General features: G+C 43.4%; 4 protein-coding genes, 1 long non-coding RNA gene and 1 other non-coding gene across 9 annotated transcripts; 3 read left to right on the top strand and 3 right to left on the bottom strand.

The window, feature by feature from the left end:
- Positions 1-28355: 28355 nt before the first annotated feature.
- LOC144703760 (17.3 kDa class II heat shock protein-like) lies at positions 28356-29038 on the bottom strand. Its single transcript, XM_078576014.1, has one exon. It carries the CDS (start codon positions 28931-28933, stop codon positions 28463-28465), a length of 471 nt encoding a protein of 156 aa, XP_078432140.1. The 5' UTR covers positions 28934-29038; the 3' UTR covers positions 28356-28462.
- Positions 29039-29408: 370 nt separating this feature from the next.
- On the top strand, positions 29409-32064 carry LOC144703759 (protein PLASTID MOVEMENT IMPAIRED 1-RELATED 1-like). The gene is made up of 2 exons (XM_078576013.1): positions 29409-31283; positions 31349-32064. The coding sequence occupies exons 1-2, from the start codon at positions 29434-29436 to the stop codon at positions 32025-32027; spliced, it is 2529 nt and encodes an 842-aa protein (XP_078432139.1). The 5' UTR covers positions 29409-29433; the 3' UTR covers positions 32028-32064.
- LOC144703758 (myosin-17-like) lies at positions 32018-55551 on the top strand. Its single transcript, XM_078576012.1, has 39 exons — positions 32018-32111; positions 32175-32614; positions 37199-37342; positions 38107-38250; positions 38338-38483; positions 38556-38712; positions 38803-38861; positions 38956-39115; positions 39225-39374; positions 39456-39592; positions 39684-39830; positions 39914-40015; positions 40106-40163; positions 40281-40382; positions 42436-42473; positions 42588-42714; positions 42789-42959; positions 50279-50410; positions 50514-50623; positions 50699-50759; positions 50872-51049; positions 51153-51358; positions 51542-51661; positions 51733-51831; positions 51957-52178; positions 52313-52452; positions 52571-52688; positions 52765-52818; positions 52906-53154; positions 53230-53385; positions 53450-53665; positions 54072-54209; positions 54294-54364; positions 54433-54532; positions 54627-54683; positions 54754-54810; positions 54893-54973; positions 55096-55178; positions 55275-55551. Exons 2-39 carry the CDS (start codon positions 32612-32614, stop codon positions 55396-55398), a joined length of 4617 nt encoding a protein of 1538 aa, XP_078432138.1. The 5' UTR covers positions 32018-32111; positions 32175-32611; the 3' UTR covers positions 55399-55551.
- Positions 55552-70086: 14535 nt separating this feature from the next.
- EBS1 (EMS-MUTAGENIZED BRI1 SUPPRESSOR 1) lies at positions 70087-121485 on the top strand. 4 transcript variants are annotated; one of them, XM_078576010.1, is made up of 37 exons: positions 70087-70441; positions 70967-71386; positions 71473-71626; positions 72598-72769; positions 86528-86601; positions 86699-86795; positions 86959-87071; positions 87160-87275; positions 90201-90258; positions 93057-93209; positions 93307-93405; positions 93502-93666; positions 94095-94163; positions 100536-100624; positions 100875-101037; positions 108354-108488; positions 108575-108680; positions 108779-108873; positions 108955-109067; positions 109169-109379; positions 110136-110204; positions 110329-110474; positions 110813-110914; positions 111149-111296; positions 111689-111745; positions 111814-111944; positions 112021-112109; positions 112181-112521; positions 112627-112713; positions 112819-112883; positions 112959-113061; positions 118540-118698; positions 118788-118928; positions 119002-119045; positions 119974-120088; positions 120186-120338; positions 121097-121485. In XM_078576010.1, exons 1-37 carry the CDS (start codon positions 70275-70277, stop codon positions 121259-121261), a joined length of 4884 nt encoding a protein of 1627 aa, XP_078432136.1. In that variant the 5' UTR covers positions 70087-70274; the 3' UTR covers positions 121262-121485. The 4 variants fall into 4 exon arrangements, 3 of the variants coding, with proteins under 3 accessions (XP_078432136.1, XP_078432134.1, XP_078432137.1); XM_078576008.1 differs by having other exon boundaries at positions 118519-118698; XR_013581619.1 differs by lacking the exon at positions 121097-121485 and having other exon boundaries at positions 118519-118698; positions 119002-119056; positions 120186-120324.
- LOC144703991 (U11 spliceosomal RNA) lies at positions 71786-71912 on the bottom strand. Its single transcript, XR_013581691.1, has one exon. It is a non-coding gene; the product is annotated as a U11 spliceosomal RNA (small nuclear RNA).
- LOC144703136 (uncharacterized) lies at positions 83810-84720 on the bottom strand. The gene is made up of 2 exons (XR_013581482.1): positions 84350-84720; positions 83810-83993 (listed from the first exon to the last, which is right to left on the bottom strand). It is a non-coding gene; the product is annotated as an uncharacterized LOC144703136 (long non-coding RNA).
- Positions 121486-144179: the final 22694 nt, after the last annotated feature.

Here is a 144179-nt window from a genome sequence, read left to right as displayed (position 1 = left end):
CCTTTATCAGCTAATTCTTTGTACTTGTTGTTTTGCAATGCAATGCGAGAATGAATGCTTTGAGACATGTTCCTAATATGTAATGCAAAATCTAACCCTTCCTCTGAAACTCTAGTATGCTCATCTAATGGCATGAGGTCTAGGGGTCGGCGGGTAATTGACCATAGATGATCTCGAATGGGGTCTTGCCGGTAGTATGGTTGACCAAGGAATAATACGCAAATTTGGCTCGGGGAAACACAAGATCCCAAGCGCTAGTGTTTTCTCCGACAATTGACCGTAATAAGTTTCCACGACTGCGGTTGACAACTTCGGTATAACCATCCATTTGGGGATGGTAGGCAGTGGAAAATGTTAATTGGGTTCCCATGAGGACCCAAAGCATTTTCCAGAAATAGCTCGTAAATGTCACATTGCAATCCGAGACTATGGTTTTTGGTACTCGATGCAGTTTGACAATATTGTTAAACAAGGGTCGTGCGATGTGGGACGTGTCCAAAGTTTTGGAGCAAGGCACAAAATGTGCCATTTTTGAAAATCTATCAACGACGACCATGACCGAATCTTGTCAACGTGCGGTCTTAGGGAGTCCTAAGACAAAATCGATACTAAGATCATCCCAGGGTCTACTAGGCACTGGGAGTGGCGTGTACAAGCTGGAGTTCTGCTTCGTCGTCTTGGCACGGGAGCATGTTTGGCAGTGTGAGATGACCTTGCCAATGTCTCTACTGCCTGGAAAGTCTTGTTGACACCAAAATGACCCCTAAGGCCTCCAGCGTGAGTCTCCCAAATGAGAAAATCTTGTGGTGACGTTCGTGGGACGCATAACCTCTTCCCAAAGAAGAGGTAACCATCTAACATGTCATAATCTCAAAATTCTGAGGTCGTTCTTTCTTTTGAGAGAACGCAGGATGGGTCCGAAATCTGGACACTCATCGTAATCGGCCTTAACATGATTGAAACCCACAACTTGGGTTCACATTCTGTTAAAAACTAAGGTCATCATGTTTAGAACTAAGGGCCGCGTACTCAGGGCATCGGTGATGGGGGACCATCTCGCCATCAAGATGGAATGACGCCAACAGCCTCATCGAGCCGCACAAGCCGACGCGCGCTACGCGTCATTCAAATATTCTGCATGAAATGAAGCCGCTTAAGTCTTTGTATATCTTTCTCTTACTATTGTTGTAATTTCCTTGCAAAATTATGGACCGGGCCTTTCGTGTTTTGGTCTCGTCCATTTCGAAAAATTTTATTTTTCTCATTGTTTGAGAGCACCACTCGTCTAGAGATGGTTCCCTCTAGTTACACCCAATCGGGCATGCCCCGGCCCTTTATAAGGATGGCATGCCCAAGAGGATAGAGAGACTGAAAATTTGAGAATCAAGTGATATTGTGTTTTTTCCTTCCATTGCTTTTTTAGCCTTAGATAGTTTTCAGACAGCCTCGGATAGCCTAGTCAGATCATCAGAGACGTAGTCCTCCTCCACAATCGGATTTGTGGATGCCATCCTCTCCGCGCCTAGAGTTCATCACCATCGACATCGAGACGCTCTGTTCTTGGAGATTGACTATTTCAAGAATCTGCGCGAAAGGAATTCTTGGAGATAGTTTGCCGTTAATTTCCATTGAATTCTTTAGTTGTTTTCGTGATGCCCCTGCTGGATGTTGTATGTCAATTCTGTTGTCGTTGCCGAACGTCCTACCGCCCCTTTGAGTCCATCCTGTTCTAGCGATCAAGAACTACTTCTGTCCGCTGATTAGGCCCGACCATCCCTCAAAGAATGTAGCCTTCTATAATTTTTCTCGATGCTGCTATTCTGTGCGTTCGCGCGCCTGACCTATGCCTATTACATGTGCGCGGGCGTACGGTTCCCGTGCCTCGCACAGTCGACAACCTCGGCGCGCACTATCTCCCTGATCTCACACGCCCCTTCACCGGCGCTTAGTTGATGTGCCTCCGGGCCGAGCCACACCTCGCCCATCGGATACTACATCGCCCTCTGTTGTATACCTCGCACCGTGGTCACTCTCTGTTTGTTCGGGATTAGTGGTGTGTCAAATTCTCTTCGATGGGTTCTGCTGCTAGGCATCACTGCAACTTCTACAGCACAGATCTATTACTATCTTCAGTATCTGATGATTTATATCCGTGTCTTTGAGTGTTAGGAGATCCCCTCTTTTTGCCCTGTCATAACCCAACTTAACGAGTGAATAGGATTAAATCTTCTGGTGGTACGGCATTAAGTTCGTTTAGTAGGGGATTGGACGCCGACAGGTAATAGCATACCCCTCATCTTACGCGTCTAGTTGATTCAAAGGGACGTTGGGAAGTTGATGGTATTCAATCAAACTTTGCCCACTTAGTTGACCGTCTTACTTTGTTAGTTAATTCATTGTGCTTGTTGTTAGTTTTCTCAACTTGCATCCAATCATCGCGTAAAGTCTTATCATCATCTGTGGTGTAATACATGCCGATCAATCCCGGCATATAGCGTATTACATCAATCTACCATGACGTTATCTTTTCCTTTTTATGCCAGATTACAAATGAGTAATCTTGGAGATACGCTATCCAACGGGCATGACGATCGCTGACCGTCCGCTGATCGTGTAAGTGCCGAAGAGCACTAATATTTGACTATAGGATGAACTCTTGGGGCAGACGATAATGCCTCCAATGTCTTAACGCTTGGACTAGCGCATAAATTCTCGATCATAGTTGTCATATTTCCGGCGTGTGTCTTTTAGCTTTTCACTAAAATATTCAATTGGATGTTCTTCCTGAGAGAGGACTCTTGCAATGCCTACTCATGAGGCATCATAGGCAACTTCGAACACCTTGCTGAAGTCAAGGAGTTTTAAGACCGGTGCTTTTGTCATCAGCTTCTTTACGAGTTCAAAGGCCTTGTTAGCTGCCGAGGTCAATTCAAACTTCTTCTTGTGCAATAGATCAGCGATTGGGGTAGTAACCCCGCAAATTCCTGGCACGAATCTATGATAGAAAGTGGCTAGTCCCATAAATTTCTGGACGTCATGCAGATCCTTTAATTTTGGCCAGGAGGTGATAACCTCCATCTTAGCTGGGTCAGGTGATACTCCGTTAGCAAGGAGGATAAACCCGAGGAATGATACCTCCAAGGTAAAGAAAGTATACTTCTTCGGGTGAGCATAGAGCTTTCCCGTCGGACTGGGGAGCACATATCTCGCAAGTGCTGCATGCGGTCATCTCTGCTAGTGTTGTAAATAAGTATGTCATCAAAATAGACGATGACGAATTTTCCTATGAATGGGCGAAGTACCTCATTCATCAATCTTTGGAAGGTGCTTGGGGCGTTAGATAGCAAAAATGGCATCAAATTTCATTTAAATAGACCGTCTTTTATCTTAAAAGCGGTCTTCCATTCATCACCAGGGCGGATCCTTGATGATATCCACTTTTCAGGTCAATTTTTTAGAAAATCCTGGCTCCTGCCATTTCGTCGAATAGGTCTTGGACTCGAGGTACTTGAAACCAATATTTCACGGTGTTCTTGTTGATTGCTTTCGAGTTGCAGCACATTCACCAAGTTCCCTCTTTCTTTGGCACGAGAAGTGCCGGTACGGCACAAGGACTGAGACTTTTGCAGATTAGTCCTTTGGATAAAAGTTCTTTGACCTGTCAGTGAAGCTCCTCGTACTTCACTGGATCCGTTCGATAGTGTGGTAAATACGGGAGGGATATCCCCGGTACAAAATCTATTGCATGTTGTATGTCACGCAACGAGGGCAATTCATTTAGTAGTTCCTCTAGGAATAGCTCTTTGAATTCTTCCACTAACTGGGTGAACTCGGGGGCCGTGCTAACGGGCTCGCGTTCCATTGTTGGAATGACAACTGTAAGCACAAAGCAAACTGGCGTACTCGCTGTCTTCAGCCAACTGCCGGCGAAATATACATCCATTCGTGCTTAATGTAGTCTGGGGTTGCCGGGTAGGCGTCGGTGTGGATAATGCATACGAGTTCATTTGTTTGGCTGATGGGTACAAATATTAGTCGTCGACCTCCATAAATGAATGTGGAGGTGTTGGCCCGCCCAGAAATTTGGACATCATGGTCGAATAATCACGGTTGCTCTAAGATGATTGATGCAGGACGGACGTCGTCGATGTCCTGCGGCGGGAGCGTGGTCCGTTCGTCCTTCTCCGAGGACAGTGATCTGGGATGGCACGTCCCGCTTTCGCTTGGGGGGGGGGCCCAAAATGGTCCTGCGCGGGTCCTCAATTCGTTGGGGCCGAAGGGTGTCTCTATCTTCACGTGGTCGATGCTCCACGGATAGTCGTCAAGGCGCTGGTGGGCCCGACTACCGATGGGCGGGGCGGTCAACCGGACGGATGGCAAGAACAGCGGCGAACAGAGTAGTGACGGTGGCAACGGCGGCGGCAGCGGCGGCGGCGGCGGCGACGAGCGACAGCGGGAGGCGGCGGCTAGAGGCGGCTGCCGGAGGTGGCGGCGGCGGCCTGGCGGCAGCAGCAGCGGCGGCGGCCTGAGGTGGCGGCGGCGGTGTCGGCGGCGGCGGCCGTGGTGGGCCGCGGCTGGGGCGAGGCTAGGGGCGTGGATGGGCTGCGGTTGGACCGTGGCTTGGGCGCGGCTGGCCGTGGCCTGGACCGAGGTCCAGGCCACTAGCGAGACCATGGTTCGGGCGCTGGCCGCGGCGCGGCGCAGCGGGCAGCGGCGCGCGGGCGAGGCGGCGGCCGCGGGCAGCAGCGGCGCATGGCCGCTGGCGCGGCGCTGGCAGCGCGCAGCGCGGCGAGCCGCGCGAACGCGGCGCTGGCCGCGGGCGAGGCGGCGCGGGCAGCGCGAGGCAGCGCGAGGCGCGGCGGCGCGGCGAGGCGCGCGGGCAGCGCGGCGAGCGCGGCGCGGCACGGCGGCGGCGGCGCAGCGGCGAGCGAGCGCGCGAGGCGGCGCGCGCGCGCAGTGGGCGAGCCGGCACGCGGGCGGCGCCGCCTTCTTCTAGGTCACTCAAACCTCTTTCCAAAAACTGGTTTCTCTCAAAGGGAAAAATCTGTCGTTCTAGTACATAGGGGTTCCTTATATAGGACCCATGAGGAAAATTAAAGGAAAATTCTAACCTAAAAATGAAAAGTTAACTATACCTAAGGAAAAAAAATAGACGTAGATAGCTTGAGGGCTTCGCCATCAATGATGCTACCAATTTTCATTTTTAGTACGTCACACAACACTTTCTCGTTATAAGTGCTCATCTTTAGTGGGACGTAACACTGTGAAAATCTGACTGGTAGAGTTGAAGTGTCTATCCAAGAGACGTTATAAGGAGTGGGATGTGGAATGAGTGATAATCCCAGCTTAGTGGCCGTCTCTTTGGATACTACATTAATGCAGCTGCCACTGCCAACTATTAACTGATAAGCTCAATTTTAGGGCATTTTTTACTGGTTATTTAGCAGTTCAGAAGTGTGAGGTTCAGAGCTTATGCAACAAATTTATAAACCTCACAGTATAAGCAGTGAGGGTCGATCCACAGGAGCAGGAGAAAACAGTAGAAATTTCCTTCTTTATTCAATAGATATGTCCCTTATCAATTTAAAATAAATATTAAACTCTGTTAAATGATCCTCAGGAAAATCACAGAATTCCTCTTTAATTCCCAGTTTAGTCGAAAGATTTAACTGCTATTGCTCTGATTAAGTTAAAGATTTAACTTAATAGAGGCTGTCTCTGAGGAGTTCTCTGTAGACAGTACACTTGCCCTTGGGGCAAGGATCAAACACCTTGCGTGCAGGGTACCTGCGCGCAAGGTGGCGGCGTGGCTGCGGGATGTTTTTGGGGGAAGTTTGGGGAGGATGATCAGAACAAGAAAGAAACAAAATTCAACTGAAATCAAATCTAAACGAAACAATCCTCAGTTGGGAAACATTGGAAGATCTTGTGACTCTTCCAACCCAACCAAAATTGTCTGAGAAGAGAGGGATTACAGGGCTGAAGCTTGCGATTTCCCCACGTCGGGTGTCACGTCCTTGCGGCGAGGCGTGGTTCTTCAATCCAAGCTATCTTCAGTCTGTTCTTCCTCTCCAACTCCAAAAGCTCATCAGCTCCTGGAGGGTGCAGAAATCCTCTTCTCCAAGCCCTAGTTTCCTTAGAGAAAATTCTGAACACCTAAACTCCTCTCTCAAGAGAGTATTTATAGGTTTTCTAAGTCATGCCCAGGGCATTTTCGTAATTTTGCCACTTGAATTTTTGCCCACTTCTGTTGATCCTCCTCTCTTCCTTGATCTTCTTAACCTGTTTCTGAATGTTCACTAGCCATAAACGTTAAATATATTCCACTTGATTCAAAGAATCAAGTGCGGTTAGTGATTTCATAAAACAATACATATGCATGAACTTAGCATGAATTCACAAGATAATTGTAATGAATTTAAACTTGACAACTTGATTATTTGATGACATATTTTAGAGTCATCAAACACCCCCCACCTTAGATCATTACTAGTCCCTTAGTAATGACATGCAGTGAGAATAAAAGATGATCTCAAGGTGAGTTTTGACTTCGATAACTTTGATTCATGCTCTTCTCAAGGAGTATTTTCAGCAATTAAAATTGACCAGCGTAGAAGAAATTTAGGATCTATCTCAGCCTTAAACCTCAACTAAGTGCACATGATCTATGGAGTACATATAGTAAGTACATAGTATATGGAATAAGATCGAGTTAACACCCCAAGCGCACTACTGAACGAGGCGTAGAGTGGCATTAATGCTAGCTCAATACTATGGCTATAGTAGCATCGGCTCAAACACACGGAGACAGCTTTTCCACCTTTATTTTATTTGGCATTTGCTGCTTGTTGGTCATTTTGATGACAATCAACTTTAGTACTATGATGCAAGCTTTTGCTTGTTTATGCAGTGCAGCTTTCACTTGATAGTTTGGTGGCGCTTATCCACTACCCATGTGCCGTCCTTAGTAGACCGGCAGCTTATTCCCCGACGGTTATGTATCCTTCATGGGTCAGGGAGCTTCACTCACGTCATAATAATACTGCCAATGAGCTAACACTAACCCTACTCTCCACTAAAGCTAAAAATTTTCGTGCATGTAAGTGCTAACTCAACCCGAGGTGGATGGTGAGGTGAGAGAAGTATAATGGTAATAGATACGACTGTCGTGGTATGGATAGTGCACCTAGCTAGGCTTACTTCACCTAGGATTCCCTAGCTGGCCACTCTTGCATTTCTACCCTTTTGAAAAGAATCGAATTATCATGCATATCATTGGACAATCATCTCCTAAGATCATCAAATATCCATGGTTTGTGAATGCAAAAACGAAAAAAAAAATTTCATGGATAATGCATGTAAATGTACTCCCCTCCCCCCTCAATAAAAGGCATGTTCCTACATGACAAATCATAAATGAGAGAAAGGAGAAAGGAATACCAAACCATGGAAGGAAGGGCAGCGATCAGCATGCGTGTTGTCCAGTGACGTGTTAGGTGGGCGTGGATCGGAGTGGCTGCACACGAGAACAGAAACAACGCAGAAACAAAAACAAAACAAGGAAAGTAATCAAGCAGAGAGAATATGAAATGTAGTAAAAACAAAAACTAATCGGATCATGAGCTATCATGCGATGGCTTTTCTAACGTAATATTCATGGGGCTGTGAAGATCTTCTTCTTCTAAGTAGGGTTTGAGCCGTTGCCCGTTCACAGTGAATCGTCTTTGAGACGTAGGATCTAAAATTGTATGGCTCCATTCTCAAAAACCTGTTGAACAAGGAAGGACCATCCCATCGCGTTTTCAATTTACCTGGAAAGAGTTTTAGTCTAGAGTTGTAAAGCCATACTTTTGATTCTCCACAAAAATTCTTCTCCTCAAGCTCTTGTCATGAAACATCTTCATCTTGGCTTTATAAATCTTTGAATTCTCATAAGCCTCATTTCTTAACTCTTCCAACTCATTCAATTGAAGAAGTCTATGCTTGCGGCTCTATCCAAATCTAGGTTGAGTTTTCTAATAGCCCAAAGGGCCTTGTGTTCTAACTCAAGTGGTAGGTGACAAGCTTTGCCAAAGATAAGGCGGAAGGGAGACATGCCGAGAGGGTTTTGTAAGCTGTCCTATAAGCCCATAACGCCTCTAGCTTCCTGGACCAATCTTTCCCATCTGACGCACTATTTTCCTCAAAATTTTCTTCACCTCTCTATTGCACAATTCAACTTGTCCATTGGCTTGAGGATGATATGGGGTAGTGACTCGATGATGAACACCAAACTTTTTGAGGAGATTCCTAAAGTTGTAATTTGTGAAGTGTGAACCTCCATCACTAATGATCGCGTGGGCATCCATATCTATAAAAATGTGTTTTTCAATAAAATTGGTCACTACCTTACTGTCATTGGTTTTGGAGGGAATGGCTTCTACCCATTTGGAGACGTAGTCAACAGCCATCAAGATGTATTCATAACCGTTAGAATTAGGAAATGGACCCATAAAATCAATTCCATAAATCAAATATTTCCACTTCTAAGATGGGTTGTAGGGCATTCTATCTTTCCTATTGATATTGATGGATGCTTGGCATGCTAAACAACTGTTATAAAATTTCTGCGTCATGAAATAATGTAGGCCAAAAGAAACCCGATTCAACAATCTTATGAGCTGTTACCTTGGCGAGTAGTGACCCCTCCTGGTTTTGCGTGGCAGAATTCTAGGATGCTTCGTTGCTCGCTCTCGGGGCATCGTCGGAGAATTTGATCTTGTCCTTGGTGAAACAGCTCCGGATCTTCCCAAAAATAAAATCGCGCATCCTTGAGTAGCTTTTTTCTCGTGGGAAGTCCAACCTGTAGGAATTTGTCCTGAAACTAAAAAGTTGACAATATGTGCATACCAAGGCAGAATGTTCCTTGTGCAGTTAGGACAAATTCATCAGGAAATGCATCATTAATTTGTTCAGGTGGGCGCCTATGATTCGTGAGAGATGGTGGCTACTACATTTTCACACCCTTTCTTGTCTTTAATTTCCAAATCAAATTCCTGTAATAAAGCACCCATCTAATCAATCTCGGTTTAGCCTCTTTCTTCGTTAACAAGTATCTAATAGCTGCATGATCAGAATAAACAGTTATTTTACTACCTAGTAAATAAGACCTAAACTTTTCTAAAGCGAAAATAATGGCCAGCAGCTCCTTTTAGGTGGTGGTGTAATTCAGTTGTCGTCCACTAAGGTCCTGCTGGCGTAGTAGATCACCACGGGTTTCTTATCAATTCTTTGGCCTAACACTGCACCTACTGCAAAATCAGAAGCGTCGCACATTAGTTCAAAGGAAGGGTCCAATCGGGCCCTTGCAGGATAGGCGCATTAACCAAAGCTTCTTTCAATTTATAAAATGCATCTTTAGCCTCTAGTGTTAGTTCAAAATCATTATTTTTAGACGATAAAAGGTTTGTAAGAGGATTAGAAATTTTAGCAAAATCAAGGATAAACGTCTATAGAAACAAACCCCTAAGGGTTTTTAGGTTGGTTGGAGGTGGAAGGCCCTGGATGATTTCGATTTTGGCCTTGTCCACTTCCAATCCACGGTTGCTGACCGTGTGTCCCAGCACTACTCCCTCCTGCACCATGAAATGAGATTTTTCCCAACTTAGGACAAGGTTGGACTCAATGCACCTCTTCAATACTGTGGTGAGGCTTAGGAGGCAGTTCTCAAAGGTAGATCCAAATACTGAAAAATCATCCAGAAATATTTCTAAACATCCGCCTACTAAAGCAGAAAATAGGGCAGTCATACATCGCTGAAATGTGGCGGGGCATTGCATAACCGAAGGGCATACGCCTGAAGGCATATGTCCCACGGGACTCGTAAATGTTGTCTTCTCTTGATCATCAGGATGGATGTTTTGGTTGTATCCTGAATAACCATCAAGAAAACAAAAATATTGCTGCCCTGACAGTTTTCTAGTATTTGATCTATGAAGGGTAGTGGGTAGTGATCCTTCTTTGTCGCCTTATTTAATTTCCTGTAATCAATGCACACCCTCCACCCTGTGGTCAATCTTTTCTGCACCTCTTCCCTTTTCGTTCACTTCTACGGTAATTCCAGATTTCTTTGGTACCATGTGTACAGGACTCACCCATCTACTGTCGGATATAGCATAAATTATTCCTGCATTCAACCACTTAATCACTTCTTTCTCAAGAACTTCTCTCATGTAAGGGTTGAGTCTCCTTTGATGCTCTCTACAAGGTTTTGCTTCTTCTTCTAAAAATATCCTATGTTCACAGATCAAAGATGGAATTCCTCTAATATCATCAAAGGTCCAACCTATGGCATTTCTATGCTCCTTAAGTACCTCTAGCAAGTCCTTTTCCTGTTCAGAGGATAGTGATGAAGATATGATTATAAGATTTTCTGCTCATCTAGATATGCATATTTGAGGGATGAGGGCAAAGGTTTCAATTCTGGCCCTACCTCTACCGAAGGGGGTCTATGATCTCTCCTCTAGCTCTCTACCCTCTACTTGTGACAAGTATTCTTTAACCACATCCTCTCCTTCATCTTCTGCACACAATTTTAACTCCTCATTGCTTCCTACAGGACATTTCATCATTTTGATATATCCAGTTGAACTCTCTCCTTTCCAATTTTAAACTCAACCGTCCCCTTCTCCCAATCCATAATCGTTTAACCAAGAATGGTCTACCTAAGATGATAGGAGCTAAACTAATGTCTCCCGATATCTTTACATCTGTCACTATAAAGTCTACAGGGATTTCACAGTGCCACAGTGATCATGACATCGGTTAACCTTCCCTCGGGTTGCCTAAGCTAAGAGTAGGTCCATATGAATTTCCTCCAACTCTCCAAACCCACTCTCCTCATATAATGCGGTCGGAATGATACTTATGCTTGCTCCGTATCTAATAAAACTTTAGAGAAGGTGTTTCCTCCTATTTCGCATGTAATGAAAGTCTCTCATTTTGATAGGGATGGCATTAAGAATGCTAGAGGCATTTTCAGATAATTTAACCACTTCCTAGGCTTTAATGGTGCAAGAGTCCTTAAGGTACTTCTTTAGGGAAGGTGCACACCTAAGCATATCTTAGTCATGGTGGCTTTTCTAAAATTCTCTAGCAGTCGGTTTTCATAATCAAATATCGGTTTTTCTATTTAAAGCGGAAGGGTAGGGAACATGCTGCCCACTCGTAGAAGGTAGAGGCTCCTCCACGTAGGGGGGGTCCTCTCCTTCTCCCTCTTGTGGTTCGGTTCCCTTCTTAGAATTCTCCATAGAAGTCCGATAGGGATCCTGAAGTTCTTTCCCATTTCTCAATTTTGAGATAGCTAGAACCTCAAGATCATCTCTATTCGTCTCATCATGAATGGAATGCTGCACATGATGCAAGTTGCATGGATTGATGGACGGTTGGAAGTTTATAAGATGTGCAAGGAGAATCTAACGGTATACCTTGGTGTTCAGATTGGACAGGTCTGAGGCTTTCTAGCATCTTCCTCATCTGCTCTTGAGCATCCAGCATTTTTGAAACTCCATCATCACTTGCATCCGCATCTCCATTTCCGCCCGCAACTTTTGATTTTGCTTTTCGATCATATCTGAAATGACGGGAGTTAATGTGGAGAAATCAGGTTGAGTTTGCGATGAAACCTGATACTGTTGTGGAGGCCTGTGCTGGAATTGTTGTCTCTTGAGCTGCCGGCTTGTTTCCTTGGTGGAAGGCCTCTCCGTTTTGGAAATTTGACCGCTACGGTTGTTGCGGCTGGTTGAAAGCCTTCACCTCTTCTTCCATGGCTTGGCAAGCTCCATCTTCATGTTCCCTGCTAAAACAGAGAGAGCAGATCTTAGCTTTAATGATGGGAGAGTTACCTAGGAAGACATTCTTCAAGGTAGAGGTGAGCTCCTCCAATTTCTGGTTGGTCTCCCTTAGGCCCACTTGTAGCTCTCCCTCCTTGGCGTTGACCTGCAGAACTCCTGCTCTCTTGGGCTGCACATTCCTCCCATTCTGGTTGGCTCCAATCTCCTGCAAATCAGTTTCTGCAACTCTCTCCAAAATATCAAAGACTTCGTCCTCATATGCAGTATAAAACGTTCCACCCGTGGCGAGGTTTACCTTGTTTTTCATAAAATCAGAGAGAGACTCATAAAATATCTGAGCTAGTTGACATTGTTCAATTCCATGGTGAGGGCACTTCCTCAACAGATCATTGAACCTCTCCCATGATTCACTAAATGCCTCACCATCATGAGGATGGAAGTTGTGAATTTCCCTTCTATAAAAGTTAGTTTTGGAGAGAGGGTAAAATTTCTGCAGAAATTTTCCCTGCATCTCTTCCCATGAATTAAAAGTGATTCCTAAATTGCGGTACCAGGAAAATGCTTTATCTTTTAAGGTTAGAGGAAAATATTTCATTTTTAAAATTTCTGTAGATATCCCTGGAACGTTTTGAGATGAACACCTAATGTGAAAATCATCAAGGAATTCTAATGGGTTTTGAGCAGGCAGTCCATTAAATTCAGGTAAGGAATGAAGTAATGCATTGTGATATCGAAGGAAATACCGTCACCGATGTTCAGATTTACATCGGTTTTGTGGACCTATCCAGCATAGTCCTCCTCCTCTCATTCTGCTGGTGTATTTCTTCAGCCATATTTCTCTGCTGAATTTCTGGTTCTGTCACTGTAGAATCCGGTGGCGTCTCTAATGTCTTTTCTGCAGACTTTTCACCAGCTCTTGGCGTGTTACTACCATAAATCTACAGCAAACGGTTAGAATAACAATGAGCTGAGGATTGTCAAGTCCTGCAGCTCTAGAAAAATCAACAAAAATGACTGTAGATTTAGAGAAATGACAGTAGATTCACAAAAATGACTGTAGATTTACCAAAATGACTGTAGGTTTAGAGAGATAACTGTAGATTCAGAGAAAACAGAACTTTCTACTGTAATCAGTTGATAAGCTCAATTTTAGGGCATTTTTACTGGTTATTTAGCAGTTCAGAAGTGTGAGTTCAGAGCTTATGCAACAAATTTATAAACCTCACTGTAAAGGCGAGTGAGGGTCGATCCACAGGGAGCAGGAGAAAACAGTAGAAATTTCCTTCTTTATTCAATAGATATGTCCCTTATCAATTTAAAATAAATATTAAACTCTGTTAAATGATCCTCAGGAAAATCACAGAATTCCTCTTTAATTCCCAGTTTAGTCGAAAGATTTAACTGCTATTGCTCTGATTAAGTTAAAGATTTAACTTAATAGAGGCTGCTCTGAGAGGAGTTCTGTAGACAGTACCCTTGCCCTTGGGGCAAGGATCAAACACCTTGCGTGCAGGGTACTGCGCGCAAGGTGTTATGCAGCGGCGCTGTCGCTAGCGTGGCTGCGCGCGGCGCTGCTGCGTGCGGCGCTGCCGCGGCGTGGCTGGCGTCAAAGGATGTTTTGGGGAAGTTTGGGAGGATGATCAGAACAAGAAAGAAACAAAATTCAACTGAAATCAAATCTAAACGAAACAATCCTCAGTTGGGAAACATTGGAAGATCTTGTGACTCTTCCAACCCAACCAAAATTGTCTGAGAAGAGAGGGATTACAGGGCTGAAGCTTGCGATTTCCCACGTCGGGTGTCACGTCCTTGCGGCGGCGTGGTTCTTCAATCCAAGCTATCTTCAGTCTGTTCTTCCTCTCCAACTCCAAAAGCTCATCAGCTCCTGGAGGGTGCAGAAATCCTCTTCTCCAAGCCCTAGTTTCCTTAGAAAATTCTGAACACCTAAACTCCTCTCTCAAGAGAGTATTTATAGGTTTTCTCTTAAGTCATGCCCAGGGCATTTTCGTAATTTTGCCACTGAATTTTTGCCCACTTCTGTTGATCCTCCTCTCTTCCTTGATCTTCTTAACCTGTTTCTGAATGTTCACTAGCCATAAAACGTTAAATATATTCCACTTGATTCAAAGAATCAAGTGGGGTTAGTGATTTCATAAAACAATACATATGCATGAACTTAGCATGAATTCACAAGATAATTGTAATGAATTTAAACTTGAGAACTTGATTATTTGATGACATATTTTAGAGTCATCATTAACTTGAATGTACGTCCTTCAACTTTGACGTACAAGTAAAAAATAGAAGTGTGTTGAACTAAGTCAATGTAATTTTATGCTGTCGAATTCATCGAGGATGGTAGGATGACCGCGAGAGTAGGGTTATGTTGACCTTGATTTTACCTAGTGGTGGTGGTCAACTGTCGAGACTGAGCGGGCCCGATCCGAGGGGTCGTAAGTGCCACTGTAGGGCTTGGAACTGGAGCTTGCCTAGGAGTTATCCGAGTGGAACTCGTGCTACTAGTTTCTGCTCCGCTTCGCTGCCTCCGCAAATTCACTACGGGTGGTTCCGGTGCGGATGTTAGTGGAGTAATCTGGATATATCCTAAGGGTTCATCGTACCCTTCTTCTTCGGGAAGTTCTCGCTGAAACTCATCAACCTCTAAATCATCTTCCGGTACGGGTTCTACCAGGCTCCCATGAATGTCCATGTGCAGAAGAGATGGACATTCTATTCGACGGTGTCCGAAGCCCTTGCATTTAAAGCATTGCGTGGGCTCTCGGGCAGCGGCGGGAGCTCGGCCTGTGGATACAACAGATGATGCGGTTTGGGCTGTGGTCACCATTGTAGCTGGCGGTGAAGTAACCCTAGGGATGGTCGTAGTTCCTTTCTCCCATCCCGTGTTACTTGTAGTTTTGGCAGCAGTGGATGCGGCGTGGTTGGCGGTTGTCGTCCGTGTGACAACCGCGGTTGGTGGAGTAATGTCATCAATGGTGAATTCGTTACTCTCGACCAAGCTATACGCTTGGTCAACCATGGCTGGATTCTGTTCCAGCACTCTCACGCCTAAATCATTTCACAGTCCATGAATGAAAAATGCAATCTGAACTTGTGGATTTTCCACAAATTTACACCGCATTTGGAATTCTTCGAATTCCTTGATTATTTCCCTTTTCCCATTTGATGGGTCTGAAAACTCACAATCTTTCAATCAGCCCACACAAGTAGGAAGCAGGTTCAAGATAAATTTCACAATGATCCAGGCCTTTATTATAGATCAAAGGGTATGGATGGAAAGAGGGAGGGGAAATGAAGAAAAGCTAAAAATTTCAGCTCAATCAGACTTATGGATCGCTAGATATCGCCATTTTGAATTTTGAGCAATCCTAGCCTTTGATTTGTTCTCTCCTTGTCATCGGCTCTAACGCTTTCTCTTTTCTATTTTTGGTTGAACTGTCAAATACTTCAGATTCCTCATCTTCTCGTCTTCTCCCCTTGTTATTTTTGGAGTCCCCATGTGTACCTGTAAAGAAAAAGGAAAAAAGAGAATAATTTATTATTTTATTTGAAGAGGTTATACTGTATCATTCCAAAGAGAGAGAGAGATAACAGAAAAAGTTATTTTTTTGTCTTCCTCTGCCTCGGTCCACACAAGCATTTATTGCAAAAAAATATCACCCTTTTTTATTCCTCCACATCACCCTATGCCTGAAAAGGGGAAAGTGATTTTTTTTGCCATAATTTATGTAATAAAATGATTGGGTGACACTAATCATTAACTGAGTTAATGATTGGTTGTTGCCAATCATTATCTTCAGTTATGATTTGTGACATTCGATGAATCGAACAAGGACACGTGGCCTCACGAAGTAACAATATTTAAAATGAGTTTTAAAATTCATACATAATAAACTAAAGGCCAAAAAAGGCAAATCGATAGATATATATATATATATATTCCGACAAAGAAAAATCATAAATTTACAAATTTAATGTCGACAATTCCATATTTACTAAAATTATATTCTTTCAGAATCTGTTGTCATAAAAATCTCCAAAATTACATAAAATTTTTAGAAAATCGAAAATACAATTCTAAAATGGATTTAATTCTTTTAGGATGGATAACATGCATATATAATTAATTTTATGCAAATAAACATGTAAATATGGTCAGATTAAGGTACTAAAAATGCATGTTATCACCAACCCTTCATTCCACATCGGAATCTTCAATTCCACCTAAAATGTGGAATAGACATGTATTACGAGGCAAACACACACAAGTTGAGGCCTTGAAGATGGAGTTTATTGAGATTTAGAGGCAATTTTGGGACACCTAGATAGATGCACTTGGGAGCAATAGGTTAGGATCAACGAGCATCTCTAGGAGACCATATGGCAAAAGGAGATTTACTTTATTCAAAATTCACATATCTGGTGGCTTAGAAATATGTTTTTTCATGCCCCGATCCAAAATATATATTGACAAAATTATTTATCACTATAAGAACCCTAATTGGCTCGCTTAGTATGGCATCTAGTATCCTCCTATTACAGGAGAACTGGAACAGACCAAGAGTAGTGATAACTTGCAAATGATAATGCTAAATTGATGAATATTACATTACATTTATGTGTTCTAATGTCCATATTTGTATGTTATCATATATAATTGGATATGAATGACTTGCACTTTGATTTTATGATTGTTTTATTTTTTAGTATTTTACATGGTATTTAACCTTTGTGCATTACATAAATAATTTTTACAGAGCTTAAAATACTTGGATAAAGGTTGGTAAGGGTTTTACTAAGTTTCTGGAAATTTTCCATATTTTTTTATAATTGTCTGACCATAATTTGGCCAAGAAATGATTTTAGAATTAAAAGAACTGATTTTTATGATTTTTTTTATATTTAAATTTTTTTTATATTAAATTTAGAGGAGTCCACATCATTTGCCCAAAAATTTGGGCGAATGATTAAAAATGCCATAATGAGTGAATCATGGTACGCTGAAAAGTACAAAGCGCGGGTGAAGAGGAAAAGGTGGGATTCATCATTTTCCTTTTATTAATTTTTGTTTAGTGCAATAAATCCACGTGGAGAATTGATCTCCGCATGCGTTTCTTAAATGACTTTTTACATATATTAATCAGCATTAAAGAGATTCCTTGTACGTGCAGGCGATTAGTTGGGTGCATTGATTGCACACGGCAACCGACCAACTTGCATTTAAAAAGGAAAAAAAAAGATTCGCGTTGTATTTATAACACACGGCAATTGATTGACCGCGTGCATTAAATGCACGTGGCAATCGATAACTGCATGTAATGATGAATAACAAAAAGTGTTATTGTAAAAAACCTGGCGAGGGCGACGTGGCACAATTTTAACCACCCAAAAAATGCATTTTTTGTCTTTATCTTGCAGTGATCATTGCGCCCTGTGGAAGCGCACAACGACGCATTAGAACGAGATCCGAGGACCGCGAAAACAAGGAAAATAAGTGTCACCCAATAAGAAAAAGCCATTTTTCTTGAATAATCAAATGATCCAATGGTTCAGATTAAACGCCAATAAAATGGCAATATCTTGAGATCTAGCTGTCCGATTGAGCTGAAATTTTGATGGCATGTTTGTCTTTTTCCCCTCTACGATCCACGTGGATTTTTTGAAGCTCTCCCCAAGGATTTGGCCTGAAAGAACACAGGAGTTGCTTTGTAAGTCGACAGATCCTGACTCATCATTGAAAATTGTAAGTTTCTAATTTGCTTTTTGAACTTCTTCTTGAAAGATTCTAAAATGCCATGGCATGGGCAAAATGTACATGACTTGAAGTTAATTTGAATGGTGACTAGCATTGTATTTTGATTTTGATTCAAGATATGGTTTTTAATCCTTAGTTCTACGTTGACTTTCATCCAATTCGGCATCTTAGATCTTTAGATTAGGGTCAAATTTCATCTTTAATCCATTTTCCCCCAAATTCTTCTACTTTCTCTCTCTAGATTTCAAAATTGATTGTTTAAAAATTCAATTCTATACATAAAAACCTAAATCCAAAATTCATCCAAAAATTCATCAATCTTCTAGTCCAATTTCAAAAATCCCTTTCTTGATTATTAATTCCCAATTTTAATACATAAAAATTGTCTTAAAAATTATCTTGATTGGGAAATTGGTAATCCAAATTAATCTGATATTATAATCAAAATTATCCTATCTTGAGTGCCTTGACCAAAAACATTAAGATCAAATTAAGTTTCTACCAAATTTTGATTAATTATAAACAGAATTAAACATAATTAAAGTCCATTAAATGCAAAAATTAATTCATTATTGAATTAACTATTTTGAAATTGGATAAAAACTCTTGAAGATTGCCTCCCTGTGTTCTGACCCCTTGCTTGCTCTATACCTAGTATTTAGTAATTAAGGAAAATTTATAAATTTTCTTGTTGACGTCTAAAAACCCAAACATCGACATAATTACACGCCAATTTTAGGCTTATCAAGTAGGTGACTAAATTCTACCAAGGATTGGATAAAACAGACCACCAATCAACAAGTCACTTCGAACCTTCGAATTTGGGGTGAATTGGTGATGGTGCAGCCTCTTTCTTCATATGAGGTTGAGATTACGATCTTAAAACCATTGTGTTAACAAAATGATTCAAAGCAAAAATCTCAAAAAATATTCCACTAAAAAACACAACCTATTCAATTATGTTTAATTGTGGTAGAAAAACCCATGACAGCATACTAAAATGAGTAATGTGATTCGCTAAAAGAGAAAAGAGTGGATATCTGGCGCTAATGTATCACGTTGGATGATAAACCACAAATTAGGGGAAATTACATGGTTTTGAAATTGAGTTTAATCAATAATATTTATAAACCTATACTCGTAAAATAATTTAGCTAGCTAATGATGAGTAAGGATCGACTCCAAATGGAACCGATATTAGGAAAGGAAATTTCTCGATCTGGTGAAGTTGAGAAGATGAGAAGAGTTACTTATAGCGCACGAGCTAGTGGATAGGTAAAGATAGTGATTACAGTAGTGGAGGATCAGTGAAACTACTGCTACGTAGGATGAGAAGGTAAAGGGAGACGTGGATGATGAAGTGAGAAGGGATGGGAGTGAATGCTAAGTGGCATCGGACTTAGGGTTTGTAGTGTAGGAGTATTGATGTAACACAATAAAATACGTAGGAGTCGTGATTGAACGGCACGTATTACAGCACAAAGAATGAGAACAAAAATATTCCAAATTGATATGAATGTGTATTGGAAATTAACTCTTGATGAAGAAATAAGGCAACTAACCAAACCAGGGAGGAGATCCAATAGAATTTCAAGAAGAAAGTTATCATGACCAGACTCTCAATGATCCGTAAAGCTAATTTGATATCTAGGACGCAAGGAGCTTGTCAGCCTGGTGGCGTCCATGACTTTCATTATCACGTGATTAGTCTTCTACCGCAAGAATATCTTAACACTCCACGAGGTGGCTACCCTATGTGCAGATATTTCAGACGCAGTAGAGGAACAGATAGGGGACAACGGCACTAGAGAAAGTAATAATACTGATAAAGAACCTGGTGTAGGCGAGAAGAACCTGGTGTAGATGAGCACTACTTCATGCAATAGGCTTGGGACGTGGCACGGAGTGGGCGGCACCTTCGCATGTGCGGATGCTACTCTGTTGCACGGCCTAGAGGAAAGAGTCACGACGTCCCCAGAGCGATGGAGGAGCAAAGCTTGCACCAATGGAATGGCACAGCGTTGAAGCCTAACATGTGGCTACGTGGCGTGAGAGCACACAACACAGGGCCGCGTAGTGCAGGGCGGGAGAACGCAGTGTTGGATCACCTGGTGCGGGGATGTGCGGCGCAGGGATGCGCAGCGCGGGAACGCACAGCGTAGTAGCGCGGCGCAAGAGCACGCAGCACTGGGTTTTCGCGGTGCGGAAGCACATTGCGCAGGGGCACGCAAAGCAAGGGGACACAACGCCGGGTCGCACAGCGCAGCATGTGTGGCAATGGGTGTGCAGTGGTTCGCAGATGGTGTCATGCGGACGAGTACACGAGCGCTAGTTGCGCCTGCACTGGGCATGCGAGCACTGGGATGGATGGTCACCGAACGCGGGGCGAAGTTGACTGATGGCGACGTCGACTGATGGCGACGTCAACAGCAAGTCGACGGCGGTGATGGTGATCGATCATCAGTGATTGCAAGAGGCTGGCATCCGTGGGCGTTGGCGATCACAAGCAGACGGATTGTGATGATCGTGGGCGAAGCAGGCTGTGAGACGTACACTCCAAGAAGTGGAATCTCGGAGCTTTCTTGGAGGAATCTTGGAGTAACCACCCAAAGAAGATGATTCTTGGAGGAAAGAAGGTGTGTACCAAACCCAAGAACCCTCGATTGGCTCCAAAGTCGAGAAGACGTTGATTCCAATGTCGTCAAAGGCGGTTCTTCCATGGAGTGGTCTCAACGTGGTGAAGCTGGCTCGTGGGATGAGGTAGAATCCACCATCTCTTCACGATCTGACCCTATAACTAATACTTTCTCAAAGAGGGGAAAAAACTAGAATTCTAAAGGAACGAAAGCTTTCAATTTTGAAATGACAAATTTAAGCCGTCCTTGGGCATACCACCCCTTTATATAGGAGAGGGAGGATGCCTAAGTGGGCTAATAAAGGGGAAAACCATCGCGAGACGAGAATCCCCCTAGCCTACCATGAAGAATAAAACGACAGAGAAATATCAGATAAGGCCCAAAACACGGTGGCCCAATCTGAAAATATCCAAAAAATCAAAATAAACAAAATAAATGTCATACTTACTAAGGTCATCTATGCCGAGTATTTGAAGCCGGGGTCAGGAACGCCGGCTTGAGCTGCTCAGCATAAATGACGTGCTCTAGTGTCCTCATTGGTACGATGTCCCCCATCATCCTCTCGGAAGGAAAGGCAGGATTGTGATAGCGGTGGTGGTAGTGACACGGAAGGTAGTGGATGCAGTGATGGAGATAGTGAAAATAAGGTAGAATGGAGATTAAAACAAAAGAGGTGGTGATATGTGTTTGCTTAAATGGAAGGAGAGAGGTAGGTGATGAGATTGTGACGGTGTAGGAGAAACATGAAATAAATGGTAAATGAGGATGGATAGGGAAGATAAAGGGTTAAGATGGATGTATATGAGTTATGGTGATATCTGAAGATGATGTATGATGAACATAGTTAAACTATCTTAGTGTGTTAAAGAAGACTTAATGTAAGGCAAGACCCTAACCTTAGATCCCTATATTCCATAGGGATCAAGGCATCTTCCTAATGCAAATTAACCTCCTCAATTCTCTGCTGAACCTCTCTAGAGGCACCAAGACACCCTTAATGGACCTTCCAAACTTCACTTTCTTTCAATTTTCCTCTCTAGGAAGAAGTGAGCTTTAAGTTTTTTTTTACAAAGAATGGGCTCAATTTATAGATCCAACCATATGAATTGATAAAGGATATAATGACGAGGCTTAAAATTTCAGCTCAATCCAAGTTTGGGATCAACATCTATCAAGCCAGAAGTTAAACTATTCTTAAATGTTGATTTAATCCAAATATTTCTCTCTCCTCATCCTTTTAAGTGACTTCACATTGTTCAGTAAGGGTTTTGTCTCGTTTTAGCATTTAATGCAATGATAGGTTGATATTCTTCATCGTCATCTGCAATCCACAACTCTCGTCGTGCCACATGTGACAATGGAAAAAATAAAAGAAAGACAAAAGGAATAAAATAAATAAATGATAAAAGTGCATGTGACGTGGTGGCATGTCAACGTGAACCACGTCATTGCATTTTACGTGATGACCTATCAGAAAAATGACACATGAGCGCCATGTGTACTTGTGTGCACCACATATACACTTGGTGCCATGTGTCGCGTGACACGTTGGTGACGCAATCACTTTTGACTAGTCAAGAAGAAAAAAAAACGTTTTGAATCCTCACTCCTTGGTCGCCGCGTGACATTCATTACAAGAAGAGCCTTTTATTGGATCATGTCATCCTACACCAAAATAAAGTGAAAAGCAAATCCATTATAATCAAATGCCATTATGCCATAACAATTTAGGTAAATGATGATGGAACTATATGTGGCCTTCAAGCCAATCACACATTCCCTATCTCATTCTATGTTTTTAATAGAACTTTTTCATTATAGTGCATGTGTGATGATTATAATGAAGTCCATGAATTATGGAGATATTGTAATGTCGACACTGGTCTTTAAGTATGTGTTCTAAATATTCATATTCAAAGGATACTCAAGAAGGATATCAAAGTATGAAAATAGAATAACACTATCTAGCCTCACTCATATAATGTGTATGGCCAATCCTGTAATGGAGACACTGAGGATAGATAATGGGTACTCTTTCATTTAAAGAGTTTACCAAATTGATATGTACGAATCTCTAAATGGTATTATAGCAAAGTATCAATTAGGTTTATTCATTTCAAATATGTGTAAGTGTTCCTTACACCAAAGACATCTTGTGGATTGACAATTGTACTTTGACTATGGTTTGACAGTTGACAATTATACTCTGAGAATTATACTAGATCGTCTTAGTTCATGTGCATCGAGAAATTCTTGAAGATGATTGAGTTGTCAAGACGGGATCATCCACCCTCAATGTAAGAGGTGACAACTCCAGGAAGATGATACAATGAAGTCCTTGTCCCAAGTAGTAAAATATCGGAGAAGAGTTCTCTGATGAATTTTGAACACATCAATACGAACTCGAATGACCGACTAGGGTTTGACAATTGACCATACCTAAGTCATCCTTGGAACATCAAGTGGATGAGGTACTACACGTATACGATAACCAATAATGAACAGGTTCCCTTAGTGAGTCAATACACACTTCTTTGTACCTTCTAAAGCACGAGGTGTAGCTTAACACCCCTCATGTTAGAGACTCAACCTATCGATTGGATTAAATCAATCCAAAATTAATTAATCTATATAATGATATGGTTAATTAATTTGAAAGGTCAAGAAAGGTTATTGGGCCACTAGAGCCATTAACTAGAGTGCTAAATGGACTTAGAGGGTCACACACAAACGGTCTTTTGGACGTCAAAATATAAACTTAAGTTTGGGGGGGTTTATAAAAATATCCACTTATGATAAATAGGGGAAGGCCTTGAACAAAATTCACCCATGCTAGAAATGTTCACAGGTTTTTCCCTTCTGCTCCCTTCTCCCCATGGCTCCTCTCCATTCATGATGCAACCGGAATGAAAAAGGTGGAAATAAGTTTGTCAAGGTAGAGGATATTCAATGTGTCAAGGATTGCATGGGTACGTATAAAGGCGGCACATATGAAAATCTAGACTCATCTCTCTTGAGGATCCACAAAATCATAAATGCAATCTGTGCACAAGTGCTTTGTTTCATAGTTTTGTCGACGTAGTTATCATTGGTTAAAGTCTTTTGTTGTGAATCATGTCAAGTTGTTCATCTAAATCAAGGCCTCTAGAAACCAACAAATGATTGGATGAAGACCAATCATTAATTGGGCTTACTAATTGGATGTCGTCAATCATTATCCCTAACCCTTGTTAGTTGTCGTTCATATTATATAAAATAAAGGCCCAAAAATATAAAGAAATATGCATTTTGATAAAGAAAACTCATAGCCCTATAAATTCAATGTCAAAAAATACCAGGAAATTTATATTTTGACTCAAAAATTATAATGATGTCAGAAGAATCATCAAAAATATGTAAAAATGCAGAAAATTCATAATATTATTCCAGAAATAAATTTAACCATTTTAAAGCTTGATAACATGCATATTCAATTAATTTATTTCAAATAAACATGTAAATATGGTCCGATTAAGCTATTAAAAATGTATTTTATAGAATAATTTTGAGAATTTTAATCTAATATTATGGTAGAAAATACTAATTGATTTTAATTTAAAAAAAATTAGTCGATGGCTTCGGGAGTTTTGATGGTGGTAGACGGAGATGGATATGAGTGGAGTGGAGAAAATAAAAAAAATGTTTTACTTATTGCAATGGAGATGATGGTGGACATGCGCCGACGAGCTACAGAGCGAGGGCGAGTGATGACGATTTTATTTTTTCTGGTGCAAGGGAAATGGAGGCGGATATGTGCCGACAAGCAATAGAGTAGGAGGTAGTTTGGTTGATGGTAGAAACCTAGTTTATTAATGATAACATAGGAAAAAGGACAAAGACATGAGTTGGAAAAAGAGGAAGACCACACTAATCTCACCGTCATGGGCCCAACGGTCCAAGTGGTGTATTTTCTTCGTGTGTCTTGATATGAGTATCACTCTTCAATCCTCTTATCTTGGAGTACAAGAGTGAACCCAAATGAGATTTTAAATGAACGAATCAATCCATTAATCGTAAATAGTAAAAAATATAATGGTGTCTTTTTTTACAATGATGGGGGTTTCTAGATATAGATCCAAGACGGTGGATGGATAGAGGGAAAGATGAAACTTCTAAACATTTCAGCCTGAAACTCCGAGATCATCATAATTTAGAGCAATATGAGCCATCCAATTTTCTCTCTTCTCTGATTTCTATGGTGTACTGCCAGCATGGCACACACTTCTAGGAGATGAAAAGTCTATTAATTTATTAAATATATTTAAATTAGTTTATATTAATTTTTACCTATAAAATTATTTTCTTTATGAATGAAGCTTCAAAAAATTCCATAAAATACTAGGAAATCCATAAAACTCATAATACTATTTTAGAAATATAATAAAGACCATAAGGAATTTAAATGAATATTTTATGACTTGTAAAATTATTGTATTCATGAAATTATTGTAATAAAATTGTGTTAAAATACCATAAAATCAAGAAGTACTGGAAATTCATTTTAAATTTTCAATTAATCATTTTAACCATTAACAACATGCATTTATCATCACTTCCATGAAAGTAAATATATAAAATGCATAAAATGGTTTTTAAAGATAGCATGAGATTTATAATTATCAGCGATCAATATCAGAAGCCCCAAATGATATCGTACTTAGCAACACCACTAGCTAGAGATGTCCACATTGACCAGCTAGAAAGTCTTTCACAACATAATTTGTCCCTAGTAATATTTTTTGATCATGAGTACCCTTTTAATTAGCCGCCCAAGCTTCTCCCACATCACCTCCGATTGACAGTGGCTCAATTGCTAAATGGGGAAATTAGGCTTCTATGGAGCAATAAGGACTCTCATTAGACTTCTTAATGGAGCCTACGGCCACTAAGCTAGGGTCCCCACTTGACCATCCTATATGAATCCTCACGCTTGATGATAAATACTACTGCATTTCCTCTTTGGACCACTTTCGAGATAGATTCCCTGCGCAAGATACTGGTCATTGCATATGGCATGTAGTGAATACACCTCACTTCTCTTTCTTCCTTTGTAGATTCATGCATTCTGGACTCCACATTGATGAATAAGTGTTGCTTATTGCTCATTATATCAGTTTACATTGCCAATGTTGGCCTGACTCTTTGTAGATTGAAACTATAGAACACATATTTTCTTACAGTGAGATCACCATGGCATGTTACCACCAATGTATTCTTTATTAACGTTCATCTCTCTTCACTCATATTACTCTGACAGCGCTAGAGTATTTGACAAAATCTTTGCCTCACTAGAGTATTATAGATATTTTGGCAACGCGTCAATCAATAAGTACAACCAACCAATCACCTAGTCTCGTCTATCGCATATCACTAATTATCTACGTGGGGGGCGCTATGCGTATGAAGCTTACCAACCTCTTTGAATCGAATCATGACCCAAGTACAGACTGTTCATTGACACCCACCGCCAATGGGCTCTTCCAAGCTTAAGGTGGATGGTGTGGCCAAAGCAAAATTGGGCGCCGATGGCATCCTCTTGCAAAATCACATAGAGTACTATATTTGCCTTTGTTTATTGTTCAAACTGACACAGTAGTTAAGGCTATAGCAATATGTGATGACGTTCTCCTTTGTGAGGAATGCAACCTTCATAATATTTTCATAAACATCTTACACACAGTTGTTGATTGATATGCTCCTTGCAAATATATTCTCCAAGTGGCAAATGTTGTGTTTTTAGACTGACAATTGCCTATTTTGGGCCCCACTTGCTGATATTTGTTACTAGCTATAAAAGGGGAACCAAACAATGGATGCACTTTCCAACCATGCAGTAAATTTTCACACATGTTATATATTCACTATGTGCAGGCTAGAGAGCGATCTAGAAGCTTATCTACTGACCAAACCCTCAGTTCGGAGGTCTTCGCGTCAACATGTTACGAGTTTGTTCATTCCATTACTTAGAAAAGAACTGGGAAAGGCGCGAGTTTACAAGCAGGAACAGAAGGGTCACGAAGAAAAGAAGTGCGCTCTCTCCCAAACTCGTGCCTTCATCTTCAGATTAATCTTCACGCTCCTAAAGTTGCGCCTTCATCTTAATCTGAACGCTCCTAAAGTCGCACCTTCATCTTAATTTGTATACTCCTAAAGTTGCGCCTTCATCTTAATCTTCACACTCCTAAAGTCGCGTCTTCATCTTAATCTTCACGCTCCTATAGTCGCGCCTGAATCGGAAGATTAATGTGAACGCTCTTAAATCAGGCATATAAATGGACATAGAGATAGAGATAGAGATAGAGATATAGATAGAGATAGAGATAGAGATAGAGATAGAGATAGACATAGACATATAAATAAAGATAGAGATAGAGATAAAGATAGACATAGAAATAAAGATAGAGATAAAGATAAATATAAAGTAGGTAAATTTATAAAATATGGAAAATAACAAAAATAAAAAATTAGAAAATTAATATAAATAATAGAGTAATAATAAATATAAAAGTTAAATTTAAAATAAAAAATAAATTAAAATTTAAAATTATAATTAAAAAATAAAATGAGCTAGCAAGTCTTAGGTTTGAAGCTTCGCCGATTGAGAAATTCTCAGCTCAATAATTGGAGACTTCGCCGATTGAGAACACCTAGGGCGCTTAGCTGATTGACAAACTCCTCAGCTCAGTCCATGGAGGCTTCGCCAATTGAGAACACCTAGGAGGCTTCACCAATTGAAAACACCTAGGAGGCTTCGCTGATTGAGAACAAATGCATGAGATGTTGGCACACACCACACCCTTGTAATTGGCAACTCTCTTGTAGGTAGTTGTTCATGATGTTCTGCCTACACATTGTCTACATTTTAGAGTTCCTATGATGATACAGAACGAGCTATCTCTTCAGAACTATGCACTAAATCCTATGCAAACGAGCTATCTTAGGCTTCCTTAGCCACATATGGCTATCTCCCTATTATATGTGTTTACTTTGTGCCATGGCCATGGGTCTGGTGTTCAAGTCTTATTGGGATATTTATACTCTCACCACACTTGCAAACACTAGAAAATACTACATCTTCACATATGTAACCCCCTTAGGTGGGATCTTGGGCACAAATGGATAGGTATACAAACCCCTCCGGCCAAGCATACCCAACACCGTGTTTTTGCCAAGAAAGCCACACTCAGGTGTAAAATGATAAAGTTATTCTCCTTTGGGCTAATCATACCCCGCACGCTGTTTTTGCCAAAGAATAAAAATAAAGTATTTTTCCTTAGGGACTTGAGGAATAAGAGATAAATTGAGTCAAAGAATAAAAATATGGTATGATGATAATATTTTGCGGAAAATATAATATGGTATTTATAGTAGGGTCGAACCTGAGAGAAACAAGAAGATATTGATAAATATAAAATAAGAAAATGGTAAACTTTGAGGAAAAGTCCTCATTCAGGTGGATAATATTTTTGTGGAAAAGGATAAGAATAAGCCCATGGGCCAGTCGTTCGCCAATAACTCACCGTTTACCAAATTTTGTCGGAAAACTTTTAAAGAAGCCTAAGACTTATGCCATTGAACAAGTATTTTCAGTGTTGTCCGTACGAATAGGGCAATGAAAAAGTTCTTATGCATATGTTCTTTCGAGACGTGAAAATGAATTGCAGGAAACTGAATAATTGCTCAATATTTACCTTACTACAATAAAAAGGGGTTGATGGCCTCATGGTACTTTACCTTGTATTTCTTTCTTCTCTGATTGCATTTTACTCCATTTTTTTCTGGGTTCCGACGAATTTATGGCTGAAAAGGCGGGTTTTTGGACGATCTCTATTTATGTACTGAACCAAAGTTGCTTTTCCAATTTTTGAGTTATCGCTAGCCATTCTGCTTAAATGAGTCGACCAGAGCAGAAGACCGATCCGATAGATTATTATCTAATGGGCTCGATAGGGACCAGAGTAGATGACCATCAGTTGTAACCAACTTTTCATATAGAGAACAACTGCTCGTCCTAGAACTTTTAAAATCGCACCAAACTCATTGAAGAAAGAAGAGATCTGGCTCAGAATCCCGATCGACAAAAGAATGATTATCACGGCAAAGTGGAAGAGGTAAATACAAAATCCAAAGAGAACGTAGGAGAGCGTTCGTGATCTACAAGAAAAAAAAGAAGAACAGTAAATCTAAGCGACCTTGACCTCAATGGTCTTGGGGTTCTTGGGCTGTGGAGGCGGGAGCTTCTCCACGGTGACGGTGAGCACGCCGTCCTGGCACGCGGCGGAGATGCCCTCCGTGTTGGCGTCGGCCGGCAGCGAGAACTTCCTCATGAACTTGCCCATCCTCCTCTCCATGCGAAGATACTTGCCGTCCTCCTTGTCGTCCCCGCGCCGGCGCTCGCCGCTGATGACGAGGAGGCTGTCGTCCTCCACCTGGACCTTGATCACGCCCGATTTCAGCCCCGGCATGTCGATCACGAACGCGTAAGCTTGCGTATACTCCTTCACGTCGGCCGGCGTGGAGGCCATGGCCCTGGCGTCGCGCACGTAGCTCCTCGTCGGCGCGTTCAAGGCCTTCTCCGTCTCCTCGGGAATCTCCATCAGGTGATGCAGAGTCGAGATTAAGGGATTCTCCAATCCAAAAATCCTCACGTCCATGATCCAATTCCCTTGACGACGACTCAAACGATCGCTGCTGCAGAGCTCGAAACTTCGCTAGTAGGTCGAAAGTTCGAAAATTCTGGGCGATGATCAAGATCGGGTGCACCAGGAGACTTATATACACCACGAGCGGAAGAATCTCGAACATTCCTGGTTTTTCTTGAGGTTTTCGAGTAGAACCTTCTATAACCTTCTAGAAGAAGGCCCCTGGCGCGGTCCACTACCCCGCGCGCTCAACGTATAACCCTCGTCACACTATTCAATTAACCCGGCGATTAAACTAAATCCTAATCCAAACTATAAAACTAAAGTCAAAATACGATTTTGTCCTTTCTCCGGGCCGGCCCATATGGAACAGTGCATGCACCTTTTCCGCAGGGGTACGCTGTCCCCGAAGGGAACAACTGGAAAATGAAAGGTCAGATTCAAAACAGATCAAATCATCTGTTCATAATATTGTTATCTTCTTCCTCACTTCGGGAACGAAGACCTGCGCCATGTTGCAGAGGGGAGAGGAATCCGGAGAAGGCGGCAGCAGCCTGCTCGACGAGATCGAAGCATTGAGCGCGGCGCTCGCGATCGTCAAGGAGCAGTCCGCGGTTCGTCGTCGATCGTTCTCCCTCGCCGGCGCGTACGAATCCAGACGGCCGGACGACGGATTGAAGAAGATCGATCATTCTAAGACGCGGCGGCTGTCCTCGTCGAGCTCCAGCTCGAGCTCGATCACCAGTTCGAGTTCGAATTCGTCTTCGATTTGGAAGTGGAAGCCTCTTCGCGCGCTGTCTCACATCCGCCACCGCAGATTCGATTGCCGATTCAGTCTTCAGATCCACTCCGCAGAATCGATCCCTCCGGCTTTGGAGAATCGCTGGCTCTGCGTTCACTGGAAACGCGACGGAGATGAAGTCGGTTTACGAAGCCGTCTCGCTCTGGTCTCCCGCGGCGCGGCGGAGTTCGAGGAGACGCTTGAGGACCGATGCGCGGTGTACGGTAGCAAAGGGGGAAATCCGCGTAATCCGACCAAGTACCAGGCGAAACCCTACGTTTTGCGCGTTACTGTGGTGGATTCGCTGGGCTACGATCTCGGCGATCATCACATCGATCTCACGCGGTTCTTGCCACTGACGCAGGAGGAATTGGAGAAGAACAGCTCCGGCAGGTGGAGTACCACGTTCAAGCTGTCTGGATTGGGGGAGGGCGGATTCATCCGCGTCAGCTTCTCGTTCTCGCTTCTGGACGGGGACGATCATCACGGGGCAGATCTAGCTTCCATTGGAGATTGTGGTGAATATCAGAGTAGCAGTCTGCGGGGATTTGAATCTCTTCCGATGGCAAATCATGAACAGATTGATCGGTTGTTTCTTCACTCTCACTCTATGAGCGGGATCAAAGTTCTTCACGAGGTATGGCCGACTCCCGAGTTTAGAGATCCGCCATCGCCGAAGGCGATGGTGGAGGAGCGTCCCTATCCTGAATTCACTGTCATCGAAAAGGGAATCGAGATTGTTGCAGAGGATGTGAAGGAAACCTCCAAGGATTTTATGAAACAGGAAGAAGCTGAAGAAGAGATAGATGATCGGAACGGAGAAATGGAGAATCTGGCAGTAATCAAAGACCAACCGGAAACGAAGCCTTCCCGCGAACCGTTGCCAAATCTCTCTATATTTGACACAGTGGAATTAGATCAACACCGTTCCGAGGAAAGGAAGTTGCCGATTCCAGACGATGAGAACGAGTTCTTGCGGCTTCTCGGCCTGGAGAGCTCGAGTTCATCATCAAATATCAAGGTTGAGGACGAACCAGATTCACCGAAGACTCGCCTTTGGAGACAGTTCAAGGATGAATCTCTGGCCGCAAGAGAGAAAAACATCTTCGATCAGAGCGAGCTGGACTTGACCGCATTTGAAGGTGACTTTGAAGTCTGTTCAACCCGTGGCAGAATGCTGGACGACGAAGAAGCAGAAGCTCTGATGAAAGAGCTGGGATTAAGCGAGAAGGTGTTCGAGCACACGCCTGCCGAGAGCCAAACCGGATTCGGGAGCCCGATCGAACTTCCCCATGACGATCGAGGCGATCCTGACTCGGACTGTCATCCCGTTCGAACCAAAGACGGAGGCTTCTTCCGTGCAATGGACCCGTCCATCTTTAAATTCACCAAGAACGGCGGTAAATTGATGATGCAGGCTTCGCGTCCTACCGTGATCCCCGCAGACATGGGCTCAGACGCCATGGAAATTCTTCAGTCTCTTGGCTCGCTTGGAATGGAGAAACTCTCGGTCCAGGCCAGGCAGTTGATGCCCCTGGAAGACATTGCAGGGAAGACTGCTAACGAGATCGCGCGTGAAAGGTTCAATTCTTAATTCTTTCACTACGAATGCGGCGCGATACTGATATTCTCTTGGCATTCTCCAGCGATCTCGACCGACCGAAGCTTGACGTCGATGCTGATTCCGTCACTCTGAGGGAGATTGCGCCGCTGGCGTTGAAGAAGATCGACGCCTTGTCGATCGAAGGGCTGCGGATTCAGTCGGGGATGGCTGGTGAGGATGGCGCTTTGGGAGCCCCTGGTTCGCAGCCGATCGATGAAGTTAACCTCGGAAGAGGATTGAACGGACTGGGGAAATCTCTGGAGGAATGGAAGATCGCCGATCTAGAGAACAAACTCACGGTGGCGTTCATGGTGCAGCTTCGAGATCCAACGCGGGACAACGAACCAGTCGGCGCTCCGATGCTTGCTTTAATCCGAGCAGAGCGGTCTGATGAGCATCATCTCGGATCGGCGACTAGATTCAAGATCAAGGACGCGCATCTCGCTGGGGCGAGATCGGAGAGGAGATTTTGGGCGAGTTCTCAGCAGGAACAGTCCGGATCGCGATGGCTACTCGCGAACGGGATGGGAAGGGGAGGGAAGCACCCGCTCGTGAAGCTCCGAGCAGCGGCCATGGCGACGACGAAATCCTCCTCCGACATCATCTCCAATTCCCGCGATCGCGACCATCTCTGGAGCATCTCGAAGCTTGCGGACGATCGAGGAGAGCTCGCAGCTCTGAGCCCGAGCATCTCCCGAAACCCTAACATCGTTCTTATGTAGCCGCGAAAGGGAACAAGAAGGTGGAATTTTGAATTAATGGGCCGGTCGTTATTGGGCCGAACATTCCAGAAGCTCGCGACGCGGGTAAATTTTTTTTTTTGGCTAATTATTTGACGCTACAGATTTAATACGATAAAATATTTTCAGCAAACGAGCTGGCACGCCACGCGACATGACTGACGTGTCCCCAAGCTGCACCAGGTAGGAAGCGCAGAACAGGGGTGTTATAGTCTTTTGACTATTTTTAATTGTACGGGATTGGGATTTTTGTGATAATTTATTAGGGTGGGAGTTTGAGGTTATTACGGGAAGGCCCACCCAAGGAAGGCAAGGTTTCCGATGAGGGAATGGGGAAGTAAAGAACTGAAGGTAGAAAACATGGAAAGGGAGAAATTATGGGAGGCGAGAGGAGGAATTGGCGTGTAGAATAGGAGAAATCGAAAGCCGGAAGAGTCTTCCGCACGAATTCTACTCTTGATCAGTGTTTTTTGATCTCTATGTTGTATGACCGTGGAGTCTGCGATTTCTCGTCTCCGCGGCGTTCACTGCTGATCGAGATTGGAGGCACGCTGCTTTGATGAACAATGGTTTGCGCATCGATCTCTCTTTTTTTTCTTTGTTTTTTTTTTGTTGCTGCAGTTCCGGTTGTAGTGGCATTAGTATATTTTGCTTCAGCTGGAAGATTCGAGGGGATCTTTAGCTTGGCTGTTGTTGGAAGAAACTCGTTTTCTCTGGATTTTAGTAACCGTAAATCACCTCCTTGCCGGTTCCGCTGGACTGAACTTAGGATAGTGTTGCCGTTCTGCACGCATTAGTCACTTTGTTAGCGTTCAATTACGTCAATCTTGGTCATTTTCTGTGGTGAACTCATTTTTGAGCTCGTATCTTCTCTCTGTTGGAGACTCCGTCGTTCTAGCATACGACTAATTTCGGTTATGCACTGGAAATATCTCCCTACTGCAAGATTAAAAAGTTGCCTGATTGTAATCAATCTTTCTGACTACGTCTGCTAAGTTTAATGGGGGACTTCTTCAGACTCGTCCATCTTTTGACAATCGGTGGTTATGAGACGACCAAGAGTTTTGGAGAAGTCAGGTCCTCGAAAGGTTTATGCATTACCCTGGGAAGTCGCGTACTCTTCTTGTGTCTGAATTTATCTCGGGGGATCTTGAAGAGGATACTGCTTTCTTGATTGGGACTTTTTTTTTAAATAGATTGCACCATGTGGCGGTTTCCTAGAAAACCCCTTATGCGTTTGTGCTATGTCAAGATCTCATCTTTCCTGAACTTCTTAGATGGTGAATTGTATGGTATTATGAGTCAATTGGCAGAATATTTACTGAAGAATGGGCAACATTTAAATGAAAACAAGGACACAAAAAATTTGCTCAACATGCCTTCTCTGAGCCTTTCGGCTTGTGGGGTATTGTTAGTCGAAAACGTTCTTTGAGACTGCGAGGATGTCTAAGTGATCCGTTCATCACCCATCATTTTTTGAAAAGAACATTATTACCTCTCTTGCATCTCTGCTTGTTTGCTGAAAGGTAAATGAGGGGCAGATACAAATCTGCACTACGTCAATATGCTGAAGCTTGTTTGACGAATGAAAGGAGCCCGAAGGGTCCTATCAATTGTCAATCAATTGAACACGATACGTATCTTGGGCAAAATTGTCATTTTTCTGCATTTCTTTTGTCGATGTAAGTTTGAAAAAGAAGCAAAGTGAATGGTAATTATGAGGGGGGCTGATAGTCATTCATCCCAACAAAGGCAGCGCTGTGGATGCACACAAGAGTGAGAACTGGTTTTCCTTACTGTTGTCTATTTTAAAATGATAAGGAGGTTAGAACTTAATGGGGTTACAAACCAAACATTTCAATCTTTTGAATAATTAATGTATTGATTTCTTTCAAAAAATAAAGCGCATGGTATTGATGCCTTGAACCTTTGTTTAAATAAACTATAAGACCCCTGAATCAGTTATGGCATCACAATATTCCTCAGGGGAGTTTAGTTTTATTGTGATTTTTCCTGATGATTATCTGACCTTTCGCTGGCCACGATTAAATATTTCCTCAGTTTTCTACATAGGAATAGTATATTTTTGGAGAATATTGTATGACCTTATTTTCAATGTCATATTTCTTTTTAAAAGAAAAAAGGAAGATTACCCCAGATCAGTAATTAGACCGTTCCCTGTGGCATCTTTAAGAATGATTGTTTGCGACAAATGATCCACCTCTCCGCTTGGTCAAATGTTGTCAAGCAATGATCTGTTTTCACATGTACTCTGCCATCAATTCCTGATTTTCCCAACTTAAATGTATCTGAACGTCGTCATTGTATAGTTGTTATATGCGTTGTCAATTTTGGACACTTATTTTCTCCTCTAGTGTCTCCAAGTTTTGAATCTCACTCGCTTTCTTTGTCCACTCTCTCACATACACACTCTTTCTTTGCGGATATATCGTACAATTTGGGAAAGAGGATCAATCACAGGCAGCATAATTTGTGTCTACAACCTCCCTATGATTTGTCCGAGTTTATTTTGCTCTTGTTTGACTGGATACACAAGACCCTGTCGTAGCTTGTTGAATGGATAGTTATTCTTTGGCTTAGGAGATCTGGGATTTTGCTGCCCTCGTCCCCAAAGTAGTATTCACTTGATGACAGGGAACTTATTATGTGTCTTTGCCAGACATCAAGGCAAATTTTGCTATGCTTTTTTCTTGTTTAATATTTTTCAAGGGGAAATTTTTCCTGGCTCATAACATTCTGAGACACCCTGTAATTAAACGCACATGCATTATTCCTCATAAAAACTTTAATCATGAATGATCGGAGAACATCCCTCCAACTTTTTTTATGACTATAATCTTTATGTCATTATATAGTGGGTGTGAAATGGGTTAGGAGATGCGTGACTTCCCACTCCTTTTTGGTGCTAGTGAACGGCAATCCAGAAGGCGGTTGGATCCATTCCCAAGGGGGAGTTAGACAAGGTTTCCCCATGGTACCATTGTCCTAGCAGTAGACGCTTAGGCTACCTGCACGGTTGATGTTTGCGCTTGTGGCATGCTGAAATGCTTTCAAAACAGAGTGTTTTCCATCAGGCATTCCACTCCTTCTATATGCATAGGACACCTCTTTCTTCATGGAAGGTTAAGGGAGGAAGCTTGCAACCTGTCAACAATCCTAGACCTTTTCGCAGATTTCTCGGACCTGCAGATCAATTGCATCAAATCTGTTTTTGTGGGGTTTGGCCTTTCGTAGGAAGAAGAGGTTCAATGTTCGGAAGCTTCGGGGACACCCATTGGGGCACTTCCTATGCGATATCTGGGATTGCCCATGATGAGGAGGAGGATGTCGAGCAAGGAATGGGCAACAGTGATCGAGAAGGTGGAGAGGTGATTGGAGGGTTGGCAAAACCGAGTCTTATCAAGAGCTGGCGGACTAGTATTGTTGAGATCGGTGCTCTCTGCAATACCGATATTCTATCTGTCATTTTTCTTTCTAATGGGGTTTGGCGGTGCCTAGGATCATTGATGAAGCGTTTCTTTTGGCAAGGCCCTGGACTAGGGGGGTAGAAGCAGACCGAGTGCCATCTTGTGAGAGGTGGTTTGCTATTTGATGGAACAAGGAGGGTTGGGAGTTCTGCATCTATAATACATGAATACGCCAGTGCTGGCAAAATGAAGGGTCAGGTTTATGGGGTGGGGGGAGGACATGGTTACGAAGTTTTTGAGAGATAGTTTTAGTCTGGGGTTGATCTGGGAGGAGCGGTCGAACCCAATCAGAGGTGCATCCATGTTCTGGCAAGGATTGAGACAAATCTTCTCAAGACTTCAATGGTTTTTTTGCACCCCATTTGGGTGACAATGCAATATTCCACTATTGGACTGATGATTGGTCGGCCAGAGGCAAGCTAGGCAAGGCTTTTTTCTTGACTATTTGTGTTAGCAAGGAACCCCCAAGCCCTGGTGCAAGATTGTTGGGATGCTGCATGGAACCCGATTGCTGAGGCTGCCCTGTCGGATCAACAAATGGTGAATTTCCTACAAATGCAGCTTTCTTACATCTTAGATCCACAAATGGAGCTCGAGACAGCTGGATGTGGAGGGGTTGGTCGTTTTCAGTTTGAGACGCATACAGAAGGATCAGAGGGGATACTACAGAGGAAGACCGCACTATTACTACTTTTTGTCAGTTATGGAAGCAGAAGGTCAAATTAAAAATTAGGATCTTTGGATGGCTGCTCATAGAAGACGACTGATGACAAGAGTCGTACATAATCACATACTACCGGTCACAACGGCAGTGTGCCCCATATGTGCACAGGGTGATGAAGACTGCGCACACCTATTCTTTGAATGTCCGTTTACCGATGTTGTGTGGAGATTGCAACATTTCATGGGGGCAGATGTGACCTCTGACGAGGCACTTTGGAGCTCCTCTGGGAAGGCACGTGCAGTGGATGGTCGGAGTGGGGAAGAAAACTCGTGGTACTTTGGGCAATATGGCTTCACCAGAATGATGTTGTGTGCAAGGGAATGATTGTTTTCTTATATACCATTCTGCATGATGTGGACAGTTGTTTCCTATTGGGCGGTAGAGGGGGAAGGTCGATTAGGGAACCAAAATGGTCAGACATGTAATTACCACGTTCATATAACTGGGTTGATCACCATTTTCGGTGATCTTCCCCTCAATTCTTCAAAAAAGTCATTTTTTATGTCACTCAATTCTTATGTATTTTATTTTTTATCTATCACTGTCCACTTTATGTGGTGGAAAACGTGAAGAAGGGCAGACCTAGATAGACAAAGAGGAGAACACAAGAGAGATATGCCCAAACAGGATCTTCGACCTGACTGATCTTGGACTCCATGGGAAGGAGAGAGATGCCAGAGAGAGAGTTATATTCCATGCATAAGCTCTTATTCATACAGTGCGTATCTGGATCTATCCTCATTTCAGTTGAATCCGGATCCATTAGTTACAACAGCTCGTAAATAAAGGCCTTATATGCAACTGCACGAAAATAAGTGTTAATTGTTAAAAATAAAACAAAGTGTTAATTCTATCCATTTATCTTTTAAATTGAATCTAAACACTAATTTTTTTTTCACATAAATGGAAACTAAATCAAATTATGTGAATGGTGCTTGTAGTCTCTCGTTGTGCAGGCGGCACCGGTCAATATTGCTGTTGCCTCGCATGTGTGGGTTGAGGATCCAAAATTGGCTTGGATTAATGGAGTGGTTATCCAAATTAGTGGTAATGAAGTGCTCATACGGACAAGCTCTGGAAAAACGGTAGACATCTAAAATTATTCTTGTCTGTTTTGCATTTTCTTTGCTTTGAGAGTGCGCATAAATGAGGGGATTTATTTGAGGTTTTTTCGCCTCGTCGACTTTTGCCATTCATTCTGCCTGATTTAAGGTTCATGGGGAAGTCTTATTTTTGTATATTTTCCAGGAGAATGTTATTCACTCTTTGACAGTTTTGGTCCTTATGTTTTTTGTGCGTTTATTGGTAATTTCTCTGTTAATTTAGCCTTGGGTTAAAGACACTGAGTTATCAACGAGCCTTTTTGGCACAATTTTTTTATGTATACCAGTGCGATTTCTTCTGCCTTTCTAGGCGATCAGTTTGTCACGTTATTTGCGGACATTGGTTCCTTCATTTCTTCAGGGTTTACTACAGTTTGCATGTAAGAGTACCCTATTAAGCATTTTTTTACCCTTGGCTTTGCTTACTAGAGACCACGAAGGTCATACTGATAATATTCCAATCCGCCTTCTGTTCTAAATCCTCTGTGTCAGGTGTTGGCTTTGCTTCGTCCTCGGTCACTTCTGTCCTTTAGTTTTTTGCCTTTAGTTGATGGCTTGGCATAAAGTGTCGTTTGCTTTTCTTCAAAAAAATAAAATAAATAAAGTGTCTTATGCTCAGTATGAACCAAATAGGAAGTCTCTCCTAATTGCCGGAATCTCTTCGGACTCTATTATTTTTCTTTTGAAATTGTCAATATTTTTCATTACGTTCTATCCATACCTTTGGTTCTTAACTTGTCCGACAGATTTCTGCGAATATCTCCAAGGTTCTCCCAAGGGATACAGAGGCTCCACCTGGCGGATTGGATGATATGACAAAGTTATCCTATCTACACGAGCCTGGAGTCTTGGAGAACCTAGCCACTAGATATGAACTGAATGAAATATACGTAACATCCCCTTCCCCCTCTTCTCCTGGTTTTTCTATGTCGTCTTGAGTTGTGAAAATTTCTTAAAGATTTATTATTCTCTCGTAGACGTATACAGGGAGCATATTGATTGCGGTGAACCCTTTCCAGAGGTTGCCTCACCTATATGACACCCATATGATGGAACAATATAATGGAGCAGGATTCGGGGAATTGAGTCCCCATGTCTTTGCTGTTGCAGATGCTGCGTACAGGTAATGGCTTATTAATTGAGGTTCTCACTGGACTGTTCATTTGTTTCTTATTTTTTTATACTTACCTTCCAGGGCTATGATAAATGAGGGTAAAAGCAACTCCATTTTAGTCAGTGGAGAAAGTGGTGCTGGGAAAACAGAAACGACTAAGATGATCATGAGGTATCTTGCATTCTTAGGTGGAAGATCTGGAGTAGAAGGACGGACCGTCGAGCAACAAGTTCTTGAAGTAAGTCTAGAGAGCCTTCTCAACACCATTTGAATAATTTTCGAAATTCTCGGTGTGGTCTTTTTTAATTCTCTTCATGTCGGACTGTAGTCAAACCCAGTTCTTGAAGCGTTTGGGAATGCCAAAACTGTTCGAAACAACAATTCGAGGTAGCTTTTTATTTTTCCTTATCCCAGATTTGTTTGTTCTCTCTTCCATACTTGCAATAACACTTCATGGTCCTTTGATGAAACCATGTCAAAGTCGCTTTGGAAAGTTCGTGGAGATTCAATTTGACAAGAATGGACGGATATCTGGGGCTGCTATTAGGACATACTTGCTTGAAAGATCTCGTGTCTGCCAAATTAATGACCCTGAGAGGAATTACCATTGTTTCTACTTACTGTGTGCAGCTCCCCGCGAGGTGACATTTCCTATTTCAGACCTACTCTTTTATTGTTGCATTAAATCGTTTGGAGGTTTATAACCTTTCCTTTTGAGATATATTAATATGAACTTACATCCTATGGAAGGTTATAGAAAGGTATAAACTAGGAAAACCTGAATCATTCCATTATCTCAACCAATCCAAATGCTACAAGCTGGACGGAGTAGATGATACAGAGGAATATCTAACTACCAGAAGAGCCATGGATATTGTTGGAATTAGTGAAGAAGAACAGGTCAGTGCCCTATGGCAATAAAATACGTTTTATGTATATACATTTCTTCGTTGCTTTCACTAAACCACAATTCATCTTCAGGAGGCCATATTCAGAGTTGTAGCCGCAATACTTCACATTGGAAACATTAACTTTGCGAAAGGGGAGGAAATTGATTCATCTGTCATTAAAGATGATAAGTCAAGATTCCATCTGAATACAACAGCTGAACTTCTTCGGTATGCCGCCTGTGATTTATGATAGTCATCACCGTTAGTGTTCAGTCTTTCCTAATAATTTTTATCCTTCATTGTGGAAAATCTGTGACAGCTGTGATGCGCAGAGTCTCGAGGATGCTCTGATTAGACGTGTGATGGTGACCCCTGAAGAAGTCATCACCAGAACTCTTGATCCTGCTTCTGCTATTGTCAGTCGAGATGGTTTAGCCAAAACAGTATATTCACGTCTATTTGACTGGTGAGGGTTATCGGACTTGTAAGTTTTTTGGTGATTCTATGTCCAGTCCTTGTCTTCGCTAATTACTAACTTGATTTGTACAGGCTGGTGAATAAAATTAATAGCTCCATTGGTCAGGACCCAAATTCGAAATCACTAATTGGAGTACTTGATATCTATGGTTTTGAAAGTTTCAAAAATAATAGGTGTGCTCTTCGCATTTCGACATCATATATTCAGGCCAGCGTTGGCGCTCATCATTTTTGAGCTAATTTTCATGATGGTTTTTAATACAGCTTTGAACAGTTTTGTATCAATTTCACAAATGAGAAACTTCAACAGCATTTCAACCAGGTTTGATTTTAGCCGCTTTTTTATATAAGGCTGGACGAGATTTTAGTTACGTTTTTAATGTCTGGCACGAATGTGCTATTTCTGATGAATGGTCTTTACTAATTACCTTGATATCAGCAAGTTTTCAAGACTGAACAAGAAGAATATACAAAGGAGAAGATTAATTGGAGCTACATTGAGTTTGTTGATAACCAAGATGTGCTCGACCTGATAGAGAAGGTGAGAAAGAATTTTTTTTTTTGAAAGTTGTGGTTGTGTTCGATCATATGTTGTCATTGATTTTCTTGGAAGAGCTCAGGTGTCTGATTTGCAAGAGTCTTCCATTAATGAGCAATAGTTTTTTTTATTATTTTTTTTGTACTTTGGGGAAGGGACTTGTCTTACTTTAGTCTCATGTGCTTGATGGATTCAGAAACCCCAATGGCTCTTCGTCATAATGAGCGCATCATGAATCTGAATTCTGTTGTCTTTTTTCTATATTTAGGATAAGCTGAATCTGAATTATAATCCGTGATATTTTCATTATGGTCGCCCTTTTCAGCTTTTTTTGGAGAGAACTTTTCAACTTTTTTATGAACTGAAGGATGCCAAAAAGGTGTTTTCGGTGACAATACCTTTTGTATCCTCAGTTATGTTGTATCGTGGGATCATGCCAGACAGAATCTAGAGATCTATAGAGAATTCGAACAACATGCTGCTTGCGAACGAAAAACAATAGTTATGACCAGAGCCCTCAGAAAACATATGTTCCCGGATACCATCTATAAATACTGAGTAGCCCTCATTTAGGAGAGCAGTCAACAATTAAGGTAAGATTGGCTGCTAAGATCACCGTCAAGATCCTCTTTGTCTCGGTCCTACCCCTTGATCATCCAATGATTCCCGACCCAATTTGGACATTTTTGGCAGGAGAGAAGCAAATGGCTGGGGAACACTTTTGGAGACAGTAAAGTTACAATGGCTACTTAAGCAAATTTTGACATTTTTCTTTTGTTTCGCTCTTGGAGTTAAACTTCTCATTGGGGATGCAAGCAGCACCTTCAGTGCAATATAAGAGATCTCTCGGGATCAGAGGAACTGCGAGAGGAGAGGGATGAGTTGATGAAGATTCAGAGCCCTTTTTTTTGTTGGTGCGGGAATTATTTTCAAAAGCCATGCGTGATTTCATTAAAACAAGGGGGGTTCCTCTTTTCCATTTTAATACACATTTTTTTATTATTTTGGGTCTTCAATCTGCAGAACTTTGGTGATGGACGTGATGTCTTTGTTTTGGTGTATGACCAATGGCTGATAGCTGCAACTAATGCTTTTAGTTCTTTTCCTCAAAGTGAAATATTGGGAAATCCAATAAATGCCACTTCACCTCTGAGTGTAGGCTTCCGCATTAAGCAAGAACTTTGGGGCCTTGTAATGACTACCAAGCAACAGGCTTGTTTCATTCTCCCCCCTATAGGATCGCAAGATACGGGTGACCCGCATCTTTCATAAAAGGATGTATCCGGATACATTTTCGGTGTGAACTCTGTGCACAAGAGGTGACCAGGACTGCAACCACCTATTTTTCAAAAAAAATCATTCTCCCCCATATGTGTAGTTGCAATCCAAAGATGGTAGTATTGCTTGTGTTGTCACTGTTGGGCCTACTGCGAGAAAAGCAGAGATAGAGATTGGCAAGGCCTACATGAGACTTCATTATCTGAAACATGAGACTTCATTCCCAGGGTAATTGAAAAGTTGTTCATTACGCTCCATTTGGAGGCACAAAAGATATTTTCTGTGGGAGAAAATGTATATCTTCGAGAGCAAAGCAAGTAGCGTGAAACTTATCTGGATCATGAGATTGAACCTTAGTTTTCGGGGATTGATTCGAAGCTCCTCACCCCTCCTGTAATTGATGTGAAATGAAGATCTTCTCCGGTTCCCCTCGTTAAGACTCTTTCCGTTTTTCCTCTGACTAGAAATAGCCCAAAAACCTTGCTACTCCGTTGTCAGAACCAGGCTAATGTGGGAGTTTGGAGCTGGGCTTCTCATACTTCTTTCGTATTTGACCTCTCTCTGAATCTTTGTGTATGTGACGTCAGGCTTTTGTTGTTCATTGTTAAAAAAATATCCTATGAACTTAAAACGATTTCATTCATTTATATCTGTAGATGGCATACCTCTATCCGGCATAGCTTAGACATCATGGTTACCCACATGTTTCTACCATTTTGTTTGTCATCATGGTTCTCTTACTGACCACTGTCTTGATCATGGAACTTTTGTTCTCCAGAAACCTGGTGGGATTATTTCACTATTGGATGAAGCCTGGTATGTGGCTCAATGCTCTATGAGTTTCTTTTCTCGCTGCTCATTGCATAATTTCTGCAAAATAATTGGGGTTTATGTTGCGCACATGTGCTCATTTTCCTAGTTTATATACAGCATGTTCCCCAAATCAACGCATGAGACGTTTGCTACCAAGTTGTACCAGACATTTAAGAACAATAAACGTTTTGTAAGACCAAAGCTCGCCCGAACTGATTTCACCATCTGCCACTATGCTGGCGAGGTAATTGTGGAATTTTTTCAAAATTCTTCGAAATAAGAAAATAATGTAGCTAATTTTCTTGGCTAACCATTCAGGTCAGATATCAAGCTGATCAGTTTCTTGACAAGAACAAGGACTATGTTGTTGCAGAACATCAAGAATTGTTGGGCGTTTCAAAATGTCCGTTTGTTGCGGGTCTGTTTCCATCTCTTCCACTAGAAACATCGAAGTCTTCCAAATTCTCCTCAATAGGTGCTCGCTTTAAGGTGAATATGATTCGTTTCTTCTTTTTGATCCACGATATTTGGATTTCTCTTTTTCTGGAATTAATGCGGATGATACATAGACTTTTGGCAAAATAGTTCGTCTGATTTCGGTTATTGATGGCTCCATATAGGTAGCATTTTTTACTTGTCGTAGTTTTCCTGAAGTCCCATCATTTTGGGTGCGTTTCATTTGAGAGATTAAAGAAAGATTAAGTGTCAAAGGATTGCCCTCCAATACTGCACTAATGATTTTTGGATGGGGTTTGATATCAGGAGCTAGCACTGTTGGTAGCCTAATGAACTACTTTTCTTGTTTGCTACAGTGTACCACTAGGGTATTCAAATATTATTGGCAATCTTTATATTCTTGCCTCAAATCAATTGAGTTTTCATGTTGCTTTGTTCTCTTCTCATGTTTACAAATCATGTTCTTCCCTATTATCATATGGTAGATTTGTATCCTGTGTTCCGTGATGACTTCTTGGTGATCCGATTGTCTGCATTACTATTGAACTTCATTGTGTGTGCTCTGTCATAAAACTTGTGAATGACATATCTCTTTATCATTATCATGTTCCTTGTATCCAGGTTAGTCTAAGGTTTTTATGGTCCGAAGAATATAAATATCCTGTCATCATGTGTCTTTCACTTTCTCATTATGCTTAGTTATTGATAGAGGCTTTGATATCGTTATGCTTAATTATCGAAGATGAAATTCTTGGAGAAAAGGAGAAGATACAATATATTGAGAAATAGAATACATTTCGGGAGGTGGCAGTTCCTACATTTTCTAAGGAGCATCTCCCACAACTATCGGTTCTCTCATCCTGATTAGCCCGTCCACACTCTCCATCCTCCTCTCTCCTCCTCCTTGCCGAATTGGCCCTGGAAGGTTATATCTACATGCCTATGCGCATTTACAGGGGACGAGGATTGTATCAGTTATGTGCTGAATTTTACTGATCTCAGCCTTAAATACAAAAATTTTCAGGTTTCCATTGCACATTATGAATGACACCGCATTCCCAGTGTGATGATTTATTATTGTGTTATATGTGATTTTCATGTTAAACTTGGTCTATCTCATTGCTACGAGATGTACTGAACTATTGCAATCTATCGTCCTGGAGCAACCTGAGACCTCTAGGGTTTACAAGGAGAAAACCTAAATGAGCCCAAATAGGACACTTGTTTAAATACCTGTTACAATGTGTTGGTCCCGTAATTAAGTCATAAATGAGCCTAAATAGGGAAACGAAAGAGGTTCAAAATTTTAAATGGGATGGACCTATTCACTTGTGGCCCAATATCCATTACATAATGGCACAAATAAGACAATGAATTACGAGGTTTGCAATTGTCTAACAATCAGAATGCTCTATTCTGTGGCCATTCAATGATAAACTAATTAAATTAAACTATTCTATGTTCAGTGTAATGTTTCGTACTTGTTTACTCGTCTTTTCCATGGTTGTAGACAACACTATTCATTCATATGTAAGTGTTAACCCTAGGAGGGGGAAGTGGATCAAGAGAGATGGAGTGAGAAGGAAAATAGAATAATGTACCAAAGATGTTACAAGAAGAGGGTATATATATATACCCTAAGTGAGAGAAGAGAGATAAAGGGCTAATGGGCTTATAGAACAGGGCCCATTAGCCCGATATAGGAATATATCACTAACACCCCCATAGCGAAGTATGGATGTCTTCCATACCGAGCTTGGACACCGCACGTTGGAGAAGTGGACGAGAAAGTCCCTTGGTGAGGACGTCCGCCGCCTGATCAGCGGATGCAACAAAGTCAAGATCAAAAATCCCTTCGTCAACACGCTCCTTAAAGAAGTAGCGATCACGCTCCATGTGCTTTATCCGTCCCTGCTGGCCCGGATTTAAGGCCAGTGCAATCGCTGACTTGTTGTCACAGTAAAAATGGATGGGACGGGAATACTCCACCCGAAGATCGTGAAGGATCCCGTAAATCCACTGACCTTCGGATGCCCCATCGGCGAGCGCGCGGAACTCAGCTTCCGCGCTTGAGCGGGATACCTTGTCTTGCTTGCTGCTCTTCCAGCTGACTAGGCTGCCAAAGATGAACGTGCAGTACCCGGTGGTGGATCGGCAATCCACAATCGAGCCGGAAATCTGCATCAGTGTACACTTTCACTTTTCTGTCCGAACTCCGAGGAAGAGCAGTCCTTCCCGGGCAACCTTTAGGTATGCAAGTACCGGTGGGCGGCCTGGCGATGAACCTCTCGGCGAGTGCATAAACTGACTAAGTAAGTTGACTGCAAAGCTGAGGTCGGGCCGAGTGTGTGTCAAATAGAGCAATTTCCCCACCAGCTGCTGATACTGATAAGGATTCACCAGTGGAGAGTCCTCCCCTTTGCCCAATTTGACGTTGGGATCAATGGGAGTGCTCACCGGAGCACACTCAGTCATACCAGTCAGGGTGAGCAGGTCAACGGCATACTTCTGCTGCGAGACGAAGATCCCCCGGGGGGAATAAGCCACCTCAAGGCCAAGGAAATATCTGAGGAGGCCGAGAGTCTTAATCTCAAACTCCTTGGCCAGGGCAGCACTGAGACGGACAGCTTCGCAGCATCGAACCCGTGAGCAAAATATCATCGACGTACACTGCCAGGATAGATACACCGGTCGGCTGATGACGGAAGAACAATGAGGCATCACCGTTGCTCTGAGTATACCCTTCGCTTTCAGAACGGAGGAGAAACGGCCGAACCACATCCGAGGTGACTACTTCAGTCCATAGAGGACTTCCGCAATCGACAGACGGTGCCGGGAGGACCAAGGGTGTACCCCTCGGGCTGCTTCATATACACCTCCTCCTTCAGATCGCCATGTAGGAAGGCGTTCTTCACATCAAACTGCCGAATCCCCCAATGGAAGTGAGCTGCCAATGCCAAGAGAAGACGAACCGTTTCCATCTTCGCCACCGGGGAAAAGGTCTCGAAATAATCCACTCCATATGATTGGGTGAACCCCCGAGCGACGAGGCGAGACTTGTACCGCTCCAGGGTGCCATCCGCATGATGTTTCTTGGTGTGGATCCACTTGCAATCCACCACCCTCTTGCCAGGCGGAAGGGGACCACATCCCACGTGTGGTTCTTGAGCAAAGATTGCATCTCCTCGTCCATCGCCGCTTTCCAATGAGGAGAAGCGATAGCATCGGCTACACGGCGAGGAATGGGATCCGACTCGATGCGAGTGAGAAACAGCCGGTAGGGAGTACTCAGCCGGTCGAATGAGAGAAAATGAGATAGAGGATAGCGGGGTGTGCGAGTGCACTGACGAACCCCCTTCCGAAGGGCGATAGGCCAACCCAGCTGTTCCTCATCATCGATAGAGGGCTGAGCGGAATCGTCCGACGGAGGATGAGCGGAAGCGAGAGGTGGGGGAGACAAAGGTGCGGGAAGGGAAGTGGAGTCACCCGCACAAGGGAGGATAGGATCATCCTCGGATGGGAAGAAAGAAGCCAACTCACCGGGAGGAGAGGAAGAGGACTCACCCGAAGAGGGGAGATCCTGTGAGGACGGAGCTGGAGAATCCTGGCCAGTGAGAATGCCCGGGGGAGGAGGCGGCAAGGGTGCCGGAAGCGAAGGAGGAGTGGACAGCACGTCCAAGGACCCCTCAGGTGTCACCGACGGAGAAGAAAGGACATCAACGGGAAAAGGATCATGGAGAGACGAGGGTGGCGTTGGAGCAGTGGGCTCCACACTCGGAACAGGCCCCAAGTGGGGAGCTGAAGGAGCCTCATCCAACGGGAGGCGGGATGAGGAAGAGTAGTCCCCGAAGTAGGGTTCATGCTCGGCAAAGGTGACATTTGCCGAGATGAAGAAACGCCTTGTGGGCGGATGGTAGCACCTGTATCCCTTCTGGAGGGATGCGTAGCCGACGAAGATGCACCTCAGAGCACGAGCATCGAACTTCGTCCGTGATGGAGAGGTATCGTGGGCGAGGCGGTGCAGCCGAAGACCGAGGAAGGAGACCGCCCGCAGAGAAACATCCGAAAAAGTCGCATTCATCCGGTCCAGGGGGCAGGAGAACACCAATGTAGGGGAAGGAAGACTATTAATGAGGTGGGTACTCGTCAAAATCGCCTCACCCCAATACTGCCAAGGCACCTGGTAGTTCACCAACAGCGTCCGACGGTGGAAGTGACATACCCAATGCGGCGTTCTGCCATACCGTTCTGCTCTGGCGTAGCTACACATGAAGTTTCGTGGAGGATTCCACGATCCGCAAAAAATGAGGCAAGTGCGGTATTGACGAAGTCGCGGGCATTGTCCGACCGGAACCGCTGGATACCACGACCAAACTGAGTCTGGACCATGGCGCAGAAATGTCGGACGGTGGATGTGACCTCTGACTTCGTGGTCAGCGAATAGACCCACGATACCGGGTGGCCTCATCCACAAAAATCACGAGTAGCGGTGCCCCCTCAGACTAGGCTGCGGGCGGTCCCCAAACATCACTGTGAACCCGATACAGCGGACTCTTCGTATGCATTTCAGAGGAGTAAAGGAAGATCGACGATGCTTGGCCAACTGACAGGCTTCGCAAACAACACTCGATAAGTCGAGTCCTGTACATAAAGAAGGAAAAACTCGCTGCATAGTAGAAAAAGGAGGGTGGCCAAGCCGCTGGTGAGCCAACTGGAGACGTCCTCTACACTGCTCGTCGGCTGGTCGAAGTGCCCGGTGCACCAAGAAAGTAGAAGAGCGCCCCCCGTCGTCCAACAGTAGCAGTCCATGTTCCCGCCTAATCGGTGTAGTCCTTCCCACCTTGTCAGACAGAAACATGCCGTCAGGTTGGAGGTGAAAGGAGCACATAAGGGCATCAACAAGACGTTGCGGAGACATGAGAATGGCCCGCAAATCAGGCACATGGAGGACGTTGTTGACCACACCGAGGCCATCCACAAAAACTGCCCCGATTCCGGCCACCCGGAGACGTCCACCGCCCGCCGTAAGAACGGTACGGCTCTCACGATGCCTCTCGTACGATACAAACCGGTCATTGAAGGGGGTCATATGCTCGGTGGCCCCCAAATCAAGAACCCACGTAGTATCAGAGACGAGAGGTGAGTGAAGAGCCGTATGACCACAGTACCACTCAGAGGAAGGAGAGGGCTGAAACGCACCAAAACCGCCGAAGTAGGACGTGGACTGGGTCTGGGTCTGAGTCTGAAGGGCAGCCATCTGGGACTCCATTTGGTCACGGAGACGAGTGAAGTCAGCCTGGAGTTGATCGATGGTGGAAGCGGAACTGCTCGTGCTGGTGGACGTGGCGGCAACCAGGGCCTGTCCGTCGGCGACTTCCTTCTTCTTCTGCTTGTGCTGGAACTTCGGGGGAACACCATGGAGTTTCCAGCAGCGGTCACGAGTATGCCCCACCTTCTTGCAGTAGGTACAACTGGGGCGAGTCGTGGAGTCGGAAGGTGTCGCCAAGAGGGCCGCCGAGTCAAGGGCCGGCGCCGACGGAGTCCCATGGAGTGCAAAATGACTTTCCTCCTCTAGGAGTTCCGGGAGGAGCTCGTCGATGGTCGGGAAGCCTTCTTTGCGATGTAGGGCGTTGCGGCGAATGTCATGATACTCGCGGTTGAGGCCATTGAGGAACCCCATGAGTCGCAAAAGAAGAACATCTTTCCAAATTTTGCACGTCACATCGTCAGGCGGTAAGTAGTGATCCACTTCGTCCCACAATTTCTTGTGGGCTAAGGCATAATCGGAGATGCTCATTGTGCCTTGACGAAGGTTGTACGCCTGTCCCACTAACGCAAACAGTCGCCAGTAGTCGTTGTCTCGACCACAGTACGTCTTCGCTTGATCCCAGAACCCCTTCACCGTCGTCGGGTAAGGAAAACGCTGCCGAAAATCATGGGACAGCGTATGCGTGTAGAGCCACCCCAGGACAAACTTCTCTTCCGCATTCCACGTGGCGTAGTGGACATGCGTCGGTTGGAGCGGAGCCTCGGTGCAGTGCTTGAACAGGAAACGTGATTCCAGGGTGGTTTGGACGTAGCGGGTCCATTCCAGTAGATTCGGGCCCCGAAGGGGAGATTCGGGGACCGCTGGGAGGGGACTCACAATTTTGTAGGAGAGAGGCTTCTCGAGGAAATCGGCATCTTCGAACGGCATGATGTCAAGTTTTGGGTGCGGGACGGCAACCGGTTAGAGGGGCGACCGGCGTCGGAGAGGCAGACGGCCAGAACAGGGCCTGGAGGACGTAATGGGGCCGTCCAGGGGGCGGATGACGGAATGGATGACGAAAACAGTCTCGGGATGACGCACAGATGAAGAGGATGACGGAAAAATCGTCCGGATGACGGTTCGGACGGGTCGGTTGACGGTTCGGACGGTGATCGATCGGATCGGATCGAATGACGGGTCGGACGGGATCGGATGACGGTTCGGACGGGATCGGTTGACGGATCGACTCGGGATGACGCGCCGGGATGACGGTTCGGCGCTTGCTGCGGCTGCTTCGGCTGCGGGCTCCGGAACGGCCGTCAGACGCCGGAAATCGAAGGAGGAAGACGGTATGGAAGATTTTGAGGATGAAAATCGGAAGAGGAACGATTTTAAACCGAAAAAATGACTGGAATGAAGAAGAAATTGCGGAAGCGGAAGGGGAAGTTCCGCAAGAGAATGGAGACGAAGTTCCGCGTGACGAAGATAGTCTGCGCGGGGAATGTTCGTCCGGTAGAGGGATCTCACTCCTTAGAGAGCCATTGGCTCTGATACCATGTTAACCCTAGGAGGGGGAAGTGGATCAAGAGAGATGGAGTGAGAAGGAAAATAGAATAATGTACCAAAGATGTTACAAGAAGAGGGTATATATATATACCCTAAGTGAGAGAAGAGAGATAAAGGGCTAATGGGCTTATAGAACAGGGCCCATTAGCCCGATATAGGAATATATCACTAACAGTAAGGATGCAACGACATGTCTAAAGTTATAGTCGGACAATTTGTTTATAAAATCTTTTGGGATATTTCGATGACCATTTGTTTTCATATATCCTCTGTTTGATGATTATTGATTTATAAGATCTTTAACCTGTCGGTTCATTCTGATTGCCTTTGCTCATCTTTGCTACCATAGAAAGTTCTTTAAATACAATGAACCGTGCTGAAGAACTTCCATTATGGTAAAATTTGGCAATTATTTTTCTGAGTTGCAGGACTTTCCCATTATTTTAATTGACTATTTTATCTATATACCCATAGTGGTTATTGGCCGCATGCATTTTATTTACTTTGTGCTGAGCTATCCTTTTGCATCAAATTTCAGCTTCAACTACAAGCATTAATGGAGACCTTAAGTGGAATGGAACCACATTACATCCGATGTGTGAAGCCTAATAATGTTCTCAAACCCGCTGTATTTGAAAACTTCAACGTGATTCAACAATTACGATGTGGTGTAAGTATTATAATTACATTTCTCTCCAGTTAAGGCTTTTCTCTATCCCATTACATGCATCAATCTGTTGGAGGACGTTGTAAACTTCGTTTTGATGTTTCAGGGAGTCCTGGAAGCCATTCGGATCAGCTGTGCTGGGTATCCAACTAGGAAGACATTTTACGAATTTCTTGTTCGGTTTGGGCTTCTTGCTCCAGAAGTTTTAGATGCAAAGTAAGTGAGAGTTGTGCAATGTCCAACTTGTTTTTAATTTAAATTCAGCTAATACAGTTTCCATTGACTGGATAGCTCTGATGACAAAGTGGCATGTCAGAGGATTCTGGATAAAATGGGATTGAAAGGTTATCAGGTGAGACCAAAAATGATAAAACTTTACAAGTTGATTTTCTGTGCTTTATTCGCTCATTCCCCACCTGTTGTGCTTTCATGAATATCTTACGCTACATTCATGTTATTATCAGATAGGTAAGACCAAAGTATTCTTGAGAGCCGGCCAGATGGCTGAACTGGATGCAAGAAGAACAGAAGTACTGTCCCGAGCTGCAAGAGTTATCCAGAGGAAAATCCGGTCACATATTGCCCGTAAGGAGTTCCTTGTGCTACGCAAGGCCGCGATATATTTGCAGTGCTGCTGCAGAGGTATCCTTTTTTTATTCTAATTATTTGATTTCATTCCCCGAAATCTGTGCATTAATCTGCTGTGGTGCCTTCTGATCGTTTATTTTTCTTAAAATTTCTGTAGCCACTTTGGCGCAAAAACTATATGAGAAAATGAGGCATGAAGCAGCGGCTAGGAAGATTCAAAAGAATTTATGGAGGTACTTTACCCAGAAGTTGTATCGGGAGATAAGGAATTCGGCTGTGACATTGCAGACGGCATCACGAGCAATGAGTGCCAGGAAAGACTTCAGGCTCCGTCAACAAACAAGGGCAGCTGTTCTCATTCAGGTTTGTTACTGTTGATTTACAGGCAAAGAGTGTGTCAATTTTTTATTTCAGCTTTGTATCGTAGAGGCTGAATCACCAACAAAACCTATTTAGTGTAGATCTGAAATACTTCTTTGGATCACGATGTACATGTCCTCCGCCTCCGTCTATTCATCGTTTTTGCTTTCTTTGTGGTGCTTTCAGGCTAAATGGCGTTGCCACCGAGATTTCATGTACTACAAGAACTTGAAGAAAGCTTCAATCAGATTCCAATGTGCTTGGAGGCAAAGGCTTGCAAGGGGGGAGCTGAAAAAGCTAAAAATGGTCTGCCCTGGTTGCTCCATGCCCTGATTATCTCTTGGTGGATTACACTTCATTTTTGTTGATAACTGTAGGCCGCAAGAGAAACTGGAGCCCTCAAAGAAGCTAAAGATAAGCTTGAAAAGCGTGTCGAAGAGCTTACTTGGCGTTTGCAGTTAGAGAAAAGATTGCGCGTGAGTACTCTTTTCTTGTGGATTTCATGATTAGTATTTATTCCGGTTTAAGTTTCTCTGAATTTCTTCCTATCAATCTGTAATTATATAAATACATCTCCCCAATCGTGGCTATCTTATTACAGGTGGACCTTGAGGAGGCCAAAGGGCACGAAGTAGCCAGGCTACACGAAGCATTGCAGGAAATGAAGAGACAAGTTGAAGAGGCGCAATCCCTTGTCATAAAGGAGAGAGAGGCTGCACGCAGAGCCATTGAGGAAGAACCGCCTGTCATTAAAGAAGCTCCGGTGCTGGTCCATGATATTGAAAAAATTGGTGCTCTTACCACACAAGTAGAAAGCCTCAAGGTACCTGCGAAACATCATTTGGCTCTTTTTCCCCTGAAAAATGTATCAATCGATTTGTCATTTTTTATTTCATATGCAGTCTTGGATTGTGCTTTTTAGCTACACTAAGACCTTAATATTTGTGACGATTGCAGGCATCCTTGCGATTAGAGAGTCAGCAAAAGGATTTAGCCAGACAGGCTTGCACAGAAGCAGAAGCCAGGGCAAATGATTTGGCCAAGAATCTTGCGGACACAGAAAGAAAATCCGATCAGCTTCAAGAAACCATCCAAAGGTTTTTTCCCCGCTTCTCACCACATTATATTATTCCGTGGGCCTGTTTATTTGTGCACTAATTTACATTTTGTTATTTTTATGCGAATTGTCTGAATTTTGGGGGCTGCGTTGTCCAGGCTAGAAGAGAAGCTCTCAAACTTGGAGACTGAGAACCAAGTGCTCCGCCAGCAGGCACTTGCAATTTCTCCAACTGGAAGAGCATTATCTGCACGACCCAAGACAACAATCATTCAGGTAGCAAAGTTTCCCCCGATTTTAGTCTCGTGTTCTTTAATGGGAAGTTGATACCATGTATTACTGGACCAAACAGCAAAGGACCCCAGACGGCGGAAGCGCGTTCTATGGTGAATTGAAACTGCCTCTGGTGAGTCAAGTTTTTCCCGTTTTTAATTAATTTAAATAAATTTTCACAACTGTTTTTATTTATACATTCTTCCCAATGAGCTCGTAGGATTTTACTCCTGCAAATACTGTGCGCGACCTGGATGTTGAGGAGAAGCCTCAGAAATCTCTCAATGAGAAGCAACAAGAGAACCAAGATTTGTTAATCAAAAGTATATCCCGTGATCTCGGATTCTCCGGGGGAAAGCCTGTTGCAGCTTGCCTCGTGTACAAATGCCTTCTCCAGTGGAGATCCTTTGAGGCGGAGAGGACAACTGTCTTCGATCGTCTAATACAATGCATCGGCTCTGCCGTCGAGGTATACCCTTTTCTGCACTCAATACTTATATTTCGCTGCTTCGCTCTTATTTGGTAGTTTCTCTTCTCGCCAAAGACCCAAGACAACAACGATTCACTCTCCTATTGGCTCTCCAATTCAACCACGCTTCTCCTTCTCCTGCAACGCACACTCAAAGCCGGTGGCACTACTGGGTTGACCCCTTACCGGCGAAGAACACCCTCGGCCTCCTTCCTAGGGAGAATGTCTCAAGTAAGTCAAAGCCAACTAAGTTAGACCTGGTAACTTTGACTTTATCATGGTAATGTGTACACAGGGACTTCGCGGGACTCCTCTGAGTGGTGGTGACAGTGGTATTCCATTCCTCGGGGGTAGGATGATTGGGGGGGTGCAGGATGTACGCCAGGTGGAGGCCAAGTACCCTGCCCTGCTGTTCAAGCAACAGCTGACCGCCTTTGTGGAGAAGATATACGGCATGCTGCGGGACAACCTCAAAAAGGAAATCTCCCCCCTTCTCAGCCTTTGCATCCAGGTGACATATTTCTTTTTCTAATTTGAAAAAGTCTGAGGCAAGACTTTAGAAGCTAGAGTTCTTCCAGAGCTGAAAGAAAATATGTCCGCGTTATTTCTTCAAGCTAATTTATGATACTGATCAGCGCGGTGGAGCCGCTTGGTTATGACAGCAAAATAGTCGTATTTTTTAGAGGGCTAAAAATCTCAGACTATGAGCCCGCGAAGTCTTGCCTCAGACTTCTGTAGGAACTTATTTGGCTTATTTATTCAATCAAATTTTCACTGATGTCGCAACATGAATCTTTTTTCTCATTTCTTGCTCTGTTACTTCTGCTCATAAATTTGCATCCTGCGTCTTCTTTATTTCATAATGTGTTTTTATCAAAAGACCTCTTTTTCTTATTTTTCTGTGTTGGAAAAAATAGGCACCGCGGAACTCACGGGGGAATCTGGTCAAAGGCCGGGGCCAGGCCAACGCAGTGGCCCAACAGGCCCTGATCGCCCATTGGCAGAGCATCGTGGCCATCTTAAATAACTACCTCAAAACTTTGCGGGCGAATTACGTGAGTAGACTAACCCATTTACAAAAACTCAATCGTCTACATTAGCAATTGAATCCGCTGACATGGCTAGTGCCATGTCTCCAGGTTCCGCCATTCCTTGTTCGCAAGGTCTTCACCCAGATCTTCTCTTTCATCAACGTGCAACTTTTCAACAGGTTACCAACTCATTTTACCTTTTTAATTTCTCAATTCTCGATGATCATCAGTCTCGTTCTTTCTTCAGCCTCCTTTTGCGTCGTGAGTGCTGCTCTTTCAGCAATGGTGAGTACGTCAAAGCCGGTCTCGCCGAACTAGAGCACTGGTGCTTCGACGCCACAGATGAGGTCCCCTTCTCTCTTCCCTCTCTCTGTTGCTCTTTCTTCTCTCCCTTTTATTCCATGTTTCTTTCTGTCTAAAACGTTGAATGTATACATACAGTTCACTGGGTCAGCCTGGGAGGAGCTCAAGCACATCAGACAAGCCGTCGGATTTCTGGTACCCAATCTACCTTTTTTCTTCTTATTTCTCCACCCTAAGCTCTAACCTTCATTTAATCAAACCCCAGGTCATACATCAGAAGCCAAAGAAAACGCTCAAAGAAATCACCAATGATCTCTGCCCCGTATGACATTCTTCTTCTTCTTCTCCTTCTTTTACGTCTCTTTGGCCTAATTTATTTCTCTTAATCTCTCGCTGTGTAACAGGTTCTGAGCATTCAGCAGCTCTACAGAATTAGCACCATGTACTGGGATGACAAGTACAGCACGCATAGTGTCTCCTCAGATGTACTCTTCTCCTTACTCTTATTATATATTATTTAAATGATGTTCTACGTGACTAATTTTAATACATTTTTTTGAAAAAAATACTAATTTTAATGCATAAACTGGGTTCATTTTCTGGGCAGGTCATAGCCACCATGAGGAATCAGATGACAGCCGAGTCCAACAGTGCTGTCAGCAGTTCCTTCCTGCTTGATGACGACTCCAGGTGAGGGCCCTCTATCTATATGTATATATATATATATGTTAGCCTTGGAAATGATTCTTTTGGGTGTATTCATTTTTACTGTGTTCTGCTGTGCAGTATACCATTTACCGTCGACGAGATATCAAAGTCGATCAATCAGATTGAAATCCCCGATGTCGATCCTCCGCCATTGATCAGAGAGAACTCGGGGTTTGCCTTCCTGACCCAGCGCACTGAGTAGCAGGTGGCTTTCATTTTTTCATTTTTTATATTTTCCCGCGTGGAACACTTTGATTGCTGTGGTTCCCATCGAAGTGGGCTCCGGCCTGGGCTCGTTTCTTGCGGGTGTGTCTTTACCTGGCCTGTGTATTATATTCATATTATTCTTGTGCTAGGGCTCGTCCGGACCGCCCACGTGACGTGATAGTATCCTTGATTGAAGAGAGAATGGCTTTGGTCATTAGCACTGATCAGATTGAGATCCATCTGATTTGATCAATGGGGTCATTGGATGATTTATTGTCCAATCTGAACAACTGAATTAGAATCTGATCAGCTCATTTAATGGAATGTGCTGATGGGTCCAATGGTTCGCTGCCTTTTGCCTTGTATGATGAATCTTGTGTTGGTGGTTTCTAATCGGTTTATGAGAAATAAATAAAGATGGTAAGAGTAGGGAGAGAGACTTAGTTTCAGAAGAGATAGTAACCGTGTGATGACAAAGTTATGTGTGCTGTATAATTGTAAGCCATGGTTCATTGTTCTCTTAGGTAATATTGAATGCATGATGGGCACTCAATGTTGTTAAGATGGATTATGCATTTGTTAACAAATGTGGTGAATGGAAAACACAACCTCTCGACGCAAAATAGTTCATTAGAGATGTTAACTGTTGAATAATCCATCAATGGCAGAAAGCTAATGGCAAAAGGCGATGAACTGTTTTGATTTTTGTAACTGGATTAACTTTGATTTTTGTCTAGCAAATCAATACCAGGAATTCAGTGTTAACTTGATAAACCAATCAATTTTTGAATCAATCAAAGGAACTCCCAACATCATGCTTGGTGAGAAAGGCACACTTATAACCAATTCCAATTTGGTTGGGACCGCAAGGAATAAGTGTCTCATTTTATTGAATCAAGTTGATGATTGTGGATTTCCATCAAATCCATACAATATATTTAAAAAGTTGATATCACTATGGAAAATTGGCATTTTACTTCGGCTAATCCAAGGCCATCCACTAAATCTTTTTGGTTCAAACCAGAAGACCATATCAAAGTTGATAATTCAAAGTTATAATATATGGTTTCTAACAGTGCATTAATATAACTGATTGGATTTAAATTATATGACAATTTGACTATTTAATGCCATAATATTTGGTTTTTAATAATGCATTAATATAATTAATTGGTTTTAAACTTTTATAATAATTTGAAAAGTAAATGTCATAATATTTGGTTTTTAATAATGCATTAATATAACTAATTGGTTTTATATTTATATAATAATTTGGTAATAAGAGCCATAAGATATGGTTTTTAATATTGCATTAATATAATCAATTGGTTTTAAACTTATTTAATAATTTGAAAATAATTTTAAGAGTTAAAAATAAAAAACTAACCTGGACAATTCGAAAAAATCAATGGATTGGTGCTGGATCTCGACAACCCATATTCTCTCATGGTAGAGCCCTTGATTCAAGCTCAATTTTCTTAGGAGAAGCACCAATTCACAAGACTTTGAATCCAAAACGCCAAGAACTAAGCGCTCCAGCTGACACAAACACACTCTTTGAATCTATGTAGTTGTTTCACAAGGTCCAAACATTTTGGAATCTATCATCAGTGATGAACGGAATGAAGCAGTACATGAGGTTATCTATGTTCATGAGATTATTTGTGAAGTTATCTAGTATCAAAATGGGAAATCTTAGATTATTTGTGTTCATGAGGTGTCAGCATCACCATAAACCTCTCATACAATCCCACACACCATCTTTACTAAAGTCTAGGATGCCTCAATCCCGAATTATGTCAACATAGGTGATGCAGCTCCTTGATCCTGATTTTCTTTCCCATTCTACCCTCCTTGCCACGCTCATTAGCTTGCTTATCCATCCCATCGAACCATTATTATTCGCTCGCTAAGCTGCTACCACAACTTTCTGATATGCCTTGAAGAATTGACAACCTCATAATATTAAAAAATATAAAAAATGCTAACTAAATATATATAATGAAAAAACATAGCTTCTAAATAAAAGCCATATATAGTACTGTTAAAAATATTTTTTAATATTTTATTTTTTGGGATTCCTTTTCATGCTCATGATATGATCAATGTACCTAAAATATATTTTATGTAGGATAATATGAATTTCTCATGTTATAAAGCAAGTTATTTGAGTGTTCATGATATTTTTTAAATATCATTTTTTTGTCCAAAACCATATTCTACAATGTCAATGTATTATATTATTGATATATATTTACTAGCACAAGTGTGTACGATTTGACAGGAATTTAATGGGATCATTATCTATGGGATTAAGCATTTCATTAATTAAGTCATTGGAAGATTGGGCTTAAAAGTATAAATTTCAGTTTCAGGCTTAAAACTGAGAAACCAGAGGATTCTAGGCTGTAATCTTGCCCATCTATTTAGTCAAGAACAACCCCACAAAAGAGGGAAGATGTATTCAGATGAAAAAGCCCCAACCAAAGAGAGAACAAGGCAAAAGTGGCAAGGAAAAATAAATATTTTTTCATTCTGTCTTTCTCTCACTTCAGATGTGCTCCTGTAGAGGCTGGCCAGTAGGACTAGGCTCTCTAGGATACAAACTGTTAATGTCAGTAGGACAATGTAATGAAAAATATTCTTGATAATGACAAAATATAAGATCCATACTAATGAGTAATGAAAAATCTATTTTGTGTTAATGGCTCAAAAGATGACCATTAAGGTTTTAGGATCTTCATTCTATGTTTTCTTATTATTTTCCATTATTTTCCCTCTCGTGCCATCATTATTTCTAAATGCCTGATTTGCCATATTTTCTCTCTAAAATATATTTTACTTTCTCTAAGATATATACGCATAGTTTATATCCCTATACTTATATTCAAAAACCAAACATATTTATCTCTAATCTCCATCTCCTTCATTATTTTTTTCACTTTGTCTCTCTATCTCTTCATTAATTGTAGTTTTTCTCTCCAGAATACATTCCTTTATCTGAAATCCACATTTTCAATATAGTTTCTCGCTAGAAATTGTTTTTACCCTCCAAAATTAGGATTTCATGTGTGAACCATATAGTGACAGGCACACTTCTCTAGCCCCAATGCATGCATCGGTCATCAGCATGCCCACCAATAACTGGGGACCTCCCATCTAGTTCTATCTAAAAGATAGCCAAGTCTGGGACAGGCCAGTGAACAACTAAATCATCTGAATGGGACACAAGAGGAAAGGTTAAAATTGAAGACCAAGTCATGTTGCAGGTTAGCAAAAATGCCTTAGTATTCTGATAAATCTTTGAAGTGGATTATGCCAAAACAACTTAGGGACAGAGCTCTTATCGCTCATGGTCAATCATGTCAAGACATGTGGATAACCCATGTGAATTTAATTAACTTGAGCTTGAATCCTTTGAAGTTTAGGGAAAGTGTCTTCACGCATGTGAAGATAAGAAATATTTGACCAGATATTCAATCAGTATTATCACCCAATCAGAGCTAGATATTTTTATCACATGTAAAAACATGTCTCCCCCTCCAGGGATATCCAACACATGCATACTAAAATTTGAAATCGATTTGTAGATTATTTGATCTGTATATATCTTATGATATAGTAAAATAATTTTTTATCAATTTTTCTACAACATAAATTCAATCATTTATCAGATTTTTCTTGATTTTTTAATACATGTATAATATTGAATTTTGTGAAGTCTGATTAGGTGAGAGATTAAAATTATTTACTGAAGTTCTCAGTGCTTTTAAGACATTAATTTAATCTTATATAAATTCCTACAACATTATCATGCTGACATCAACTCAATTTTTTTAGGTCACCTAATGGCTACAGATTGAAATCATCTTTTTGTAGAAGTGAAGGGCATTATGGATACTTTAATGCCTTTAATTTGAGTATAAACTATCTTAAGACAAGTGTACATAAATAAATGTGAGTATTTATCAAAGAGGCTTGTGATGGTTAAGTACAGTAATGTGTTGATGTCTTCAAATGATGTTTTGATGGATGATTGATCAAATTAGAATGAGACAGAGCATGCATATTCCTTTCTATGATTAGGGGTTGTCCTGATCACATTGGGGGTGGGATCAAAGCTTTTATGGTCTAGTCTGCTAGGAATTGCGGCCTTGGTTGACTATATGTGAACTCAACTGCATAGTGCAGTACTGAATCAAAAAAGGATCTTAAAACAAAGAAAAAAATTGATAAAACTAAAAAAATCATCCTTTTAATGATCAAATCTCTAATATATTTGTTCCTTGAATGAGTATATTTTATCAGTCAAAATGTATCTATGTTATGTTTCAAGCATTATATATCCACATAATTTACTCAAGGTATGTTGCAGTAAATCTGATTTTGTAGCCCTCCAGTTTCAATGGAAGTAGTGTTTGGAAAGATAAATAGAAGAAAGGGAAAGACACTCAAGAATGACTTGGATGACTATCAAAAGAGGGGACCCTCTCTATTGATATTCTACAAGACAATTTTAAAAAGTCCCTGCCCAAGGATTTAATTACATATTCTTCCTTGAGTTAAAATTTTATTATATCGGGGAAGCTGATAACACCCTAATTTCTGTCTTTATTTCATGATTTTAGCATGATTTTATGCATTTAAAGAGCTTAAAATTGGGCTGTTATCATATATTTACATGAAAATAATGTTTTCAAGTAATCTCTGATTTTTCCATAATTTTCTGTTAATTATATGAATTTTTAAGGCTTTGTTGAAGCTCGAAATAATTATTTTTGAATGAAAATGACATATTTAATATTTTATTTCGACATTTATCAGCATGGGAATGAATCAGAGAATTTTCTAGAATTTTCTAGAATTTTTTACGAATTTTTAGGATTTTTCTGGGATTTATTTCAAGAGGAAAGGCATTTATTCTAAGAAAAAAAGGCATATTTATAATAGAAAAAAATGTATTTTTACAATTTCTGAACTTTCCGGGCCCTTTTTGCAACGTTTCGTTTGCAAAAAGACCCTGAAAACAGCTCTCGGTCGCCATTGCAGAAGTAAATATCTAATTTAAAAGAGTTCAGGGTTTAATTGCAATTGTATTATTAATTGTTTTAATATTTTAGAGAAGAGCGGAGGAGAGAGAATGCGAGAAGGGGTATATTTCTAAATATTCTTTGGGCGGCGTCGGATTGCAAGAGATTATGTTTTAAGGGATGTCGCTAAAAAAAACCGCCCAAGTCCATTCCACGTGCCGACGTGGCACAACGAGAGCCGTTGGATGAGAATCCAACGGCGTCACGTGCACGTCAGCTGCAAGAGGTAATTTCACCGCCCGCGTTGCGCATACAACGCGCGCGCACGGGCGGTGACGTGGCAAAAACGGAGTGGAAGAAATTAGTAAAAAACGCACGTTTACGTGCGTAGCGTTATGTATGCAAAACCCGCACTTGTGAATTCTAATTGTTTTCTTTTTTTTCTCGCCAGGGCTACGTTGCACGACGGGAGAGTGCCCGCCAAAGAGATTTGAAATGCTGCCGCCAATGAGGCGTCGACACGTCATTGCGTGTATTAATAAATAAATCAATTTTTAATCCAATGGATTAAATTAGTTTAAAATTGATTTATTAATAACTTTTGATCCTGAAGTCCGATTGAGATATTTTTTTTATGGATCTGTTCGTCTTGATCCCCTCTTTCTATCTGTACAGTTGGATTATTCAGATTCAGCCTATATTGATAGAAAAACATTAATTACTATACGGGGGTAAAATGGTGATTTTCACCATGTAACCTAAGTATAAAAGCTGAATTTCGAGAGGGAGAGCTCATTCTTGATGGTTCTTTATCACAGCTGCAAGACAGAGAGGAGTCGTAGCCTGGATCAACAGTTTTGGTACTTTTTCCTTTCATTGTATTTAAACTTTTATGCATTTTGAATGAGATTAGTTCAATTTCTTGTTTCTTCTTCTTGGTTTTGATCTGAAATTCTAAATCGCTTGGCTTGAGCGGCATGTACAAGCCCTGATTAGGATTGATAGGAGAATTTGAGGGATTCAACTAAGCATTCAACTGCATTCCAAAGAAAAATTCTAAAAAAATTAGTTTTAATTCTTAGGAGATTAAATTACCCCCATTTCAGTTCTGAATTATCAAACTTGCAAAAACAAACCAAACTCAAATTAAAAATTCCCTTTTAACCTCTCTAATTGACCTCTTGGATCCTTTTATTAGGATCAAAGAAGCCAATTTAGAGCTCTATATTTCTTCTATTCATCTCAACTCTTCTACCCCCCTTTCTAAATTCTCATCTAATTAGGGTGACTTGATCCTCATTGAAGATCAAATTCAGTTTAATCAGAGTGAAACGACCAATACAATCACCAAATCGAATTCCTTACTAGCTTCCCTTGGACGACACTCGTACTTATCACTATACATCTTAAGTGGAGTTCTTATAAATTTTATTGCATAAGCCAAAATCCACAACGACAAGGGCTAAAAATTGCATAGTTTTTACCCCTATTTTTGGCTTATTAGAAGCCAATCACATCTTTACCACAACATCACCTTTCTTGACTTTTTTCTATATGCTAGCTAATACAGTTTTAGAATCTCATGGTTAGAGACTTATAATTCATAGTCAAAACACAATTTTTGATACATAAGGTCTCTTTTTTGTCTCAAGTGTAAGGACCACGTACACAATCTTGACATGAATTAACTCGATTCAAATGAATCAAAGAATAATAAAAATAAATGTATGAATCATCTTAATGAGTGACAAACATGTATCACTAATATGCTATTCTCCTAAATTAGTAACCTGTTTGTACGACATTGCTAGTCTTAAGTTTCATAAGTTGAGATCATTGAGGTTTCCTAGACCTAGCATGTGTGCATGCCTGTAGTTGTCGCATGACTAAACTCAGAAGGGCCAAATTTTTCATTTAGTAGCACACTTACCTTCATCCTTTGCTCAAAGTTAATCAACCTTCACCACCTCACTATATTCATTGTGTATTATTGTCAAGATAAATTTAAAGAGTTGTCTTACTAGTCAACACGCTAACATGGTCTATATACATCAATGTTCATTTTTTAAGGTTCTTCATGAAAGACTACAAGAATAGGGGTGAAAAGAAAAAATCATGCCTCATTTTTTAAGCTTTACTCCCTTGACAACACTAGGGAAATATATGTGGCGAGCAAGCTAATCACACATTTCATATCTCATTCTATGTTCATTAATAAGTCATATTCATTATCGTGCAGGTATGATGCTTATACTGAAGTCCATGAATACATGATCAGACTTAGTAAATTATGGCAAGATCATAATATAGAGATCACTATTCTTTAAGCATGTGTTATAAATATTCCTATTCGAAGGACACTAGAGAAGGAGATCGAAGTATTCAGATAGAATAGCATTATCTAAACTCAGTCATACGATGAGTATGGCCAGCCTGGTAGCAATTAGTGTGAAAATATTAAGGATAGACAGTGGGTGCTCTCTAGTGGTCTAAATATCCCTGAATGATATTATACGAAACTATTAGTATGGTGGATTCACATCACGGTTGTGTAAGTAAGCCTAAGACCTTAGACACCAAAGACGTCTTGTTGACGGACAATTGTACTTTGACTATGATGTATGGCTTTCTCATCATGGTATCTTAAATAGTCTTATCTCAGTTGCATCGACCCTCAATATAAGAGAAGACAACTCAAGGAAGACGATGCGATAAAGTCCTTGGCCAAGGCAGTGAAATATCAGAGAATAGTTCTTCGATGATTTTCAAACACATCAATACTTACTCAAATGACCGATTAGGGTTTGACAATTGACCATACCCTAAGTCATCCACGGAGCATCAAGTGGATGGGGGACTATATGTAAACACTCATTTGTATCTTCTAGAGTACAAGGTGTAGCTTGGCACACCACAAGTTGGAAACTCAACCTATCGATTGGGTTAAGTCGATTCGAATTAATTAATCTATATAATCATGTAGTTAATTAATTTTTAAGGCTAATGAAGGTTATTGGGCCACAAGAGTCGTTAAATAGATTGATATATGAGCCTCTAGGGTCACACACAAATGATCTTTGAACGTCCAAAGATATACTTAAGTTTTAGGGGTTTTTATGAAAAGTAGCCGATTAGTATAAATAGAAGAAGGCCTTGAAATAAATTCACCAGGCCAGAATTATTCAGGGCCCTTCCCCTTCATCTCCTTTCTCCTGCACTTCCTCTCCACTCTCGATGCGATTAGGACGATGACGAAAGGTGAACTAAGATCGTGAGGGCAAAGGAGGAGATTTGATGTGACATAGATTGTTGGGTTCTATGCCTTGGTTCAACCATGGAAAAACATGACTTTGTGATACAAAAGCGTGTTAATCAATTCATAATTGATCTTTAAAATAAATACATCATCTGTACTTTGTGGGGAACTTGTTCTAAACGATACATCATATGCATGGATGATGGGTTGCCAAGCGACACCTCGTGCTTTAGAAGATACCGAGTAGTGTTTGAACTCTCTCATGAAACCTTTACCGTCATTGATTACCGTATATATATATATATATAATCCATCATCCGTGCAAGACTCTCGAATGACTTAGGGTTTGGTTGATCGTCAAAACCTTATCCATGCTGATGTCTAATGGGGATCATTGGAGAATGCCTTCTCCAATATTATCACTACCCTAGACAAGGATTTTATGCATCATTTTCCTTAAGTCAATCTCCTCTTATCTCGAAGGCAGCTGATCTTGTCTTAACCACTTAATCATCTATGTGAGCTTCTTACTACACCCAAGCTATGACTTGTATGAATCCCACGATTAAAGGCTTGTAAGTCGTAATCAAAATGTAGTTGTCCATCCATGAGATGTCCTTGGTGTCTCAAGTCAAGGGATCACTTTTACAACTGTGAGATGAATTTACCTAATCGATGTTTAGGTATACTGCCATTCAGGGATTCGTACTGATCAATTTAGTGAACTCTTTCTCTAAAGATCATCCACTATCTTTCCTTAGTGTCGCCACACTAATAGTCACAAGATCAGCTATACTAGTTGAATAAGTAGGATAATTCAGTGTCTATCTCGATATCCATCGAATAGGAATATTTAGAATACTTGTTTAAAGACTACTGATCATTGTATTATGATATAATCACAATTCACTGTGTCATTCCACCTATTCATGGAATTCATTATAAACATCACACTAGAATAATAATGAACGTAATATTTTATTCAACGAACTTAAATAAACATGGTGGTGTGATTTGGCCTGATGGCCACATAATATCCATCATGGATATGTCTAGAGGATGCATACATGAGCAGCTCAACTCATCTCACTCGAATATCAAAGAAACCACGAATGTGATCCATGCACATGTGCTTCGTTTCTCGATTTTAATGATGTCTTTATGATTTTGTTGTGTCTTCTACTATGTGGAATCATTGTGTTCATTTAGATCAAGGCATGTAGAACCCAATACACTACCGGAGTAGCAACTCTACCATTGTATGCCCCTATGCATTCATGCTCAGTGCCAATCCTGCAATGGTGCACCATGCACTTGTGACTCATTGTCACAAGATTCACTCCTTTGCTCCTATGTCTATTACACTAAGTGTGGAATCTAGAAGTTGTGGTAACAACCATGAGGTTTCCTTACCCACATCAACACCACCCCATTTTTCAGCATGTGCTTCATGAAAGACTGCCATTAAATATGTGTAATTTGTTTCCTAGGACGAGGACAAACATTAATTGCCCAAACGATACACATTGGGCATATGCAGAGCGACGCATGGGTGATGCCAATTGAAAAACATCAACCACTATTTGTGCAAGCCTGAGTACGCATGAAGGACCCCTCACAAGTGCATCCAATGTAATAAAAAAGTCTAAAATTAAATTAGTGACAAGTTACCCCATTTTCTGTCATATTTAATTCATTTGATTGTTTGACACTTATGAAACATATTGACTTACCCTTTTTCTTTAAAGTTCATACTCACAGATTTCACCTTAGTTTTAAATATTCTTATCTTTATCCTAGTGAAAAATCACCCTCAATAGAGATATCCATCTTATAATAATAATTTTTAGAAACCACACGTTTGTTGCAAAAAAATATCCCAAATATATAGTCTTTGGAATTGTATTTTTTGGTGCAGGTTTCAATAAACTATAAGGATGACAACGTTATGACCCAGAAGTTGAGCCCCAACGATCTTGGCTGCAAAGATCATCCATTGGGGATTTTTATTGTCATAAAATTTAAAAATAACATCCATAAAAATCTAGAGCAATTGTAACCCTTTCATTTGACTCAGCATTAAAAAGTTATAGGGGAACAAAGGAGAACACTAATAAATTATCGAGAAAATAAAACAATTTGCAATATGATCTCCAGGAGATGCTCAATGATTCATTATGATGAGTTTATTTTTCTGAAAAATCTGAAAAATCTGTACTTATTTTTCAGGTTATAATGAGTTTTTGGGTAGTTTATTTGGAATCTCTGTTACATTACTTTGAAATTTACATGAAAGATAAGCATGATTTATCTTGTGGCGATCTGACAAGATTTTGGACAAGGAATCTTGATTTATACACCTCTTAACTGGTTGTGACACACAAATGAAGTAATTTGAAAATATATTTGATGATTTTCTTTAATTCCAATCATTGATCTGATGGTGTTGATTTATTGTGCTATTAGGCTGTCCTTTAAAAAATTTTACTTGGTATATTATTATTATCCTAGATTTCTTCTTATCTATTTTAAGGTGATGTGAAGGAAGAAGATGACAACAGAGATTTTTATATAGGTTAGAGCTAACCCCTTACTCCTATCCTGGGATATCCGACTGGATTTCTTAATCAGTCACTAACCAAGTCTTTATAGCCCCCCAAGCTAAAACAGCCAGGTAATGCGGATACACGGGTATCTTTTATTTAGGAATTGAAAACACAAATGACCTTGAGGACCCTTACCCTTTGTAGGTACTCACGCTTTCTCCTCTTCTTCCAATGGACCACCGAGGTCTCTCACAGCTGGCCCAATCTGCCTTCAATCAAATATGCGCCTATCTCTTTACAAGAGTCAATCACATTACAATATTGAGTATTCAAGATAATTCAATAAAATTTTCCATAAATTGGAGTAGTTAAGTGGAATGAGAACAATTTCAATATCAATAGATTGTAACAAATGATAGATGGATTTATTCAGACCTCGGAATCTTGTTTAGCACTTAATAACCCTATTGAAGTTTAACAATTTGGATCCACAGTGCAGAGATTCAAATGATTCCATAAGTTTGTATTTCTGTGAGGATTAACACATGCAATATTTATTTAACGCAGGTAATATCTATTTTAAAAAAATGTTACCTTGTGTTGAAGTATCAATTTCTGTATCTACGATTAGAAAACTTATTGATGATTTGAGATACCCTCTATCTCACAGAAGCTTGTCAAGAAGTTTGGTTTACCCTGAAATAAAAATACATAAAAACACAGTCCAGACTTATCTTACCAGATTACTTCATGATGTTCTCGATTTTTGAATCTCCTGAGCACCTGAGGTTAGAAAATCTTGACCGATATGCTCAGTAGTTGATCCTGACTGCCCTTCTTCTTTTCTTCTAAATGTTCACAGTACCTTCTGATCTCCTCTCAACCAGCTGATCCTTCTTCAAGAACGTTAGAGAGTGATAGTAGAGACTGCAAGAGCAGTTGAGAATCAAAAACTAAAGGCCCCACTCCATTTTTATTTTGAAGATTATAAAAATTGATGGCGAGGACGCCAACGCGTCACCATCGGAAGCATTGCCATGGTCAACCGGAGTCAACACACCTGCTATGGACCCAACGGCGAAGTCAATCAAAGTCAACACGCCACGATCAACTGAAGTCAACACCAAAGTCAACACGCCGCAACCGTCGTCAAGCACGTCTCCACCCGCGCACGTCCCTACGCGCGTCATGACACGTCGCCAGAGGCAGATCTACAACTGTCCTTTGGCGTGACACGACACACGTTTTTAATTTTTCGTCTCTAATTTCTCGTCATTTTCTCTTTCCTCCAAGGCCTATATATAGGCCTTTGTTTTCAAGAAACATTAGGCAGTCATAATTTCAAGAATTGAGTTTTCAGTTAAACTCTTCTTGGAGGACTGCCCAGCCTCCCTCTACCTTCAAACCCTAGTCGTCGCCGCCACCGGCGCCGCCGCCGCCGCCACTGCTTCCGTCGCGTTGGCGGCCACCACCTCTCCCCATCCATCTTCTTCTCTTCCACCTCTCTCCCACCCTCTCTCTTTCTCTCTCTCGCCCTCCCTTGGCGGCCCATCCAGGCTGCCCAAGGGTCGCCCAAGCTGGCCACCTTGGGCCGCCCAAGGCCGCCCCTTGGCCGCCTCCCAGGTCGCCCCAGGGCTGCCCACGCAAGGCCGCCCAAGGCAGCCCTTGGCCGCCCATCCAGGCCACCAAGGGACTGCCCACACTGCCCCCTTAGGGCCGCCCGTCCATGCCGCCCCTAGGCAGCCCCTTGGCCGCCCATCCAGGCTGCCCAAGGGCTGCCCAAGCCGCCCACCTTGGGCCGCCCAAGGCCGCCCCTTGGCCGCCTCCCAGGCCGCCCCAAGGCTGCCCACACAGGGCTGCCCCAAGGCAGTCCTTGACCGCCCGTCCAGGCCGCCCAAGGACTGCCCACGCTGCCCCCCTCAGGGCCGCCCTAGGGTAGCCCCTTGGCCGCCCATCCAGGCCGCCCCAAGGGCCACCCAACCGCCCTCCCAGGGCCGTTCCTAGGCAATCCTTGGCCGCCCGTCCAGGCTGCCCTAGGGCCGCCCAGACTGCCCAACGTCTGGGACGCCGTCGGCGCCACTACACACCGTGCATACCGTGCTGGTGTTAGGGCGCTGGCCTGCACCCCGCAAGGGGGCGACTCCCCCCTTGACCCCCCGCCAACTGAGCGTGCAATTGGATCCGCGACCCCGCATCGAAGCGCCCATCAATCGTCTTACTCACCACCAGGGCCGTTCAACGCCCGGAACGTCCAGATTCCATCGTCCAGTGGGCCTCTCAACGCCCGGATTCGCCCAGCCTCGTCACGATCAGAATTTTCCGCAACCTCTTCACGCACTACGGTGCCGAGGTACGTCAGAATTAGATTTGGTTTGGATTTCCCACATCCTCTCTCTCTTTCGAGTGTTCTTCATGACGCGAATTCAGATATTGATTTCAGTGCTTAGGCATCGTCGTAGTGGGTGAAGACAGTACTCCCGCCCTCGACAAGGGTCGGAACTGCACCACCAATTTTTCATCGGTTTTAAAGTCCGAATCCGATTGCGTGTATTTCTGTGTCTTTTTTATCCCTCCATACAAGCCCGTCTATCACCCCTTACCCGTCATTATCCATCCATCCCCTCAGTCACCTTTTCCCCAGTTGTCCTACGTCAAAAATTCTGCATAAAATGCCCCTGCAATGCTTAATGTAACGATTACTTGGCATAAAATGCCCCTGCAATGGCATGTCCGTGTAGTTAGACTCAAAATAGGGGATCGAGTCCTTAAGCGTGAACATCACATGCATCATAGGTGGTGACACCGACCATGATCTTTAAAGCCAATGCTCTTTTGGCCCTCGTGATCATTGGCGTGCAAGCGTGGTGGATCAAGGCAGGTTGTGCGTGCGCAAGATGCGCAGACTGGGTGGCAGAGACGCAGGCTTTGCGTGTAGGAACGTCGTGGGCGCGCCGCACAAATTGCATGTGGGGGGGCCGGGGAGGGAGACATCCCGCCAGGTGACTAGGGCATTGGCGCATAGAAAGGGCCCAGATGGATGTGGGGCGCGCGGCGCCCCTACGAGTAGTGCTAGGCGCGTGACATCTAGGTTGGAAAACTATGCGAACCACGTATGATGGTGTCAACACAAGTGCTGGTGGCGTGTGGAGCGTTAAGGCTGGGATGGACTGGCGGTGTGTCTAGTGCCGAGGCCCACGGGCGTATGGCGCCCAATTCGGTGGCACACATGTAGAGCTGGTGCTGGCAAGTGCGTGCGCAGGGCTTTGGGCCTCAAGGCGCCACTACCCGGGCTCACGACGCCTCATCTCGTTACTTTGGTATCATTCCTGGTCTTCCCTCATGTAACGACTACGACTGCAATATAATATGTTTTGATATATAATGCGATGACCCAATTCACGTACAACGCTGCATCCCCACCCTCTATCCTTAACCTCCAAGCATTCTAAAAGCTGTTGCTCGAGACTTCCGCCGCACAAGCAAAGGCTGCTCAGTGTTGCTGCCCAAGCACTGGGGCCGACACGCATTCAATCCGAGCACTATTCCCAGCTCAGATTTGACCCCATGACACAAACCCATAAGCACTTTCGCCACCTAAACCTCTCCATGAATTTTACATATAAATAACTATTTTACTATAGAATTTTTTGCTGATGAAACTTTGATTTCGTAGTTAATGTATAACTTTAATAACAAAATTTTCCTTTATTTTGTGGTGAATCTAAGTCAAAAATGATATACTGGCCTCTTAAAGTTCATTTTTTATGTCAGTTAATTATTATAGTGTCCTAATTTTTTACTTTTAAGTTTTCAACTTTGAACATTATTTTGTATAATTCAAGTACAGGAGATCGGAATGACATGCCGGAAGGAGATCGGATGAAAAATCGACGCGAGAGGAGCAGCGCGAAGTTTGGAGATGAAATTTCAAACCCTACTCCACTCGATCGCTGATCGCTAGAAGAGGACGAGAGGAGAGGGTCTATCAGTTCGATCTGGAGGGCGTAACCGAGCAAATTGCGTCAGATCTTGGGAGAAAATGGAACTCAGTGCCCGTTCGGGCCACCCTGTGGCGAAGATCCTGATCGCGTTAATCATTCTGAACCTCTTCGGTGGATCTCATGGTGCTGTTGTTGGTCGCCCGAAGAATGTGCAGGTCGCGCTCCGAGCGAAGTGGTCCGGTACTCCGTTCCTATTGGAAGCCGGGTAATTTTTTGCCTGACAATTATCTTTGGTAATTGGATGTTTGTTCGACGTGCGGGGATTCACCATGATCTGATTCGCCGTACTTGCATCGCATTCTCTATTTATCCAATTTTCAAATCTCGAGCAAGTTCAGTTATGGCGCGTGCCTAATGGTGTAATCTGTGAACATTACTTGTACAATTGTCGATATTTTTTATTTTTCTCTTTTTTCGTGGTATTGGAGATAATCGATCTTGATATTCGATCGCGACGGCAAATCTTTGCCGCCAAGACTTGGCAAATAGTCAATGACATCTTTATTTTTTTGTTTTTGGAAGTTGGAAAGAAGAATTGAAGTTGACAAATGTTTGCTTATGGCGAGAGTTATCTATAGTTTACCAAAGGTTTAAATGTTTGTCTCTAGTAGGGGGGAGAACGACGATCAATATTTGACATGAAGAAAAGTTCTCTTTACTTATCCTTTCGGTGTGCCCCTTCGTTCGATCCTAGCATGACTTGTTGGTTTTTTTCCCTCAATTTGTGCAGAGAGCTACTATCTAGAGAATCTGAGGAGCTGCTTTGGGAGTTCATTGAGATTTGGCTGAAATCTAGTGATAATTCTGACATTTCCACAGCAAAGTCTTGCATACAAACTGTTGTCAGGCATGGACGCTCTCTTTTGAGTGATCATTTGGGATCCATTTTTGAAATTTCCCTGAAAATAAGGTCTGCATCACCAAGACTAGCACTCTATCGTCAGTTAGCGCGAGATTCGGTGGGCTCCAAGTCATGGCCTGAACACAGTCAGGACGTTCTGGAGAAGGGCTTTAGCAAACTCAGTTCAGATCAATTCTCGAGTCTTAACCCAAGAAGCCCGAGGGGACACTGCTGCTGGGTGGATACTGGTAGTTCAATACTGTTCAACATTTCAGAACTTCATTCTTGGCTTGGGGATTCAGCTGAATCGTAAGTCGAGATACATTAGGGGTTATAAGAATTTTTTTTAAACTTTATTTCCCTCTAAATTTTTTTCCCTTGTTTGCATCTTACAGATTCAAAACATCCTCAATTAGCCCCGAATTATTGGATTTTGACCATGTTTATCATGAGTCAAACATCTCTAGTCCTATTGCAATACTTTATGGTGCATTAGGGACGGACTGCTTTAAGCTTCTTCATCAGTTTCTTGTTGACGAGGCAAAGAAGGTAGTTCAATTGGAATATCTGTTACCTTCTGATTCAGCATCTCTGGTTGTGCATTATCATTAGAAGAGAGTCTTTTATGAGCCTTTTTGGTTCATTTCACTGATTAATTGGAGTTGGTCGAGTGAATAAATTTGATTCTACTTTCTTTGAAATTTTTTTATGTGGGTCGGTCGAACGAGCCAACCCTACAGGGGCCCACAAATTATGTCGGCCATATGTCTTGATAGCCATACAGCACCCGCCAACAAAGGACGGGAGTGGCACATTTAGCCAACCGACCCTTTTTTTATTTTCTTAGTTATCGTGGTGCACTGTGCACGATTTGGTTTTTATCTTTTACCACTTTAAAAAAGTGATTTATCATATTAGACGTCATATTCATTAACTGTGCTCAATAATGGCTGTTTAGTACATTAGATGGACTCTTATTTTAACTTAGATTACAAAATTTGAGCACTCCAAAATCACATATTTTCATGCTGTAATGAAAATTTTATCCTATTGGACATAATAACCATACAGTTTGTTCTAATTGTAGTTCATAATCTGGTTTCCTGACAGATTTTACGAGGAGAGTAGAGACGCTGCCGTAACTGGTTGATTTTGAGTAGAATCAGACCTTTTTAAAGCACCATCTTTAAATCATTTTAACTACGTCAGTTCGTGGATAGAGTGACAGCAAAAAAGGTCAACCTTTTGTCTGCGATGAAGTCAAGCTAATTATTTTCTAGAAACTGCCATTTCACTTCAACGGCTTGTTTTCATAAACCCACATTTTATGGTAGGAAATTTTCTGAGAAAAAAATTATCGGAATATTTCATATTTTGTTTCTTCTTCGCTGTCCGGTCTGTGAAACAAAACCCAATTAAATCGGCTTTTTGGTAGCCACTATGAATCTTGTATGCTTGCTGTTTTTTTGGTTTATCATCATTTTTCTTGATGCTAATGAAATTCATTTAATAAATTAAAGGGAAAAGTCAGATATGTCCTTAGACCTGTTTTGCCTTCTGGATGTGAAGCTGAAGCCACTGAATGCAGCGCCTTTGGTTCATCAGATGCTCTAAACTTAGGTGGTTATGGAGTGGAGCTTGCTTTAAAAAATATGGAGTACAAAGCAATGGACGACAATAAGGTTGGGAAAGGTAAGCAATTCCGTAGTCATATTTTCCACTTTTATGGCCTGGCTCCAGGATCTCCATCGTTTAGCCAGTCAATTGTACTGTGTGGTGGTTTTGGGTTTTCTGTTTGCTAATACTTGTGCCTTACAAGTTAATTGAGCATTTCCATGCTCTAATGGCAAAGTTTATCATCTTCCAGACCTGAAAATCGTTTTGAAAATCATAGATTGATAAACAGCTTCTATAACCTATGACGATTAGAAAATTCTACCAACATGTCATGGTTCTTACAGAAAGTTAAGCCATGACCAGCAGTCCCAGAGAAGCCACTCACACCATTGGCAAGGCTTTTCGAAGGAGAAGCGCAACAAATAGGTGTTCAAACACTGGTTGACGTGTTCTGGTTTTCCATGTCTCTGGACAGAAGACAGGGCTTTCTTGTAGCCATATGTCTTGCAGCATGGAGATTTTGCTCAAGAAGTCGATTAATAATATCTTTTTTCCGAATAAGATTTTGCTCAATTACCCAACCCACCCGACCCCACCCACCCCTGGTGAACATAGTGGTCTGCACATTGTTTCCCATGATAAGAGGGCCATCCCCCACCATTCTCCAACCATGAAATTTTCATAGAAATCTTCTCATCATACTTTCCAAGCGCTTGCTGATCCCACTAGGGATTTCGTCACGAAGAGGTAAAAGATGGGTATTGCTCAGAGTACGTGTCTCAGCAACACCAATCATCGCCCTTTTGACGGCACTCTGTCTTGCCATCCCTCTAAATTACGCTCTACCTTATCCAGTACTGGTTGCCGATCTGAGTTCCTGATACAACCTCCCTCAATGGCAGACCCAAAATTTCATGGGTAGTGTACCACTTGGCGTTCCCAAGGCTAGATAACATTGGTCTTCCTCTTGTTGCTATAGCACACAGCCAACGTCGGGTGACTTGGTACTGTTAATGTGTAGTCCTGAACAATCCACGGGCAGGTCCAGAAATATGGATAGGTTCTTGGCCTCCTCTGTTGAACCCTCCATGATAAATGTTGTATCATCCACATATTATAGTAGAGGGATACCCACTGGGAAACTAGGGGTCCAAAATCCCTTCAGTAGTTTGTTGGAGCAGGCCCATGTTGTGCTTATGGCAAGGGCATCCGTGGCCAAGATAAAGTGCAGCGGTGCCAGAGGGTAAACTTGTCTGACCCCTTGTTGTGGCTGGATCCAGCACCCTTCAGGGTGCCTATTCACCAGAACTAGAAAAGAGTGAGATGTAATACATCTTTTAGTCCACCCCATCCATTCCGTTGGAAAACCTCGACACTGCTAATATGCCCATCGTAAGTCCCAGTCAAGGCAGTCCTACATGTCCAGTCAAGGCAGTCCCAGTCAAGGCAATCCATCTTCTACATAAACCCTTTTCCTTTGTTCTTTTCCACACTGTCAAAATTTCTGATGCGACAACTGCACCATCAATTAGCTGTCATCCTGGAATAAAAGTGTGGAAAGGTCCTCCTACCAAGTTGCCGAGCACCTCATTAAGTTTGTTGGTCAAGACCTTGGCCATGATAAGATAAATAGAGTTGGACAGTGCAATACGTTGAAAATCCCCACTCTAGTGGCTCCTTGAGATTTTGGTAGCAACACCAAATAAATATAGTTTATTCTTTCTGTTAAACAGGGCCTTCTATTGTATCTTTTATTTTACTGTTTAAGTGACCTGTTTATGTGAATTAAGTCACTTAAACTCGGGCCGGCCCGGGGCCCAGTCTCGGGCCATCTCCAGGCCCAGGCCCGGGCCCAAGCCCACAATGTAAGCCACTTAAAGTCATGGATATTTGAACCCAGACTTTGAGCACGAGCTTGAAGTCGTCTTTTTTATTTCTGAAACCTTAAATGTGGAGGCTAGCTGCTGGTCTACCCTTCTCCAGCAGAGCTGACACTTTCTAATGTGACTTTTCCTTCCTAAACTCCTCCATTGTGGCCATTACCTCTGTCTTGACTGTCTCCCAAAATATGTGTCAGCTCTGCTAGAGCAGAACAGATCAGCAGCCACACCATTCAGGGTTTCAAAAAGGAAAAAGACAACTTCAAATTCGTGCTCAGAGTCTGGGGTTTAAATACCCATGACTTACATTGTGGGCTTGGGTTACTATGGCGAATGCATCTATTGTCATTGATGCATAAATAAAGATACCAATTAGTAGTTATTGAATTCCCTCTATGGTTCCACATGATAAACCAGTACGAATATAACCTACATGTCCAATCGAACAATGAGCTAGAGGTTTTTTGACTTTCGTTTGGGCCATGGCGGCCAGTGCTCCTAAGATCATTGAAGCAATGCTACTGAAAAAGAAGATTTGTTGCAATGTACCTCCATAGGAACCAACAATAGAAACACGCGACATATTTGCAGAAGTAGAGATTTTAGGCGCAATAGAAAGGAATGCTGTAACCGGGGTGGGTTAACCCTCATAGATATCAGGTGCCCACATATATAGAGTCAAAAGAGATATGGAGTCCGATGGAGAGGGGGGTTTTCTTTGGGGCTCGAGAGATGAAATAGATAGGGCCCAAAAAGTGGTTAATTCGCCGCTGGGGAATTCACACAAAAAGGGGAACCATTTTTTGGTTCCTAAGGAACAATGAAACGAAATAGTGCTCTCTGAACCGAACGTGAACGTTGTTTTCCATCAGACGGCTGTTCCTGTAACTCTACTCTCAAATTGGATTATATATCCAAAAAGGTCCGTCCGCTCTCGGCCATTCCACACGCTGCCTAGCAGAGGTTCTGAGGTCACGAAGAACTGAAGTGGATTCTATCTTTTTTTTGTAGTAGGTGCCGAACCTGCTGCTCTGAGCATGAATATAATCTACATGTAGGTTATATTCGTGACCTCAGAAACTTTACAAACTTGCCCTTATAAAAAATAAGACTTTTGCTTAACCACGAGTAAACGAGGTGTTCTCAATTGGCGAAGCCTCTAAAGCCTGAGGTGATCTCAATCGGCGATGCCTCTAGGTGTTCTCAGTCGGCGAAGCCTCTAAGGTGTTCTCAATCGGCGAAGCCTCCATTGCCTTTTGGCTGAGGTGTTCTCAATCGGCGAAGCCTCCTTGGACTGAGCTGAGGAGTTATCAATTGGCGAAGCCTAAAACTCCAAGGTGTTCTCAAGCGTCGTAGCCTCTAAAGCCTAAATAGATCTCAATCGGCGATGCCTCTAGTAGGTCTCAATCGGCGAATCCTCCTGGCCTTTTAAGAGTAGATCTCAATCGGCGATGCCTAGAATCCTGCTTTTCAAAATTGTACACACTAATACTACTTTGTCTTTTTCTTAATGGTTTAAGGCCCTTTTCCAAACACATAGGGGTGTCCATCTCGACCAATAGCTCGATTATCCCTTCTTACAACTATTCTTTGTCCTCATAATTTCTGTATAAGTGTATAATACCGGGCCCAGGCCTGTAGTGGGCATAATACTTGGCCCGGGCCTGGCCTGGCCCGAGTTTAAGTGACTTAATTCACATAAACAGTGAAATAAAGGATACAATAAGGGGCTCTGTTTAACAATATGCCATAAAAAAGTTACCCGGGGCTCCTCCATTTCGTCCCTTGATGGTAGCTTGTACTTCTGCCTCTTAGAAGGGGCGCACCAGCACCCCCTGTTGTGCTGGTCTCAATCGAGTTGCTCCTCTTCCACTCCACCTTCCGTTGTGTCTATTCTCTCTGCATGAGAAGCCCTTAAAATGATCCATCAGTACTCTGCCAACAGCCTTAATAAGATCTTATCAGACCACAGTTGATGGAGCATCATGCAAACATATGACCTCTTTGGTGACATCGTCAACATTATCTTGGACTGTGAATGGATGGTTAAGGTCAATGAAATGTGAGTACATTGTCAGCTGATCTACCATCACACAGATAGCATTGGGATGTATGATGGAAGGGCCTAGCTGAAATCCTTTGTAAACCATCCCACATCTGGCCAGGGAACCAACAAGGATTCTAGCAGCGCAGCATGTGACAGAGAGCCACCTTGTGCTGCTAATATGTGGCATCCGTGAAATCCTAGATGGTATGCTTCTTTTTTTGTCAGAAGGCCCTGGATGAAAGGCCCTTGATCTAATACATAGTAATCTCATCCACATTTTGTCAGGGACCAACAAGGGTTGTAGTATGGCATCAGGTGATGGAGAATCCACCTTGATGTGCGATCCTGGATAGTACACTTCATATTGTACCAGAAGAATCTGCTGAAAAAATGCTTGTGAATTTGCAAAAGCCAGAATGATGTCACCAAGGGACACTGTGATACTCTGCCAGCACTGGATGGCCAAAGACAAGGAGGAAACAGGGAAAATCTGGATAGGGAAGGAAGGGTCACCAGTGCTCACGGTGGGACAGTTCTTCTGCGTGGCTGCTTGGTCTCCAAGTGTCAACTCACCTGGAAGGAGGTGGGGGGGGGGATAGGGTAGGGGAGCAAGGTTACGGTAAAAAAACATTTGGAGAAAGGGTTCTGGTCGTGGGAGAGAGAGGAAGGAGATGCCATCATATGCTGCTGGGCTCCCAGCGCTGGGTTCTTTTAGGGCAGACGTCGCTCCGCTTTATTTGCCTCGTCTTCCTTGGCCGGTGCAAATGGGCTCTGGCGTCTGCGATGTCTATGGGCCTGCTTCTGATAGGCCCTGAATGGGGTCCTAACAATGCTTCCCCCTTGAAGATCTTCTCTGGCAGTCACACCAGAAACGCTGTTTCACTATAAACAATCGGTACCAGCACACAGGTACTCATAAAGTGGCGTCATCTTCCGAATTTGAGGCAACAGGGGATGGTTCTTTTTTTGAAGAAAGACATGGGAGGATGCAATCCAGATTGAAGATTGCCAAAACTATGATTGCACTCCGCTTGCTGTTCGTGGATGAGGTTTGGTACATCCCACAACACCTAAAATATGATTTTACTCGGCTTTCAGTCAGAGATATTGTTTGAGACGGAAGTTTGCATGGTAGAGTACTTAGAGCAGGAAGATGAGTAATTGCCCTAGGGATTAACATTGTTGAGACTGTTATGCCAAGGGCGACAACTCTAGAGGCTCGCGATCCTGCTGTAATACTATCAGGGATGTTAGATATAAAGATTGGAAGAGATCCAGAAGGGAGAAGTAGAGAATTAGAGGGGAGGGACACTTATGATTGCCAAATCTCTTACCTTGCTAAGACATTGTTGTGTCTTATAATGGCCTTGAGCTAACCAGGCAGGTGAGCTGGTGGATGGTTTCTCGGTCATACATATACTCCGGATATTGTATCAAGTGATACTATAGTCAACAGTAGTGCCTGGTGCCATCTTTCTTGCAAATAGGGAGTGCAGCAGTACTTTAAATAAGATGGATAGCTTTGTCCATGGCACAAATGGGTGGAAAACCATGATCCCTTGGAAGAGAACCAGAAATTCTTGATGCTAATGATCTTCCGTGTACTTTGACAAGTGAGGTGTTGTAGCCCTCGATATGAGAGACAAGGGGCTTTTGCTTTGGACCCTCTTATGTGAGAGTTTGGTATTGACAAAGGGAGAGAACAAGTGATCACAAATTGTGAGGTTCTGTAACTTAAGACACTCCCCAGGTGAGCGCCTGCACCTTTTGTTGAGGAGCTGTTACCAGCGTTACATGATTGTGCAGGGCCCAGTTTGACCGTAAGAGGCAGCTCCGTGGAAATCACATGGAGATGAAGTTGTGCTGCATGCTAGAACTTTTGAGGACGTCTCATGGACAAGAGTTGATGTGAGGGTGATGCTTCATAGGCATGGTTGGGGTTGACTTTTGGAGAGGGTTAGTTTCACCTCCATGTGGGCAAGGATGGCTAGTAAGGTAGTGCTCTCTTACATGGTTGTTATGCCCTCCTCCATAAGAAGGTCATCGTTGGGAGAGATGATTGTTTCCTCTCTGGGATGTTTCCTAATTTCTCGATGCTGTTGAAACACAAGCCCTGTGATTGAGGATTTTGATATTCAGAGATGGAGAATTGGAGACGGTATGAGCTGCTTCAAATCCTCCTGTTCTTCCTGTGTAGGATGTTGAGTGTTGCATGGTTTTTCAACAGGGTGTCCATGTCCTGGCTGACCTGATGGTGCCAGGTAGACTGCTGGGGAGCCCTAAACATTTCTGGAGCTGAGGACGCCCATACATGGCTGCGCTTGCAGGGGTTGAACTCAGGATCTGGAAGAATGCCAAGCAGGCCACACTTTTTGCAACTTTTCCTTGTCCGTCTTTGCTAAGTCAATCATTTTGATCACTAGCTCAGGGGGCAGTGCATTGATGCAGGTGCTCTTCAAGATGGGGTCACAACATAGAGTAAGGCGACCAGTGATTCCAGTCGTGTAAGTGTTCAACTGTTGCTGTCTGTTTGAGGTTCAGCAAGCAACGATAAAGAATGTCTGAGTGTAGGTCAAGAAAAATCTGCTGCATTTGTAATTTGAAATGAAGTCATTCATGGAAAGGCTGGAGCTCTGCTGTACAAGAGTATCATGACATACTATGGTCTGCAAGCTTATAAGGCCACAAGTCGAAGTTTGTCTCTGGTGCAAAGGAAAGCTTGAAGGAGAATTCCACTTAGAAGAACCAATCAGTCTGATCTCTCTTGCTGAATGAGGGGATGCTGGTTGCATTAGAAGTGCGCTCTGCATGAAGGTCTGTGTTACGAATCTTCCTAAGATTTACTAGAAAGCCATGAAACATCCCAGAGAGAAAACAAAACACACACATTTCACTTCTTTAAAAGGGGTGATTGGTCAGGGAAAAGGAAGCACTATAAATAAATCCCTTTCCTCTCTAGAAAGCTAACGACCTATTCTGTCTGAATTCCCTGAGGTGCCTGTGGCTGGATGGGCGATCCTCCATCCAGAAAGGAGATCGGCTGATATGGCTCTACTCCCACTCCTCCTTTTCTCCATCCTATTCTGACCTTATCCTTCCCTTCTCATTGTTCTTCCTACTCTTCTCCTACTTGAAAGACTGATTATATTGGATCGTATTTAGTTCTTATCTGTTTTTCCCCGATTATGTTGTATATCTACAACAGCATTATATAAGTCTGTTGCCAAGGCTCTCGGTAGGTGTGTGTGGAGTCTGAGAATCCCTGTGGGGACTTAGCTGCTGGCTTATTATGGCCTTGATATCCAGAGCAATCTCTTCAAAGAAGTCCCCATGTGGTAGTAGCGGAGACTGCAGTTTCAGGACTCATGCAGATATATCAAATATGAGGGTTTAGATATCCTGTATCATGCCTGACATGGTGGGATTCATTGGGTCTTGGTCATTATTGTGAGCAAGTCTCATACAAGGATGTGAGCAAGTCACGATGAATGCAATTGCTGTGTCGGCCGTTGTAGGAATCGACCCTGGAGCATGTAGCTCTGATACCAGTTACCAGGACCCCCCGGCAGAGAATCCCAAATTCACCCATGAATACCCAAACTATGTGTATCCTCTTTGTGATGCCATGTCCCAAAAGAGGAAGGGAGATATTACAGGTCGAATAAGTTTGGCGGAGGCAAGAGGTTTGATTGAGGCAGACGGGAGATAGAGTAAGGAAGATGCTTGGGGATAAGGAGGTTACCTTCAAAGATGACAAGGGTCTCCAGTATTTGGTGATAAACTTGGTCTTTTTTAGGAAAGCCTAGGAGAGCAAGAACAAAACCAAAGCGAGAAGGAAGCAAGGACTTGGCTTTTCACTAAAGCTAACGAGACCCTGGTGTAATTACCAGGTTAGGGTACATGTAGTGGGTTAGTAGACAGGGCCGTTAGTCCAGACCCAATAACAAAGACAAGAAATATGACAACAAGAATTAACTTATGCTATCTGGCTGACAGGTTTTTAGAGAGTGTGCTCCCTCTCATGAGCCTACCAACCCAGGCCCTTTTCCTTTCTTCCCCTTTTCTCTTCTGCTTGTTGCTCCATAGCCACCATTATCCGAGTCCCACTGTTCTCATGTTTTTCCTCTTATGAGAATAGTGAACGGGAAAGGTCTTGAGATGTTTTTGTAAACCCTAGAGGGTCTGGGGGAGAAGAGAGGTTGAAGGAGAATAGAATGTAATGACATAATGAATGAGAGTTACAAGAGGGGTATATATACCCTTAAGAGATAGAATAGAGAATAGGGCTAATGGGCTTATAGAACAGGGCCCATTAGCCCATAGAGGACATGTCTCACTAACAGCCCCCCGCAAGCGAAGTGTGGATATCGTCCATACCGAGCTTGGATACTGCACGCTGCAAGAGAGGCCTGGATAGGCCCTTGGTAAGCACATCAGCAGCTTGATCAGAGGAAGCAACAAAATCAAGGTCAAAGATGCCCTCGTCAACCCGCTCCTTGAAGAAGTAGCGGTCACGTTCCATGTGCTTGATCTTTCCCTGCTGGCCCGGATTCTTGGCCAGTGCAATTGCCGACTTGTTGTCACAGAAGAAGTGAATTGGGCTGGCATACTCAACCCGTAGGTCATGGAGTATCCCATAGATCCACTGAGCCTCCGAGGCCCCATCAGCAAGCGCTCGGTACTCGGCCGGCACTAGAGCGGGACACTTTGTCCTGCTTGCTGCTTTTCAACTAACCAGGCTGCGAAGGCGAAGGTGCAGTACCCGGTCGTGGGCGATAATCAACAAGGACCCCGAAGTCTGCATCGGTGTAGACCTTCACCGTCGGTCCGAGCTGCAAGGAAAGAGTACACCCTTCCTGGACAGCCCTTCAGATCGCAAGTACCCGAGTGACCGCCTGGCGATGAATGGCATGTGGATCATGCATGAACTGGCTCAGGAGGTTGTGGCGGCTGATGTCGGGCGAGTGTGCGTCAAGTAGATCAATTTTCCCACAATCTGCTGGTACTCATAGTGATCCACTGGAGGCGAGTCCTCCCCTTCCCCAATTTTACGTTAGGGTCGAGGAGTGCTGGCTGGCGCGCACTCCGTCATGCGGTCAAAGTCAACAAGTCCATGCAGTACTTCTGCTGGGAGGCGAAGATACCCCAAGGAGTAAGCAACTTCAAGGCCAAGGAAGTACGAAGTTGGCCCAAGGCCTTGATCTCGAACTCGTTAGCCAAAGCGGCAGCAAGACGTGTAGTTTCGACCATATCAGACCCCGTCAGCAGCATTTCATCCACATAGACAGCAAGAATGGAGACACCACCGGACGAATGCCGGAAAAACATGGTGGCATCCCTATTACTCTGGGTGTATCCTCAGCCTTCATGACAGAGGCGGCGGCGAACCACATCCGTGGGGACTGTTTCAGTCCATAGATAGACTTACGCGGTCGACAGGCGGTGCCCGGCAGGCGAGAGGATAGCCGGAGGCTGCTGCATGTAGACCTCTTCAGTCAGATCCCGTGCAGGAAGGCGTTCTTCACATCGAACTGTCGAATTACCCACTGGAAGTGAGCCGCCAATGCCAAGAGAAGACGGATAGTCTCCATCTTCGCCACCGGAGAAAAGGTCTCGAAGTAGTCGACGCCATAAGCTTGGGTGAACCCCCGAGCCACAAGTCGAGATTTGTGACGCTCGAGTGTCCCATCTGCATGGTGCTTCTTAGCGTGGACCCACTTGCACCCCACCGCCTTCTTTCCAAGAGGAAGAGGGCGATATCCCAGGTACGATTCTTGAGCAAGGACTGCATCTCCTCGTCCATCGCCGCTTTCCAATGAGGAAGCGATAGCATCGGTGATGCGGCGAGGATGGGATCGATTCGATGCGGGAAAGAAACAGCCGGTAGGGGTACTCAACCGTGCGAGAGATACATAATGAGACATGGGATAAAGAAGTGCGGGTGCACTTGCGAACCCCTTTGCGAAGGGCGATGGGCCAGCCAAGATGATCATCGTTGCCATCGGAGGAAGGAGGTCCATCGCCGGAAGAAGAGGGAGCGGAAGCCTGAGTAGGAGGAAAATCAGGAGAACAGTCATGAAAAGAATCCTCGTCGGGAGTCGGCAATGACTCGCCGAGAGGAGTGGAAGTGTCAACCATCGGAGAGGAAGAGGCCTCAGGAGGAGACCAAGAGGGAGCGACATCGAAGTCGGGAATAGGAGGTGCTGGAAGAACCTCAAGAGATGACGAAGAGGGGACTGGAGGGTCAAAGGAAGATAGATCATGAGACGATGACACGGTCGGAGCAGTGGGCTCCGCGGACGGAACCGGTTCCAAGTGAGGAACCGAAGGATCCTCATCCAATGGAAGGCGGGGTGAGGAAGAATAATCTCCAAAGTAGGGCTCGTACTCAGCAAAGGTAACATTCGCCGAAACGAAGAACCGCCTGGAAGGCGGATGATAGCACCGGTACCCTTTTTGGAGAGTCGAGTACCCCACAAACACACACCGTAGAGCTTTAGCATCCAGCTTCGTCAAGGTCAGTGAAGTATCGTGGACGTACGCCGTGCATCCGAATACCCGTGGAAGAAGGCCGGTCTTCAATGGAACCCCCGGGAACGCCGCACCGAGACGGTCAAGAGGCGTAGCAAAGTCGAGGGATTGGGATGGGAGGCGATTGATGAGATGGGTGCTCGTCAAAATCGCCTCACCCCAATATGTCCACGGAACCGTATAATTCTCCAAGAGTGTCCGAGCGGTCGAGGTCACATAGCCGATCCGCCTTTCTGCCATACCGTTCTGCTCCGGTGTAGCAACACATGAGGACTCATGCAAGATCCCTCTTTCCGCAAAGAACGCATCGAGGTCGGCATTGAAGAAGTCACGGGCATTGTCCGACCGGAAGCGCTGAATGCCACGGCCAAACTGGGTCTGGATCATGGCACAAAAATGTCGGACAGACCCTGACACATCGGACTTGGCCCGAAGTAGATACGTCCACGTGCACCGGGTGGCCTCGTCAACAAAAATCAGAAAGTACCGATGACCCTGCAGGCTCGGTTTGGGGGCCGGTCCCCAGACATCGCTGTGAATGCGGAGGAGTGGCGTCGAGGTATGAGACTGAGATGAGGGAAAACGACCGGCGGTGTTTAGCCAACTGACAAGCCTCACACACAATAGTCTTCGGGTCCAAACCCACAAACAAAGTCGGAAACAAACGCTTTAAAATAGCAAATGACGGATGCCCGAGGCGCTGATGCGTCAGATGTAGTCGACCCCTCCGCTGCTCATCGGCCGGCCGAAGACTGGGCTGCACCCGGAAGCACTGCGAGGTCCCCCCATCGTCCAGCAGCAGCAACCCGTGCTCGCGTCTAATCGGTGTAGTTCTCCCCACCTTGTTAGACAGAGACATTCCGTCAGGTGTCAGGTGAAAAGAACAAGACACAGAATCAACAAGACGCTGAGGGGACATCAAAATGGCTCGCAGCAACGGAACATGCAGAACCCCTTGAACCACTCCCAGACCATCGATGTAGACGGCCCCAATACGCGCCACGGGGAGACGTCCACCACCCGCAGTAAGGACAGTGCGGCCCCACCATGTCGCCAAATGCGAGACAAACCGGTGGTTGAAGGGGTCATATGTTCCGTTGCCCCAGTCAATTACCCAAGTCGTATCCGCAACCAGGGGAGCCGTAAAGGCGGTATGACCACAGTACCACTCCGTAGTGGGTAGGATAGAGCACGCACCAAAGAAAGACGAGGAGGGCACCGAGGTGGATGTCTGAAGAGCAGAGAGCTGGGACGTGAGCCGAGCAAGCTCGGCCTGCACACGGTCAAACTGTTCTGCCGTAACATGCTGAGAAGCGCCGGAAGTAGACTGAGCAAGCAAAGCCGACTCTTTCTTCTTCTTCTGTTCAGCGAAGTACTTCCGACAGCGGGATTCCACATGACCAATCTTGCTGCAGTAGGAACAGACCGGGGCAGCGCCTTCCTGGGTCGATGCAGGGGTGGAGGAGGGCCGAGAGAGGAGGGCCGTCGAGTCCCGTGGATCCTCGGAAGCTTGACGGCCAAACTTCAGGATATGACTCTCCTCTTCTTGAAGCTCTTTCACCAGCTCGGAAATGGTGGGTAGACCCTCCGTGCGGTACATGGCAGCGCGTCGGATGTGCTCATATTCTCGATTCAGCCCCCTGATGAAGCCCAGCAAGCGAAGACGTAGCGTATGTTGATACATTAGGCTGGAGGTGTCCGGAGGGAGGTAGTGATCAACCTCATCCCAGATGCGTTTGTGGGCCAGGGCATACTCCATAATGGACATGGATCCCTGGCGGAGGGAATATGCCTGGTCCACTAAGTCAAGGAGACGCCAATTGTCCCCATCTTTGCCGCATAAAGAGGTTTGCTTGATCCCAAAACCCTTGACCGTGGCCTGGTGAGGAAATGTGTCTGCAAAGTCCGGGTAAGGGTGTGAAGGCGAAGCCAATTTAAGATAAAGTGCTCCTCCGCATCCCAGGCAGCATAGTGAGGTGGGAGGTCGAAGAGCTGGAGCCGTGCAATGCTTGAAGAGTTGTCGAGCTCTTAGCGTGGACTCGTGAGCGGCTCCATTTCAGAACATTGGGCCCAGAAAGGCGCCCGCGTCGGGTGGATGCGGTGGGGATTAACCACTTTATGGGAAGCGGTTTTCGAGGAAGTCGGCGTCAGAGAATTCGTCGGCCGTGATGGTGGCAGCAGACTTGTCATCAGCCATGGCTTGGACAGACGGCTTCGACACACAGCAGACGGCTCACTGGGCAGTCGACGACACCAGATCTTCACCAGATCTTCAGCAGAGCCGTGCAATGCTCGGGATGTCGCGGTCAGGTGGCGGGGGTCGAGGGGGCAGCGCCCCCCGCGGGGTTCGGGGCGGAGCCCCGAAACCTAGACGAAATCGGAGAAGCCGCGCCACGAAATCTAGACGAAATCGCAGAAGCAAATTGTTAGTCTGTGCGCTGCGGGCGCGCGCGGCGGCGGCAGCGGGCTGCTAGCTGGGCAAACGGCGGCCTGCGGGCGTAATGCACAGCAGATGGATGCACAGCAGAGGTCGGACGGCTGGCCGCGCGGACTGCTGGCTGCGGGCGGACGGTTGCGCGGACGGCTGCCTGCGGGCGGACGGCGTCGCGAACGGCTGGCCGTGCGAACTACTGCTGTCTGCGGGCGGGCGGCTGCCTGTGGCGGACGTCCCGCGGACTGTTGCCTGCGCGGGCAGGCCTGCGCCGAAGTTGCGCGCGCGGACTGCTGTCTGCGGGCGGACGGCGCGCGGACTGTTGCCTGCGGGCGGCGGCCGCGAAGCTGGCGCGCGCGGACTGCTGTCTGTGGGCGGATGGCAAGGCGCGGCCAACAGCAGCTGCGCGCGACGCGGCGGCGCGCGCGCGGCTTCAGCGGTGCGCGCGGCTAGGGCTGCACACGCGGCTAGGGCTGCGCGAACTGCTACCTGCGGGCGGCGGTCTGTGTGCGGCTAGGGCTGCACACAGGCTGGAAGGCGAACACGACTAGAGTCGTGTACCCAGAGGATGATGTCAAGTCCTCCACTAGGATCAAGAGCTTGAGCTCTGATACCATGTAAACCCTAGAGGGTCTGGGGGAGAAGAGAGGTTGAAGGAGAATAGAATGTAATGACATAATGAATGAGAGTTACAAGAGGGGTATATATACCCTTAAGAGATAGAATAGAGAATAGGGCTAATGGGCTTATAGAACAGGGCCCATTAGCCCATAGAGGACATGTCTCACTAACAGTTTTAGTTAGAAATTTACTGTTTCTTTCTATGAAAAACTGAAGGCTAGCGGAAATTTAAAATTTTGAAAGATCAATGTTATTTACTCTTGTCTTTCCACTTCGACATGCCTGATTCTTTTAAATTAATGGGTCATTGTTTATATTTTTAGGTGCAACTCTGGAAGATTCCCAGACGGAAGATCTTAGCCAAGAAATTCGTGGCTTTATTTTCTCCAAATTATTGGTTAGTTGATCCATGCCCTGTGATTTGATCTAGCTTCCAGTGATCTGACGAGAATCTTCTATTTATGATTACTCCAACATTGGTGTCGGATGTGTAGGAACGCAAGCCTGAGGTGGCCTCGGAAATAATGGCTTTTAGAGATTATTTGTTGTCAACTTCGGTATCAGATTCTCTTGAAGTTTGGGAACTCAAAGGTAACCTGTGAGAGGCACGGTATTGGCAGCTTCTATCATTGCCTTATGCATTTTCACTTTGTTGCCAATCTTACTCTATTTGTTTGACCCGTGCTTCTACCGGGTCAGAAGAATCCTTTGCATACGTTCTACCTGATAATTCATGCTATTCATCTTTACGTAGATTTGGGACATCAGACAGTTCAAAGGATTTTACACGGTTCAGATCCGTTGCAGTCAATGCTTGAGATAAACCAAAATTTTCCCAGTGTTGTTTCTTCATTGTCTCGTACGAAGGTAGTCTTTCTGCTGTTTGAAGGCAATTCGTTCTCTTTTCTTCTGTTCCTGTAAGGTTCTAAAATCGTTTTTGGTTTAATTTTTTCAGGCCAACAGTTCGATTAGAGAGGAAATTATTGCAAATCAACAAATGGTTCCTCCTGGAAGATCGTTGATGGCTATCAACAGTGCTTTAATCAATCTTGACGACATCGATCTTTATGTGTAATGCCCTTTGAACAACACTGTCCAATCCATTGGGGGGGCGACCTTAGACCTAATTTTCTGCCGTTTATTTTTAAATATATCTCAAGCCACACCATAAATGCTCTTATCATATCACGTACTGCCTCTTTTTTTCTTCTGACTGTAACTTTCTCTTATTGTATTTCTACCCTTATGAGTTTGCTGAGGCCAATTATGGGCCATAGAGGGGCCCTAGGTAGCCCATATATGTTGGACTTTGAACCATCAACAACCCTGTTGTTTGTGTTTTTACTAGAGAATATCACATCGTGCAAGGATGGACCATGAAAAATACCAGTTATTGTCTTAAGGAGACTAGCACACTACACAGTAAATGAGATCCTTATGCGATCGCTAATCTTTTTTTTTTTTTGGAAACACATGAGGCGGTCACCGGAACTAATCGGTAACCACCTGACAAGTACATGGTTCGAGCCCTAGGGCTCGATTACATGTATACATTTTCCTCTTCCATCTCCATCCCCATCATGAGGAAACCTATGATGCTATGAGACCTATCTCATGGGCGAGCCCTTCGGTAGAGGCCTTCCCCCCAGGAAGATCACCGCATTTCTCTGTAGCCAGATTCCCCAGAGCACTGTCAGTGCTCGCCCCCCACTTCTCTACGTTTGGGACCGGTCCTCTGCATGGACTCCCAAAAGGCCTCCTCTGATGATGCCTTCACCGCCAGCTGTGCATTGGGTGGCCGAAACTGTGTGTGCGAAAGGGCATCCAAAATATAAACGATTGCAATCCTCATCGTCTCTCGTGCACAACACACTTACCGTCGTGTCCGAAAGGGCATCCAAAAAGTAAATGATACCCTCCACTTCCTACATTTGTGTGATTCTTCTTCTTCCAAAAACCGTATATCCTCGAGATCAGCTTGTTGTTTGATTGTACGCAGAGCCTCATTTCTTGTCTTCTTTCTGTGCTTGTGTACTTGCTTGCGAAACTCCACAAATTGTTGCCGCAGCTCGTATATTTTGGTGGCTAACGTTTCCTTCTCTGATCGTAATCGGGGTTGTGAGCGCCACTTTTCCTGCATCTCTTCTTTGAAGCCAACTTCTTGCAGCCACGATTTGTCTACCTTGAGGTAGGTGGGTCTCCTGGTTGTCTCATTTCCGGCCTGTACAATAAGTGTATGATCAGAGAGAGGGCGCGGAAGTGATCTCACGTCAGCTAGTGGAAATCGCTCCACGAGCTCAACAGAGCATAAAAACCTGGTCCAGACGCAACATCCTCTTTCATTCCGTTGCGCTTCTCCACGTATATATGCAGTCGCCATTTCTTGTAGTGATGTCCCTTGCGATGAAATCCCAAAAAGTCTTCCGAGTCTACGTCTCTCCCTCCGATTTCATTTGGTTGATCCTTTAGCTTCTATTGTCACATTAAAGCCACCCAACAACATGGGGCACTCGTTGAACGTGTTTGTTAACTCGACCATCTCCGTCCATAGTTCCCTTCTACGTTGGGCATTTGCTGGGCTGTATATAGAGGTTATGACCACTTCGAAGTTGTCGCTCGTGCGCTTCAATTTGACTGTTGCGGTAAACTGCCCCGTCCACATAGCCACTTTGGAGAACATGGCCTCGTTCCATGCTACCACCACTTCACTGGACCGTCCGACTGCATTGACCGCCAAAAAACCCTCCAGGAAGCCTCAACCCACAGTGTTCCATTCCTTTGGCTCACAGTGTTCCAGCATCGTTTCCTGTAAGCATGCCACTGAGGCCCCCCATTCTCTCAGATAGCCTCCCACCATCTGTTGCCTGCCTTCATCCCGAAGGCCTCTGATATTCCATGAGCTGCACTTCATGGTAAACCTTCTTCGCCTCCTTCGTTGCCCGGTATCAGTTTCAGTCCCACCGTTGACGCCATCACTTTAGCATGGGGATTCTTAGAGCATCGTCTTTGATGTCCTTTCGATGTTTGTTGGCCTCTGTGATCCTGCTGCTGGACAGTCCCATGGTCTCCTTTTCTTTCCCCCGAGACTCGGCGTCCCCCTTCACCCCACACTCTGTTTTGGTGTTGTTTCTCGTCAGACTCTCTGCCGCTATTAGCAATCACCCGCTTTTACCTGCCCTTGCCCACACAGCGATTCTTCTCTCGTGATGGATGCCTAGTTTTTTGCGCTTGTATACAAGGCTTTCAGGACCTTGCTCTCCCTTTTAGGGCAGGTGAAAAGTATTAGAATAATAACAAATATGACCAAAAAAGCATCAAAGAAGATGAAACATGATATTTCTATTGATACTTCCCTGTCTAATATGAATGTAATCATGATGTTCTTTTTTACGTACTGCTTGGAGTATCATGCTAGCATCCTAGGGTTCTGGAGGAAATCCAGACAACGTGTATTTGTATTGAGGTCTCACATTATTTATGGTCAGCCAGCCTTAATAATGATGAGTTTTAGCAGGCAGTCGACTGCTATTGTTTACAGCTATTTTTATGTACTTTTCTTGTCGTACATTCCTCTATTTCACAGTATGGCCTGTTATAATTGGCCCATTAATATGTAGTCCATATTAGTATCCCTGTATATACAGGGGTATGCATCTGCAGTTGGGGTTAATGAAGTATTCTGTTGTTTTCTTCCACCTGTTGGCTACGGCTCCAGTTCCCCAGGCCTCACACTGAGCATCATTGAATGTGGTGCTGTGATCCTGATTGAGTTATTGTAAATTATGGTAAAGTAAAATGCCTTTACATCATACTTTTCCCCCCCTCATTATTAATAAGTCTTTCCTTTACGTAGTCATGATTGTTAATAATGATGAGTCTTTCCTTGCATAAAAGGATTTCTTGTGAACTCTCTTGTCTCGTGTTATCTGTTATATGTCTGCTGTATCTGTTAGTTATGATCGGTGATCATTTGTGACTATAGTTTTTGGTTTTTAGGTTGTTGGACATGGTTCATGCAGAACTTAAATTGGCTGACAAGTTCTCAGATCTGAAGGTATGTATTGTTATTAGACAGAGCCGTTGCTCTTGTTTCTCTTTGATATTTTTCTTTGCGTCCATCTGTTTTTTCTGAAATTATAAACATGAGCGAGAAGAGAGAATGTAGAGAGACGAGGATAGATGGCTCTGGGGAATGGAATGTTGTAAGAACTGAGGGAGTGGGAGGAGCGTCCATGGAATGGTACATTGCTGGAGCACTCACTTACCTTCTTGCGCAATAATTGTAGTCTTCTGCAATTGAAAGAGAGCTAGAGAGAAATACGGGAGAGCTCAAAGGGCTGAGAGAAACTCACATGACTGGGAGGGATGGTCGACCCTTTTATTTACGGGGTTCGGTTTGGCTCTGGAAGGGCCGCTCCCTCATTGGGCAGATGCAGTTCATACTTTCACTAAGGGCTGTCAAAGTGGCATAGGTTTGATAAGAAATTTAATCTAGGTTTTGTCAGCTCTGCTGGAGCAGAACAGACCAGCAGCCAGCCTCCACATTCAGGGTTTCAAAAAGGAGAAAGAACACTTCAAATTCGTGCTCAGCCGTCCCTCAATACAATACACTCCGACGTCCCTCAATATAGAACACGTATAGAGAGTCGAGAGACTTGTAAAATAGCACCAAAATCAGATTGATCTTACTTCCTTAAAAACCAGACAGCCAGTTCATGACACGGAGGGAGAATGATGGGAACACCAAGAAGTAGGTAACTAAAAGAAGGAAAATAGACATCGGCGAAGCTGTATTAGCAGGGTGCCCGAAGGAAAAGAACCGGATCGGTCCTCTTCTCAGTCTCGGAGGATCTCCTCGACTGTCGCCTGCACTCCTCGTCTCCAAAACTCTCTCCCTTTTCCTTGAGGGTGCTCCCTCTTATTTAATATATCTCGAGCCTCCTTATTTTTATAACGGATCTAAACGTGCCTTTCCACCTGCCTCTTATCTTTATACTTCTGGATTGGGTTCGTATCAGTCTGGGGTTTAAATACCCATGGCTTACATTGTGGGCTTAGGCCCAGGCCCAGGCCTGTAGTGGGCATAATACTTGGCCCAGGCCCGGCTTGAGTTTAAGTGACTTAATTCACATAAACAGTGAAATAAAAGATACAATAAAGGGCTTTGTTTAACAGGTTCATATGGGGGGGGAGTAGGGCTGGGCCGAGGTAGAAGTTCCCAGGGTTGGAGAGTAGAAACAGGAATGATAGGAGGGGTCGAACCGAGAAGGCATCGACCAGGGACGAGCAGCCTGATGACGCAGTGAAGGGTTGACGATCGCGGGGATGGGGATCGTCGGAGACTCGAAGAGAACTGAACAACAGGGGTAAGGATTGAATTGGAGGGAAGCCGGCTGAAGATCCGGTGAGACGTTCATGGGGATAGGGGATTCCTGGACGGACAAGGGGACGGGACCGAGACAGGGAGGGTGACAGAATTCATACAATGTACCTTTTGTCCTTGTCTTGCTCCGCTGCTTCTCAAGAATACCGTAGCATATAGAACTCAAGAACAGACGTTAAGAATGTAACATGATTTTCTCTACTGGAGCTCCCTTGGCTTATATACTTGCCAGGTTGTACATATAGTGGGGCCCACAACAAGAAGACTCCGAAAACAGAAAGAGTACCAGACAAGGAATATATTCTAAATATCTCGGCTGACAGAGGGTTGAGATAGTGAGCCAAGAGGCCGATCTTACCTTAAGTCTTGACTGCCCTCCTTAAGGGAGTGCTACACATATTTATACAAAAATGAAGCAGTCTAACCGAAACATCAAATGGCTAATGTGCCCTTAATGCCGAAGATACCCTGGGGGTATAAGATTGTATCAAGGTTGCAGTAGTATTTCATGCGAATAACTCAGAGTTTTGTCCCATGAATAAAACATGCATATGACGCTGTGGGTATCTTGTATCATGAAGGCAGGATGGACAATGCCGAGGAGGGCTACAGCCATCGGTGGAGTGGTGGATTGGGCGTCGCTGGAGGGGAAGAGACTCACTGGAGTGGATGTTGTCAAGTTAGACAGTAACTACCAAAAGGAAATATTGAATTGTAACTCCATGTCCTGCCCTTCAACAAGGAGGGTTATATATTAAAATGGAAGTGCGAAGAGGAGAATGCCACTAGTGGGCTTACTAGAGGGAATAGATCATGATACAGAAATCCTGACATAAATGACCTATATATGCACAAATTCTGTCCATATAAAAGGTGTCAAGCATATTTCTTTGGAGTTTGTAAGGTACGGATACATTATTTACAAGAATGTAGCGACAAAGGCCACAGCCGAGGGCCTGTCAGTTATCACGCCCGTGGAAGTTTTGTTTTAAGCCATTCAAATATGTGAGGAGTAGGGACACATCATTGGATTCTCAAGAAGTGGCTCCCTGACTTGGCAATCACACAGTGACCAAGGCATGGAGCAGTGGAGAGTGCACCCTCTGACCACGAAGGAGTTCTGATTGGGTCTACTCATCTATCGTCATGTTTTCCTCTACTTGTTCTTGTTCACGACTAGTCTGTCTTTGTTTCTGGATGGTCTTCTTTTTACATATCATTTGGTTTTATGAAACCTTACCAGAATTCCCAGGGTATTTTATTGTTGTACAATGGAGGGATCATTGATATTACGCCATGGATGGATCAGTGGTGTATCGGTTACTCACTATAATTGAGTTCCACATTCTTGTAACCGGATGCTCATAAAGTTGTTTCTGTCTTGTTTTCTACTTCTCTCTTCCGTTCCATTTCCTCCATTTCAGTGACTATGTTTGCTCTGTTTATGTTTGTCTACTATGACCTTTCAGATTCCTCCAAGTGCCATCAGGAAACTATTGTCATCTCAACCTTCCTCTGAAAGCCAACAGTTCCGTGTAGATTTTCGCTCAAGTCATGTCCATTATCTGAACAATCTTGAGGAGGATACCATGTACAGACGCTGGAGAAGCAACATTAATGAGGTGCAGTTTTGTTTCTTAAAGACATTGGAGCTTTGCCATAGACAGTAGTTTCTGTGTAACATACTCTTACCTGTATTCTATCCTTTCTTCTTGATAGATTTTGATGCCTGTTTTTCCTGGCCAAATGCGGTACATTCGAAAGAACTTGTTCACTGCTGTGTATATTTTTGACCCTGCATCAGCTTGTGGATCTCAGGTAAGCTTTATTCAGTTTTTAGGTCATTGCTCTTAATTCGAAATTATGTGTTTTAATTTTGCCCAAAAACTTTGAATTTTCTTTTGTAATTTGCAGATCGTCGATTCGATTCTCTCCATGTTTGGTGAAAGTATTCCCATTCGATTCGGAGTCATGTTATACTCTTCGCAGCTGCTCAAGTATTCCCAAGGAAATGGCGGTGGAAATCATTCTCCTGCAAATCCTGATGGTTATGACTCTGGGAAGGACGTATCAATTTTGGTATATTATCGTTTTCAGAAGTATTTTTTCGATGAATAAAATGCATTTAAATACCAAATAGGGAGTACCAATAAATAGTATTGATTAGAAGTATTGTATTTGGTTACAAAATCGTCCTCTGATCTCCATCTGTTCATATTTTGAATGGCTTTGTCCTAAGTTGTTGGTTACGAAGTCACTTAACTTTGTAACGTGACCTCATAACCTATTCGATCTTATTTTTCATTTGTTCAACACATCAATTGCATATTGACCCAACAAATTATTGAATTTGCTTAATGATTGAAGTTTTCAGGAAGATCAAATCCCTACTGGCTGACACTCAAGGATCTTATTTGCTGATGAACTTGATTGCTGAACCCACAATATGCTATATTTTGGAATCAATATGTTTCACTTATGACCATTTTGTTGCTCATTATGTGCAGGTTATACAATTGTTCCTTTACATTAAAGGAACCTACGGTGCTCACTCAGCTTTTATGTTTCTTTCTAATGTATGTCTAATTTCTTCTTCTTTGTTGGAGTTGCCTCATGCTTTTCCAATATTTTGTGTTGGGCTACTTTCTGGATTCTTCATTCGGTTGTACTGTGAACGCATGCATGTTGCTTAGAAGGGATTTTAAAGCCAGATCACTGGCAATGAATTGTCCTTCAGAATCATCACCTTCTGTGAGATTTGTGAATAAAACACAATGTGGAAGAAGAGATATGTTTGAGTTTAAGGGATTATAGGCTAAGCATGACTATCCTCTTAGAATTTACTCAAAGAAAGAAAAAATGTATTATGTCCCTTTCTGGTTTCCCTCATTATTTTCAATCCTGGAAATATCTAGAGCATCTCCTAGTTTACGAAAAAAAGCACGGATGTTGTTAATAGACGGAACAAAAGAGGTGGAATAGAAGAATAGATTGAGCTCTCCTAGTTTGGTTTAGCTCAGTTCTTCTCCTCCTCTAGCTTGGCATCAGGACTCAATGTAATAGTCATATTGCAGGATTCATATTTGATGTTGTATCATTCTGACCCAAGACAGTTTAGACTGAAGGGATTGGAGTTAATCCCTTCGTCAAGTGAGGAGCAGGTACTTCAGGGAGGGAGAGAGGGAAAAACGAAGGCCCACATGGCTCACTACGTTGTGTTCCATAAAACTTCCAAAAAGATGGAGGATATGGATTACATGCACTAAGCTTGGAAGACAGAATCATGAAGGACTAATAATCACCTTAATAAAGGTGCGAGTGAGCTGAGCACTAAAAGAGACAACAAGGATGAGAAGATGAGACTGGGCCTTCAGACAAATATGGTGATAGTCCACCTCAGTATGTTTAGTACTCTGTGGAAGACATTTCTCTTTGAAAGAAAGAGGAAAGATCATCCAAGAACGGTGATCAGCCCAAATTTAATAATATATATGAATGTGAAATACATAATCAACCAAAATGGTTCTCTCTTCAATCATCCCTCTCTCCGAAAACAATATGAAATGAGGCTCTGCATATCATGTAGGGCGCTGTCATTGCAACGCAGCCATATCACATATAATACTGTGAGGACCTTCCCCTCTCAATGTGTCTCCTGCACTTGCTTCCCGGATCAAGCCCCAGCATGCCTTGTCAGAAGCGTCGTCTTGTGGAAGACATGTTAGTGGAGATATGCAGTGCATCTTGAATCACAATATAACTTCTTTGCTGCTGTTATGCAAAACAAATCCCTTAAAGAAATGTGGAACCCACATAAGTTTAGTGCTAGCATATCCCTGATATTTTGTCTTTGTGCCCAGGCGATAAAACACACTTTTTCTTGCTTTGCCACTAAAAGAGAAATCACTGGACTGCTTCTTGCTTCCCTCAGTATAAAGTTTCTGCCCTATAAGACATAAGATTCAGACGTAGAAGACTGAAAAAATGAGATCTTACCCAATCAGCATCTTCACCTGTGACTGTTCTACAGCAGTTTCAGATGTCCTGCAATGGAGATCTCTAACCACTTGGATTCTGATTCCAAAGAGGTGTTTGAAAATTTGTCAACGCATAGAATTTTCCCTTTTTATAAATGGAAGTACAAAGGGGCCAACGAGTTGAAGTTGCTTTATTTGTCATTGTATAAGACTCTGGAAAGTAAATCTAGTAGGGACACTCTACAAATACAATAGAATCTATGATCTAATAGGACGATCCGTTATAGATTCAGTGAGGGGGTTGACAATCTCATGATTGGGACTTGTTCCCATCCTTTGCTAGGCATTTTAGTGAAAGGGGAAACTTCCCTGGGCACGAAAGACCCAAAGTTCTCCTAATGCGCTATTCCTGATAACTTGTTGAGATGTATGATCAAATCAAATGTACAGCCAAGCAAGTGTGTTGAGACACCATTGATCTGAAGGACCTTTAGTGTACCCCCAAAGTTCAGGCGGAGCTTAGTAGGACTTTTTGTGGCAATCTGATTTGTCTCTGCCATATCTTTGTCTCACAAGATGACTGCAAATCATTATTATCCATTATTTTAACATAACTGATATGTTTCTGATATGATGTTTTTTTTGAAAGAGGGGAAGATTACCCAAGATGGGTGAATCTCTTGGTGTGGTATATATATGCTCAATGAGTACACATGAGACCCAAAGGGCCCCCACACCTGAAGAAAAGGCAGGACTCCCCATTGCTTGTACGACTCGGTTATCACCTCTTTGAGATGGAGCCTGACCGGCCTGAGTAGATATATTCTGCATATTCTGGGGCTTGTAAAATCTGATAGAAGATATTGTGTAGCTCAAGAAGATCCTGACAAGACAAAACAGAAGATTTGCACCTCCAACAAGGTGTGGCAGAGATATTCTGCAGATTCTGGCAAAAGAAGAATCTGTCGGGAGATTCTGTCAGAGAAAAATCTGTTAGAGAATTTTGTGGGTCCCTAGGTACTTTTCTACAGATCTTGTCAGCTTCTAGAAGGATTTCCTTCTTGGGCTACCTGTTGCTAATGGGCTTCTGGGCTACATAAATTACCTCCATCTCACAGAATGTGTTAAAAAAGAATAAGGGAAACCTATGAGGCCCTTGATCCCCTTCCCCATTCAGCCCCTTGATGACCATCCAAACCTATTCCTTTGTGAAGGGTTGCCAAAAAAAAACTCCCCCCTGCTTCGGAAGGGTTGCAGCCCTTCCATTCCTCTGCTTATTTTTTCGACCTCGTCCTGAAACTTCCTGAAGTGATTGGTCAGAGCTCTACCAACTGCAAGACCACCCACGTATTCCTGATTTCTTGCTTGCACGCTCAGCATCTAGTCCATATTCCTTCCATTTTCCATCTTGAAATGCATGAAAGGCTGAATCCGGCATGTGATTCCCAGATGAGCATTACCCAGGCCGCGTGCATTGTTGGGAAGATTGAAGCCGGTGAAGTGAGAGAAGAGGAAGTACGAGGGGCATTGGTGAGGAAATTCCCGGAGATGAAGGGGGCGGAAGTAAAGAAATTGGAAACGGGAGAGATATTGATCCGACAAGTTCCGGTGGCTGAATGCATAGCAGTGTGTGGGTGGAGGCAGGTGATTGGGGAAGCCAGACTCACTTGGCAGCGCATCATCTGGACAGGGAAGGTCGTGGATAGAGCATCGAGGCCGGCTATTATTGACGTCAGGGGAGTACCAGCTGCATATCGTTCCACCCGGAAGGCACCGGACGAACTTCCAGGTAAACCATTGATGACTCACCTCCCATTGACCTATTTGTCAAGAGAACCTACTTTTGACCTCCAGATGAAGGAAGACGCTGGCTACTTCCCAACTAGGCAGTTTCCATGTCAAGGATGACAAAGAGTTTCCATATCTCGCCCTGCTCTTTTACCTTATCCCTGGATCTGATGATCTCCCCTCAGGCAGGAGCATTGATGGTATACCTCTCCTGTTCAGCACCCACATGTTGGGGTTTTCCCTGTAGTCCCATGCGTAGTGTCCCTGAACTATGTATGTAAGCCCTTTGCTGCTATTATTTTAGTCTATTTGTCCTGACCCCTTGGTCTGACCGAGTTGTCATTTTCCTGAGTGGCACCACCTTCACCCAGCCTGCCTCATCATCAATTGTTGTCGTCCATGTGTCCTGAACAATGGAGTTGGCAATGACACTCGTTTCCCTCGCCTCCTGGAGAGCACCCCTACAATTCCTTAGGAGTCTGTCGCCCCTTTGCTGGTGGCACATCTGCCTGATTGTTCCTTTACTTCCCATAGGGTAGAGGCTATTCCGGCTCCTTTTATCATGCTGGTCCCTGAGTCTGCCTATTTTACCATTGCCTGGACCTGGTTTTCGCCACTGTCTGCTCTTCCGGTGTGGTTTGCAAAGCCACTCCTTCCAACATGAGTAGCTCCTCCCCTAGTATTTTGGGCCCAATGTCTGCTGGGGATTCTGATGTCTCTATGCCAATCTGCCTAGTCAAGTTCTGTTCCTCTGCCATGACTATCTGTGATGGGGCAGTCCCTTGTCAATCACTTCACTTCCTCAGAAGCCACCCTTGTGAAACTTCTTGAAGGTGATGATGCGTGGCTGGAGAGCATGGAGGTGAATCTGCTCACAAGGTCTCTCCTTTTTCTTCCCCGCTGCACTGCTCCTCCCTCAGAGAATTGAAGACTGGTGCCACTTTTGTTAATGTTCTCGAATGGGTGGAAAGAGAGCCCTAAGAATCTTGTCCCCACCTTTAAGCATGTGCATTCCTTCAGCCACGATCACCGTCTAAAATCCTTGTCAACCCTCATCACCATTGATTGCTGTTGAACTCCATTACTGCTGCTGTCAATCACCATCGTCTCTCCAAGATCATCGTCACCATTGACCACTGTCGTCCCTTCAAGAAGACAGTCACTGTCGACCACCATCAGTATTGACCACGTGATCCTGACATAATTCCCTGTAGGTCTAGTTCAAATTGAGATACACCTTGGTAGATTTTTCTCGCTTTGAGGGATCTCAAACGATTTAACCAATAATGTCCAGAAACAGAAACAACATCTAAAACTGTGTAGTTGGCAGAGAAGATGACAGAGAGGGAGATGGATTGTAGGATATGTATATGAAGGAGAAGAAGAGGCGGTGGAAAGGGAAGCCGGACAAGCCACACCTCTCTCGGTATAGGAGAATCTCCACACCCATTTGCAGTTGCATCAGCCATTTTTCCAGATAATGAGTATCCTTCCTGGCTCCATCCATCTGACCAGTATTTATGGCCAGGGATTCCCGCCCACACCAGCTCACACCTGCTGCTTGAAGTTGTACTTTTCCTGGTAGTTCCTGGGAAGGTTCATCTTGGATCCCCAACCCTTCCCCCTAGACAGCGGTAGTCCTCACTTTAGATGGCATCCAAGAATCGAGAATTGAAATAGCATTAGTTCCTCTATCCCATCTCTAGACTCTCCTTCCTACATATCTGTCCCTTCGCTTCAGTCCTCAGCAATCCCCTGCCAATGTGATCTGCTCTACCTCACCGAGCAAGCGAGAGGGAGGGAGGGAGGGAGCATAGCAGAGCAAGAGAGAGAGACAGAGAGAGCATAGCAGAGCGAGAGAGAGAGAGAGACAAAGAGAGCATAGCAGAGCAAGAGAGAGAGAGAGAGACAGAGAGAGCATAGCAGAGCAAGAGAGAGAGAGAGAGAGACAAAGAGAGGATAGCAGAGCAAGAGAGAGAGAGGGAGACAGAGAGAGCATAGCAGAGCAAGAGAGAGAGAGACAGAGAGAGCATAGCAGAGCAAGTGAGAGAGAGAGCAGAGCAAGAGAGAGAGGCAGAGAGAACAGAGGAAAAGAGTGAGCAGAGCAGAACAAGAGGGAGTGTAGAGCACAGCAAGAGAGAGAGCAGAGCTAGAGAGAGAGAGTAGAGCAGAGCGAGAAAAGAGAGAGAGCAGAGCAGATCTAGAGAGAGAGAGAGAGTAGAGCAGACCAGAGCAAGAGAGAGTTTAGAGCACAGCAAGAGAGAGAGCAGAGCTAGAGAGAGACAGAAAGAGCGGAGCAAAAGAGTGAGCAGAGCAGAAGAAGAGAAAGTGTAGAACACAGCAAGAGAGAGAGCAGAGCAAGAGAGAGAGAGCAGAGAAGAGCAAGAGAGAGAGAGTAGAGCAGAGCAAGAGAGAGAGAGCAAAGCAGATCTAGAGAGAGAGAGAGAGTAGAGCAGACCAGAGCAAGAGAGAGTGTAGAGCACAGCAAGAGAGAAGGCAGAGCTAGAGCGAGAGAGCAGAGCACAGCAAGAGAGAGAGCAGAGCTAGAGAGAGAGTAGAGGACAGCAAGAAAGAAAGAGAGTAGAACACAGCAAGAGAGAGAGTAGATCAGAGCAGAGCAAGAGAGAGAGAAGAGCTAGAGAGAGAGAGCAGATCAGAGCAAGAGAGAGAGAGAAGATCAGAGCAAGAGAGAGAGCAGACCAGAGCAAGAGAGAGAGAGAGAGCAGAGCAAGAGAGAGAGAGAGCAGAGCAAGAGAGAGAGAGCAGAGCAAGAGAGAGAGAGAGCAGCGGCGAGAGAGAGAGAGAGCAGAACAGAGCAGGGTGCCAGGATCCCTTCCACCGCCCTGAGATCCAGACTAAAGAGGGTAAACTCAAACACAACTTCTTTAAAAAAATCTCAAACACAATTTACATTATGGGTTCCCAATCCATATATAGGAGTAGGAAACCCTAAGACACATTGCATTAAAACCCTTACTTTCGGTACATATACTCGAATGCTGCGGGAATAATTTTTAAGAATGATACCATTTTCTTAGGCATTGCTCGAGTAAAGATCCTGAATCTGGTACAGAATTTTTTTGTACCTCTTTGCTTCCATTGCAGATCTAGATTTATCTGTATTTTCTAAACTGTCAGACTTATTGTGTTAGTATGATACTTATGTTCTCGATTTTTCCTTAGATTAACAAGTTTTGGAGTCACACATCTGAGGCCTCTGAGGAAGGTCTGGAATTTGAAAATGTTGAAGAAGCATTTGTCGAATTCTTGAAGTAAGTTTATGTAGTTTTCCTTTTCAACTGCTGAAAGATTTACTTTATTGTATTACTGATGCCCCAGAGAATATTGAGTGTTCTCTGTCTCTGCTACTGAATTGCTTGAGTTTTAGGCTTTAAAAGATTGTGTTAGCTTTTTTTTTCCTGGCGCTCTATGAAAATTACTCCCTCAAGCCAATTACTGCTAATATTATTTTGTTCTTATTAAATATGTTCTTCTCATTCTCGATTGGGGATTCTTCTGCAGATCAAAATCCGTAAATCTTCCACAGGAGACTTTGAATGATCTTCAAAATGATTTGAAATTTAAGAAGGAAGCAGAGGAGAGCTCTCTTCTTGTCTTTAATCTCGGTTTATCTAAACGTAGTTGTTCCCTACTGATGAATGGTCTGATCTTTGAGGCCACAGAGGTATGTATTTCTTCTGTTGCAAGGCCCTTGTTTTTTCATGCGAAAGTGTTTATTTTGTTATCCTATTCTTATTTTAATAACAATATTTCACTTTTTACTGGCCATTTGCACCACCAATTTTGGGGCCTCGATTTGTTTTTGAAACGGAAGATCACAGGAAATTGGTGATCAACCCAATACTATATAGATTAAACGCCTCTGCCCGCTCACCTGTCTTCCCCAATTGGTGTCATCATATATGGAGGGCAAGGCCTCTGCCTGGTTTTGCTTCAAAGATGACCGAGCGGGGTTTAACAGTTGAGATGGCTTCAAAAGACAGCCGAATTATCGATTCGGATTACAACCGAGAGAGGCCTATCATCAATTGTTCAAGCTCCAACAGACAGGTTCAGTGGACGAAGTCGTCTCTGCGTTCGTGGACCTCATGGGTTACCTTCCAGAAGTATCAGAGGAGACGGCAATGCATGCTCTATATTCCGCATTACGCCCTGCACTCCAAATCAATATCAGTCGGCGAGAACCCCTCTCCACGGAAGAACTCATTGACTGCGCCTTCAAGGCGGAAAAGATGTTGGCTCACATCAAAACAGGGTCGGCCAAACGAAGCACTCCAGGGCTATGAGGGGTCGCAGAACCCTCTCGGAATTGGCGTGGCACTGCACCGCACGGCACACCGGAGACTGGGACACCCAACCGACCTCCTCGACATTTCTGGCTCACTACCGAAGAATTTGCCAACAGAAAGGCTCAAGGCCTGTGCTTTCAATGCAACGAAAAATTCACACCAGGCCACGTCTGTTGAAATACTCTCAACTTCTCTATCGTCATGAACACGGAGTCGACAGGGTCATTAGTGGATGAAGACGATGATTCTGAGGCCGAGCTGATTCTACCTGAGACACTGACCTGAGAGATCAGGCTACTACAACTGCAAGCGGTCACCAATGTCATCACCACACTCCCTGCCAGTGCGGGGCACCCTCCAGGGTCAAGACGTCACCACCCTCATCGACTCGGGCTCATCCGACAACTTCATCGATGACGCTTTCGCTAACAGATTAAACCTGACAAGGATGACAACTTCGCCCTGCCTAATACGTTATGGAGACAGCCGGGGTCTCAACGGGACTTCAGTCTGCCAGAGGGTCCAACTTCAGATTCAAAATTATTCGACCACTATCGATTGTTTCCCAGTGCCAAACCTCTGCCTTGATGTCATCTTGGGTTTTTCATGGCTGCGGACCTTCGGTTGGACGTCTACCCAATGAGACCTATTGCTGCTATGATTCCAAGTTGATGGAATATGGCACACACTGCGCCGAGACCCCAGCGTGACCCACCTGGCAGCTGCACCTGCCGCTTTTCGCCTCACGTAGATGCGCACCTACGCAGCCGTCAGGTGAAAATTTTATCTGACATCGCTGTCTCTCGTGCAGCATGCAGGTGCCCCAGACATCTCCGAGAAATTCCAAACAGCATTTCCATCAGTCTTCCAGCCTCCCCGGACTCTACCACTGCAGCGTTCCTGGGATCATCAGATCACATTGCGGCCCGGATCAGGGCCGGTCCACTGCCGGCCATATCGGTATTCACATCTACAGAAGAATGAACTTGAAAAGTTGGTGGATAAACAACTCCTTGCTGGCATCATCTGGCCATCTCGCAGCCTGTATGCCAGTCTCGCCCTGCTGGTAAAGAAAAAGACAGGAGGTTGGAGGTTTTGTGTGGACTACAGTGCGCTCAATAGTGTGACAGTACCCAACCGTTTCCCCATTCTTGTCATTGATGAACTTCTGGAGGAACTCCACGGGGCTCGTGTCTTCTCTAAACTAGACCTCAAGTCTGGTTACCATCAGATCCAGATGCATTCAGAAGACATTGAGAAGACAGCATTCTGCACGCATTTGGGTCATCACGAGTATTTGGTTATGCCTTTTGGACTTTGCAACGCCCCGGCCACCTTCCAAGCTCTCATGAACACTATATTCCAACCATATCTGCGCAAATTTGTTTTGGTCTTTTTCGATGACATACTCATTTACAGCCACTCAGAGAGCGCGCATGAAGAGCACTTGACGAGGGTCTTCCAGGTATTAGCTACCCACCAATTTTATCTCAACACCAAGAGGTGTTTCTTTGGCCAGTTGAAGCTCGAGTACTTGGGACATTGGATCTCTGCTGACAGGGTAGCCACCGATGCCGGGAAAGTGGAAGCAGTTCAAGCTTGGCCGGTACCCTCAACCATCCGACAGCTACGGGGGTTCTTGGGTCTTGCAGGCTACTACCATCGCTTCATTGCTGGTTATGCATCACTGGCCAGGCCCCTCACTCAGCTACTCAAGAAGGGCCAATTCAAGTGGTCAACTGAAACACAGCATGCGTTTGAGAACCTGACGCACGCCTTGTCCTCGGCACTGGTCCTCGCCCTTCCAGATTTCGGCCAACCGTTCACCATGGACACCGATGCCTCCAGGGCAGCCGTGGGAGCGGTGTTACTAAAACAAGAACGGCCAATCGCATTCTTCAGCCAATCACTCCCTATGACCGCTAGAATGCGTTCCCCTTATGAATGGGAATTAATGGCCGTTGTACTTGCCGTGAAGAAATGGCCGCCCCACCCCACAACTACCCCACACCAAACTCATGGGCTACCAGTTCTCCATCCAGTATAAAGCCGGCAGCTCCAACCAGGTAGCTGATGCTCTCTCTCATTGTGCAGACGTCGACGACCGCCATCTTGACGCGGTATCAGTATCCACATGGGGAGACATGGCACATGTCCAAAAAAAAGTGGAAACCGACCCAAAACTCCAGCAAGTGGTACAATAGTTATGCAGCGCACCGGCAAGTCAAGGGCACTTTTCATGGGTCAACGACACATTACTCAAAGGTCGCCTAGTGATTCCAGCTACTTCTGCACTTATTCCTCGCATCTTGGCCAAATTCCATGACGGTGTACTCGGGGGCCACTGGGGTTTCCTAAAGATGTACAAACGGATAGCTCAGCAGTTCTACTGGAGCGGTATGAAGCGAGACATTAAGAAGCACGTCAATGCATGCTCTCAATGTCAACGGTTCAAATCATCCACTCTTTCGCCGGTCGGACTACTCCAACCTATACCGATTCTGCAGCAGATCTGGGAGGACATCTCCATGGATTTTATTAAAGGCCTGCCAAAATTAGGAAGCATGGACTGCATCTTAGTGGTCATCGATCGCCTCAGCAAATATAGCCACTTCATCGGGATGTGTCACCCTCTCTCGGCGTAAACTGTGGCTGACAAGTTTGCCTGCGAGACCATCAAACTACACGGATTTCCCCGCACAATTGTCTCAGATCGCGTCAGTCTCTTCTTGAGTACTTTCTGGAAGGAACTTCACAACCTACAAGGCACTTGATTGAAACCCAGCTCCATGTATCATCCTTAGTCCGATGGGCAGACCGAAGTGGTCAACCGATCACTCGAATCTTATCTCCATTGTTTTGCAGGAGACCAACCAAAAAAATGGAGCGCTTGGCTTCATTGGGCCGAGCTCAACTACAATACCTCCTACCACAGTTCCATAAAAATGTCTTCCTTTCAGGCGGTCTATGGCAGAGAACCCCCCGCGCTCCTGTGCTACGGCAGCCCTGCGACTCCCGTGGACGACCTCGATCACCTGCTGCAAGAACGAGACCAGATGTTATCCCTCCAACGTCAACACCTGACGCATTCCCAGATCGCTATCAAAGCCACAATGGATCACCACCGCCACCACGTCGAGTTCACCGAGGGAGACCTGGTCTACTTGAAACTGAAGCCATATAGCATGAGGTCGATTGCCTGCACTGCAAATGAGAAGCTGTCTGCGAAGTTTTTTGGGCCCTACAAGATCACACAGAAGATCGGCCCTGTGGCCTACCGCCTCGACTTACCACCAGAAGCCAAGATTCACCCAGTCTTCCATGTTTCACAATTGAAACCAATGATGGGACCCATGCAACCCCTTCAACATGGCCCGTGGGACTGACGCAGGAAAACAAGTAGATAGTCCAACCTGCCAGGATAGCAGCCTTTTGACCCTTTGCCCAGGGCCTCCAAGTCCTCACATATTGGCAAGGTCTTCCTGATTTTGAAGCAACCTGAGAATTGGCCAACAAGCTGTGCCACCAGTTTCCTGACTTCCAGCTTGTCCTAGGAGTCCTGATATGATCCACTCCGGGGTCTATGAATGTTGCCATCAGCCCAAACAGCAAGTTGGCAATCTGGCCCAGAAGAGCCCAATACCGCAGCCTTAAGGGAGCTCAGCCGAGGCTTGCAGAGGCACCTTTGATCCTTGTAAGTGTTTCCTACAAACACCCTTAGGTTAAGACTCTCGCTCATCTCTCTCTCCCTTGCAGAAGGCCATCCCTGCAACTAGAAGATGATCGAGAGCCAGTGGCACTCACTACTCCGTCACTCTCTCTCATTATCCATCCCTCCTACACTCGACGTTCTAATTCCGTTGACCTCCTTCCTCTCCATCTCTCTCTATTTCCTGGATTCCCCTTTCTCTTGAGAACTTGGTGGATCTATTTTTCAATTAAGTTCAAGACGTTTATCCTTGGTGTATCATATAAGTATCATGCAAAAGGTTTCGGTTTGGTGGAGTTTGAGGAAGCAACGTTATGATGAAACTGTTTGTGATTGTGTAAGCTTTCTAGATGCTTTGTTAAGTCAGACTTGGGTCTTAGTGAGAGGAGTCCTTTTCTTGAAATGGCTCAGGTTGTGTCTTCAAAGTATCTTCGTCATAAGATGTATCTGCTTAACTGGCTATAATTTTCTGCTCGGTTTTCTTTGACTGTCTATCTGGTTATTGGCTTCGGGCTTGTTTTTTGCTTCAACCACCTTGTGCTTCCGAAATGGAACCTTTCCTTGTTTTGGCATACAGTGGTTGCTCTTTCCTTGGTCCATATTGCAAGGACCAAGCATTTTCACTACTTCGCCTTTCCTGAAGCTATCCACTATAACATGATGTGTTTGTGTGGGAGCTACGCTGTTTCCATGTTTTGGGAGAACCATGGGCTTGTACAATCAAGTGATTCCCAAGGCATCGAAGGATTGAAAATTTTCCTGAATTTTTTTTTTGAAGAAAATAGGGCAGACCGGGTGGCCCACCTGACACATCATTTACAGATATGACCGCACAGCCTGCTTTTATCCCCCTGCCCCCCAAAAAGATACTAGAGACTCAATGTCAAATATAACACTCTCGACTGAAGCCTTTCCTTTCTTGAACACCACTTCGTATCGGTGCAACCATACCGCCCGCAGTACTGCGAGAATTCTGCCCCACTCCATTCTGCTCCGGTATCCACCCATCGTGACTGATGCCCAAAAATCGTCGTCTGAGATATTCACCCCTGAAATCTGCTGCAAGGCCCATACTCCTTGAGAGAGGTGACATGTGAAGAAAAGGGGTGAGCAGTCTTCCTCGACCCCAGCGCACAAGGGGCAGTCAACGGGCTCCGCTGGTGCCCACCTCCGCCGATAGACCCGTGTGACGATTTTCCGTCTCCTCAACAACCAGCCGAAAATTCTCACTTTAAGAGGAATCTTTAGTTTCAGCATTATGTGACATGCCTGACTGACTTCTGGGTCATCTCTCGCCACCCCTCGAATCTTCAAGTATGCATCCTTCACCGAGAAAGGTGGCCCCCGCCATACCCATCCGTCTCGATAATCTGATGATGGGCTGAGAGGTAGGAGGATCTCCTGCATTCCCAACAACTCCTCAAACCGGAGGTCTGATAATGTCTCCGAGAGGTTTGGGACCCAAGCCCTGTCCCAACATTCGCTGACTGTGGCAGTTGGGTTCCTTGTTAGAGCAAATAATCTGGGAAACTTCAACTTCAAAGGACCTTGTTTTGATCAGTTATCATGCCAGAACCGGAAGCCTTCCCCATCTCCCAGTTTGGGTTCAAATAACTCATGGATGTGAGGGATGATTTGACGTAGGCTGCACCAAAAAGGGGACTCCCCCCTACTTCTCACCCATCGCTTTTCCCACTCCATATCTCGGCCATATATGTCTCTTAGGACATTGAAACCCAGACCCTCCGCTGGTGTCATAACTCGTTCGACCCATTTAGCCATCAATGCCGAATCCATGGAGTCCAAGTGGAGAGCCCCCAGCCCTCCTTGTTTCACAGGTCTACAGACCACATCCCACGCTTCTAGGGGTATCCCCCTAGGATCCCCCTCTCCCCCACCTCCCCAAAAGAACCGCGTCATTAGTCCCTCTAGCTGCTTTGTCACAACTGCCGGTGCTTAATATATTGATAGGTACAATATAGGGATTGTTGAGAGCACCGACCTCAAAACTATTGTTCTGCCAGCCCTCCAACCTGCGCTCCACCTTGTCAATCACTGGCTGCCATGCGTCTCCCTGTTAGTGGAAGACCCAAATACTTCATTGGTAGCGAACCTCGAGGTGTGCCTAGCGCATTAGCGCATTGGATCTCCTCCTCCAACGACAGGCCGAATCCCACAAAGGCTGACTTTTCTCTGTTGAGACGTACCCCTGAGAAATCAGCAAATAGTTCTAACAGAGACGATATGATCTGAGCTTCTGCTGCTGCTCCTTCCATGAAGAATGTTGTCATCCGCATATTGGAGTAGTGGAATACCCCTAGCTCGCTGTGTGAAAGCCGCGCAGTAATCCGTGTTCACACGCCTTAAAGGTACATGTGGCCATAAAATAGTGCCTACTGCAAGGACAAACAATAATGGGGCTAGTGGGCAACCTTGTCTGACTCCTCTCTGTGGGCGGATCCATCCTCCTGCCTGGCCATTGACCAAAACTGAGAAAGAGTGGGACGTAACGCATCATCGCACCCAGGCCACCCAGTCATTGGGAAATCCTCGCTTTTGCATGACGGACCATAGCAATCTCCAATCGAGCGAATCATAGGCTTTTGAAAAATCCACCTTCGAAATAAAGCCCTTCGTCCCGTTTCTTTTCCAAGCTGAAATGATCTCCCCCACCACCACCGCACTGTCTTGCAAAATTTTTCCTGAATTTTAGTACCTGGTTTTTTTGGTTCCTAACATTAGTATTAGAGTGCACTTGCCTTTTATGTAAATGTGATACACAAATGTTTGCGGTGACATGTGATCTTTCATTGAACCTCGAAATCATTTGTGCATTCGTCAAACTATGGGAATGTCGCCTTAACTCGTTTTCTTTTGTGTATTTGATGACCAGTAACAATTCTAGGACTATTTCTGGTAAATATCAAAGTATCTGTGATTCTGAATAAAGGGATCTCAGATGTCTTTGTTTTACACATGCAGGAGTCTACCATGAATGCAATGAATGAAGAGCTTTCAAGAATACAGGAACAGGTTTATTACGGAAAGATAAATTCAAATACAGACGTGTTGGACAAATTTCTCACCGAGAGCGGGATTCGTCGATATAATCCATTGGTGAGTTTTTCATATGATACCTACTCCACAAAGGATTCACATGTATTTATTTTAAGATATAATGTGGTGTGATTTGTCGTGCTTAGATTACTGGGGAAGACGAGGGTTCCTTGAAATATGTGTCGTTATCTGCATCAAGAACTGGAAGTGAGTCCGTCTTATGTGATATCAACTATTTGCATTCTCCCGGGAGTAAGCAAAATATGGAAACATCTTTTCTATATATTCCTGTGTTACCTGATGAATTTTGTCTTCAGCTACTCACACATCTTTTCTTCATTAACTTTCAGCTGCCGACAATGTGAAACCAGTTTCACATATTCTTGTCGTGAATATTTCAACTAAGAAAGGAATTGAGTTGCTTCGGGAAGGAATTCAGTATCTGGTATTTTATCCCTTTAATCGCCTTGCAGTCTTTAAGATTCTCATTCTTCAGTTTGCTTCTGAACACATCATGATTCTGCAGATAAAGGGTTCCAAAAATGCTCGTATTGGTGTCCTATTTAATTTGGGTCTCAGTCCTTCAGCACTTGATTTGGGTTTCACAGAGATTTTCAACCTAACTGTAACTTCACTCAGGTAGGGTGCTTTTCTGTGTTAGAACGGAATTCATTTGACATAACTTCTTCATGCTTAGATTCAATTTTATTTTCTGCTTCTGAGGAATTTTTTGTTACCAGCCGGAATGAAAAGGTTCTGGGTTTCTTGGATCAGCTGTGCTCTTTCTATATTAGCATCTTTCAAGTTTCATCCTCTGTTGATTCTGAAGTCTTCAAGTCCTTCAGCGATAAAGTGTATGAGCTCGCCCAGGATAATGATATACCCAGCGAAGACTTCAAGCTTGCCTTATCTCGGGTTACTTCTCATACTTCTAGGGACCACCGAGGAAAGGTGCATATTTGGATTTTTATATTCCCAATTGAGTAGAGTGATTACTTCAACGCTGTTTGAGTTGTAGAATTTTTTCATTTTAGGAGCTCTACCAGAATTACCCTCACGATCTCTGGAGCTAGCTGTGTTGGTTTTCTGTAGACATAGCTTCATTGCCTGTATCTTTCAACTAGTCGATGCAACTTCCCTTGATGGGTGTACTACAATTAGTGTGGATGATGGACAGTTCCCGGATTTCCATGGAGAGTCTTCTCTTTTCCAAATTATGTGGGCTCTAGTTCAAGTCGTCACACAATATCATAAGGATGTTTTGTAATCATGTCTGTTTACAGTGTCAAGCTTAGACTGAAGTGGCAATTATTAATCTCTCTTTTGCTTTTATTTCTTAGTGGGATTAGAATTTATGTGCGGTGGACATTTTTCATGTCAGAATCTGATGCATTTTGTGTTTCATTGGTTTTTAATCGATCCTGAAGCATTATATTTCAATCTTTTCTTGGTGAATATCAAATCGCATACTTCACTGATTTTCTCATCATTTTCCTTGACTATGTCACTCATACCTCTAAGGGGTTATAGTTTTATTGCCCAACTCGTTGTCTGGCATTGTGAGTACTCTCCTATCCTAGATTGATGAAGATCATTTCTGTTCATTTAAATTACTGTAGGAAAATTGATTTCTCGGCTCTTCAACGATTGATTCATTCATTTCTTATTTTTAATCCTTGTCGTTTTGAAACTCTCATGTGGATTCAGGTGCAAAAATTTTTGTCTTGGAAGCTTAATATTGGCTTTGGCGTTAATGCGATTCTTACAAATGGCCGGGTAAGAAATATTTATGTTAATTCAATGTCCGTGGTCTCCATTTGACTCGTCATCATTTTCATTTCAGTGGAACATGTTCATTATTCATTTGTCTTCACTGTGCATTGTTTTTTTTCTCCCATAGGTACTACTTCCTGTGGAAGAGGATTCGTTCCTCAGTGATGATCTTGTTCTTCTAGAATCTGTCGAGTTTCAGAAGAGAATAAAGTACATTCACGATATTATTGATGAAATAGAATGGGCCGATGTTGATCCTGATGATTTAACCAGGTGACTCAAAACTTCTAAATGAAGCCAGCTCTCAGTTTGGATGCATTATCCAGCTGATTTAGTATGGTTTTTCGATTACTGGGTGCGCATTACGTTAACATCTGACGACACCCTAACATTCTCTAGAATTCAATAATTTATAAATACTGTTTTATTTGACATATCATGATAAAGGCGAAGAATTTATCTGCCTTGACTTGCATTTGTTATTATTGTTCAATGTTTGATGTTTCCTCTTGAGGCATGACACATGTAATATATTTGAACAGGACAAACAATAGATAATCATCTTTGAAAACTCCTAATTTTTTACTTTCACTTGTTGTCATTTATCACAGTGACCATATTAGTGACATCATCATGATGGTTTCATCATCTATGTCTGCCCGAGAAAGAAGTTCTGACTCGGCACGCTTCGAAATTTTGAACTCAGAATACAGGTAACTCTGGGCCCATATTTTCCTTTTCAAGTCAATGGGTGAGTCTTTATCATTATTCATCGATTTTCTGTTTCTATAATTTACTTAATTTCATAGAATATGGGCAAGGAAGAATTTATATTTGTGATTACATGTAGGTTTAAGTTTTATGGTGAATACGTATTGCTTTTTGATGCATCATTGTGGATGTTCAGCCAACGGTTTTCTTAATTAACTTTTATCCTCTCCTCACAGTGCAATTAAACTGGAAAACAAAGAATCCTGCATTCACATTGACGCAGTTATCGATCCCTTAAGTCAGGCTGGCCAAAAACTCGCCCCCCTTCTTCACTTACTGCAGAAATATATACACCCCAGCATGAGAGTCATCCTTAATCCAATGGTTAGCTCTGATTTACTTTCTATTTTGCATGTGCCATGACAATATTCTGTACTTAATCCCCGAAAAATGCTTATGCTTAATTTAATCCTTGTACTAAAAGTTCTTTGTCTGAGCATACATTTTGTGTGGCAACTGATGTTCCTCATCTTGTTGAGAATGAGATACATGCGTGTATAATGTTTGTTTTGTCTATCAGCGAAGAACTAGCTTTCTAGAGAACCAGATGTGTATTCTATATTCTCAGTGTCCTTTCTACCTTGCCACGAGCTCACAATTTGCTCTTTTTGATTTTCTTCATTTTCTGCTTGGTTATCTGCTAGTGGAGGCTTCACTTTATTGCTTCATATTTTGGTATAAATAATTTAATATCATCATTAATCTTGTTTGCGCAGAGCTCGCTAGCAGATCTTCCACTGAAAAACTACTACAGATACGTGATTCCAGCAATGGTATTCTTCACCTTAGCAGACATGTATATGAGTTTTATCATTCTCCTAAGCCTTCATTTCTTCTGTAGGATGACTTCAGTTCAGTCGATTATTCTGTAAATGGCCCTAGAGCTTTCTTTTCAAACATGCCCTTATCCAAAATGCTTACCATGAACCTCGACGTTCCTGAGCCATGGCTGGTTGAACCGGTGATTGCTGTGTGAGTTTCAATGACTACAATGCAGCATGCGTTTTTCTGCAATCTGAACTCGCTTCTTGTTGCATGGTTCTTTCAGGCACGACTTGGATAACATACTTCTCGAAAATATTGGTGACGAGAGGACATTAAAAGCAGTTTTTGAGCTGGAATCCCTTGTTTTAACCGGTAAAATTATACTTCGGAACATGTTGAAGTGGTTAGAATTTTACAATTTATTGATACTTGGAATGTTTTAGGGCACTGTTCTGAAAGGGGTCATGATCCTCCAAGAGGTCTCCAGTTGATTCTAGGAACGAAGATCATACCTCACCTTGTTGACACAATCGTCATGGCAAATCTCGGGTATTGGCAAATGAAAGTTTCTCCAGGGGTATGGTACTTGCAGCTAGCCCCTGGAAGAAGTGCCGATCTCTACGTCATGAAGGGGACTGGAGATAAAAGTCACCAGAAAATCATCACCATAGATGATTTAAGGGGCAAGCTCGTGCGATTGGAAGTAGTTAAAAGAAAGGGGATGGAGTACGAGGATTTGCTGGCTCTTTCTACGGATGAAAGTCATACCGAAAATGGGAGGAAGGTCAGTCTTGCATTCTTATTTTGACTCTTGTTCCATTTCTGGGGAAGTTTTAGTTATTTCTTGGTAGAAAATGAGACGGATTTTTTACTTTGTCAATCCATATAGGCAAATAGTAACAGCTGGAATGCCAACTTTTTAAAATGGGCTTCAGGCCTTGTTGCCGGGCATGATAAAAATCGTGGCAATCCCGAGGTACTTGATTTTCTCTTTTTGCACTGCAAAATCTTGACAAGATTTTTTTTATTTCATTAATCTTTTCAGCTTCTTTCCTAATGATTGAGATGTTTCATACCGCAGAATGTGAGTAGACATGAAAGGCGGGGCAAAACTATAAATATATTCTCAGTCGCATCGGGTCACCTGTAAGCGCATTTTCCATCCTGGACTGGCTGCCTGATACCTTCTCATGTTCTCACTCATTGGTCTTGATTTTTCAGCTACGAACGCTTCCTCAAGATCATGATTCTTAGCATCCTGAGGAATACACAGAGGCCTGTGAAATTCTGGTTCATAAAGAACTATCTTTCTCCTCAGTTCAAGGTTCTCTTCATCCCTGTTGATATGATTATTACGTTTCTTTATTTTTCTCTCTCCTGTTAGCCCATTAAGGGCCCTATCTCTAGTCAGCCCATTAGGGCTCCCTATAAAACCTTGTAATCTCTTTCATTTCATTTTTTGAGAAGTATTGTTTTCTTGTTCACATGGTATCAGAGCCCTAACCCTAACCCTAATCTGGGTTTCCTGGGCTTGACCTTGCGCTCCGATCTCTGGCGGTTCTCACGACCGCCTGATCTCGCGCTCCGGTCCATCGCCGTCCGCTGTATCCTGCACCGGGGGTCGCGTGCAGCAGTTCGCCACGCCCAGCAGCCAGCCGCCCGCCGCGAGCAATCGCCTGCCGTGCGCAGCTGCCAGCCGCGCACGGCCGCCCGCCGCGCGCAGCCTCCCGGCGCGCGCAGCCACCAGCCGCGCGCTGCCGCTGCGCGCACAGCCGCCCGGCGTGAGCAGCTGCCCGCCGCGAGCAACCGCCTGCCGTGCGCAGCTGCCAGCCGCGCCGCGCCGCCGCGCGCAGCAACCAGCCGCCCGCCGTGCGCAGCTGCCAGCCGCGCACGGTCGCCCGCGGCGCGAAGCCTCCCGCGCCAGCCGCGCACAGCCGCGTGCTTCGGTCCGCATCGACCTGCCTCGGTCCGTGCCGCGAGCCGCATCCGCCGCGCCGTGTATCTGCCTCAGTCGAGCCATCAGCTCTTGCAGATCCCACCGCTCGGTGCAGTTGTTTCTTGTGGCTGGTTCAGCACCTTCTGACTGTGATCTACTCTGATTGAGCCACCGGATTCTACAATGACGAATCCGGTTGCTGCTGATTCGCCAGAAGCCCAGACCTCTATTGTTACGCCAGACTCGACGCCGGTATCTATGCCACATGCAGCTGCAGTGCCTCTTGAGCCCGGGAATTGGTCGTCCTCTCCTGGGCCATTCTCTCTGCCTAGGATGCCTCCGGATGGTATGTTTACTGGATTTAATCTTCTGCAATGGCGCCAGTACGTCCAGATCACTTTAAAGGGGCGTCTCATGCGCCATCTTCTAGAAGACTGGCTGGACGTTGAGGGGGTAGTTCATCGCTGGCTCTTGGACAGTATTTCACCCAGTGTTAAAGGTGAATTCCTGTCTCTAGAGTCGGCTCGGGCGGTCTGGGAAGCGGCACTCGAGAGCCACTCCAAGAAGCACAACATTGCGACTCTGTACGAATTGGTGCATCGGGCCGCCAACCTGCGTCAAGGAGACCGGTCTATCATGGAGTACAGTACGGAGCTCATTTCGTTGTGGAAGGAGATTGACCACTACATGCCGCCCGACCCTCATTTGGTGGACCGCAAATATACTCTTCAACTTCGGGTTTTCCAGTTTCTTATGGGACTGAACCCGGAATATGAAGCGGTACGGGCTCAGCTTATACATCGGGAGACTGGTCCTACCTTCAAGGATGCGCTCCGCAGTGTGAGGGTTGAAGAATCTCGCTTTCAGCAGGCCCAGAACTCGGCTTCGGCACTTGTAGCTCAGTCCTCTTCGTCTGCGTGCCCATCAACGACTACACCACCCAGTTCTTTGCTGCGTGGTCAGACTGCTCGGACGGAGGATTCTCCGAAGGGTGATCCTTCGCTGTTTTGCAATTACTGCAAGAAGCGAGGTCACTCTAAGGAGACGTGCTACAAGCTTCAACGGAAACGCATGCAGCAGAGTAACCTTGCTACTGTCGCACCTGCTGCCGGTCCCGTGCCTACTCCGGGTCAAGTACCTATGCCATATGGTCTTCTCCCGCCCTCGCCTACCAGCTTTACTCCGGAAGAAATGGGCGTCGCCAATTGCTGGATCCTCCAGTCGTGGGATCATGCTCCTTGGCCCACGCAGGTATGTCCACCGGTCTTCCTACACCTCCATCCCCTTCTGGCCATTCTCCTTTCTCTTCTACTTGGCTCCTTGATTCCGGTGCCACCGCCCACATGACTCCTAATCCAAGAGCCTTTGTGACTTATGAACCCGTCCCTGGATCCTCCAAAGTCAAAACAGCCTCCGGCGATCTTCTCACCGTGGCGGGTATTGGACGTGTGGCTATTTCCTCTTCTATGCATCTACCTAAAGTTCTTCATGTTCCACGTCTTACTCATCATCTTCTCTCCTTATCTAGCCTTGTTCGCGACTTGAACCAAGACCTTACATTCTCTCCTACTTCATGTTTTTATCGTGATAAGGTGTCGGGGAGGACGATTTCCATTGCTGAGGAGCATGAGGGGCTCTATCTTGTTCGACCTCGTTCGACTTCTTTTGCTGTTGCTGCTGCGGCAGTTTCCCTTTCGACTTCCCACGAGCGTTTGTGGCTTCTTCATCGACGTCTCGGCCATCCTTCTTTTGCTACTCTTTATCGTCTTTTCCCCAAACTTTTTCAAGGCCATTCTGTGGACCGTTTTGTTTGTAATGCTTGTCGAATTGCGAAACATCATCGCACTACGTATCCTATCTCTTCTTCTCATTCTTTGACCCCATTCTCCCTTATTCACACCGATGTGTGGGGACCATCCCCTATTCACAGCACTTCCGGCTCTCGATGGCTATGCATCTTCATTGACGATGCAACTCGTTTCACGTGGGCATATTTCTTAAAGAACAAATCGGAGATATCACGTGTCATTCCTCAATTCTACTCACTTGTCCAGACTCAATTTTCTACATCAATTCGTCGCTTCCGCTCCGACAATGCTAAAGACTACGTTAACACTTCGTTAAGCACTTTCTTTCGAGACAAAGGCATTATCCATGAAACCTCTTGTCCTTATACACCCCAGCAAAATGGCGTTGCCGAAAGAAAATTCCGCCACATCTTTGACATGACTCGGAGCCTTCTCTTCCATATGCGTGTGCCCAAGTATTTTTGGGGGGAAGCCGTCTCCACCGCCATCCATCTCCTCAACCGCCTTCCGTCTCGAGTGCTTGACTATTCCACTCCTATTGACCGTCTTCAGCATGTCTTTCCCACTCTCTCTCTCCGAACTAATCTCACCCCTCGTGTATTTGGATGTGTCTGCTATGCGCCTAACCATCAACTTGGTCGTGATAAACTGGATCCTCGTGCTATCAAATGTGTGTTTGTTGGTTATTCTTCCACCCAAAAAGGGTATTTATGCTATCATCCACCCTCTTGTTGGTTTGTCGTCACCAAAGATGCCACGTTTGATGAATTTCTTCCCTACTATTCCTCCTCTTCTCCAGAACCACCACCGTCCACATCTCCATCCGATCCACTTGAATTCCTAATTCTTCCTCCACCATCTCCTCCGTCATCCGTCTCTAGTCCCTCCTCGCCGGCCCCGACAGAAGCGTCTCCTCTTGTTGCTCCTCCAGAGATTGTGCCTCCCGACCCGTCTCCGGCCGCCGTCTCAGTCCCTCCTGTGGAGACTCCTCCTGTCCCTGCTGCTGAATTCCCCTCTTCTGCCGAAACTTCTTCGATTCCACCGCTTCCTATACGTCGCTGCCCGCCTGAAAAACGCTACGGTATTACTCTTGCTCGTCGAAAACCTCGGGTTGCTTCTTCTTCTCCAGCTGTCCTGCCTCCCTCTTCCTCCACCCCTCCAGAAACCTCATTAGCCGTGCTGCCCTCGTCTCGTTCTTCTCCTCTCTATCCATTAGAGGCATCCATCTCATCTCACCGTCTCTCACCATCCTATCATGCCCTTCTCACCTCACTTGATGCCACTTCTCTTCCCAAGACGGTGGACATTGCCCTTTCGTTTCCGCATTGGCGTCAGGCTATGGCGGAGGAGCTTCATGCTCTTGCTCAAAATGAGACGTGGGATCTGGTTCCTCTACCGGCTGGGAAGCATCTAGTGGGTAGCCGTTGGGTGTATGCTGTGAAGCATAATTCCGACGGTTCTATTGAGAGGCACAAAGCCCGGGTTGTGGCGCAAGGGTTTACTCAGAAGCATGGCATTGATTATCAGGAGACATTTGCCCCCGTCGCCAAGCTGAATACGGTGCGGATCTTATTGGCCCTTGTTGCGGATCGTGGCTGGATTTTGCAACAATATGATGTGAAGAACGCTTTTGTGCATGGTGATTTGACTGAGGAGATCTACATGGCATTACCTCCTGGCTACACTTCCTTAGTGCCGTTGTCTCCAAAGTCTGTTGTCTGTCGCCTGAAGAAAGCACTATATGGCTTGAAGCAATCTCCTCGAGCGTGGTTTGGTTGTTTCACGATGGCCATGAAGCGCCGTGGATACCGTCAGTGTAATGGAGATCACACCCTCTTCTACCGCCATTCCACGTCAGGGGGAGTCGCTATTCTTCTTGTACGTGGATGACATCATTCTTACGGGTGATGATCGGCGACCATTACGGAGCTGGCTATGTATCTTTCGTCGGAATTTGCTATTCGCCATCTTGGCCCGTTGAGGTACTTTCTTGGTATAGAGGTGGCATATTCTTCGAGCGGGATCTTTATTTGTCAGAGAAAGTATACGGTGGACCTTCTCTGTGAGCTTGGAAAGGAGGACTCCAAGCCTGCTTCAACACCGATTGATGCGAACCATCGACTTGGTGCCGATGCGGATGAGGAGCTTGCTGAGCCTGGACCATATAGAAGACTTGTGGGCAAACTGATTTATCTCACCCACACTCGTCCGGACATTGCATATTCAGTGGGTGTTCTGAGTCAGTTTATGCAGACTCCTCGCAGGAGCCATTTTCATGCTGCTCATCGTCTCCTCCGTTTCCTGAAGGGCACCATTGGCCGTGGACTATTGTTTCGTCGCCATACTGGCCTGCGTCTCGAAGTCTACACCGACGCAGATTATGCTGGCTCTGTGGTTGATCGTCGGTCCACATCTGGATATTGCACCTTCTTGGGCGGCAATCTGATTACTTGGAGGAGCAAGAAGCAGAAAGTGGTCTCCCGATCAAGTGCTGAAGCAGAGTTCCTTGCCCTTGTGCATGGTCTGTGTGAAGCACTTTGGATTACCCAGCTTCTTCGTGAGCTACGGTGTCCAGTTATCTCCCCTGTCCAGCTGTTCTGCGACAACAAATCGGCGATTAGCATTGCTCATGACCCCGTTCAGCATGATCGTACAAAGCACATTGAGATCGATCGCCATTTCATCAAAGAGAAGCTTGAATCGGGAGATTTTTGCACGCCATATGTTCCGTCCGCTGAACAACTTGCAGATATCTTCACCAAAGGGCTTCATGCCCCTAGGTTTGAGGAGCTCTGTTCCAAGCTGGGTGTGGAAAACATCCACGCTCCAGCTTGAGGGGGAGTGTTGATATGATTATTACGTTTCTTTATTTTTCTCTCTCCTGTTAGCCCATTAAGGGCCCTATCTCTAGTCAGCCCATTAGGGCTCCCTATAAAACCCTGTAATCTCTTTCATTTCATTTTTTGAGAAGTATTGTTTTCTTGTTCACAATCCCCATATTCTCTCTGGCATTCAAATCGTCCATCGTGCAAAACAGCTTGTTGATTCATTTTCTCAGGATGTCATCCCACATATGGCAAGGGAGTATGGTTTTGAATACGAGCTCATCACCTACAAGTGGCCTACGTGGCTTCATAAACAAACAGAGAAGCAGAGAATCATTTGGGCATATAAAATCTTGTTCCTTGATGTCATCTTTCCACTTTCATTGGAGAAGGTATCTCCAACTCCGCTCCAGTTCTTTCTCCTCTCTCTCTGTTGATCCTTCTCTGATACGGGATCCCACTTTTGTGATCCTTTTTCTAGGTTATATTCGTCGATGCAGATCAGATCGTGAGGGCTAATATGGGTGAGCTTTATGATATGGACATCAAAGGGAGGCCCCTCGCATATACCCCATTCTGTGACAACAACAAGGACATGGATGGTTATCGGTTTTGGAGACAAGTAGGCTTCCTTCCACTGTTTCTTGTTGCTGACATTGAACTTTTGTTTAATGATCTTTCTTCTGCTGGGTTAGGGCTTCTGGAGGGATCATCTTAGGGGCAAACCATACCATATCAGGTGTGCGGCAGGTGTTTTTGGTGGAAACTTCTCTCGTTTGAATTTTATTCAACAGTATCTATTTTTCAGCTACTCAATGTGAAGTTTCGTAGGATAGGATTATGGAATCGGATGTCAGGTGCTTTTATTTAAAAAAAAAGCAAGGACGATCACCAAAATAGTGATCCTCCAGGAAAATAGGGAATGGGAAACATAACTTCCCTATCCTACTAATGAACTGTATCTTAGCTCTGAAGATGCTTGTTAAGAAGTCAATCATTCTGATGATTCAGAAGAATTTCCAACTTTCAAGAACAAGTAAACATGATATTTTGGTAAATAAGGCTAGGTGAACGTCAATGTTCTGCAAGCTTATAAATACTATGAATAGGCGTTACAAAGTTATAGCTGGTTTAAGAACAGAAAAAATCGCGAATGGGGAATATTGTGTCCTTCCCCATTCATGTACTTTTTTATTATCCCCATATTTTCTAGGGTTATTTTTTATTTTCATCAACAACCTTTTTCTTTGGTTTCCCTTAATGTAGATATGTTATTCTCCATGTTGGAGACGGAAGAGAGAAGGTGGAAGAGATGCCAGCAGTAAGAGCACTGCCGAGGGGACATCACTCTCTTCCCCTCTCTCTCCCTCTTTCACGATAAAAATAATTGGGCTCTAATCACTGTATCTTACCTCTGAAGATATATGTTACCAAGTCAATGAATCTGAAGATTGAGATGAGGGTCCAACTTCAGAAGAGAAGTAAACATGATATTTTGATAAAGGCTGAGCAAACATCAAAGATATACAATGTTCTAGGTTACAATTATCTTACATTACAAAGTTAATAGCTGGTGATATTTTCTGTGATGAACGAACTCTGTTTCCTTGCCTCTGGATGAGAACATTTTTCTGATTCCTCGTTGGTCTCACTTATTTCTCCGGCAGTGCACTTTACGTTGTTGATTTGGTAAAGTTCCGGCAAACTGCTGCGGGAGATAATTTGAGGATATTTTACGAGACCCTCAGCAAAGATCCAAACAGTCTGTCCAATCTTGATCAGGTATTCCTCTTCCACCTCTGAATTGAAGCTGCTTTGCTTGTATTATCCGAATTAATTAGTGTTCAAGAAAGGGAGTTTTGACAGAGTAATATTGCAGGATCTGCCAAATTATGCTCAGCATACGGTTCCCATTTTTTCTCTTCCTCAAGAATGGCTGTGGTGTGAGTCGTGGTGTGGAAACGCCACGAAGTCAAAGGCCAAGACTATTGATCTCTGCAACAATCCCATGACAAAGGAGCCCAAACTCCAGGTAAGTAACCTGATGATGCACTTATTACGATTCAAAATGGAGGAAAACCTCAGGATAATTTACTTTAAGATTTCCTTCCCACTTGCAGTTGAATGTGAAATATTTTTTCCATCTCAGTTTCATATAATTTATTTCGTTTTAACCACAGTAAGAAGAAAATAAAAAGAATTAACAAAACAATGAAAACTCAACGAATTTTTGGCTCTTGAATATCCAACTGACCAATTATTGTTTTATATTTTGTTTTGATGTTTTTATCGTAGTTGTGTGAATGAAAGCCTTGGGATCACCTATTGAAATTTTACTCCCCACTGGAGTCTCAGAAGAACGATCTTGCATCTCGGTTTCATGAAATTTATTTAATTTAACTACGATGAAAGAAAATACTAAAAAATAACCAAGAAAACACAAAAGTTATGCATATCTTTGAATTTCCAACTGAACGATTTTAAGAAAAATACTAAACGAGTTATTGGTTCCTAAGTTTCCAACTGACTGATTTTAGTTTTCTTTATTATACTCTTGCATTTTCTCTGATCGTAGTTCAGTGGACTAAAGCCTCTGGATAATTTACCTGAAAACTTGCCTCTAATTTAGAGTTGCATAAAGAAAATATTTTATTAAACGTAGATAAGCGGATAATAAAAAAATAATAACCAAAACGGTGAAAATTCAAGCATTCCATCGGCTTATATTAATAAGTTAATAGTTTGGAGTATTCAACTGACTTTAATTTCTTAATTTGGGCCTCCCTCCAGGGCGCGAGAAGAATTGTGCCAGAGTGGAATGATCTTGACTCTGAAGCCCGACGAATGACTGCAAAAATTTTGGGCATTGATTTAGAAACAGTAGGGCATACACCACCGGCGCCGCCACCCAAGGCTGATCTGCCATCTGACACAGAGTCCAGGGACGAGCTGTGAGATCGACCATTTGAATGGTTAAGGAGGCATTTCAGGTTATAACACAAAACATGTTTTTAAGTTATGATTTTGTTCCCTTATTGCCCTAAATTTATTTTCACGCTGATGTCTTGTTTGCTTAGAATGCAAAACTTTGTGGGTTTTGCTTATGTTATCTAACTGGGATCTCTACATATAGTGCCATTGTTATTGTGATCTTCAAATTTGGATGGGTGTTTGCTCTCTTTGAATTGTTTGCATCAATGATAATCTCACCATAACCTGTCTCAAAGCGTGACAATGAATAATTGTGTGGCACTTTCCGAGGGGTCTGGTTTTTAAAAATAGTTGCTCTGCCACATGAACGCCATATACCTTAAATTTATTAACGGACTGATATTAAACAGTGGTAATATACTTGACTACACTCTTGTTATTCAATTATCAAATCCGTTCTTTTAGTAAAAGTGCTTTTGCACAGCTTATTGTGATTTATTTTCTGTCAATCTTTTTGCAAATAGTTTTATTGTAAGATATTGATTCCTTGAGTTACAGAATCAATCTGTACCCCACAAGTAAAGAATCTCCAGGTGTCGCACAGTCAAATCTAGAGCCAGGAACAATGCTCAAATTGAACGCATGCTAGTCTCAACGCTTGGGCTAGAACATTGAGCAGCTTTCATTTGTGCAGCAGAAGTCTCTTTAGATAACTTTATACAGCTTGGAGGTTAAGGAGAGAAGATAGGGCTAGGCCTGTAGCATCAAATTGGGACATTGTTCTATAGTATGCAAGATTACATCAGACGTGGTAGCCATTATAAGGGGAAGACCATGGATAATACCGAGGTAACGAGAAGGAGTGCATCACACACCGTTGGGTAGTAACACTCTTATGAATTGAGGCCTTCAGCTCTGCGTGCCCCAACGGGCATTGCCGCTACAAGCATATTGCCGGGTCAGGCTCTGTGCCTCTGGGCTGTGCCTATAGGTGCATCTGCCGGACAGTCATACCACACGCCTCCACAAGGTTGTTACGGTATCCATATGCAATATCCGTAATCAGATATCACAATATCCGTGCTCAAAAGAATTACAAATGCAGACGATATCAGACGTGGATATCATTAGCGGATATTGTTACATTGATTACTTGATGAGGTTAATCAATGTAGCAGGTCCAACAGATGTAGTCAACTCATGGCTCATAATATGAATCACAGCTCACTTAGATGTGTGGCTCAGCTATGGGGTCAGTAAGTGAAGTTTGGCAAGGATTCCTCTCGAACTAGCCTGAATTAATTCGATTTCCTCCGATGAGAACTGAAGAACATTGGTAGTGGTGTTTCTATACTTTAAGTCAGGCCTACCACTGCTGTCATCGTCAACTTCAGAAACAGAGTTGATGACGTGCACACTTGAGTTTTGTGGTTTCTTCATGAGGTGTTGAAGGAGCAGTTGCATACTCCGCTGTGGTATGCATCGCTTACTCTAGCATTGTGGTATGTATCGTTGGGGTCACTGCCTTAGGTGACAGCATGGTACGTGTAATGTACTACATGGCTTAGCTAAGTTTTGTTGTAAGATTAAAAAATATAAAGTAAAAAGTTCAATTTTTCTTTGAGCTAACACCTATCACTTGTTCAACTAGTAGCAAACAATGTACTAATATTATCCAAAGAGTAATGAAATAGAATGTTTTTTCATGTTTGAAATCAAAATGTTGGACAAGTATTACATCAGCATTGCAACGCTTCGCGAACTAAATCGTAAGCCCATTGTTCAAACACCCTATCACTCTGAAGCTACTATGACATGTAAAATTAATACATTGTTACTTTACGATCGGTATGCTAAACATAATAAGATAAATTTGAATCATACCTAATGTTTTTGGTTCAACATCGATTTCACTGTCAAGGCGAATGATGTACAATTTTTTTCCCCGCAACACCAACACTTAACACAAACAAGTGCCTCGATACTTGGTCCCTCTAAACGTAATTGATTGTAAGTGACAACTGCTCGACCAATAGAGCACAATCGCTCTGATAGAGCACTTGATGTAGACATTGATAAAAAAATTAACGTGCAATTTTCGCTAGCTCTGGATAGGCAAGAACACCCTTACTGCCCCACCAGACACATGTAGTATCTCCCCCACTTTAGTGTGTTATACGTAGGAAGGTCTCAGATTCATCCACAAGGGGGGTTGGTGATGTTGTTCTTATAGAGGGTTCGCTGCTAAGGGACTAACTAACCCAAGCCTTTGATGGTTGTTGACGGGATATGGTTGTGTTGGATTAGTCATGTATGACTATTGGTGTAGTAGGGAGAAGTTCTCGAACCTAGGAGAAGACCATCAAATCGGATGTATCATCAAATATTGACCCCTTGCAAAATGTGTTAAGTACGACATCATTGTTCCAAAATAACTTCTTGTCGTCAACATCATTAAGGGAACTGCATACAACCATTAATGATGCTTGTTCATCTTGAGGTGGTCTCTTGCCGGTGATCAACGTGGGTTCAATTACCAGCTTCATGACATCCTCCATGTATCGTGATAATGCCCACACCAGGAGGAAGATATCTTCAACAATGAACTCCTTCAATCGCTTGCCATGATCTGCTGTGTATGTAAAATGTCTTAGTAGGAAGGCAAACTCCTTTAGCAGTTCCCATTCTTCACGCGAGATCTTCATTTGGCTCCCCCTTGTTGTGAAGAAAGCAGCCTTTTTTCTACATGTAAATATAGAAATCACTTGCAAAAATTAATTACATGTATATATATGATAACATGTAAACATGTCACATTTATCTTCACAATGACTTTTTCTAGCATCTCGTGCATGCTACTCCACCTTGTTGGCCAACAAAGTGAGGTCAATCTTGGCTTTAATTTGTGTCCTACAAAGATTGACATACTATATTCATTGATTTATTGTTCAACGAATAGCTCAAACTATTGTTCTCACTTTAGTGATTGTGTCCCCAAGTGAACCGGTGGGCTGATGCAATGAGCTGTCCTCTACCCCCTCTACATCTGATTCACTATCATATAAGTCGACATTCATGCTAACATCACTCTCATCCTCAACTATGGGTGTCGTATTGGGATTTAGAAAAAACTTTTCAATGCAGCTTGAACAATGATGTTCATTATGAGTGCAACACATCAAATGTGTCATCAAACGCTAAACCTAATAATCTGGTCACATAATTTTCTCCCTGATCATCATTCTTTTGTTACTTGATGGGTTATTAGTGGTCACTGTGCGTAACTGCAATGGAAAGCTCATTAAACATTTTATCCTACATTCAACATCTCCATATAGAGTGACACTCTTAACATTACTCACCTTTAAGTTGATTTCAAATTCTTTAAGCACCTTGACAAGAATTTCTCCCATAGACTCCACATCATGCTTCCCATAGAGCTCACAAACGGCGAGGACATATTAACGATACATCCAACGAGCACCAGTACGATGAAGTGTTATGCCCATAATTCCACAACCATTTCTCGCCATCCTTGCATCAGCTGTCCCGACACACGCTCAACATCTGATAACGTGTGCACGACCTCCACTTTCATCCGCTTAAATAACTTTATCCTTTATCGTCCATGCCTTGATGACTCGTGCACTATGAGAGGGCACCTCAATCTATGCTGCATATCACCACATCTCTTTCCACACATCAATATCAACCCAAAGCCACAACAGGTCAGTGCGACTTACTAGTTGACTAATGACATCCTCCTATTCTGGTGTTCTACCCCTCTGCCTTCCGTCGAAGAGACATGATGTCCTATCATTTGCTAAGTCATTTATACGATGTTACTTTACTAGTGTTTCCCTTCAGTCCATCATGTTCTTTCAAATGAATGAATCTGAAATAGAGCCAAAAGATGCTTGTACCACCGCATGTTGGGGGTCTCAGTTGCACGACCTTTGTCGCATTCTTTGTGCAAAAAATTTCAAAGTCATATGTGGAATCCCCAACAAGAATAAATCATTTTAAGGGATCATTTTTCTAATCCACAGAATTCCAATGCATCACTAGTATTCTCTGTTGGAAATTCGTCATAATGCAACTCCTCATCTATTTGGAATAAAGAGTTTCACCGCCTTCGACATCGCATCTGGTTGGGTGAAGATTAAGTTCTATATGTAACATACAGATGTTCGAAAATAAACTCTACATAATATTGAATAAAAAATATCCATTAAAAAAGTAAAACATGAAAAGACGAATTTGAAGGAGCATTCTCAACATTTAACTTATAAATCAAAATCCAAATTAGGAGAGAAAATCACGGGAGACAAATAAAGAGAGAAAGAGGACATTGATAGTAAAATAAATGGAAACAAAGCATTAGATACTCATAGATAACTATTTTTTTTACCTTACAACATGTCAAAAAGTTTCTCCTATGATATTACAGCTCCATTAAGGAGAACACAAACTTCCACTATCTTATTTTAATGAAGAGAGGATTCTCTTTTTCACAAAATTAATAAAGAAATGAGTTCTTGTAGTGTTGCAAGTTCAATTAAAGGGAGATACAACAGTAAGGCAAATGTATGGACAGGTTATCTTAAAAATACCTTAAAAATTATCTTGAAAGAAGATAATTTTTAGTAATAATGAAAAATACTCAATTAGATATATCATGAGGAAATGTACATGTCAGAGATTCCATGCAAGTTGGGATTTGTGAAGATGCCAAGGAGATTTGACATTTGTTAAGATCCTATGGAGGTTCAACATACTTTCGACCCATGGATGTGCCAAAAATAAAATATTTGAATACCTCAAAGAGACTATATTCCAACGATAGTGGATTTGACTTAGTGCAATGTGATAAGATCATCAACATGTTTTTGATTTTAGTGCATCTGATGTGTCGTTGACTAGTATTATTTGACTGTTAATTTATTTCAACCTCTTCTGTGCCCAAAGAGAATGTCAAATCTTTAGAAAATTTTTATTATATTTATATTTATGTTAAAGAATGATGTTACCAAAGGGTTTTCCAACATGTTTGTCATGAGGACAGGATTGGGAACCATCCTAACCCTTAGATGAATCACCAAGCGTATCTTATCCTTTACCTCAATGTATACATAGTATTATTGTACATAAATTAGTTGCCTTCTTTATAATTATTAAAATTTCAAAGAAACCCGTTCAACCCATCTAAGGTATATGTTGGCAATATATATCATCATCACTGAGAATATTTGATAAAAATACCAATTAATGTGTTTAGATAACAAACTGATTTCAGAAAAGTTTCCTAGTAGCTAAGAGGAAGACATGCATTATTAACAGCAATAATTTTTGTATTGTATGTATTTTTTTTATCTAAAAATATTTAAACGTTTGAATAACCATTATGAATTATGATTTGGGGGCAGAATAACATAGATATGATGAATCTCCTTAGTTTACAATGTGAATGGGGTGAATCCCCTACCCTAATGTATTTGTTCATGCAACAAAATCCTCGTCACAGATTCCAATCAGAGGCAGATTTCAATCAGAAGTGGAGAGCATGCTTGATATGAAGGAAACTATCGTTGGTTCCAACATCTTCTCATTGAAGCAGCAGCTCTAGCAGCTTCATCAGCTCCAACAACAGCCATCAACAACAGCTCCACTCACCACCCACTTCTCCAACAGCTCCTCAAGCCTTTACAAGTATGCCTTTTCTGTAGAACTGCGTATTGGGCTAACATAATATTAAAAGTATTATCTGCCCAATAAGCATATGGTTACCATTATCTGATGTCCAGTTACAATTTTGGACAACAAAACTCAGTATACTTTTAAGGCTCAGAAAGATGACGGATAATGCAAGCATAACGGATAACTAACGGATAACTAAAAGTATCATCTGACATTGATATCCAATAGCACTTATCAGATGTTGATTACGAATGTGTCAATGCCATACAAAATCTGGACAAAACCCAGTACGTATTTGATCTTCAATGCCGAGTTTCATATCCAATATCTGACCAGTATCACCCTAGCCTCCCCGCCCATCTGCCACTTTCCTGTGCGCCATGTCTAGGCTTGATGCTCTACGCACCACCGGCACTTGTGCTAACACCTTTACCACTTTGATCCACATTGGAACGCCGTGCTCGGCACCACCTTGGGGCTTATACACCGCAACATTACCCATAAACGTGCCCCATACCCCCCAGCTTTCTTGGCACTCCAGGCGCCATGACTTAGTCTTCTGGTGGGTCACTTTCTGCCATGCACCCCACACGCACCGCGGCTGCCGCAGCCTATGCACACAACATGTGCAGCCCACGTGCATATGGCATGTAATGCCCACGCGTTCCCTATGGCATGAGCTCACAGCATGTCGTGACCTGCTGTGCTTGCATGCCAGCAAGCACGAGCACCAGGTGGACCTTGGCTCCAAAGATAAAGGTCATGCACCACCACCCATGATGCATGCGGTGTCCTTGCTACAAACTTAGTCTCCAATCCTGAGCCTAAGTATGCGGGCATATCCTTGATAATTAATACACAGGCCTATGTGTAGGAATGCTACCTACTTTGGTCATACCTAGAAATAAGAAACATAAAAGAAGATGAAAGAGAAAAAACAAAACTATCAAACGGTTATACTCCCCCTCTTGTCCTTCACAGAAATTTCCCATTTTCAGCTTATGAATGAGATGTTGGAGTGCTGCCCATGCTGTCCCTTGAAGAATATAGGGTTCTTGAGAAAAAAAATAGATGATCATTGGTTTCCCTAAAGAATGTTTACTCTCTTCTTATGCCATACTAGTGGGCTCATTGTCATTTTCATAACAGTTCTACAACATCTTAAGTAAATCCTCATTTTCTAATGTAAGCCTTGATCTGTGGCTCTAAATTATGTGATCACATTAGATCTAGATACTAATGCTAGCTGCTTCTCTAAGTCACATGATTTTCTGCAACATATATACAATACTTTGTAGTATACTTTTCACATTTCTGATCGTTTTTAATCATAATACAATAGCCTCATAATTACTTATAGGAGCGGATATGATTATGAAAAAAAGTATGAAGTATTTATCTTCCTCAGTATTGCAATGTGAGTAATATCAAACTTTATTCCTGGTATTCTCATGATTTTCATGGAATAGGTTGTTTATTTTTCTAAATGGGTAAGCATAAAACTTACATATCTTTGTTTCTTGATTTACTAGTTTCCACTGATGATATTCTTTTTCGGAACATAGACTGCTCATTTCAAAGTTATTAGAAAAAAATAAGATAATAATTTAATAGACTACGAATTTGAAGTAATAGTCAATGACACTTGCTCCCCATCAGTGGTATCATTTGATGGGTCAAAATTTCATAGTCCATAAAAACATGATTCATCAATCAATAAATAAAAAGTTCCACATTAATTAGAATGTAGAAATTCAAGTTCTATGATGTAGTGCAGGTGGAATCCACAAAGAACTAGGGTTAATTGTATTGAAATGGGTTGAATTAGATCAAATTCGAGAATAAAATAATTCAGAATTATGACAGTAAAATGTATAAGTATATTAAAATAACATTTAACCAATTAGATAAAAAGAGATCAAATGGGATTAAAACTCAAGAAACATCAGTGAGACAATCAACTCATATGAGTATGTTGACCAAGTAAATTCATTGATGTTTTAGAGGATTTTATTATTTTAGTATTTTATGAAGAGGATTATATGGGGATCATACAGGGTTTTTTACTCATAAGAGTTTTAAATAAGGAAATGAATGGGCAAGTCAAACTGTCGACTTACTCAGAGCACTTGTCTTATTGCTTTAAAAAGTGGCACTGAACTCTTCAATAACTTAACCTGATACTATTTCCAAATTTTCTGCCCAAGATTGCATATTATAGAGTTGATGCTGCCGTTCTACCCATTTCTCCAGTATAAGATTTCTCATGGTTGTATAACTTCGGCATTTTGTTTCTGAAAGATAGCTAGTATTCAGTCAATTCATTTCTCCCCTGTCATATGCTATCTTATGTTGATAATATATATTTAATCATCTACTTTTCATTAAATTTTGTATTAAGAAATCTCCTTACAAGTTGATAGTCATAGTTCATATTCCTAAGATATTTCAAAAAATGTACAATAAATGTGCATCAATAATAAAAATTTTCCTCATGTTTAAGTTTCCCTTACAGTTTAGTTATTAATAATAGTAATATGTTTTAAATCATATGTTATCAAATATCAGCATATTAGGATCAGGTGCATATTAGATATGCAAAAAAATATAACTTCTAGAAAGTATGATATTTTGCCATGTTGCTTAAATCAAGATGTCGGAAGGTACATTAATCTGCCATGTTGCTCAACTCACCAATTATTACACATACTTTGCCAGTTTAAAGTATGTTGTAAGCAGCCTTACCTCCAAGTATTAAGGATTTTACTTTATAAAGAAAAGCAAGGATTATGGTTTTACCTCCATATTAACTGAAATTATTATTTTAAATAATTTATTTAAATTTAAATTGTGGAGAACTTAAATAAACTTTTTGATTTGAATGCATTTTTACACTTGGGAAAGCCAATAAAAATGGTGTGTACAAGGTGAGACCCGATTGTCAAAGATTATGTAAAATATGTGATGTGGCACACAATCTACGTGGCCAAGTCATTCTAATGATAAATTATTATTTCCTTAAATTCAGTTCTGACATGCGTAGCTGAGGAAGAAAAATTGCGGTGTTAATTTTAAATGTTGTTGTAAAATAAATTTGCCTAGAATCAAATAAAATTTTAAAATATAGAAACTTACTCAAGTGTATAGAGTGAGGTCATCTCCACAGGGATTGGCCTTTAGGTTTATATTTAATAAATGAGTTGTTATGTATTAAGATATAATAATAATAGTAAAGATAATAAGAAGAATTAAGAAATTAGTAAGTATAGGGAATATTAGTTTAATAAGATAGGTATAAAAGGAAGAACATTATATATGTATATATTTTAAATGTACTCAGAATAACAAAGAATGAACAAATTAGTTATTTTATTTAAGAAGGATAATAATATAATCAGTGAAAAGATAGACAATAATTTAATAAGAATAAGTAGTTTAATAAGAGTAATGAACAATAATAGGTTGCTAGATACATATATATATTAAGATAGAATAAAAGGGTTAGAGTAGTATTTTTATATACTAAGTAAAGAGAAATATTAAGGAGGAAAGAGATAGTAGTAAAAATTGATACGTATTTATAGAAATATAAAAATACCTACAGATATAGAATACGCCTTAGAAATAGTATATGTATTTTTATATGATTTATAGTTTTTATGTCTTTTTGTAGTGAGAGGTCGAGTGTAGAATGGGTTATTTAGTCAAACACCTTGGAGGTGTTCGACCAAATACATGGGATGGGGTCAAAATAGAAGTTAATATAGTAATTATATAGTTTATATAGTGTTTATATGATTTTCATATCTTCAATATATTTATTTATAACAATTTTGATAATCAATGGGTCAAATTAGTCGAACACCTGAGAAGTGTTTGACCAAATGCCCGATAGAAGTTCAAGATGTAAGAGAGATATGTATTATTTAATTAATAGTAAGTTCTTTATATATTTTATATAGATTTTATACGAGAAGATCGAAGATAAGGGGCATTTCTGTCGAACGCCTGTGAGTGTTCTACAGAATGCTTGAAAGAAGTCAGGTAATAGGGACATGTTTAAATTTTTCATATTTATAAGATTGGGAAGTGTGAACTTAGGCAAATCGGAATATATTCATCGAGCACACTAGGTGTTAGATGAAATGCCAAAATGACTTTACGATAAAAATTATTTGATAAAAATGGATCGAGTCGAGGATTAAACGAGGAATATTCAAATTAACAATCCGTAACGGTTTATCATCCAGATTAGTTGAAAGAGAACTTACCAACTCGCTTTGAATCAACGTAAGGGTGTGGCGGCGCGGATCGCTGCTGCCTAGCTTCAGTATGTGGTTTCCCTCTTGCTTCTCTCCCGTGCTGGCATGAGTCTCTGTCTTCCTCAGCCTCCTTTGGCGCCTTCTAGAGCTCTAGATCCATCAGAGGGTTGTCACGCCCCTCTTGCTCCGCTTGCCTCAGACGGGTCCTCCGCCATCTCTAAGAACCTTAGACAAAAGATAGGATGAATTGGGGCCTTCGGGGCCCCTTTAACTACTTGGGAGGGACCTCCCAGGCCATCCAATGGGGGGGGGCACCACCCTGGGGGCCCTCCTGGGCCGTTGGATCACCTAACGGTTCGCCCTTGCCGGCCGAAAATAGCCTCTGGCTGCCAGCGTCAACGACCAGGGGCGCGGGTGGACAAAAATGCCCCTGGCCATCCAATCTGGCTGATCTTGATCCAACAGCTGCAATAAAATCGCAGCCGTGGACCCGGATTATTTGGTACACCTCTGAGCCACATCATCCATCCCCGTCAGTGTGCCTCGTCAGTCTTTTTTTCTTCAGACTTGCCCGCTAATGGCCCGTGATCCGTATCAGTGTTCAACAGCCAATCAGGAAGGCCTGAAATAGAAATAAAAGATATTAAATACGACGACCAGATCTCACCGTCCGATCTTCTTTAAGAAGATTGGATGGATGAGATCATATCGGTCTTTTTAAATAAGCCCGAAAAGATACAGGCTTCGGGCCAGGTTGGCTCGAAGACCGGTCTCTTTTTTTACTTTATTTTCATTAAGATCGCGACCCATTGGGTGGCGATCAATAGACTCAAGGATGACCAGGCCCGCTGCGACAATAAAATAGACTATGGGCTGTAAATCCCATATTGAAAATTTCTAATTAATAGTGCGCTATATATAAATGTTAGAGTGTATTTATAACTGAATCAAAAAAACTTACCTCTTGAATGCGCGCACTTATTTTCTACGTGGGCCTGTTGGGGTACAATATCTTTTCTCGTGGGCGGCTGGGCTTGCTGGGTGCTGCCCCTTGCTGGGCTGCGGGTGGGCTTGAGCGACCTCAACTCTCGCCCGCCCTGTGGCTTGCTTGTGTGCTGGTGCGCTTGGTCGGCTCCTAAGCCATCCCAATAAAACAATTTTTTTTAATACATATAGTTATATATGTATATATTTTCTTCATTTCATTTCTTCTATTTCTTTCTTTAATTTATGTCTCCAACTCCATTTTATTTCCTGCAATAGCACATATACATATTAAATAGAGCATTAGAAAATTGGAATGTCTTAAACATACTTTCACTAAGAAATATTTAGAACTGCAGAAGATGCATGAAAATGATATAAAATGCATTATTTTATAAATTTCTCTATTTAGTGTATTTGATGCAAAAATCTTATAGAATTGGAGAAAATACACATGATATGTACCCAAAATGACCTTAAAATGTGTACGTTTACATGCCACATTATCGGTCTATCAGTAGCATGTCAATCAAAAAATTCAAAGAAATGATGCATGAATGAAACAAATTTATGGATACATGTTGGAGTGGCATGTAATGATCTATTACCAAATTACACAATGATGATGATTCCCTAAGCATTTTCTCATACAAATGACACACATCAGCATGTCATTTAATAAAAAAATTATATTTTATGTTTTTCTTTCGTGCAGGACACATGGCGTGCTCAGAATTGTCATTCACAAAAGACAAGAAGAATGCGCAAAAGAAGAAACATGACTATTTAATAACTTTCAATTGCCATAAAAAAATGAGGAAACAAGACTGTCAATGATGATGAGAGAGAAAAAATGGATGACCAGGATTTATTCAACTTCGGAGTTTGACATTTGATGATCCATAAGGCTAATTTTGCGGGTAGCTTCATCTTTATCCTCTATTTCCGTTTATGCTCTCCAATCTTTAAATTAATGCATGGATATTTGAAAAACTAATCCCTTAACTTTCTGTGTGGGCTGATTGAAGGTGTGAGTTTTTGAGATCCATCAAGCTCATCCTTGGTGTCTTGGGTGTGTTAGAAGAGGCAATTGAGATAGGGAGTACTAACCAATCGTGATTATCCTGGTGAAACAGAATGATCTACAGTAAGTGTCCTTGCCTTACATATATTTTTTAATCATCACTGTCAGGCTTCATCCTTCCCATCGTCTGGTTCCAGCATCCCATCACATCTTTACACATTTTGATCGCACCTTGTGTCTTTTACATCCCCATCTCTTTGCCATCTTATTGGCATTCTCTTTACTCAAATCATTCCTTTTATTACATCTCTATCATCTATTTACTCTATTATATCATTAATTTCACTTCCTTCATCTTTACTAGTTCTTCTTATGTCCTCATCTAATATAACCATCTTAAATATTTTTAACAATTACCACTTTATCGGCTTACATTTTCCTCGTCTCTCGACCCCAAGGTTGTATATGTATTTAATCACTATGAAAAAAAAAATTTAATTACCCATCACTAACTAGACTTAAATAAGTGTGTACATATTTATTTACTAATTAGTTAAATTCAAAAGCACCAAAAACAAATTAAAACCCAAATTTTGAGTTTAATGAATAGAAGTATAAACATAAATCTTAATTTTGAGTTTATCAATACCTGAAATATCAACATGAGTATTCTTTTAAGCAATCTTTTTTAGGTACTTCTTGCAATTCTTCTCCTAGTGACCCTTTGTCATGCAAGGGAAACATGCTTTTTTTATCATTGTCATTGTTTGTTGCATTTGATTTCAATTTATTCTTCCTCTTGTCCCTCTTGAAGGAAAAAAGTGCCTTTATCTTCTTGTTGATCCTTTTAATGAAGAGTCCTTCTGAAAGTATCCCTTTACAATGGTAAGCAGGTTCAGAATATCAAGAAGAGTGGTGTGAAGATTTCATGTTAAAGTTAACAATGATGTGAGATAATAAGTCAGATAAGGATTTAATAATCAGATCCATAACTCACAGGGACTTCAACTCACAATGCTAGCAATCTTTTGATATACTCTATCATTATTAGCAAATGGCTCTATATTGATGATAACTCCACCATACAACTTTTGTGGTTGGGGAGAACTTCTGTAGTATGTCCCCCCTTCTTCTAGATGTTTTTTTACGATCCAACCATATAGATTGCTGAAGGTGAAAATACAAACCTGCCCTCAAAATTTGGGCTCACTCTGATTGTTAGATCTTTAGATATCACAATTTTGAAAATGGTTAATCTCAATTGTTGGATACATTTGTTATCTCCTCCAAGCAGGTGCCACCAGATGAAAGGGCGGCATTTTGATTCATCGGTAGGTTTTCTTGTTTTCTCTGCCATTGAAGAGTGTGCCACCACCTGCCCTGAACGCTAAAAGCAATACAATCATATACTGGTAAATGTTGAATATACCACAGCTGAGAGCATGTCATGTATTACGATCTGCCTTTGATGGGGGACCATCTCGCCACCAAGACGGAACAACGCCAACAACCTCATTGAGCCGCACGAGCCGACGCCCACGATGCATTGTTTAAATATTCTGCATGAATTGGAGCCGCTTCTGTCATCGTTTATTTTTTTTTTATTGTTTTAATTTCCTGATGTATCTTGGACTGGGCCTGTCATGTTTTGGCCTTGTCCATTCCAAATGATTTTATTTTTTGGTCGTTTTGAGAGAACAGCTCGTCTCGAGGCGGTTCCCTCCAGTTATGCCCAATTGGGCATGCCGACGGCCCTATATAAGGACGGCATGCCCAAGAGGGCAAGCAGACTGAATTTGAAAATCAAGTGGAGTTGTTCTTTTTTTAGCCATAGCTAGTTCCCGTATTGTTTTCTAATTGTCATTTTTAGATCGTGGAGACGTGGTTATACCCAACGTCCAGGTTCGTGGCCCCTTTTTTCCTTGTATTGTCCACTGCATTGGAAGATTACTGTGCCTAGGAAGTTCACCGTTCTTGAAGCATCATCGTCGCCAAGTGTTGTTCAAGAAACCCCTGGAGAAGCAAAGTTCTTGATCCGCTCCGATCTTCCACATCATCGTGGGTTGCAGAATCGCATTGCTGTTGCCCACCCCTGCTATTGTTTGCCATTTCTTAGAGATTCCATTCTCGCCCAGAAGGTCCAGAACCCTGTTTCTTGGATCTTCTTGCACCTAACAATCAAGAATCTCTTGGGAAAGAAAGTCACCAACAAGAAAGGCCAAGACAGCAGATTCTTGGATTTCTCAGTTTGCGGTGCGGTGCGCCACAGATCGTACTCGTCGTCGGTGCCACTCACGTGCATGCCTTCAACTCCGTGGGCATCTTCCGCATGCACGCCGGCTGCCAACCGCTCACACACACTGTCGCTCCACCAACGCGCGGTCGCACCCGTTTGCGGCTGTGCCCTCCGTCAGTTTGCTCGTGCACACTACGACCGCACGCCGATCACCGCCTGCACGCACAGCATTCCTGTGCGCCTCACGATATCACTGTGTGTGCTGGAACTGCCGCCCCGCTCACACTTCTTGGCCCCCTCGACCGTGCCAGCGGACGAACAATCCTCTTGTCCAGTTGTTCAGACTCTGTTGCACCTCAGCCGAGGGTGCGTCTCCGACGTGCGTTACATCCTTTCTTTTTTCAACCTGCAACGATTACTACAGAAATTCTCCTACAGGTTCCAGCGTTCTCCCTCGCCAACACAATTCATTACTTTTCTTACAGTATTTGTTGATATATTTTTTGTGCCTCAAGATTTAGGTTCCTACTCTGATTACTGAATCAGTTTACATCTAGTGAGAGTTAATGAATTTTCTCTTTGGCGGTACAACACTAAGCTTGGAGGCCGCTGGGTAGTACAATTACCCCTCATCTTACGCATCTAGTAAATCCGAAGGGACGTTGGGGAAGTGGATCGAGTCCAATCGAACTTCGCCAACTTAATTGATTGTCTTAGTTATTTAGTTAATTCGTCATAGTCGTCATTGAACTTCAAAACCTGCATCATTGAGTCTCGGTAATTTGTCGCATTCATCGTCATTTGTGGTGTAATACATGCCGGGCGATACCGGCCGTTAGCGTATTACATCAGCCCCAGCATTCTAACATAATTAATGCAAAAAGGTTCTTTGAAATTTGATATTAAAAATTAGTCATCGTTCTTTCACGTGCATTTATTGCATGAAAAAGGCAAGCATTTTGTTCATTGGACCACTTTCACATGATGATTGCATGTGATAAAAAATAAAATTCAATATCGAGCCATGGGCCACATTGATGAAAAGCTTAGTGTTGATGCCGCACACAACCAGGCACTATCACCGGACATGACAACACTACCGCAGGAGTCGTCCAACGTCATGACCTGTCGCCAACATCAAATTCAGACCGGGGATTTGAGCATCATTTAAAATTAGATTTGAATTTTGTTGCTATTGAAAGTTTCCTCTTTCCTCCAAGACCTATACATAGGCCAATGCTGTACTGGACTACTTGGTGATTTTCTTTGGGATTCCACTTTTCTTCCAAATAAAGTTGCCCTAATCTCTTCTGCCGCCATCGCTGATGTTTGCCATCACAGCCGCCTTTGCCGCTGCTGTTGCCATTGAGAGGAGAACTTCCTCCTAGTAGCCACCGTGCCTTCCCACACAACCACCATGCGCCGGGCCCACCTGCGTGGCCATCGTGTGCCACGCCCACCCATGCAGCCACCATGCAATGCGCCCCATCCCTGCTCGCACTGCACCCGCCCGCACGCCTACCGCATGTCGCGCCCAACCGCCTGCCTACTGTGCGCCATCACCCACCTGATTAAAAAATGTCATCTTAAGCTCATGGTTCTGCAACTGTGTGCCGTGCTTACTGTTTATGTTTCGGGGCGCTGCCCCCAACCTCACGAGTGGGCGACTTCCCCCTTGACCCTATGCCAACTGACTGTGCAGTTGTATACACGCCATTTGCTCTCGCCAATGACGCGTCGACAACTTTTGCATCACCCACTTGCACTACACCAGCACTAAAGGTCCATCTTTGTTGTTCTGCATTACTTATCCAATAATTTCTTGTGTGTTTTTCCACAGCTGTCAGACTTAGTAGAATAGGTTAGTTGAATAGGTTTGAATATTCCCGTAATTCAGCCGTTTGAGATATTGTATTTGGAGCTTTGTTTTCACCGTGGTGGTTGTAAGACAGTCCTCCCACCCTCGACCGATGAAAGGGGCTGCACCATCAACATTTTTGCCAGAGTTAAAGGATCAAAACCGATTGTATTATTTTGTGGTCTGTTTTATCCATCCCTAGTTGAGTTAGTCATCCTACATGCATCACTCCTAGTCATCCTACATCAAGTGTTCATTGGATAAATATGGTATATCAAATCACAATGCCATAGTGATTCTATCGTGAATGATTGGCATCACCAATCATTGGGCGGAAGATTGGCAAATCATAAATAACACGTGATGGTGAGGTTGAAACCCCTCAAAATACTTATAAAATCCAACCAATAATTGTAAAATATACTCCCTTAGTTCTAGAAAATATTTTCTTAACCAAATACTGGTCAGTAAATTCGAAGAAAACATGGAAAAATCCAGAAAAAATTGTAAATGCCTTTATAACTTCTAAACAAATATTTTCTGATTTGGAAAAACTATTTCCTCAATGAAGCTAAAGTCAAAATGTTATGTAAAAATATCTGAAAATGTGGAAATAATCATAAAATTATTGTAAAGGCTTTTTTAGTCCATTTAATTATGATAACATGCAAATATGGACATTAGGACGCAAATATTTCTGTTATATGCATGAGTTTTAAAAATTATTTTATACGGGATCATATGCCAACTCTACCAGTTGGGACCGAGTTTCCTTTGGCCGCACCATCCACATTGAGCTTCAGAGAACCATTAGCGGTGGGTATCAATGGACAATTTGTAGCCGTGTGGTGATGCAGGTCAAAGTGACCAGGGATGCCCTAATTCAAAGTGCAACACACGTATGTAGTTGAGAAATAGGTGGTACGAGGTGATGGGTTTGTCATAGCTATTGTTTAACGTGGCTCATGACAACTTTGCGCTCATGGTGGACCTTGCAAAACAAGAAGAGTTTTGCACCTTCCATACCACCCATAGTAAGTATGTTATGGTAATATGTAGATAAGGGTTAAGCTTATAGCGTGTTATGAGATAAAGATCTTGCCAAAACACTCTAGTGGTGTTACGTAATGATCTCACTATGGAAGAAGAGGTGTTTCATAGTCTTAACCTTAGGAGAGATGGGGTAACAATGGCAGCGTGAACTAACAGAGTGACCAAGAGGAACAATAGAAGAAACTCCCATCAAGCATGTGTCTAGATAAGATGGTCGAGGAAGGTCCCTATCTTAGTGGTCATAGTTGTTTGTAAGAAGTCTAACAGAAGTGATGTTGCTGCCAATAGGAGTCTTATGTTCCCCCTTAGCAATTAGTCCACGGTTATTGGAGTTGGTTGTGTAGAAAAGTGGGGCAACGAGCCATGGCAATATCTGCAAGCCAAGAGTATCGTACCATACACTAATCATGCCTTGATCTATGAGCCAATGGATCACCGTGGATATCTCAAGCCAGTGGTGTTGCCAAGCATGTCACCCTTTGGGGCCTTTGATATCAGACTCACAGCAACCCCACTCGCCATACTTGGCTGATATAAACCGTTGAAGTGGAGAGCAAGGGACATGCATAAGCCACACGAGTTTCTTATGATGCATGTCTTCGACATATTGAGAGTGTCTGGTCCCTAGACCCCCCTCTTCCATCGGTCGGCATGTTTTGTGCGAAGAGACCTAATGATGTTGGTGCCCTTCTTCTAAGTGACACAACCATAGGAAGTGTCCACATAGGCGCTCCACGTATCGAAGAATAGTGAGAGATATAGAGTGTACGGCTAGGGTATGTCGTGGATGCAAAAGAGAATGTGATGCATAAGTTGAATGCACCCTCTAGATGATAAAAAATGGAGTTTTCATCCTTCGAGATTCTTTCTCACTAGACCAACAAAGCATCAGAATAATAATGTTGTGTGTGACTAAGAAAGGTGGGATATGGAAGATAGTCAAAACGTAGGCATCCTCGTGAGTGTCGAGTTTAATGTTAGAATATCTATGAGCATTTTCTGGTTGTAGATGGTCTACCGTAAAGCTTCTTTTCAAGTCATTGACGAGCTGGCTTAAGGCCCCCTCGTACGCAGCAAGTACACTCATAAGATCCTTAATGAATTTTTTAGATCCAATAAGGAAAAGGATCACATCATCTGTGAACAAAGAATAAGAGATGCTTGGGAAACCCTTTCCAAAAAATATGATTGGATGAGACCGCGGGTGATCGCTCATGTGAGTGATCGACTAAAGAACTCTTCCATCAATATGAAAGGGTGGGTTAGATAATAGCACCTTTTCTATAGAGTAAACCTAGCAGCGAAGATTCAAGTGAATTTTTCATCCATCAATAGAGAGAAATGATTCTCTGATAGAGCGCACCCAAACAACGTCGTTGAAACATCATCGCAGCTGTCATCGTCATCTTCAACATCACCGTCAGTCCGTGTCCAGCCCCGATCGGCACGTCAAAACAATCGTGAAGAGGCCCGGGTTCAAATACCCCGGGTAGAGTATGACCATGCACGCGTTCGCATTTTAATTACCTGTTTTATTCGACTGATTTCATGTTTGTGTTTGTCATGACGAGTTCACCGTACTCATCATGACGTGTTCGTATCATCGCATTTCAAGTCGTTTTAATATTTCTCCATTTTTTTTTTTTTTCAATGTTGTAAAAGGGGTCCCTTATTGGGCCCCTTATGTGTACTATGTAATGGGTCCATCATGGCCCTATATAAGGCCATGATGGACACATTCAGTGGCAGATCTGGATTTGTATTGCTGGCAGTTATAACTCATCCAGGTCTCACCTTGAGAGAATGTAAGAAGGAGAAGAGAAGGAGGGAGAAGAGGAAGAAGACAATGAGGGAGAAGAGAGACAGGGCTGAGTTGCACCTTCGACTTGCCTCACTAGACTCATCAGCGATGGTCCTCCCGTTGATCCCATTGCACCAACGCACGAAGAAGTCGGGTCGTCCGTCAACCTACGACACACGGAAGAATCACCGTATTGTTGCGATGCTGCTACGCCAACACTCACGCATGAGGCCCCATGCACCCAGTTTATCCATAGGGGGTGATCCCCACGACAATCTTTGCCACAACAAGCCCGGCACGACGCACGAAGTCCCACCGCCTCCAAGTCCCAATGCTGCAAGAAGCCCTGTGCGACGCATTGACACATCGTGCAAGTCCCGATGCCTACACAGCTTGGCCCTCGCCCGCTGGTCTGGGCTGCCTGACGATCGCCCCTTGTGGCTATTGTGAGGGGTGTCTATCACACCGATGAGTGTCGAACGCTGCGACACTATCGACTATCGTTCCTCTTCCATTGGCACCATTTCCTCTACATCAAGGATGACCTACCGTCGGGCGTACACGCACTGCCCTCTGGTGACGTCGTCAGGTTTCCTATGGCATTTAACAGGTCACCCCGTCGTCCCACTTCCAGCTTTCATAATTAGGGGCTTGTCAATCATGATTGCGACTTCGTTGGTCACTGGTGTCGATTATCAGTCGACCAACTGAGTGAACAATGGGGTGTTACGTCGATCTTGCCCTCCACACCTATGTCATGAGTCTTCACGTTGCCACTGCTCAGCGTGCTGCACCAGTGCCCAATTGCTCTTGACGTCACCAGGTTCCCGCTGACACACCAACGCCCGATTAACTTCCCCCCCTCCTAACGCTCATCGTACTACCGTGCTCGAGGCTGTTTACGCCACACTATATTGCTGCCTGACACCCGCACGCCAGTGCAGCGCCATCCTCTTCCTCGTGCCTACGCTCTCTGACATCACGCTCTCGAGCTGCATCATCACCACTAGCCAAGCCAAGCTGTGCCCGTCTCTGGCACCACTCCTCCACTGTATCCACACTAATGAAGACATCGACAATGAGCTTCACCACCGACGAGGTACATAATTCCCCTATTCTCATCAGTTATATTACGTCTTTCAGTATATTTTTAATGTGCTCCACCGGCTTGGGTTAGTTTAGGTGAGAGAAAATTATCGAGAAAACTACGATTTGAGCAAATTCCCTGATACGGGTCGAGCCCGTCCGTTATGTGTGAGCCCCTATAGAATTATTCCATTCGGCATCGTAGTTAGTGTCATCACTCTAATGAGGGTCAGAAGGTCACCATCATCGTCACCAGTTGCCCGCTCGGAGCCCGGAGCTCGGTAAATCTCCTCGAGTCAGTGCCTACACGTACATTCCACCTAGGTCATTTCCACTCACGTAGTTACATTTCACTTAGTGGATTATCCGTCACACGATGACATCGACGACGTACGGCATCTTTTGGTATCGCAGCCAGGTTTGGGGACCTCCACAGTACGCCTCCGTACCCTCGCATCATAACATCTGCATCCAGCCATTTTCAAAAACCCATCTATGTACCCTCCTGAGGAATTGACCATGGTCGTTGAGACGAGATCTAGTAGAAGGATGCACTCTGAAGGTTTGCCTTCACTACGACGAGACGACTCATCACCGCTCGAAAGAGTCAGCCCTATATGACTCTTGGAGCATCGTCTGCTCGCGCCTGAAGGTGGTGCATCACCGCCTCCTTCGGAGCCCGAACAAATTGCACTCATCGACATGCAGACACGTCCGTGGCCACCATGGACGAGCCTGATCTCAACATAGTGCCTCACGGTCACAAGGAACTACCTACCTTAGTGACATCGAGGAGAACATGATGGTGAATCGTCACCCTCACGAGAAGGATCCCGTGGACGAGCCTACACCCCAGGCTCCTTTCGCACTTGGCAGAGGTGCATGACATGGATGAGGGAGAACATAGGAGCAGTATCGACCCCATGGGGACTTAAACAAAGAACACATAGCGTATCTTTGCACCCTGACTGCCGTCACCGAACGTGTGGAGCAGCTACTAGCACGACCCGTAGTGCATGCGATACCCATCATCGTACCTGAGCCCGTGGCGCCAGAATGAGCCCATGACCCCACCTAGGGTCACACGCCCCCTAGAGCCACCGCAGATGCCCATTGAAGGTGACGAGTACCTCGACGACAAGTGGCAGGACGAGATGCATCGAGACCGACGTCCCGACCGATATCCTGCACGTGATTCACAGGACGTCTATGTCCAGGATGGAAAAGGCCCACGAGACAACTATGGTCGTGGGTACGAGGCTAACCTATCGGCTTGCCGAGATGACTTTGTTGGGCCCTATGATCGACGATACGATGAACCAGATGAGGTTCCTCGATACCTGCCGCGCGTGATACCTGATCATCGTGCCCTGTATGATGGTCGACAACGATGATGGGTTGACCACGAATGCTACCCGACCCCACTCCCCCCACATGCCGAACTGTGATATGGAGGATATTCAGCACCTGAGCAGCTCTTGGAGGACTACGCGCGTCGATGAGAGGAGCATCGTGCCAGGATTTAGAAGAGCGTACGAGCCGACATCGCCATCTTCAAAGGGTCGAGGAAAGCCGAAGGAGTTCATCAAGTGGGAGTCGAGTATGAACTCTTATTTTTTATGGTACCACATGGACGACGACTTATCTGTCGAATATGTGGAGACAAGACTTAGCAGATAGGCCAAGATTTTTTGGGAGAACGAGCGCATCGCAGCTGAACAAGGAGGATGGCCCATCATATCCTGGACCGAGATGGTTGAGAAGCTGAGGAGCAAGTATGTACCATGGCAATACCAGATGATATTAGTCCCTTCATGGCTGGACCTATGACAATCGTTGACAGAATATATTGAGGCTTTTTAAGGAGTGCCAAATGCGATGCCAGTTTGTGGAGGACCCACAAATCGTCATCGGCCTCTTTGCTCATGAGCTTCGACCAACCCTACACAAAAGGTGGTTAAGTATAACCTTGTCGAGGTCGACGATGCCTATCACATCGTAGAGCACATAGAGCATCATGACGAGGAGTCGTTACACATGCTACCCCAGCACCACATCGGGCCACACCCACCCAATCCACTCCGTTCGCATCCACTCGGACTTCACAAAATGTCACAGGGCAAGGAAATGCCCTGGTCACTTCACTGGGATTAGGACTACCTGCTCGAACCATCACGATCGATACCACGGCCCATGACGCTACTGTGAACCAGACACATATCATGTGCTTTAAGTGCCAAGGGAAAGGGCACCAAGCTAGTCAGTGCAATTCATTGGCACTACTGATCGACTTTGGAGACGTCTACCCCGACCAGATGGGCGAGATGGAACCCCTACACAAAAATGAGTATGGTGTAGACAAGGAGTTCGCACAAGAGTACAAAGAACCTGACGAACAAGGTGGATACATTCAGATCACTAAACCTAGACTGACTCCACCACTAGCTCCCCAACCCACTGGCCGTTAGTTGGCCAATATCGTAATAAATCATCCTGGCACGAGTGGAACACGGCCGCCGCCTAGAGCCACCCTACTAACACGCCCTGCACCTGTAATGCAACGATCTGACTCGATGGCCGATGCAACCCTTCGCACCTAAATCTTCTATACCTATGTCAAGATCAACGACAAGGTATGCAAGTTGATCGTGGGGGAGTTGCATCAACACCATCTCCGATGCGATGGTCACCCAACTAGGATTGGCGGCCATACCCCACCCGACTCCCTATGACGTGTCGTGGATTGATGCTTCATCCTTGCCAGTGAAACGTCAATGCGCGTACTATTGAAGGTGAGCTCCTACGATGAGAGCGTCCTCTGTGACGTACTTCCCATGAAAGTAAGAAACATCATCTTAGGGCGTCCTTGGCTATATAACCACGACGTCACTCTAGCTAGAAGGACAAACACGTGTTCGTTCATGTACCAGGGCGTCGCCGC

The sequence above is a fragment of the Wolffia australiana genome, chromosome 5 (genome assembly GCF_029677425.1).
Source record: "Wolffia australiana isolate 7733 chromosome 5, ASM2967742v1".
Classification (NCBI taxonomy): domain Eukaryota; kingdom Viridiplantae; phylum Streptophyta; class Magnoliopsida; order Alismatales; family Araceae; genus Wolffia; species Wolffia australiana.
The sequence above is the reverse complement of the archived record's forward strand: the minus strand, read 5'-3'. Positions and strand labels throughout refer to the sequence as shown.

What these genes read in the sequence shown, in the direction of transcription:
- LOC144703758 (XM_078576012.1), top strand. An exon ending in GTTGCAGATGCTGCGTACAG is followed by an intron (nt 38,484 to 38,555) that starts GTAATGGCTTAT and finishes CTTACCTTCCAG; the next exon opens with GGCTATGATAAATGAGGGTA. An exon ending in TCGAGCAACAAGTTCTTGAA is followed by an intron (nt 38,713 to 38,802) that starts GTAAGTCTAGAG and finishes GTCGGACTGTAG; the next exon opens with TCAAACCCAGTTCTTGAAGC.
- LOC144703759 (XM_078576013.1), top strand. Translation starts at nt 29,434, where the DNA reads ATGTTGCAGAGGGGAGAGGAATCCGGAGAAGGCGGCAGCAGCCTGCTC. An exon ending in AACGAGATCGCGCGTGAAAG is followed by an intron (nt 31,284 to 31,348) that starts GTTCAATTCTTA and finishes GGCATTCTCCAG; the next exon opens with CGATCTCGACCGACCGAAGC.
- EBS1 (XM_078576008.1), top strand. Translation starts at nt 70,275, where the DNA reads ATGGAACTCAGTGCCCGTTCGGGCCACCCTGTGGCGAAGATCCTGATC. An exon ending in CATCAGCTTGTGGATCTCAG is followed by an intron (nt 93,406 to 93,501) that starts GTAAGCTTTATT and finishes TGTAATTTGCAG; the next exon opens with ATCGTCGATTCGATTCTCTC. An exon ending in AAAATCGTGGCAATCCCGAG is followed by an intron (nt 112,714 to 112,818) that starts GTACTTGATTTT and finishes TTCATACCGCAG; the next exon opens with AATGTGAGTAGACATGAAAG.
- LOC144703760 (XM_078576014.1), bottom strand. Translation starts at nt 28,933, where the DNA reads ATGGACGTGAGGATTTTTGGATTGGAGAATCCCTTAATCTCGACTCTG.